Source organism: Carex rostrata, chromosome 11, assembly GCF_964058835.1.
Source record: "Carex rostrata chromosome 11, lpCarRost1.2, whole genome shotgun sequence".
Classification (NCBI taxonomy): domain Eukaryota; kingdom Viridiplantae; phylum Streptophyta; class Magnoliopsida; order Poales; family Cyperaceae; genus Carex; species Carex rostrata.
In genome coordinates this window covers 1,962,256-2,070,583 of record NC_135928.1, presented here as the reverse complement: position 1 = coordinate 2,070,583, position 108,328 = coordinate 1,962,256, and the positions used below count along the sequence as shown (strand labels likewise).

At 31.8% G+C, this 108,328-nt stretch overlaps 7 protein-coding genes across 8 annotated transcripts; 4 read left to right on the top strand and 3 right to left on the bottom strand.

Moving 5' to 3' along the window:
- Window positions 1–11,387: 11,387 nt before the first annotated feature.
- Window positions 11,388–15,920, bottom strand: TRA2 (Aldolase-type TIM barrel family protein). Its single transcript, XM_078311335.1, has 7 exons — window positions 15,687–15,920; window positions 14,625–14,793; window positions 14,114–14,163; window positions 13,430–13,730; window positions 13,044–13,232; window positions 12,272–12,454; window positions 11,388–11,893 (listed from the first exon to the last, which is right to left on the bottom strand). The coding sequence occupies exons 1-7, from the start codon at window positions 15,845–15,847 to the stop codon at window positions 11,648–11,650; spliced, it is 1,299 nt and encodes a 432-aa protein (XP_078167461.1). The 5' UTR covers window positions 15,848–15,920; the 3' UTR covers window positions 11,388–11,647.
- Window positions 15,921–18,891: 2,971 nt separating this feature from the next.
- LOC144561620 (putative beta-1,4-xylosyltransferase IRX10) lies at window positions 18,892–22,845 on the bottom strand. Its single transcript, XM_078310635.1, has 5 exons — window positions 22,410–22,845; window positions 21,384–21,772; window positions 20,452–20,693; window positions 19,813–20,116; window positions 18,892–19,347 (listed from the first exon to the last, which is right to left on the bottom strand). Exons 1-5 carry the CDS (start codon window positions 22,513–22,515, stop codon window positions 19,138–19,140), a joined length of 1,251 nt encoding a protein of 416 aa, XP_078166761.1. The 5' UTR covers window positions 22,516–22,845; the 3' UTR covers window positions 18,892–19,137.
- Window positions 22,846–44,648: 21,803 nt separating this feature from the next.
- LOC144562167 (uncharacterized) lies at window positions 44,649–49,316 on the top strand. The gene is made up of 6 exons (XM_078311336.1): window positions 44,649–44,907; window positions 47,332–47,590; window positions 47,785–47,821; window positions 48,251–48,356; window positions 48,528–48,638; window positions 48,985–49,316. Exons 1-6 carry the CDS (start codon window positions 44,824–44,826, stop codon window positions 49,099–49,101), a joined length of 714 nt encoding a protein of 237 aa, XP_078167462.1. The 5' UTR covers window positions 44,649–44,823; the 3' UTR covers window positions 49,102–49,316.
- A 6,849-nt stretch (window positions 49,317–56,165) lies between these two features.
- On the bottom strand, window positions 56,166–57,365 carry LOC144561916 (putative F-box protein At2g19630). Its single transcript, XM_078311020.1, has 2 exons — window positions 56,972–57,365; window positions 56,166–56,746 (listed from the first exon to the last, which is right to left on the bottom strand). Exons 1-2 carry the CDS (start codon window positions 57,363–57,365, stop codon window positions 56,166–56,168), a joined length of 975 nt encoding a protein of 324 aa, XP_078167146.1.
- A 15,828-nt stretch (window positions 57,366–73,193) lies between these two features.
- On the top strand, window positions 73,194–76,775 carry LOC144562168 (uncharacterized). Its single transcript, XM_078311337.1, has 6 exons — window positions 73,194–73,430; window positions 75,149–75,407; window positions 75,485–75,521; window positions 75,796–75,901; window positions 76,179–76,289; window positions 76,609–76,775. The coding sequence occupies exons 1-6, from the start codon at window positions 73,347–73,349 to the stop codon at window positions 76,723–76,725; spliced, it is 714 nt and encodes a 237-aa protein (XP_078167463.1). The 5' UTR covers window positions 73,194–73,346; the 3' UTR covers window positions 76,726–76,775.
- Window positions 76,776–83,272: 6,497 nt separating this feature from the next.
- LOC144562169 (uncharacterized) lies at window positions 83,273–88,430 on the top strand. Of its 2 annotated transcripts, XM_078311338.1 has the most exons (6): window positions 83,316–83,611; window positions 84,199–84,457; window positions 84,584–84,620; window positions 85,739–85,844; window positions 86,154–86,264; window positions 88,178–88,430. In XM_078311338.1, exons 1-6 carry the CDS (start codon window positions 83,528–83,530, stop codon window positions 88,292–88,294), a joined length of 714 nt encoding a protein of 237 aa, XP_078167464.1. In that variant the 5' UTR covers window positions 83,316–83,527; the 3' UTR covers window positions 88,295–88,430. The 2 variants fall into 2 exon arrangements, with proteins under 2 accessions (XP_078167465.1, XP_078167464.1); XM_078311339.1 differs by lacking the exon at window positions 86,154–86,264 and having other exon boundaries at window positions 83,273–83,611.
- Window positions 88,431–92,803: 4,373 nt separating this feature from the next.
- Window positions 92,804–102,094, top strand: LOC144562164 (uncharacterized). The gene is made up of 6 exons (XM_078311331.1): window positions 92,804–92,954; window positions 94,516–94,774; window positions 94,904–94,940; window positions 95,657–95,762; window positions 99,297–99,407; window positions 101,939–102,094. The coding sequence occupies exons 1-6, from the start codon at window positions 92,871–92,873 to the stop codon at window positions 102,053–102,055; spliced, it is 714 nt and encodes a 237-aa protein (XP_078167457.1). The 5' UTR covers window positions 92,804–92,870; the 3' UTR covers window positions 102,056–102,094.
- Window positions 102,095–108,328: the final 6,234 nt, after the last annotated feature.

Below are 108,328 nucleotides of genomic sequence, written 5' to 3'. Positions count from 1 at the left end.
GAGAGGGGCAAAGTCAATCGGTACCAATAGATCACCACTAAAACTCAAAATTCAGGGGGGGGAGCTGCCCCCCTGTGCTACAGTAGATCTGCCCCTGCGCTCATATCTTCAATTTTCAAAGTCCAAATAGTCAATTCGAACTTCTCAATATGTTCTTCATATTGAAATGTGATTGGAGACCAAATTTTACATTTTTTTTGAAATTTTTTTACTATTTTTTAGAATTTTTGAAAATTTAGAAAAACACTCATTTTCAAAAATTCTAAAAAAATAGTAAAAAAAAATGTAAAACTTGGTTTCCAAGCACATTTCAATATGAAGAACATGTTGAGAAGTTTGGATTGACTATTTGAACTTTGAAAATGGAGATATGAGTGAGAATTAAAAGAATTTTTTTATAAACCATAATTAAAAAAAAGATATTTACCAAACCAACATGATTTTTTTTTAACAAAAACCATAAGAACCGAAATGCCATTTCGGTCTCAAACCTTTTTTTTGAGACCTAAATGACATTTCAGTCCCTAGTGATTTCACATTTTTATATGAAAAATAGTGTAGCTGTTGATGTAATACCTTGGACCGAGATGTCATTTCAATCGACTGTTTTTTCAGCTGGGACCGAATTGGTATTTTGGTCTCATGTATTTTTTTCCCCTTTTTTGCGCCTCTGTTTTGGCTCAGTTTCGTCCAGGAACCCGCAGTTTTGGCCCGGAACAATTTCAGTTTCGTCCAGGAACTCTTAGTTGAGGATTTTATGTGGCTGTAGGTCTGGAAAAATGTGAAATCACTAGGATCGAAATGTCATTTTAATTTCAAATAAATAAAACATTCGGGACCGAAATGACATTTCGGTTCTTATGGCTTTTGTACAAAAAAAAAAAAAATCATGTTGATTTGATAAAAATCTTTTTTTTTTTTAATTATGGTTTATAAAAATAATATGAATTAAAACACACTTTAATTTCCAAAACATGATAGCATCACTCTATATATTATATATATAATTAAGGATCCTTCGGTACTATATATTCGATAATGAGATAGTGGCAATGTAAAAACTGCTTTGCTACTTTCAGGTATTCCTTCTTTATGGTCCTGAAGGACCAAGCTAAGATGATCAATTTATCATCCCAGTCAGGTTGCAGGTATGCATGCCAAACCTAAAATAAAGACATCAATTATCATTTTGCCAATGTTTTCCATGTGCCGTTGCTTCACTGACATCTATTTTTAATTATTTCATAAAGTTACCATGCTTGGTTGTATAAGGCAGATATAATAAATGCAGAAACTACTTCAAAACTTCAGATCCACAAAGTGTCATGTCTCCTGCTTTTTATTGTTTAATTAATCAGATATGGTGACTTGCTTATTTTGGTACCTGAAATGTCACAAATACATAAATGCCAGATTAAGCGTTAATAATGACCAAAAGGACAAGATCAGGCCCAGTTTATATAGCAATCAGCTTTACACCATAGTAGGAATTATCGAGATCGGGATCGGTCCCGGCCGATACTGATACGGGATCGGGGTATCGGATCGGTATCAGCTCATGATTGGGGTTTTTTTTTTCTTTATGATTTGCTACGTGAGAATCAGCTCAGGATCAGATTGGGGTAGGCTGATACCGATCGGTATCGGCCGATAATTCCTACTATGCTTTACACTTGAGTCTGAATCGATTACACTTGAGTTGTTTATACAGCAATCAGCTTTACACCTCATAACAGTATGCATAACTAACTCTAATGTAACAGATGTAATTAACTATACTAACAACCATAACTAACTATAACAAAAACAACTAATAACTGAATATAGATTAGTCCTAATAGCCCCCCGCAAGCTGACAGGGGAGAAAGCATCCGCAAGTGTAAGCTTGGATCATAGGAAATCAAGTCGGGTAGAGGAGAGTGCCTTGGTAAACAAATCGGCTAATTGATCCTGGGAGGAAATAAAGCGCACATCTAATTCTTTCCGAGCAACCTTTTCACGCACAAAGTGATAGCCTATTTCAATGTGTTTAGTGCGTGTATGAAACACCAGGTTGGGAGCCAAAAATGTTGCCCCTAAGTTATCACACCATAGAATCGGGTTGGACTTGAGAGGCACGTGAAGTTCGTGAAGTTGTTTTAGCCAAACCAATTCGGTACACGCACCCGCCATGCTACGGTACTTGGCCTCCGTGGTGGACCTAGACACGGTTATTTGCTTTTTGGATCCCCAAGAAAGTAATTCTACCCAAGAAAAATACAAAACCCCAATGTAGAGCATCTATCATCCGGGCAACTGGCTCAATCGGCTTCGGAATAGGCATGTAACTCAAAAGAGAAATTAGCACTATTGTGAAGGCCGAAATGAAGAGAGCCTTTGAGGTAGCGTAAAATGCGCTTGACGGCATTCCAATGCTCATCGGTCAGTGAGTGCATGAATTGTGATGTTCACGGCATAGGAAATGTCAGGACGAGTGATCATAGCATATTGAAGCACCCCAACTATGCTTCTATAGATGCGAGGCTCGACCATAGGATTTCTTTTAAATTTAGAGAGATTATCACCTGAGGAGAACGGGGTAGAACAAGGTTTCGAGCCATCCATTTTCAAACGAATGAGGTCTCGAATATATTGTGGTTGTGAAAGGGTAATACCCTTGGAAATCGGTGCGACTTGAATCCCCAAAAAATAGTGTAGTGAACCAAGGTCTTTAAGAGAGAATTGAGAGGCTAGAGAAGAGATGAGAGGGGTCACAAATTTCACATTTGAACCCGTGACAATAATGTCATCGACATAAATCAAAACAAGGGTAATAGACTTGAAATCACCACAAATAAAAAGAGAAGCGTCGGATTGAAAGGCTTTGAACCCAAGATTTCCAAGAACCGAAGCCAACTTGTGAAGATTTTGCTCGGAGGCATAAGGACATGAAGTTTGGTGAAGAATTTGAGGAAAAAGGCGAGAAAGGGGCTTATATTTCGTGCCCCCATCCGTTTGAAAAATTTTAATAGTGGAACTAAAAAGGTTCTCAACTTGTAATTTGAATTTGGTAAATACATCCACAAGCTCATCTTGAACCAACCAATTCCTACATGTAAGCATTGCCTGAAAGGTTCTGAGGTTGCGATCAGAGACATTGTGCAACGATTAGATGACTTAACAGAAGCATTGCGTAACAGTACCTTTGTAGATGTCAGTCTTTGGATTTCAGAGGCATGGACAGATGCTGTTACTATTGAAAAGATTTGCATAGGGCACAACGAGCAGCCAAAGATACTGCAGCTATCGAATTTGATAAATGATATGAGAAAAATGTTGAGGGTTATATTGGCACTTTTCAAGCTCGATGCGAATACTAACTAATTTTTTTTTAATGCTTCAAATTGTTATTACTGTATATTGCTCCTCAAAAGTTCTGATTGATTGGGATGTAATTAACTTGGTATGTAATTTGTATTTTGAATTTGATGCAGCAAACATATTGTTAACCTGTGTTCTCAGATATCATGTTGATTCTATTTCTTTGGTAATCTACTATTTCCCATTCATTATAATTTCAAAATTATTTATGTTTGATCAAATTTAGTTTCCAATATATGAATTTTTGTAACACACAATTCAATGATTTTTCTTTTCAAAATGTTTGCTTAATTTCTTAGACCAATGCTTGTTATTTGAGATTTCATCAAACAAACAAAATGGTCAAAGTAGATAACTACTTGTGAGTAGAACTAAGGTGTTCTTAAGTTCACCAACCTCCTTGTTGAACTCAAGTCTAAAATCTATCGAATCGGTTTTAAACGATGAATTTAAACCATTGAAACCCGTCTACTTTACGAGTGATACGTCTACATGTAAAAAAATTTAAATTTTGAAATTAATTTTGCATAGAGTCAAGTGGTCAAAAAATATTCAAAAAATATTCAAAAAATAAATGCATTAAAATTAATTTATTAACCTTTTAATTTTGCCCTCTTGACTTTATACTAAATTAATTCAAATGTTTAAATTTTTCACATGTAGACGCATCACTCATAAGGTAGACGGGTTTCAATGGTTGGGATTCGTTATTTGAATCCAATTTGATGGATTTTAGACATGCGTTCACCAATAAACTTGGTGAACTTAATAACACCCTAGTTCTACTCACTACTTGTCATCATCCTATAATTCCATAGTTCGTAAAGGGATGTTCTTAACTTACCGCAACAAAAAAGTAGAATGCCTAGTTGCTGTAGCTTAATACTCTCTGAATATATCCATAGAAATTTCCATATGTATGCACAGGACAAGTATCGAGTTTTTTTTTATAAGATGGACATTCTAATTTGATCAAGAGGTTTGGTAAAATTGTCATTATATGAAATTGTTGGTGACAGAAGCTATTGTCAATCAGTTCATATCAAGTTCCTATGTAAACCGTGTATAATCCACAAGCGACTGATTACTGTGATCACAAGGAAAGGAATTATTAAAGGAATAACAAAAAGAAATATCAAGTAATGCAATCTCTCAATCTCTACTTGCAGTATGCAAGAAGACACCTGAAACATAGACATGCCTCAAGTATGAAGTATCTGTTGGTTTTCCTAATTAAAAAGCTGGAGAAACAAACATTTATAACATCATTGTGCTCAGAATCAGGTATACACATGATGATATAATACTCACTTATAGCCCTTATCTTGTATATATTCTTATTCATGCCATCAAAAGCGTAGGAACCCTAGTACTGTGCAATGCTCCACACATCTGATCCGTTAAATACGTATGAACATATCAGATTCCCACAAATGTCTTTTTGAATGATTTGGAATCTAGACCATTTATGGAAAACCGATCCTTGCTAATGGACCCAAACTAATCAATCCAAAATTCCCTACTATTCTTCATAGTATTCTATTAAAATGTTAGAATTTATAAGCATGGAAGTATTTACAAATAATAATAATGCAATTCATGAGGTGAAATAATAGGTTAAATGGATCCTATTTTGTGTATTGTTCTTATAGCTAGACATACATCTTCTTTGTTAAAAACTCAAACCTCGAACAACTAATGATACCAAAATTAACAATGTACTGTCGTAATTCTTCCATATCACATCACTGCTGCATCATTTTTGACAAATGACGTCCACAATATCATACCTTTTTTGAAGAAGGCCTACTTGGCAATTCTGAATTTGAGCAATCCATAGCAATTGCACAGTTTCTGTGAGGACATCTAGGAACGATTGGATGTCTTAAACACAAGCATTGCGTAACAAGTTCTTTGATACTTTAATTTTGAAACCATTAGCAGATGTGAGATGCTTAATTTCGCCACAAAAATTGCTAGACGGGACAAGTGGTACCAGATAGCAGCACTAAATTATTGTGATATCACATTGCAAATGTTATGCATATGGATCTTTCTTTTCTTAAATTCAACTTCCTAAGATCTACTCCATTTTTTGTTGTGGCATAAAGGGTGGCATAAGAAGTTTAGGTCTCATTATTCTACCAAATGAGCATTAATTGAGCCGGATTAAGATGACATACTCCAATCTTTAGGCCGGCCTAAATTAAACCATCTTACATGGTGGTTTAATTTTAGAATAATTATAACAAACCCCCCACTCCCATCCCCCCATTTTCCCCGCACTCTCTCTCTTCCTTAACTGTCATATATCCCCCCACTAATTTTCCTAAAAGTTTCCTTTTATCCCCCCCACTAATTATAAGAACCCCCCACTCCCATTCCCGCATTAATTATGCATTCCTCTAATAACAATTCCCGCGTTAATTATTACTTTAAAAACAATCTGCGCATTAATTATACTGTTATCTAATAACAATCACTGTTAATAAATGCTTATCTGTTAATTGATGTTCAAAAAAATATTTATCATTATTTCTGAGAAGTATTTACCCTTGTAACATAGAGTTTTTATCCATGTAACATAGAGTATTTATCATTATGTCTGAAAGTATTTATCATTGATGTTTTACTGTAAGTTGCAATTATGTCTGAGAAGTATTTATCTATGCAATACAAAGTATTTATCCATGTAACATAAAATATTTATCATTATGCATGAGAGTATTTATCATTGATGTTTTACTGAAAGTTGCAAGTATGCCTGAGAAATATTTATCCATGTAACATAAAGTATTTATCCATATAATGTCAAGTATTTACCTATGTAACATAAAGTATTTATCATTATGTCTCAGAGTATTTATCATTGGGTGAGAGGATTGTTTATTTAATGGTCTCCAGTTGTGCGGGGACGATTCAAAAAAAAAAGAAATTTTGTGCGGGAACAATTAATGGATTGATTTATTCTTTCATAAATAGATATCATTGCATAGGGTTTAATACCTGATAAATTCAAGTTAAATACTTTGATACTTCAAGTTAAATACTAACAGTTTTTTAAACGTTCATTAATGATTGAGCGGTCCCCCCATGTTTAATGGTCCCCAGTTGTGCGGGGACGATTCAAAAAAAAAGGAAATTTTATGCGGGGACAATTAATGGATTGATTTATTCTTTCATAAATAGAGATCATTGCATAGGGTTTAATACCTGACAAATTCAAGGTAAATACTTTAATGCTTCAAGTTAAATACCCGCAGTTTTTTAAACGCTCATTAATGATTGGGCGGTCCCCCCATGTTTTTTTTGGCAGTATCTGCGGGGATAAACCTGCGGGGATTGTTATCACTGTCCTTAATTTTATTGTACATCGTGACCTAACTTGTATTATTATAATAATATTTTATTTGTATATAATTAGTATATTATTAATAATAATAATTATAATTATACAATTAATATCTTATATTGTTAATTAATTAAATAAATATTATAATAATATTATATAATTAATATCCTTTTATTAATAATAATTATTAATATATAATTATATAATTATTATGTTATATTGTTAATAAATTAAATAATTATTATAATAATATTGTAATATATTATAGTTATTATTAATATATTAATACTATATAATTAGTATCTTATTAACAATATATTACTATATAATTAATATGTTATATTGTTAATGTATTAAATAATTATTATAAAAATATTATAATATATTATAGTTATTATTAATATATTAATATTATGTAAATAATATCTTATTATTAATAATTATATATAATTTATATCCTATATTGTTAATATATTAAATAATTATTATAATAATATTATAATATGAAAAATGCTAATATGTTAAGCGTGGCATAGAGGGCCTCCATGGAACAGGTCAATATTTGAGTTTTCAAAATCCTAACAGTCGATCTGAACCGTTCAATATGATTTCCATATGAACATGTACTTGCATACCAAATTTTACATTTTTTAGATTTTTTTTTACTTTTTTTTAGATAGGTAGAAATAACTTGATTTGAACTTGAGCCGTTGCACGGAGGCCCTCTATGCTACGCGTAGCACCGTAGCTAACTCCATTATAATATATTACAGTTATTATTAATTTATTACTATTATATAATTAGTATCTTCTTATTCCTAATCATTATTAATATGTAATTATATAATTTGTAGATCTTAATATTATTTTGTTTCCTATGCGGATTATAAATGCAGTAGGTTTGTTGCTAGAATTTTCACATTACTTAATATGTAATGACTTTCAGAAATAAAAAAATAATTCAGACTTGGTCAGATTTTAATTGCTCCAATTTGTTCTTATATGTTCTAAAAAACAGAAATTCTACTTTTCAAATGTGGCATACAAATTTCCAATATTATTATTTTATGGTACTATTTTGGTTGATATATTTTCAAACCTGACTTAGTTTTTTTTGTTTTTTTGTTTGAACATAATACATATGCAGGAAACAACTTGAGAAAAGAAGATAATGTGTCAAAGTACTGACATTTTCATTGGTGGATTTAGCAAAACCGTAATTACAAGTATTTGTCCAAGATAGATACTAAATTTATACTCATGAACCAAAATTAGTTGAACCAACCAAACTTTTGAAGAACAAATTGACCGCTCATTGTGTAATTATCTCATATTAAATCTCTATATAAACCATGCATAATCAGTAGTAATCATCATCAATCACAGTAATCGCAACATAAACATCAAAGAGAGAGAAAAAAATATCAATTCATGGCTTCCTGTTTCTCTCTTGTAATCTTCTTTGCTCTCTCCATCTCTGTTATTAGTGCCACCACGACCACCTCTAGTAATACAATCTCAGAACCACTACTATCAGCATGTAGGTTGACACCTGAATCAGAAACATGCCTCAAGTACCTTTCAGTGTTTCCGAATAGATTGACAAGAAAGATCCATAATATCCTTGCTCTCAGTCTCAGGTAATACATACATTATTATGAAGAGGAGGGTTCAAATGCCTCTATTTTTTATGCCTCCATAAATAAATCAAAATTTAAATCTTAAATGTCAAAATAAAACGTGTTATTTTCTCTATGTGCTCATAAAAAAAATATCACATTTTGATTTTATTTTTATGTGAATCAATCATTTGAAAATCAACATCTGTAAATTATTTATATTATTATATTTTTTACAAGCTCTTGATGACAAACAAAACAAAGTTGAAACATCACAATTTTTTACACGTGAATAGATAAAATGATGTAGATGATATCCAAAGGTTTTAATTTGACTTTTGAGTTTTAAATTTTGATTTATTAACATTTTAAAAACTGGAGATAGGATGGAGGCATTTGAACCCTTCTCAATATGTATATAAATGCGTACAAACATAAATTAACTGGAACTATTTGTCCTCGGTCAATTAAAGACTAATATTTCTCTTGTGCATGACGTATTTTTTTTAATAAAGAGTAAAATGACAATTTACAGACGTAAAATGACTTTTAATAAAAAAAAAAAATTAGGTAAAATTTGTGAGTTTTTTAAATTTAGAAGGGGATATTGATGTTTTTCAAAGGGATAAAAAATACGTAATATTGTATTTTTGAAGGAGATATATGAAATTCTCCCTACTTGTTGTCATATACAATAATTGTTAGACCGCAGAGAACAAATAATTTTTTTGTATAGATAAACACTAAAATGATCTGTTAACTGATGACTAAGCCTAAATTAACTATCTATTTGTTTTCATTATGACATCAGTGCTTCATCTTATCTGGCAAATGAGATCTATGCTTTCATAATAATTGTAAAGGAGGATGTTCCCTTTGTAATTTCTACATATAAGCATTGCCTGAGAGGTTCTGAGGTTGCAATCAAAGACATTGTGCAACGATTACATAACTTAACAGAAGCATTGAATAACAGATCCTTTGTAGATGTTGATGTCAGTATTTGGATTTCAGAGGCATCAACAGATGTTGTTACTGCTGAAAAGATTTGCATGGGGCACAATGAGCAGCCAAAGATACTGAAGCTATCTAATTTGATGAATGATATGAGAAAAATGTTGAGGGTTATATCGGCACTTTTCAAGCTCGATGCAAATACTAACTAATATTTTGTTAATGCTTCAAATTGTTATTACTGTATCTAGCTCCTCAAAAGTTATGATTGATTGGGTTGTAATTATCTTGTCTGTAATTTGTATTTTGAATTTGATACAGCAAACGTATTGTGAACGTGTGTTCTCAGATATCATGTTGATTCTCTTCCTCTGGTAATCTATTATTTCCCGTTCATTATAATTTCAAAATTAATTATGTTTGATCAAATTTTAGTTCCATATATGAATTTTTGTAATACACAATTCAACGATTTTTCTTTTCAAAATGTTTGCTTAATTTCTTAGACCAATGTCTGTTATTTGAGATTTCATCAAACAAACAAAATGGTCATAATAGATAACTACTCGTCATCATCCTATAATTCCATAGTTGGTAAAGGGATGTTCTTAACTTATCGCAAAAGAAAAGCAGAATGCCTAGTTGCTGTAGCTTAATACTCTGTGAATATATCCATAGAAATTTTCATATGTAAACCGTGTATAATCACAAGCTATTGTCAACTACTGTGATCACAAGAAAAGAAATTATTAAAGGAATAACAAAAAGAAATATCAAGTAATGCAATATCTCGATCTCTACTTGCAATATGCAAGAAGACACTTGAAACATAGACATGCCTCAAGTATGAAGTATCTGTTGGTTTTCCTAAAAGGCTGGAGAAACAAATATTTATAACATCACTGTGCTTAGAATCAGGTATAGACATGATGATATTATATACACTTGTAGTCCTTATCTTGTATATATTTTATTCATGTCATCCAAAGCGTAGGAACCCTAGCACTCTGCAATGCTGCACACATTTGATCCATTTAATACGAACAGATGAGATTCCCACAAATATCTTTTTGAATGATTTGTAATCTAGAACCATTTATGGAAACCTGATCCTCGATAATGGACCCAAACTAATCAATCCAAAATTCCCTACTATTCTTCGTAGTCTTCTATTAAATTGTTAGAATTTATAAGCATGGAAGTATTTAGAAATAATAATAATGCAATTCATAAGGTAAAATAATAGATTAAATGGATCCTATTTTGTGTATTGTTCTTATAGCTATACAGACATCTTCTTTGTCAAAAACTCAAACAACTAATGATATCAAAATTAACAATGTACTGTCTAATTCTTCCATATCACATCACTGCTGCATCATTTTTGGCAAATGACATCCACAATATCATACCTTTTTTGAAGAAGGCCTACTTGGCAATTCTGAATTTGAGCAATCCATAGCAATTGCACAGTTTCTGTGAGGGAATGAAATCTGCTCCTTTTCTTGAGAAAAGGAGGACCCTCCTATTTTTCAATCCGAACCGTTTAAAATCGATCAAACGGCTTCAATTACATCTGATTTATTTGTGCTTTGAGATTCGTACCATGTTAAAAAGAAATTGAAGCTGTTTGATCGATGTTGAACAGTTCGGATTAGAGAATAGGAGGGTCCTCCTTTTCTCAAGAAAAGGAGGAGATTGGCTTCCTTCTGTGAGGACAGCTAGGAACGATTGGATGTCTTAAACACAAGCATTGCGTAACAAGTTCTTTGATACTTTAATTTTGAAAGCATTAGCAGATGTGAGATGCTTAATTTCGCCACAAAAATTGCTAGACGGGACAAGTGGTACCAGATAGCAGCACTAAATTATTGTGATATCACATTGCAAATGTTATGCATATGGATCTTTCTTTTCCTAATTCAACTTCCTAAGATCTACAGTCCTAAAATACTTCACTGCAAAAGATAAAAGTCGTCCCCTTCAATCAAGTTATCAAGATAAGTATTAGATCTGACAACATCTTAACATCTTTTCTTTAATGATGGCATGCCTAGGGGCAGATAACCTGTATAAATACCAGTGTGATAACTAGTAGATGCTATACAGCATGAAATTCTAATATAACATCCCAACGCAAATAAGAAACATTGATCAATCCAATATAATCTCACTAACACAGAGAGAAACGCAAGCCTACCAAGTACAATACAACAATAAGCAATACAAGCAACAAATCCTGGTGCAAGTTCACCATGGACAGAAAAAGATAGAACCCAGCTTTATTTAGCTCATAATTTATTCCAAACCCGAGTGACAAAATCAGGCTAATAACAGCATTTTTTTTTAATATCTTTTTAATTTAAACTTTGGAAGTTTTGAGGGAGTTGCCTTTCTCTTGGAGGCTTGAAAGGAGGCTCTCAAAGCTCTTTTTAAAGGAATCAACTCCCTCAAGTTCAAGTTGTGTGCCAACCTGGTTCCAGTCGATGCCTAATTTCTCCAGGGCACTGTACACACCTTCAGCCTCTGACACATTCACATCTATTGTCCTTGCAATGGTGCCATGGTCAAGAACTGCATTAAGAGCCTGATCAGGCATTGTAGAGACCTGAAAGTGAAAAGAGAATTAGTTTATTTTTGGTACTGAAATGCTGAAACCATGCGAAGAACCCAGGCAAGAGAAAAGGCAAAAGAGCCAGAATCTACCACATGACCTTAGCCTTTTGAATTTACCTGGTATATAGCCAAGGGCTTCGGTTTTGAACCTACCATGCATTTGTAGCAGTACAGTACTGAACCAATTTCTCACCCCCCCCCCCCCCCCCCCCCAACCAAAAAAAAATAAGAATAAAAGGAAGATAAAAGAACCAACCCATTCTGCACAGTTCTCTCGATATAAAACAACACAAAAATAAAGAATGATAAATGTAGTAATAATAACATAATATCAGCAAAGAGAAATTAAACTTCAATTAGGGTTACTCACGGTATCAGGACCAATGAGAGGGTCAACATAAAGGGTATCAGGATAAGCTGGGTTCTTAACACTAGTGGAGGCCCAAAGAAGCCTCTGTTTCTTGGCACCTTTCTTTACCAATGCGTCCCATCTGGGACCTGAGAATTTCTCCTGATACAGCTTGTATGCTAGTTTTGCTTGAGCAACTGCAGCCTAAATGGGTGCAACAAATAATTTGTAAGAGAAAAGAAAGCAGTATACAAGTACATTCTTAGACTTGGGAGAAAAGAGTGCTTTAGTAAGAAAAAAAAAAAAAAAAAGACAAGACCCGAAAATCAACCACTAATCTGAATGAACATGTCTAGTTGTGGAGTAAAACCCTTGCTCCTTACTCCACACTTAAGCTGCCAAATGGGTAAAATATGAGTAAGATGAAAAAAAATCTAAGTTACTTCGGAGTAAGTTGCTCCACCTCTTTAGACGGATGAACTTACTCCACACTTGCTCCACTTGTAGGGGCCACAATCATAGGTAAAGGTTCATTACTCCACCTGTAGAGCCTACTGTCATAGTCAGAGGTTCATTTCCTAACATCTTACTCCTCACGGCAGTTTAATTTAAGCTATGACTTAAGTTACCAAACAAGTAAAATATGAGTAAGATGGAGTGAGCAACTTAATCCTCCTAAAAATTAAATAGCAACCAAACATGACCAATGTCCTAAAACCCTCATAATTCAATTCAAGTATGTGCTTCTACAGCAAAGTAAGATGAATAGAAGTTTGAGGTTGTGGACGGATACCTTGCCACGAAGATCGAGAGCTTCAGGGGTACCAATCTTTTCAAGCATTTTATCAATGAGGCTATCCACACGACTAACAAAGAAGGAGGCGACACTAGTAACTCTTGAAAGGTCACTCAATCCAGAAGCTTCCAGACCATCTAGATATGCATCAATTACTGCTTCATACCTCGTCAGTGAGAAAATCAACTGCCCACAAGTACCAACAACAAAATAATAAATTAATCATACAGATGATTATTATAGTACAAAGTCATAACAAAGAACCAAACAGAAGTTGAAAAAGTATCTCTACCTGGCATCAATATGCTGGTCTATTATCAGGATCCAAAGGTAATTACTATTACAATAGAAAATATTAAATGAAAATAAAAAATTGTACTCACAGTGACATTGACGCTTATGCCATTAGCAATGACCTCCTTTATAGAAGGGATACATTCAGCAGTGGCTGGAATCTTGATATACACATTGGGGCGATTGACAACTTTGTGCAGCCACTTGGCAGCCTCAATCGTGCCTTGAGTGTCATTGGCCAGTCTGGGGGACACTTCCACAGATACATATCCATCAGCACCATCTGTCTGGTCATAAATGGGTTCAAAGAGCTTGCATGCATCTTGGATGTCCTTGATAACTAGCTCCCAGTACACGCTATCAATGTCATTTCCAGCAGATATAAGCTGCCTGAAATTTAGAAACCGTGGCAAAGATTATGCTTTAGTTTAAATGTGCAATGGAACCTGAATACCAAGGTGCTGCAGGAGAACGAGATATATCATGTAAACCATAGAATACAAAAGAAATAAACAAGAATTATTGCACGACATAAATATATCATCTATATACTGTGCATTTTTCTATTCTTTAAGAAGTGCCCAAGAGTGTCCCTTCCAGCTGTATGTAATTCAGGTGCTTTTGATGGCAACAATCATCTGCTTATAACATTTCTCCATTTGAAAGGATGCATGTGTCCAGTTAAAATGTAGCAATGACAGAAAAAAGTTTCTTTATTTTTAGTCCCATAACATACAGGAAAAAGGAAAAAAAAATCATGATAGAAGACTTACTTGAATTGTTCATCATAGGCACTAGAAGATGAAATAGCCCTCTCAAAGATCTGCATAAGCAAACGATGACAAAGTTACATATTGAACAGGTACCAATTTATAATTTGCTAGTCTTGTCTACCTCACCAAATTTGGTCAAATACAAGGAAAGGTAAGACAGAACTTATGATAATAGCCAAATAGCCTATGCCAAAAACAGTACAAGAGTAACATCAGAACAAACCTATTAACTTCAGAATAACTCCAAAAATTGACTTATCTAGTCAAGAAATGTATACCTTTGGTTCTAAACCTAGGAGACTCTAAAGAAAAAAACAAACTGACACCATTAAACCCAAACCTAGACTGAACCCAGCACGACACAGCCTTGCCACACCACAACCAAAATCAGTAGAGAACTCCATCTCAAAAGAAAACCCTAAATTCTAGTCTGGCTGTTGTCAGAGGGGGGCAGAGAGGTAGATGTGTGTGTGTGTGTGCACAGAAAGAGAGAGAGAGAGAGAGAGAGTACTGTAGGATTGCTAGTGACTCCACGGACCCCACTGGAGATAAGTGGGATGAGGTCAGTGACAGGTCGGCAGAGATTGTCATACCAGGGAGACTGGCCTTGTTGCTCATAGAGGTAATGAAGAGTCGTCTTCTTTGTTGATGCACCATTTCCATCCACACCACACTTCACCCTACAAAACGTAAACAACAGAATTTATAGTAGAAAAAGGTAAAAGGACTTTTTCATAGATGCCCCTATAAAACATTAAAGAATTGTATGTGACCCTGCAAAATGAAAATATTTTCTCATACCACCAATTTTAATAAAATCAAAGTTCAAAGATGACCTTGACTAAAAACATAAAGTCTTGCTAAATTCATGAAATTCACTTAAGATATTACAAAATGTTGAACAGAACAAAATTGCAGTTATCCTGAAGTAGAGATAAATTTCCCCAAATTAGCTTCTTTAAAGCAATCTCTAATTTTATTTATGGAGAGGCAATAAAAGGCTTTACAGTAGCTTTTCAAAGTGATACACATATACTCCAATTCAAATGTACAAAAATGTCCCAATCAAATGTCAAGGTAAAAGGGAAAGCCACATTTTGGAACAAGTTAAAAGAGAAAAGAGGACCAACTTGTCCAAGCAACAAAAAAACTTTGAAAAATTACTTTGTATTATCTGTGATGTACTTCTATCTATGTCTCAAACGTGCTTCACAGAATTAGCAAATTTTGTAAGTCCTCACTAAAAGAGATATTAAGAAAAGTCACTTTTCATTTGTTCCCCTTAAAAAGTGTGCATGTGCAACACAGCCCACATATGAATATTTTGAATGGTAAAAAAAAAAATATTATATACACTGCAAACTATCAAGGAAAATCAACTTTTAAAATGCAGTTAGTACAGGAATTCCACAAATTTTGGTAGAATTTTGATCATATTTATTCGATTGCAACAATTCTTGCCTCCGCTGAACACATGCAGGAAAGCCCGTGCCCATACCAGTCACATGGAGACGAAACAGTACGCTTTCATATATTTGTACGAGAATAAAACACAGAGAGAGAGAGAACATACACCAAACATCTCCTCTGGTTGTTGGATCGGATCGATAGGCGAACCGGGGCCGCAACACTCCGGACAGGTACATAGCGATTCGGTCCTACAGGTAACCTGTCAGATCGGATAGAAGAGGATGCAACAAAACTTGGTGTCGCTAGCTTAGAGATCGTCGCCATGGTTGATTACGGTAGGTACAAGGAGGAGAGGGGTTTTAGTAGGTGAGGTGAGAATTTATGATTCAATTATTTTAACTAGAAAGAGGCTTGATTTTTAGAACTCGGGTTCCCCTTAAGTAACTCAAATTTTGAGTTAATATCTGAACCGTCCGACCTGTCCTTGCTCGAATATTAAAGGACACCGTGCATTACATCTCGGGTAGGATTGGTCCGGATTCAAACACAAAATTTGAGTTACTTTAGGTAATGTGGACCCTTTGTTGTCTCTCCGTAGAAGGGGAAGGGCACAATGGGAAATTGACCCGACTAACTCGGCCGGGTTTGGTGAGGCTGCTATGCTCCACGTACTGTTGTAAATTTGTGGATGTCCTCTGGTGTAGCTGGTTGTGTGGTTAATCGGATATGACCGTTATAGCGAACTTGTGATATGTTACCAGGTACACTAATCCAGAACTCCATTGCTATTAGTATTTTTTTCAGCATTATATTTGTAATTAATTGAATGAAGATATATAATATAAAAACAAATAAAAACTAATTTATAATTCAAATTTTATTGACATTACATAATACAAAATACTATACCTTAGCGCATTACAAATGTTACTAAATTACCGATGAGTAAAATGAGTTAGCTCTTTTAAGCTAAAAAGGTTAATGACGAAACTAAAATATCATTGCAAGCCATATTTTGTATAAATCTCCTCACATATGGACTCATAATATAAAATTAGATTATTATTATTATTGTTTTTAATCCAATAACTTATTTTTAATCTAAATTTGATGACTCAATTTTTTTTTTCTACTGTGTGTTCTTTTGATCAACCCACTTAGTTGACAAACAAATAGAAGATAAGTTATTTTACACTTGAAATAGCTAATAACTTGAAGTAATTTAAGTTAAATATATTATTTTTATCTTTATCAAAATTCTCTAATTATTTAATATAAGTTGTTAGATTTAGTTAATATATTAAAAATGATTAATTATGCTTGTAAGTAATTTACAGCTAAAACTGAATATTGCAGGATTAGATCTACCATGTTAGTTATACGGTTTTTAAATACAACAATAGCCACATAGAATCATAGAATGGAAATAAATAGACGCATCAGTGCTGGTGTTTACCTAACCAGGGTTATCTCTTTGTTGTTTGATGGGTTTCTCCCATTTGTTAATTTGCTTTATTTTAAGATTTTTTTTGGTCTATAACGATTTAAAATTTAAATGCAACATTTAAGGATTATCCCCGGTTAAAAAAAAGGTTATAAATAAGGAAAACATTTTTTGTAGCACACTTTTTTTTTTCTGTGAAAAAAGACAACATTCTGTGGTTGAGATATAATTGACAAGTGACTTCTCATTTTCGGAGAGGTTGTAGTGGTCATTTTTTTTTTTTTAGACTTTTGGGGGGTTGCAAATGATATCTATCATCGTTGAAGAAGCCAATTGAAAGTAGTACACTTTGACTAGCATGAGGAGTCAATTAGCCATCATTTAAAATCTTAATTCTCAGGGTTGAAAGAGAAAAGAGCTCAAACGGCCGATTTATTTTTCCCATAGCATAAAAACAATAAAAGTTGAGGTATGGTGGGAGGCGCGACAACGCATGTCAGGAAGAGACAAGCAATATTGGGACGTGGCCTGGGCAGCGGGCACATGGGCACTATGGAAGGAACGGAATAGGAAAACATTTTCTCAAAAGAGGATGCCAGACTATATGTTAATAGATGCAGTGGCAATGGATGTCCACAACTGGATCCTATTTGGTTAGAAGGAGAAAGATTAGAGGCTTAGACAGTAGGGAAACCTATTTGGGTTTAAGAGACCTCCTTCAAATTTAATATGATGTAAATAATAATTGAATATATATAGATAGGAGACCATCATAGTAGAAGTCCACTTGGACTATGCCATGACACTGTAAACTTTTTTATCATCAATATATTTCTTAGTGGGTAACCCACTAACAATAAAAAAAAAAAAATTAAAGTTAGATCCGTACTACTACTACATGGTCCGGATTTTTTTCTAAAATAAAATCAATTTTAATTATTTTAATAAAACAAACACTATTAGTTTGGTTTTTATAAAAAAAAATAACTTCACCGATGAAGGAATCGATGGAAGAATAATTTAAATTTTGTTCTAAAAAATTTACGTTAGTTATTTCTACTTATTTCTTTCTCAGTGGAGCTGTTTTTTTATAAAAAAATCAATTCAATAATGTTTGTTCTATTAAAATAATTAAAATTAATTTTTAAAAAATCAATTCAATAATGTTTTTTATAATAAAATCAATTCACTGATGAAGGAATCGGATGTATACGGATATCCGCTACGTTTAGGCTCTTACGAAATTATCTGTATCCATATCCAGTTTATTTCATCATATCCAATAAATATCCGGATCTTTATTTGGAATTATCTGTATCCGTTTTAAACGGATTCGGAGCGGATATCCGTGGGATAATCCGGCTCCGTCTTTACCCTCCGTATCTCGTTTCATATTGCAACTGCGAATATTTTTTAGCGGGCCTGCTGGGCCAGGGATAAAACAAGATTTGGATCATGGTAAAAAAATTGCGCTCTTTTGTGGCTGACTCTGTCATGTCCCCCTTGATGTACTAGTAGGGGTGTGCAAACATTGGTTTATTTTATTTTTAAGTAAACCAACTAGTTTAAGTTAAAACGGTTCGTTTGTTGGGCTTATTTAGTTCAGTTTAATTTAAACATTATGCTTGTTTGATTTTTATTTTTATTTTTAACCAAACAATACAATTGAAAACCGAATAAGGCAAGCATCCCTTTAATTACTGAACCAACAACATTCGGTTTCCAATTTGGTTAACTGGTTTATTCATTTAATCTTGGTTTATATTTACACAAATTTGGTTGTGTATTATTTCGGTCGGTTTGAACAAACCAACCAATAAACATCCTCAGCACAAGTTATGTTCAACCTCTGAAACTATCCAATTTCATTAATTTTATACATAGAAAGTTAACATTGAGCATTACAAAAGTTACAACACTGTTATTTTTGTAAGAGTAAGATAGCTTCCAACTTATTATATCTGTATCAGTTATGAATTATAAACTATGAATCATTTTCTTCAGGCAGAATTGTACATTTTATGTACTGTTACGTATGTAAACAAAATACAAGACATAACTATATAACCTTCACTATAGAATAAAATAATTCTTGCAAAAACAATGTACATTTAAATCATTCTATATACCAGAATAGAAAATCTAACTCAGGCAAACAGCACTGTACAGCCTACCAAGGTTTAAGATCCCCAACGGGCCCTGCAGTCCAGTTCAAGGCCTTCTGGCCCGCCTTCAGATATACACTTCGATCATGCGGCAGCTTGCGGGCCAGCCCGTTTAGTATCTGGTGAAAAGCATCCCCAGGATTCGCTGGCTGAGGAAACAGCATCGCCTGTTTCATGGTTGGATTAGCCAACAATCTCTGCTTCCTCAAGATAATCTGTGGCATGATGTAAGAGTCCACTCAGTATAAGGTGCATTTTGGTAATTCAGCCTTATCAACTTTTTGAGAGAATTTTTTTAGCTCAATAGAAAACCAGAAGTGTTATTTTTATACTTCTGATAAATTGTTGAGGTTCTATTGTGTGAATATTTGGAACAAAAAGGTTACTTTACAACTAATTCTTGATGAACAAGGAACTTGTAGTTGAACTGCTACTTGCACTACTGTCAGTACCTAATCTCTTTTGATGAGGACAGAAACCAAAATTTCAGTAATTCACAAGTTGACCTTGTGCTAATTTACCAAAATATTCAGAAGACCATTATGTTAGGTATACTTTTGTTTCGAGTACAAAAAACAAAGAAGATCCCTACAACTTTGTCCTCTTTAATTGTTTACAAATGGTGAGGCAAAGTAGTCATTCTAGAACAAACTCTTCACAAACAAACCAAACGAGCTTACCTCCGTCGGTATGGAAGTCAGTATGGTATCTAGTCTGGGAACATCTTCCTCCGCGACAAAGACACCGATCTCCTCCCAAGGGATGGCGTCAGCAAAGGGGAGGACAATGTCATCAGCAATGATGACAGGAATGCAGCCAAAGACAACGGCCTCAACAAGGCGTGGGCTCCACGGGGCCCAACCCAGTGGGCACAGACAGAACACAGCCCGCTGCATGTCCTCGTAGTACGTAGCTGGGTGCTCAGTTGAGATGTCAAATAGTGGATTGTCCTTGAAGTTCTCCCAGACTGATGCACGGGCCCCACTAGGGAATGAAAAAAACAGAAACAGAAAGTGAATAATAATGCACAAGGAATCATTTTATCCCTACACAAATCTCAAAAATATCATGCAATTTGAAACTTAACATATCATGTACACAGAGATATATCAAATATCATGCAAGTGACTGTCAGCTATAAGGTGCATTAACCAATTTCTTTGAAAATATTAACATAACCTTTTATTTCTCTCATAAATGTGGAGAAAAATAATAACAAGAGTGAGTTTGAGTATTTGTGAAGGAAGAATGTACAGACGGAATTGAACAGATGATATTTTCCATTTTGTTTGCATGTGGAATTTTGTAGAGAAGCTTACCGTGCATAATAGCCTCCTTCTGGGTCATTACCAACATCATAGAATAAACCACGGAAATAGACAAAAATCGACCGAGGGGTATCAGGTGGGATAATGTGGGCCCAGATTTTCTGAGGTGGCGCAAAGGGAGGGATATTGATGGACCCTTCTTTCAGACATACATGATTCCTCTGACCAAATGTCTGTACAAGTGTGGCCCGTTGAAGTAAGGGGAGAATACCTCTATCTATTGCCTTCTCTTCCTAAATTAAAAAAAAAAAAAAAAAAAAGATATTTGCTCTATTAAAAAGCTGTATTCATAATTGCAAAATCAGTTTCTGAAATTCTGTTCAGTGAGCTTTCGATCCAAAAAAATGCTTGCCTTTTTCATTGTTGACATTTTTTTTCTAAAAATAAAAAATAGATTAATATAGTAACTATTAACGCCTATTTTACATAACTGAAATGTTCAGATTTAGTAATTTGCACCATCCTCCCTAGGAAACTGCTACAACTCAAGTGTACCCTTCCAGTAAGTAAATTTGAAATGAATAAGATATTTCCAGTTTTGGTATATTCAGAAATAGCTAGTAGTGCTGCACTAGTACTTTACATCCGCTACAATAGTTGTCAATTATACCGAGTGCCACATATGGGGCCACAAAATGCCCCTCTAAAGAGCCATTCCGTGGGGCCCGTATGTCTGCGACCCAATGGCACCCAATACCAACAAATATATATAAAATGGTCAGTACTCAGTACCACTTCCAGTGCCAATCCATACAAGCTGGACTATACAACAGCACATGCTTGCTTTCTAACAAGTGCCATACCAGTCCCATGCTACATTTGTCAGCAGCATTGCTATACCAGTGTTTAAGTCCACAACTTCTCCATACCAGACTCATACCAGCACGAACTAGCCTAGGACATCAAGGATGAGACATTATTACCTGATAATGGAAACATGCTCCAAAATCATGAGGCGTCACAAAAAAGTGATCAGCTCCCTCAGTCCGGTTCCAATAAGGCCACTTCGACGCAACCAACTGTATCGCGCTTCGCATCATTCGTGGTGATTTAAACGGCAATGGCAACCCATTTGGGGTGAGGTCACAGGTCGTGTACACTGGCACAAAGAACCAATCAGCCTCTTCAGGATTTAGAGTTCTCACTGGGCTTTTTAGCAAAAATCTGTGCATAAAAACCTCAGCCGCAAACATATGTGTCAGGCATCGGGGGTCTTTTTTCACACGTTTTGTGTTGTATTTGCTCGGGAGGTTGTACACGTAAACTTTTAGCCGACCCACTGGGTTATCTTCTAGGACATCTCCTGCACTTCCTGCGGTACAAAAGAATAATTTTGTTACTAATTATCTAGTGAAGTTGCATAATTTGTTACTAAATTAAATTGTCATCTTTTGCTTTTAGCTTCTCAAGTTTATTATGTTAGATTTCCAGAATATATATACATTTTTTAAGAAAAGGTTAAATGAAATTGTACACATATAATGTTTGGATTTGATGCAATTGGTTGTGCGTGTTTAAACCTAAACACAAACTTAGCCTAAAAGATTACACATGTTTCAGAAAAATATTACAATTAAACTTAACAGTTAACCCATCTAAGAAAGAAGCACAGCCAATTCAGGATCATCTTCAGATCCTTTTTTTCCAAAGTGAGGTCTGGAAACTATTTATGCAATCTAAAAATACTAAAAAATGTCCATATAATTTCAATCTTAGTACTTTGTTTATTGAAAAACGGAGAAAAGTAAAATGAATGTTTATGGGCGTGAAGCCCTTAAATTTGCTTCATTTTTAAAGTTTAAAACTTTATCTGTTGCAAAAACAAAAATTAACAAAAAAAATACTAAAAAATGAATGTTTATGGGTGTGAAGCCCTTAAATTTGCTTCATTTTTAAAGTTTAAAACTTTATCTGTTGCAAAAACAAAAATTAACAAAAAAAATACTCACCAGAAATTCTCTCTGCCCTTTCACTATGTTCAATTTCCTGCGCACTAAGATTCCCAATTAGAAAGTAACAAAAGAAAAGGAGCAAGACCCATATCGCCTTGTCCATTGAATTGCACTTCTTCACCTCTCAGATTATAATCCAATTTCAAAGCAAAGGTGAATTGATGCTTAAATGCAACTACGAGAAGCAGAGAAAGCTGAGAACTTTATCCCCTTCTTCCCGCGTCCCCGAAAGAGAGAAGAATAAAAAATAAAGAAAAAGTGGGTGAGGTGAGGTTTTCTCGCTTCTGTAGCTTAAAAGAGGAGAAGAGGTTGGGGTTAGACTTAGAGAGAGATACAGCTCTATTTCTCTCTCTACAGAGTAGGAAGGAGAAAGGTTAGGAAAAGAATTAATTTCTCGGCCATGTGTGATCATGAGTTGGATTTTGGTTTGGTGCGAGGTTAGCCTCTAGTGAAATATACCAGAAGCAGAAGCTGCTAGGCTTTTTCTAATAGGAAATAATTTTTTCATAAAGGTCCTCTTGAAAATATATGATATTTTTTTTTATTATTGCCCCTAAACAACAATGATGTTTTTGGCATACATCTACAAGTTGTATTAGCATGTTCTATAATATCGACAAAGCTTGCTCATTTTATTTATTATATATTTGTTTATTTAATAATAGATATGTATCGTTATAAAAATATATTCTAATCTAATTTGTACGTTATAAATTATAATTGATTTTCATTATAAATATTATTTTAGAAACATAGTTTTGTAAATTATTTTTGTCGGAAGTTTAATGTTTTTTTTTTGGTTTTCGATATGTGGTTTTGTTACTGTATTTGCATTCCAAACATATATAGTCCAACAAATATAACAATAATTTTAGTATCTTTTTATTTGACCAATTCAGTTTCTAAGAAAGAAAGCTTTCAAAGTAGGTGTTTGCCTATTTTAAAAAACTATAATGTACAAACAATAGAAAGATATGTGTAATGTGTTGATGTTTTTGTATCATGTCTCTCTCTCTCTCTCTCTTTATTTATAAGATATGTGTTGATTAGTTGATGTGTCTTAGGTATAATATAATTTTAAAACACAAAACCTGTTTTGTTTCTATGTTGAATTACTGCACAGTTAATCGCGTTGTTTGTCTTTAATGTTTTGAATAAATTATCACCAGATAGCTTCTATCCGGTTTTCAATACCTCATCATACCTCATATTTTATATCTTTGTTTTTAAAGTTCAAACTGTTAATCTGAACTGCTCAACATGACTTTTATACAAAAATATGCATGATGATGAAATTTCATAATTTAAAAAAAAAATTTACTATTTTTTAAGATAGGTACAAAATTACTGTTTTTGGACTGTTCAAAAACAATGATTTTATATCCATCTTAAAAAATAGTAAAACGATTCTAAAAATTATAAAATTTCATCTCCAACCATAATTTAATACGAATATCATGTTGAACGGTTTGGATCGATAATTTAGATTTTGAAAACGAAAATATACAGTATGAGGTATGATGAGATATGAAAAGCATCAGGCATTGGAATCCTCCTCATGTTATTTAGGGGAAAAAGAAATTTTATTTATTTATTGAAAACTGCCATATCAATAAATTATCAAATAAAAATGGCTGGTTGGAAAAGTTTATGCAAAGGCAACCCTCAAAGGAAGTACAGAAGAGAGAGCTCCTTTCTGAAAAGGAAGCAAGGTATTTGACATGCCATTGCACATGGGGGAATATGCTTATTTGCATAGAAGAATTAAATCAATCATTGGTATAAAGTGATGGGTAATGTAATATGAGGATGGTTCAAATGCATCCAAATTTTTGTGCATCTAAATGTATTTTATTTTTCAAATCATTTTTCTCCATTTTCAAAGTCCGAATAGTCAATCCGAACCGTTAGATGCGATCTATATATTAAGATGTGTTTGGAGATCAAATTTTACATTTTTTGAAATTTTTTTAATATTTATTAAACTACTTTGAAAATCGCTGATTTTACATTTTCTGGACCATTGGATCAGCGATTTTCAAAGTGGCTTAATAAATAATAAACAAATTTCAAAAAATATAAAATTTGGTCTCCAAGCACATCTTAATATATAGATCACATATAACGGTTCGGATTGACTATTCGGACTTTGAAAACGAAAGAAAAAAGATAGGGTGCATTTAGGTGCACAAAAATTTGGGTGCATTTGAACCCTCCTTATGTAATATTGTTATTTCATAAAACCATTAAAATTTTGTGGTCTAAGCCCATTACTTAAATAATTAATTAGCTAACCTAATTAACTAACCTTCTCCATTGCCTAGTGAAATTTCGCTGTAGGCATAAACTTTATTCCTATTGTACGGTCAATCAATGCAAAACCTAAGGAAATAACCCGTTCTTATTAAATTATATTAATTAAAAATTTCGTGGCTATTCTCAAATATTATTTAATAATTTAATTTTCCGCCGACAGTGCATGCCTTCTTTCTCTTATTTTTTATTCAGTTTTGTAGCTACAATTATATATTGTGTCATAATTATATTTTGCTACAATTACATGTCGCTAAAATTAAGGACGAATCTACAGTCAAGTTAGAATGTTTAAAGATAATTTAATTTTTTAATTATATATATGTATATTTAATTATTATTTTTAAGCTTTTATATAGTTCACTCTCTCATAAAAATATTAAATGTGTGTTTGTAATTAAGTAATCAAAATTTTAATTTTGTAATTGTAGTTGTAGAGATTTGAGTTTAAATTTCAGTAAACACACATTATGCACTTTATATTTAAAACCTCCAACCTAAATTTTCTAATTTTTCCTCTGCCTAAAATAATTCAAATTTTATGATATAGAAAAAATGAAAAAAAAAATATGTTAAGAAGGTTCACTGAATACCAATGGAGGTCAAATTCATTTCCCTTTGTGTGTGGGGATTTGTTTAGTTGAGGTAGTTAGAGATCACCTTTTTAAATAATAGATATTCATAGACCAAACAAAGAACTCTGACCCATTCACACACATTTCCTCCACAACGAAAAAGAAAACGGAGAATTTCATACACATCCTTCAAAAATATCAAAATTATGGCTTTCTTCTTTGAAATCGTAATATCATATTTATCCTTCTAAATTTCAAAAACTAACAAATTTAACTACTTTATTGCCTTTTTTTTCTTATTAGAAACTTATTAAAAAAATATGTAAGCATGTTTAAGAGAAATGTTCAGTCTTCTAATTGACCGGTTATGTACACAAATGATTTATTTTTTTACTTGTTACAATACAATCGTATGCTTAAATGTCACTATGTATATGTTACAAGCAGAGAAATAAATATTTTGTCTCAAAAAATAATTATTTAAAAGACTAGATATTTTTCTTTGCGACATTTTTTTTTTAATAAAGAGTAAAGTCAATACTTTCTAAATTTAAAATGAGATTCAAGAAAAAAAAATGCAACCAATTGGGTAAATTTGTGAGTTTTTAAAATTTACAAGGGTAAGAGCATCTACATCCCTAAAACTCAAAATGATTTCTAAATAACTGTTAACTACTATTTAGAAATTATGGTCTTTAAAGTTTCTAACTCTCACATCCCTAAAACTCATTTTAGAGTTTCTATTAAGACACGTCAGCAACAAATTAAAAAGGAGAAACAATTTGAGCCAATCATTTGGCCAACATAGAGTTTATAAACAGTTTTTAATAAGAAACTTTTCTGCATAGTTTCTAAATAAGAAACTCTCCCACATCTCTGAAACTGAATTAGAAACTGCCACGTCAGATTAGAAACTCTAATAGTTTCAGGGATGTAGATGCTCTAAATATGATATTATGAATTTTAGAGGGAGAATATGTAATTTTAAATTCATTAAAGAAATTGAGTATATCTAGGTTGGTCCACTTCCATATAATCTTGACTCGACCCATTAAAGCGCGTCAAATTTGAGAAAAAATGGGTCTTTTTCTTCTTCTTTTTTCACCTGAGATGCGTGTCTTTTAAACAAAAAACATGAACGAAACATGCGTGCCTTTTTATCACCTGAAATGTTCCGTGTTTTTTTAGCTTTTGGAATTTGGATGGTAAGGTATCAATTTATGTAACGAGATTTGCTAATAATTTTCTGACATCAAACCAAAGTTTTAGAATTATATGTATAAATTGAATTTTGTTGGATACACTTGATTTACTATTACGCATCATTTTAACAAAATGCTCTGCTCCATAACAATTAATTAAACATGCATATAATCCGAGATCAGTTTTTTTTTTAAATAAATGCCAAAAGGTAAGAGATAATATTGTATGAGAGTTAATTGACCTTAAAACAATCATAACAATTAATATTATACTAGGATTCCTTTAATTTACAATTTTTTGCATAGATTAAATTTGAAAAAAAAATGAAAATTAATAAAACGAACCGTAACATGGAAAAATTTACGCAATCATACATGCAAATATGTAATACAAAAAATAAAGCTGTTCAATTATAAAAAATAAACAGATCCGAGACCATCAAAAGGCAACATTTGGTCATATAAATCAATTGCCCTATTAAATAGTTCTTAGCTGTCAAACAATTGCATCATTTTCCCCATATATAAATGTGTTATAGAAGATCAAATTGGGGACCGACAACTAAAGCGAGGATAATGCAATAATTAAAAGATGCTTATGCCTCCATGATTATTGTACCTTCTCTTTCCCGTTCCATATCAAATAATTAGTGCGACAGCAGTTACAGCACTACAGAAAATGATCTTAATTATCCGGTAAATTGTTGATCCAGCGGTGGCTGCACAAAACAGTAAAACCGTTGGATTAGCGATTTTCAATGTGGCTTAATAAATAGTAAAAAAATTCAGAAAATTATAAAATTTGGTCTCCAAGCAGATATTAATATAGAGAATAAGATGAACGGTTCGGATCGACCGTTTGGATTTTGAAAACTCGAATATTGAGCCGTAGCATAGAGGCCACTATGCTATCCATAGCACCCCAGCCTAACTCTATATATATATATATATATATTATTTTGGTTTTTGCAGTGCATATAGATATAAATAATAGAGTTAAAACAAAAATATATATATATATGACTTGTGTATCATATAAAATTAAAATAATATTATTAATATTTTTACCTAACTTATTTGCTGGTAGTTTATAAATCGTCAATACACATTTTTGCATCCCAGCTGCAGTATAGTTTTGCAACCAAGATGACATCGGCAAAGGAGACATTATATGGGCATCAAATTAAATACATAGCTAATTAGTTTTAAAAGCAAAATTATCACTCTTCTTTTCCCAAATTACATCTCATACGGATTTTCTAATTCTCAAGTCAATTTTCAGCATTTTCCTCAAACCTTGGCAAATTAATCAAAAACTTTCTCCTCTGTTTGACTGTTTTCGTCTTCCTCATTCTCAAATATTGTATTATCCACCTATATTTCATAAAAAAAGCTAGCAACTCATTATATGACCAACCAAATTTGAACAAATTAATGTGATACGATGGATCTTAGTAAATAAAATCCCACGTGTTAATCGATATGGCTGGTTTTCTGGGGGTTAATGGACACATTATGGGTCGGATGAAGACGTTTTCATATTCATATTTGTATAGAGTTTTGAATTAGTTTTATATATATATATTCTACTGTGTTCATTAAGTATTGGACTGATTAATACGCTATCTTTACTCGTTAAGATAACATATAATTATTGAATAAATTAATATATTATAAAATTAATCTAAAAATATAAAAAATATATATATTAATCATATCTAATATAACAAATATAAATATTTAATTTTTTATTCCATTAGTTTGAAAATTATAAATTATTAATTAAATATAATGATACAAAATGTTATATAATTAAATTTCTCATAAATTACTACTAAAAATATAAATGTTGAAAAAGAATTAAATTTATCGTAATTTACATAATTAAATTAAAATTATATAGTATATGTATAAATAAAAGAATGAGGCTAGCTATAGTACCCTGCATAACACATATTAACCTACGATATAGATTCAAATCTTCAGTTTGAAAGTCTTCATATTAATATGTATTTATAAACTAAATTTTATATATTTTTTTAGATGGATAGAAAATCACTTGATCCGAAAATTCTGAACCATCCAAAAACAATGATTTTCTATCCATCTAAAAGAAAATAGTAAAAAAATTCAAAAAAAAAAAAATAAAATTTAGTTTACAAGTACATAGTCATATGGTGACTATGTTGGATAGTTCGGATCGACCGTTAAAATTTTAAAAACAAAAATATTGAGCTGTAGTATGAACCAATCCATGCTAGGTATAGTATCATAGCCTCACTCTAAATAAAAAATATCATATATAATTTAATATTTATCAATTACTTTATAAGTGTCAAATAGCTCTTATTCATATTCTTACCCTCATAAACTAACAATTTTTTTATCTATACCTATACCTATTAAGTTAACGAATAATTCTTATCCATACCAACTTTATTGAATATACTATATAGTCATACAGATCGGGTAAATAATTAAAAGCCCTTGGCTGGTTTAAAGCCTCAATATATATCATGGTCAACATATGTATTATAAAATGTTAATTTCAATGTACCTATTGGAAGGACATGCTTACCGTATGCGATTGATGATAAAGACAAAGACAAAGACAAAGACATGCTTACCATTTAGTTTTACGTTTGTTATTTAATTGTGAGGATTAACTTTTAAGTTAGTGACAAAAATAATATTTTCTATGTACTTTGATGATATTATGTATGCTTGATAACTCACAAGTCACAAGTAGTCATGAGTGTGAGTCACCTTGAAGGCAGTTTTGCCAATTAGTTTTTCTATAGTGAAACCTTTTTTGGCTTGATTTCGTGTGGCATGGCGTATGCTGTTGGTCTCAACCTTGCAGTTACAGAGGAAGAAACTATGAATATTTAATGTAGTGTAGAATTTTGATACTCATTGTAAAAAAATTATATAGTGATTTTTGATTAAAAAAAAAAAAAAAACGTATTTACAACCAGTTAAATTGCTTTTAGTGCCAAGACAATGAGAATGATGGGATTGAATCGTCTGCCTCCCAGAGTCACTGTTGGTGGACCCCCTAAACCCTAAACCCTAAATTCTAAACTCTAAATCCTAAACCCGGTCCCACCCGGCCTCACCCCGCAGTGACTGAAGGGGCAGAATTTTCCTGCACCCCGGGAGCAGGTGATCTGCTCCCGAGAATGATAATTTCAACATTTTCTCCTTCTACTCGAAGTCAGAGCCGAAGTAAAGATTTCTGCCTAGGCAGAGAGAGGAGCATCTTGTACATCTTGTTAGAGCCCAATGTCAGAGCTGAAGTAGAGGCCTTCGTGGGCTTAGTTGACTATTTATTGTTCTTTCTCGTGTGTTTTCGTCTTCTTAATTTCCATCTTCAAGTACATCATCTGCAAATAAATGGAAACTAATGACAGAAACCTCAATCTTAATCAAGATTCTAAATAGTGTTTATCGCGTCATAGCGGGAAGCCTACAAAAAAAGCTATAGCGAAAGCTATGCTACATAGCGTTTTTTTTATTTTTATAAAAATTATATCATATATTTGTACTAAATATCAACATTATCTTAAGTCTCATAGAACAATAAATAACATCAAATTGATTAAAAAATTATAATATTCATATTGAACTAATACAAAGTCTAAATTGCGACTCAAAATATTCATAATAATACTAATATCATAAACTATCGATTTTTTTTCTATTCAAAATATATTCAGCATCATGATGTAATTTATCTTTTTTCTATTTAAATTTTAAAATAACCTAGACGTCATGGCATAATTAACTATCTTAATATATTCAAATTAAATATTCAAACTATAAGTATCATTTTGTTACTTCAAGAATTATATTAATATATTCAATAGCCTTTATTTAATGCCCATATAAATTGAAAAGAAAAAAAAAAAAAAAACATCTCATGTTGCATAGCATGTTGTAGCTTCCTTATTTGATTTCGTTTGATGGATCTCTCATTTAATAATTAATTGTTTAATATAAAGCTTAGTATGTCAATTGCAAAAAATAAATCACGGTTAAAATCCAATCTGAGCCTTTATTTAAAGTCCATATAAATTGAAAAGAAAAAAAAAAAACTCATGTTGCATAGCGCGTGTTATTTGCGCTACACGCTATGCACTATAGCGGACCGCTATTACCGCTATAGCGTCCGTAACTCAAATAGCGCGTTTTGATGCCATAGCTTAGCGTTTAGGGTCCAAAAACACTATAGCGGCGCTATAGCTAGCTATTTAGAACACTGATTTTAATACAAAAGCAATGTATTTTGATCAAGTTTTCTAGGTAAAACTATATCAAACTATATATATGAATTTCGCTTATCAGCCACCAAAATAGCCCTCATCATTTTTTTTTTGAATGTCAAGCCAACTCACTAGACAAGTAATGACGATGGCCAATAATTTTCATTTATTGAAAGAGTGCAGAATTGAGGCAAAAAATAATCCACATTTGTTATATTTTTGAGATATAAAAATAAAATTATAACTTTATAGACTTATTTGTAACATATACGAATATTGTGAATTAGAATTATGGAACCAGAGGTTTCAGGAGATAAGAAGCAAATGATTTAAATCCTACAAATTTAATAAATCATTTTAATACTAATTTTTCAAGGACCTAGAAAATATTTTGATGGGAAACAAACAAATGAGTTTAATTTGATGATTAACTATTCTAGTTTGGTAATTTCCAATTTGGATGGAAACATTTTTAAAACTGTAAAGTTTATATGAGTAAACACTCAATTTTTGCATAGTTTAATTCTCATCTCAAATCGGATGGTTGAGATCGTACCTGATTTAGATTATTTAATCTCTTTCATCTATGGATTACGTACGGCAACAAATTAATCAAACAGAGATTTTACTCTCTCTCTGTTTTTTTTTTTTTATCAAATCTTTAATTTCATTCATTAATTTATGGATCGTGACATAAATGCGTAATAAATTAGTAGGGTTAGATATATGTAGTATCGGAAATACATTATGCATTTTGTGAAAACCACGGCGATATATTATGTGGCATGGTTTCAAAATTAAAAACCACAATGATATTTTGCAGCGTGCATGATTTTAAAACAAAAAACCACGGCGATATATTCTACGGCGTGGTTTTCTAAAAACATGGTTCTGTATATTTTCAGTAGAGATTGTTATGTTCATCTAGCATTGTCCATATCTCATCCAATGGTTGAAATTGATTATACATACTTATAAATTATAGCGTGAGCATGCTTATTTTGAGCACCACATATGTGTTTCTCTTTTAAAAAAATGAAGTTGTAATATCTCTTTACCTGGATTTAGAAGTTAGATGCAAAAGAGAAAAACAATATAAGTTTTGGCTAATTCGTTTCTCTCTTTGATGTCGTGGGTAACCTGTCGCCGGCCTTGCACTTCCTCCTCCATGCCGTCGTAGATTTTCTTGGAGTTGCGGCGAGCCATGGTTGCGCAGGAAAGCGAAGTCGTTTGAACTAGGTTAGGATTAGGATTAGGGTTTTTGAAAATTACGGCGTATATTGGAAGGGGAGGTTTTAAGCTTATATAGTAGGGTCGTAAGGTGACGGTAAAGGAATAGAGAAATCGGAGAATTCAAGTCACATGCAAGCAATTTCGCCATTAATGTTTGTAGAAGAAGTTTGTTAAATAAATTTGTGCAAAAAATTATTGTATTGTTTTATATATATTAATCCGTTCATTTGATTTTTTATTTGACTAATGGTTTTGTGTGATTGTATTCATTTGAAATTTGTGTAATAATTAAAGAACAAATGTTTGATTTTAGACTATCATTGTTGGTGTGCATCAGTGCATGTGTTGCTAATTATCAAAATCTAATATTTACACTTATAAATTCGTCGCAACTGCACTTTGAACTATACTTTGACGGTCTGTTAAACAGAGAAGTGTAGCCGGTCTGGCGGTCTCTTCATTTACCGTTTGAATAATATCATGAATATTGTGTGAACTGATAATTAATGAATACCAAAAAGATCTCATGAAGTTCTGTTCTATTAGTAAAAGGTTGCAGAGAAGACAAAATAATAATAATTGTTTACTAATACTACAATAGATATAGTTGGAAGTAAGAAAATAATGCACAGGAATATCAGTACTAGCTATAACCTTTGCTCCCAACATATTTGTAACAATTTGGATCAACCATATGAGATTAAACAAACATTTCATTAAATAATCAAATAATAAAAAAAAAGATACAACATGACCAGAAAAAAAAAAAAAAAAAAACTATAACTTTGTATATTACTGTAGGTTTTAAGATCAAAACCGCCAAAAAGGATCCCTCTACACCTGCTGTTAAAAAAATAATAATAATCGAATTATAAAAGGAATTTCATATATAATAAGCACTGTGCAAAATAAATCTGCCTAAATTGAACTTATTCAATTCCTTTTTTAATGATATATCTACAAATATCATCATAAAGTTCATAACTAATACATCCTAAACATCTTTTAAGTAAAATTTTAAAGATGTCTTCAGCCTTCAGAGCAGGACAGATGAAATTGCAGGAAGTTCTAGCAGCTGACCCTGAAATACAACTGCAACTCCTTAATTTGCAATTTCATCTTTTAATTGAAGAAATTTCTCAAGAAATGAGGTCAAAATCAAGTACCGTTTCTTACAAATTCTATTCAGAAGCCATAGTTGAGTGTGCTACCATGAACAATAGATTAAAGCAAGCATGAAGGCCTAATCATGGAGGTTTCGATAGTTCGTGGGGGGCTTGATAGTTCTAAGTGAAAGGAAGTCGGAGAGAGATCGATGCCAGGCAGGCCTGCTACTGAGCTTAATTTTAGAAACTCTAATAATACCAGTGATGTAGATGCTCAATGGAGACGATACAGTTCAGGTGGAAGCATTAATTGACACCCACAAACTGAATCGAGACCATTTTATTTATTTAAGATCAATTTTATTTTAATATTCCATTTCTGTGTGGACAATGTGTCTAAACCCAAATGGGTCTGAAGTGAGTCCAGCAGTTACCCGCTTGTTTGATGTTCAGTAGAAGATCATCAGAGAGATAAGGGCCCCATTTTGCTGGAGAACTGGCATGATTCTATTGTTGCTCTGTACAATTCCAGATGACACTACCTTTAGAACTCAAATCTACTTGTTATCTAAATACATGCTTTTGAAAAACAAACATAACATACGCCAAAGTATGAATATTTAAAATTGCTTGACCTCAATGAATATAATATAAACAGTAAACTGAGAAACTAATTACGGTGGACTACAACAATAGCTATCTCTGTGTATCAGTAACAACAGAGGAATAACTGCATACATATATATATATATAATGATGACTCTTGTACAAATTGAACAACAATGAAACTACGTGATAATTAAACTTTCCATGACTCGAACTAACAACTAGGATCATTCATGGGAAATTGAGCAGCCCATTTTTGGCCGAAAATAGAAAAAGCAGCGCAATGATTATTGCTTCTCTGAAGGTACAAAATAGGAGAGACGAGACTTTCTGCGCATCCATGAAAGATGTTGCAGTATTCTGCCCTTGCTGAAGGGTTGGATAGAGAGAAAATATTTCCAGTCATTCCATTCTTCATGTGATAATAGTATGGGGGAAATAGAAGTTTCCTGTCACGGGTTGCAAAAGGCCGGGACCAGCAAGGGATGTCCTTGATAGTTTTCCCTTTTATCCATTTACAATTAGCATAGTTCTTCAAGAAATACAAATTGGCTCCCATAGAATTCCAATTATCAATTTCTATAATACATAAGCGTCCTCCGAGCTCCACTAATCTGCAAATACTTAAGCCTTCTGGAACTGGTAACATGCGTGTAGTATCGGTCTTTACATCAAAAGCGAGAATTAGCTTTGACTTTCCATTGTTATAGTTACTAAACCGGAGAAGCCAATGAATAGCACCATTCAAGAAAACTGCCATATAATTTACCGTAATGTAGTTTGGAATTCGTTCAAGCCGCCTCCATTTGCATGAAGCATTAGAACTGCCGCCAAGGGTAAAAACCTCAACCTCTGTACCTAAAATTTTTCCAACGATTCTTACAATTTTGTATGTGTCCGAGGAATCATCATATCCGATCCCCACAGAGATACGATCACCTATTTGTTTCGAAATGGTGAAACTCTTGGGTAGTTGTGCAGTTTTCCATATTGTTGGGTTCACAACATTTACAAAACTGGTATCATAGAAACACACCAGAAAGTTGCATGCGTTCAATAAGGTACACGAATCATTCCATGTGGAAAACCCATAAGGTAACTTAAAATGTAATATTCAAAAAGGGCAAGCTCCTCCTGTGCTATAATTTGACAAGAAACACAACTTGTCTTCTCCATTTGAAAATTTAAATACAACAATTGGGTCATTCTGATTCATTTGCTCCTTTAAGTGCTGATAGGTAAACCGAGGCGTAGTTGTCATGGAAGCCCACACCTTGCATGTGATTCGAAGCCTAATGATTGAATCTTCTGGTAACTGAAATAAGATATCATCCATTAAATCAAGAGGAATGCTTTTGACACCCCTGGTGTCTACATATCAATAGGAATTTGGGGGCTGGACCTCCATATTTCATCTCAAAAAAAAAATCAAGAGGAATGTCGGATAATCTACTTGATGATCCAAAATTGTAATATTCCTGTACTTGCATGTTGCTATTGCAAATTGAATCTGTGTAGTATTCTGATTCCCATTGTTCAAAGAGCAGTTCATGGTTCCAATTTCGCTACATTTATATATTTTCTTTGCCATCTTACATTTTGAATCTGCCCATTTCAAGCAAAAAAAATGGTCTTTGGTGCCAGGCATAACCTTTACCAGAAGGTGTAACCTTTTGAAAGGGTTATTTGCTTGTACTTCTTGATCTTTACAAATTCACCCTACAAAATTATAAATTTGCAAACAATGATGAGTAAATATGTACCTTCGGTTTATAGAATCAAAATGTACTTGACATATATTATATAAATACCAAGTTGCAATGAGATGAAGGATCTGTCTGAGAGCATATTGGCACTGAATCAAAGTGGAAGAAACAAAGACAGAGATATCTCTCATCGACCCAATATGGCAGGTTGCCAATCCGAAGGGTTCGTTCTTGCTCCTCTTCAATGGACGACACTTCAGCAATCCGGTTCTCTCGAGGATTATTTTGAGGAATAAACCTTCAGAAGAGAGAATTGTGCTATCTAGAAATAAGAAGAAAGAAAAAGAAAATGGGAGAATAATAAAGTCTTCAACGAGGTCTATATATCATAAGAAAGCCGATAAATATGGTCATATAAATTAGGACTTGCTAAATATAAACAAATTTTTTCTAAACCCACATTAGATACTGATGCCAGGATAAGCATCCTATGTATGTCTTTAAAAGAAAATATGCAAGGAATACACCTTAATTATGCCTAGTGCCTAAAAATAAGAACCTATTTTAGCAACTTTCAACAAAAGAAAACATATATGGCACTTGCTAGCAGGTTGCATATGAGTTAATTTATTATCTAGCTTGCATCATATATAATTTTGCACTGCGAATTATTATTTTTTTTTTTTCTAAATTCTAAAACCGTAGGATATTTCATTACCAGTTAAAAAGAGTTCACAATAATTAAAAATAAAATATAATTTCGCTGTTCCAAACTAAAATTTTGGGGAGGATCTCATCTATAATTCGGCTGTTACAGGAGGGCTACGACCCAACTCTCCCGGCCTGGCCCAAAATTCTTTTTTCCCGGACGCTCCACAAAAAAAAAAAAAAAAAAAAAATTTCCTAAATTATAAAAATAAAGAAAAAGAAAAGGAAAACAGATATATATCTAGACCTGAAAACGGAGCGAATTCGGAGCTGATGATAATACTAAATTCGTATTTGTCTGACAATGAGCGGATACAAATATGAATACAGATGGTAAATATATATTAAAATTTAAAATCAAATTCACCTTAAATATGAAGCACATAATCTACGAATACGAGTACAAAACAACTAACTGTCGGAAAATTGAATAATGAACTTTTTTTTGCTTGAAAATCATGAACTTTAAGATATAAATATTAATATAGAAAATTAACAAAATAAAAATAAAACAAATCAGAAGAAAATAAGGTAACTCTGCATAAATTGGAGAAATAAAAAGAAAGGAGAGTTGGAAGTCCGTTAATTGATATTTAACGGATATGGCCACACCTCCATTTAAACTCTACCTCTGTTTCCCAAGGTCCTTTATGCAAAAAAAAAAAAAACCTCTACCTCTGTTTGAAATGCATGGGAATTGTGGAGTAAGATGGAACTGGGGAATGGATGATAATTAAAAGGTACGTTCAAAAGTCATGGAGGCTATGTTTGGTGCTACTTAAAATTTAATTTTATGAGGTTTAATTTGCTTATTTTATTGTATTCTTTTTATTTTACACTTTATTTGACAGCTCATGAGTCATGACTCAAATAATCTGTTTGGAGAAGAGAAAAGTCGGATAATGAATTTGTATATGTGACAGTGACTTGTACTGAGAAAGAAGAGGAAGCACAGTCGGTTAGGTAAAAGTTTTGCAGTTGTTGGTTATTCGATTCTTTCTCACGACTTCACAGTATATGCGAAGGTTTTTAAAAGCAAGTGACCGATATAGGCAGATATATGGAATAAGTTAATCCTTTTGAAGAGGGATTTAACTTACTCAGTTGTCTATCTTAGTTATTTATTAGGGTTATTTAATCTCATCTGAAGAGTTATATTTTTTTTTAAAATTAGTAGCTTGAATGTCTACTAATAATGGTGTGTTAATAATCGAAAAAAATATTTAGAACACTAAAAAAATAATTATTCCAGAAAACGAGCCTCTATTTTTTATTATATTCTACTTTAAATCATCACTATTATACTGTACTTTGAGAATCTCTATTCCATATCTACGTCTTTTCATTTAAAGAGTTGTTATTAATTAGGGGCGAAATATAAGTCAAGTCAGGGAGTACTAAATCACATGCAAAATAGTTGGCTAAAAGAAAGTTATAAGATTGTTGGTTACTCAAAAATTCAGAGTTCGTCTCTCTGAAGATTTTTTTTAAAAAAAAAAAAAAATATGTACTGAAATTTAATAAAAAAATAAGTTTAAATGTATCAGCCCCCATATATAATTATAATTTTAAAGGGTTTTATTGTAGAGTCTGAAATCAAAACCAGTGTTGTAAAATGTTGTATGCGGAAGGCCACCGCATACCGCATATACGGTATACGGCCGCATATGCGGATTTTTATGCGGACTTGTATATGCGGATTTTAAAATAAACGATCAAATAAAATAAGATATAATACTCACAATATAATAAAACAAAGAAAACATACAGCCCAAAATCAAATAATAAATAAGCTGGACTTAACAAAAGCCTTTTATTTTTAACTAATGCAAATATATATGAGTTTGCATCCGGACTTGTTATTCTTTAGTACCACAGCATCAAATTAAATATATGAAGACGCTTAGGACTCTATAAAATAAGCTGGGAGGTTCCTTTCACAAATCACTTAACTGGATGTCTCCATCCTGATGAGTCTTTGTAATTTGATCGGATCCGTTTTAATAATGAATATCAGATCATTTTTTTATAAATAAAATTATTTGAATTAAGATATTTTAGAATCTGGTAACAGGTTCTAATATTTTTTAGTCTGTTTTTCAATGTGGATATGCAGTCCGCATAAAAAATATAATTATTTTTTATGCGGTTCTTCACCGCATACGCATATGCGCATAGAACTGTATTTTACAACACTGATCATAACTCGCACATCATTGTCAAATAGTGCTCAAATTTTCAAAACTAGTGATTTGACTATGTGGAGAAAAAAAGGAAGAAAATCTTTAAAATTTAGAAAGTTCAAAGCAAAATCAGAAATACAAATGATATTTTTAAAGGCCAATACAAATGATATTTAACCCCTCTATCTTTAAATCCTTGTTCCGCTTCCGATGATCCGATTGTTATTGGAGTTATCTAATGTTAAACAATCCACTCTTATTTTTTACTCATTTGTTTTGTGAAATAACAACTATTTTGTACAGTGTAAAACAAATTTTGCACGTGTCATGTCCCGTGAATTGTTTAATTATAAATCAGGTCTCAAATTTTTTTTTTTTGTGAAACATTATTTTTTAAATTATAAATTTAATATGAAGAGTAAGATCAAATATTATTCAGATAAATATTGTTGTTAAACATACTAAAAATAATTGCGCATGGGCATAATCATCCAAATACAGATTATGTGGACTTAAAGTTTTTTTAAAAAAAAAATATGTACAGATTTTTAATAAAAAAAATTAAATGTATTAGCCCCCCTATATCTAATTAAAATTTTAAAGGTTTTTATTGTTGAGTCTAAAATCATAACTGGCACTTCAATACTTCATTGTCAAATAGTGCTAAGTTTTCAAAACTAGTGATTTGACTGTGGAAAAAAAAAGGAAGAAAATCTTCAAAATTGAGAAATTTCAAAGAAAAATCAGAAATACAAATGATATTTTCAAAGTCGAATACAAATAATATTTGTCCCCTCTATTTTTAAAGAGGAGGGTTAAAATGCCTCTATTTTTAATGCCTCCACCATGCCTCTATTTTTTAAAAACTTTAATAACTCAAAATTTAAAACTTGAAAATCAAAATAAAAACGTTAGATGTGATCTATATTATTTTCTTTATGTGCTCATAAAAAAATATCACATTTCATTTTTGTTTTTATGTGAATCAATAAGTTGAAAAATCAACGTCTAGAAATTATCCACATTAGTATGATTTTTACAAGCTCTTGATGACAATCAAAATAAAATTGAAATGTCATAATTTTTTATATGTGCATAGATAAAATGATGTAGATCATATCCGACGGTTTTATTTTGACTTTTAAATTTTAAATTTTGAATTATTAAAGTTTTTAAAAACGGAAACATGATTAGGGGTGGCAACGAATCGAACCGAACTGAACTTACCCTAGGTTTGAGTTTGGTTTGAATTAATATCGAACCGAACCTGGTTTGATTCGTTTCGAACCGAACCCATTTCGAATCAAATTAATTGCAAACTACACATTTTTCGAATCGAACCTGAATCGAATCACGAACTAAATTATTTTTTAGCAGCCCTAGTTATACCGGTAGTTTATACATTATTTTTTTCTCGCAGGAAAAAATTCACATGGCTTCCTTTTACCAGTATGAACTATGAAATGAGTGTTTTTAAGTTGAAAAATTGTTCATGAAAAAATACATTAGAGACGGCTTTCCTAGTATGAACTATGAGAGACAACCGAAGAGAGAGGAGAGACAGTCATCTAGGCCGGAGAGAGGAGTGACAGTCAGTCGCCGAGAGCATCGGCTAGATTTTAGAGCTAGAGGGAGAGTGATTTAGGAAGAGGTGGAGAGAGAACTAGGTTATTGAGATTTGAGAGCGAAGGAGTATCGGCTAAGTTAAATTATGACTCTCTATCTTAGATTTTAATTTCATCAGATAAATGGACGGCCGATGTTATTACGAGATTCGAACCATAAAAGTAATCGAACCCATTTTGATCGAACCAGACTAGGTTTGAGTTTGGTTTGAATTAATTTCGAACCGAACCTGGTTTGGTTCGTTTCAATTCGAACCCATTTCGAATCGAATTAAACTCGAATCAAACCCGAATCGAATCACAAACTACGAATTTTTTTGCCAGCCCTAGACATGATAGATGCATAAAAAAATGAAGATATTTGAAATCTCCTCGTCATTAAATCCTAGTTCCGCTCCGGATGACCCGATTGTTATTGGAATTATCTAATGTTAAACAATCCAGTCTTTTTTTACTCATTTGTTTTGTGAAATAGCAACTATATATGCGTACAATTAAAAACAAATTTTGTACGTGTCTCCCGTGAATTGTTTAATTATCAAATCAGGTCTCAAATAATACTTTTTGTGAAGCATTATTTTTTTAAATAATAAATTTAATATGAAGAGTAAGATCAAATATTATTCAAATAAATATTGCTGTTAAACATACTAAAAATAATTGTGCATGGGCATAATCATCCAAATACAGATTTTGCGGACTTAACTTTTCTGAATAATATGTTATATTAATGGTATATAAATTGAAATTGTTTTCATTTTCACGGTAAATATATAACACCATTAATTGTAATGTGATGATATCAACAAAAGATTTGATAAACAAAACAAATGACAATTTATGGATATCCTTCCAATTCACAGACACACACACTTTGAAACTTTTTAAAATTAATAAATAAATATTTGAAGATATATGTAACCTTCCAATAATTATGTTTCATGTTTTGACTAGCCTTAGATATATACCTTTCAGCAAAAAGATCAGAAGAAGAAAATATTCTTATTTAAGCCCTTGATATTCAATGTAATATAATTCTTGCCCTCCAACATTGGATTCTCTAGCATAGCAATTTGTGACATATGGATCTCTCACAACATGCTAAAAGTACAATTTAATTTTGCAGTTGGGTTACTTGAAAGACAATACTACAATTGTAAATCACTAAATATTATAATTACTTTATGTATTACCAGTAACTAGGTCTCAATATACCAAGAAACATTAATGCTACAGTTTCACTTTCACCTACAATTTTTACTCCAAGTACATCAGTTGGAGTATTGAGGTTGGTAACTAAAGCTTATTAATTAAGAGTGGATAAGTGACCTATGAATTAAAATTTAATAATTTTGTCATTTATACTTGTACATCTTTTTGCTGCTCATATAAAATAGCATTACAGTAATTTGTCTAGCGTTACTGATCATAATTTTCTACTTTCGTCCTTGAGGTTATTAATTATTAAATAATGGGAAACTACAAGAGTCTCGAAACAAAATAAATTCAAGGGCTATACGAAAAAAGACCAACCAAAAGGTCTTGAGGAGATCATATGACCACATATAACTTGCTCCATGTGTCGGTGCCAATGCCATCCCCATTATTAAAAGTCTTGAGGATGTGTCGGTGCCATCCCCATTATTGTTGAATGTACACTTGTCTATATATATTACATAATTCATCATTTCAGTATAAAATCATTATTAACAATTGCCATTATAATTTACAATATACACCTGACTGTTGCACTATATGACAATTGTTATTTTAAACTTCTATTCTTGTATAGATTATTTAAATTTTATTTTAGGAACCTAATAATAGTCGCTCAAGCAAAATTTCCTGAAAATCTTTTGAATTTTAAACCCTTTTTTTTAGACTAAAGGTTGGAGTCTTGACCACCAAACTATTTAATACTCTTGTTATTGTTAGTTCCAAAGGCACCTAGAGTGTGTGTGTGTGTGTGGGGGGGGGGGGGGGGGGGGGGGGGGGGGGGGCAATAGGCATTTTTATATTTTTTGGTATAAGTAATAATAATCTAGCGTGTCTATAAGTTATTCTTTGCGGAAACTAAAATAACTTTGTCATAAACTAAATATAAAGTAAATAGTAGAGTTTAGAGACACTTAACACGAGAGTTGTTTACGGAGTTCAACACTAACGCCTACGTCTCCGGAGCTCGCGATCCTCTTGATGGTGTGCCTTTCTTTATCCAATGAGAAAGAAGTACAAGTGAAACTGGTGAGCCCTTACAATTCTTCTGGGAAGTCACACGGCCCTAACAGGACAATCCGAGTCGTAAGGACTTTAAGGATTGCAAAATGAGCACAAGGCTTGAAGTAGTAAATGATTCGATCACGCAGGATCACTCTAGTAGTTGGTTGATTGATTGAATAAGCTTGAGATTGATTGTGTATATTGAAGTTGAAGTGCACAAACAACAACGGCTTTCTTTAGATCTATAAATACGAAATATTGAAGTTGGAGGCGGCTAGAGTGATACTCCAAATCTTAGTATAGCTTCTATTTATAGATAGTTAATAAAAAGAAAGTAAGTGGTGCTGACCGTTGTAATGGTACAAGGGACCGTCACAACGGTAGGTCAATCGGAGTGATTTTGAGTGTAACGGTGGTCACTGTTGATAACGGTAGATGACCGTTACAATGGTTCCCACCACGGAAATTCTCTGGAAGTATTAGCGTTCGGTGATGCTAAAATCTATTTTATGCGTCACAGGATTTGTACATGATTTATTTATTCTGTTATCACGGTCATTGGACCGTGTCAACGGTAGGCCTCACTTAGGTCAATCTCAAGCTTATTTTACCAATCTTACATATACGTTATTCTTAATCTTGAGTTAATGCTTTTGTTATCCAGTGTCTTGTGCCTTCATGACCACATCCATGATGTTATATTGCAGTGTATTAATTCATCCTTGATGTGTAATTACTATTCCTTCACTTGTCATGAACCTGCACAGATACTCAAGAGAAAAATTGTAAAAATGCAATTATATATATTTTACAAATCTAGTCAAACAGATAAGTCGAGGGCTCCCAAAAGCCAATAGTTATTACAACAAAGGATTTTCCATTCAGGTTTCGAACTCATAATCTCTCATATAGAGATCATGTGCCTCGAAATCTAACTATTTGAGACTGCACTCTAATTACTTTATCGGGACCATCTTCCAATATTTATGTCTAATATACCAAGTCTTTTTTTTTTTTTAAATGAACATAACAACTCTTTTTCTCTTCTCTCTCATCACCACCAATATTTTACATCTTTACATGTGTCAAGTAATTTTATCTAAAATATTTTATCAAATTTTAATTATTATTTTTACGCATGAACTATTTAATCTTACATAACTATGTATAAATATCTACACAACGAAGTATAAATATCTGGACGATGATATATAAATACTTGTAGAACGAAGAGCCATAAAATATGAGCGATGTATAAATACTTAGTGGTTTTAGATTCACAAAAATCCTCACAGATCGACAAAAATATGAGCGAGATAAAATAGAGGAAAAACAAACTCACCTCTAAAAACATGTAAAAGATGAGTGAGTGGTGAGAGGGAGAAAGAAAATAGTTGATATGGCCAGCTTTTAATTTTTTTTTGATATATTAGGTATAAATATTTGATATGTTATATATTAACAATTATATTTTGTTAGTTGTAAATTTGTTAGTGATCTTATAGAAAGTGGTCCCGATAAAGTAGTTAGAGTAGAGGGATTTCATATTCTAATTTAGTGAGTTTGGGAGATTTTTAGAGGACTGAAGAAAGAGAATAGTATAACTATTCTTTTATTTAATTATAGCACAGTACACTTGGCCATTTCAGGATGTAATTTTAGTATTTTTGAAATGTTAACAAAAAATAATTAAGGAATGTTTTGCGAATGAGGACTTGTAAGTTGGAATAAGGAGTGAGACTATTTTACATATGTATTATGAGTTATACTTTTTTTAAATTTAAATAGTTAATATGAACTGTTCAACATGAACTCTATTTTATATTTTTTTAGAACTTTTATTAATCACCTGATCTAAATATTATGGACCATTTGAAAGTAGTGATTTTTCTATCTATTTAAACATAGTAGTAAACCAATTTTGGAAACTATAAAATTTGATCTCTAAGTAAATTTTCATATGGAAATCATGTTTACTTGTTTAGAACAACTGTTTGAATTTTAAAAAATTAAATATTAGTTTATAATAAAGATCAATTAGCACATTGCAAGCTAACATAACTTCACTAGTATGTTTGGATGCACTCAGAATAGCGCTATTCTATTCTAGAGTCCATCCAAACAACATCAAACACTATTCTGAACAGCAAGAATAGCCTTATTCCGCTAACCCAACAAATACTTGAAATAGCATGAATGGGCTCTTCAATAATAGTTATTCTCAATAGCTATTTCAAAGAGTGCATCCAAACGTATTTTTAACTATTCCGAATAACTTTGAGTTAGCACTATTCGCAAATAGTAGCTATTCTAGCTATTATAGAGTACATCCAAATAAATATTATATCTACTTATTTTAATGTAATTCATTCTCAACTACCTGTCTTGATCTATCACGATTGAAATTCAGAGTCAATTAACGGAATTCTTCGCTGGTGGGACCTACTGATACTTAAATTTTAGCGTACTAAAACGGGTTCCACAATTATTATTATTTATTTGTCAAACCTTACTCCCGTGTAGTTTTCTAACATTTTGTGCAGAAAGACCGGAAGAGCATACAAATTGTGGCTATAAATCTCTCCTCTCTCTCTCTAACTCTCAACCTAGCTCCCCCTCCCCAACTTACCATTTCCATTGGTAGTTGGAAAGAGGAGAAATTAAGTAAAATGAGTACAGTTAATGAAGAAGCAGAGTGGGGTTTAGTAGCCAAAATGAAATCCTTGGTTGAAACTCAAGTTCCTTCTGCCAAGGTACTAATTACCCCTTTTCATTTCTTCTACATAATTTTTAAAAAGATTTCCATACATTAATTGTTTAGCTGAAATATACCCTTGTTGATGCGATCTTACTATAATTAAACCTTTTTCTGTTTATGGCGGTTATATCTGATCGATATATGATTCCATTGATGGCTGTTTTATGTCCCTTGGATTAATTTTTTCTTTTGTAAATATTGTTTTGTTAAAAAAATGAAGTAAGAGGGAACAAAAAGCGATGTCAACCTTCAACAGAGGAACCCACTTTTTGGCATATATTAAATATAACTAATAAATACAGCTTAATTTATAAAGTGTAACGATTTAAAATTTTCCGTGAAATAGTATAAATTAAGATTTAATGATTAAATAATCGAAGGGGCTGCATAAGAAGTAAATTAGAAAAAGTGATGCCTCATGAAATATTTATTTTCTTATTTAATTATTATTTAAAAATATCAAATACATATGCGTCCTAGATCACGCCAACTAATTCTGTTTTGTTTTTTGTTTTTTTTTTTAAAGTCGCTAGCTTAAATATTTTATTATTAGTTGAACAGCAGAGAACGAATAGAACAAGGTCCTCAATTAATTAAGATGAATTTCAACAATTATCTTGTGCCAAATATAGAACACAGAGAATTTTACAAGCAAAATGTAACACCAGAGTTCATGGCAGTATGCATGATAATATGTCCCACAAGCCAACCGATGAACAACCAAATTTAGTAAACATTCCTTTAGCTTATTAACAGGTGGACTACAAAAATCTTCCACCATTTGCAGGGATATAAGTACTTAACAATGTTGATATCATCACATATACTCCTATCGATAATAGCAATATCCACAAAACTAGCAATTTTTATTAGATTATTTCAGTGATAACCATTATTTACCTTCGTAGATAGACATATTCTTATAGTACTTAATTATTTAAATTCATTGGCATTTAATTAATCTTAAATTTTAAAATATTATTTAATTCTAGCCAAAAGATTTCAATAAATAGTGATTTTTTTTGTACTAGTACAGTTAGCTTTATTGTCTGCGTATCAAATCTTATATAATTTAGAGAGGTGGTAACATTACCCGCACTAAATACTCTCAAAATATCTATACCATAACTATCGGGGAGGACCAAAAAACTTCAGTGCTGAATTTTTTTTCTGTAAGTATTCATATTGTCATTCTCAACTATTTAATCATATTCATGGAAGTATTTAAACCTATACACCATGTTTGGTTGTGGCCTAAAGGGTGGAATAAGGAGCTTAGGCCTCGTTATTCCATCAAACGAGCATTAACTGAGCCGAACTAAGATGGCATAAACCGATCTTTAGGACGGCCTAAATTAAACCACCTCACATGGTGGTTTAATTCTATTCCACCTCATGACCTAACTTGAATGATTATAATAATATTTTATTTGTATATAATTAGTATATTATTATTAGTATATAATTATATAATTAATATATTAAATAATTATTATAATAATATTATATAATTAATATCCTTTTATTAATAATTATATAATTATTATGTTATATTTTTAATATATTAAATAATTATTATATAATATTGTAATATATTATAGTTATAATTAATATATTAATATTATGTAATTAGTATCTTATTAACGATATATAACTATATAATTAATATGTTATATTGTTAATATATTAAATAATTATTATAATAATATTATAATATTTTATAGTTATTATCAATATATTAATATTATATAATTAGTATCTTATTATTAATAATAATTATTAATATATAATTATATAATTAATATCCTATATTTTTAATATATTAATATTATATAATTAGTATTTTCTTATTCATAACTATTATTAATATGTAATTAATATGTTATATTGTTAATATATTAAATAATACTAGAGGAGGGATCCAATTACACTCTTTTTTGGTGACACCGGATTACACCCTATGTTTTCAAAGTCCAAACAGTCGATCCAAACCGTTCAACATGATGGATATGTTAAAATGTACTTGTAGGTCAAATTTTACATTTTTCTGAATTTTTTTACTATTTATTAAGATGAGTACAAAAATTCAATGGTCTGAATATAACTATTTTGTTAAATACTTAATAAATAGTAAAAAAATTCCAAAAAATGTAAAATTTGATCTGCAAGTATATTTTAACATATCCATTATGGTGAACGGTCTAGAAAATAACATTTGATCAATATCCATTATGATGAAATTTCTTCATATATTAATTTCTTAATTGCTTTCCTCTACTCTCTAACTATTCATAATAACATTGAAACATCATAAAGTGCTAAAGGTACACTCCCCTTATTTCAAACAAATTCCTGATTATATTTATATTCATGAAAATTGGTCTGTTAATATTATTTCTGGTTAAATATGTATTTTTAGGAAACAGACAACTTCACGTTGAGGAGGTTTTTGCGTGCGCGTGACCTGGACATAGAGAAGGCCTCTTCTCTGTTTCTGAAATTCCTGAAATGGAGGAGACAATCGGTACCAAACGGATTCATATCGGAGTCGGAGATCCGAAATGAATTGCCCCAGAGAAAGGTGTTCATGCAAGGGTTTGACAAAGCTGGGGGGCCAATATTACTTGTTTTTGCAGCTAAGCATGACTACTCCAAGAGGCACATGGATGAGTTCAAGCGTAAGTACCCACCCCCCACCCCGGTTAGTTAAAATTTTGACCGAGCAACTTTTAATTCATGCAGAGCACATATAATAGAGTCAAGACAGCTTTACATATGACTCGTGCGTTGCACGAATAAAAAACTGCTATGTCCAAATCTTCAATCCCCCCTCCTCTGGATGTAAGATAACAATTGTATTCTCTGATTGCAGGTTTTGTTACATATTTTCTAGATAAAGCATGTGCAAGGTACTTGTTTTGATTTAAATTTATGTGTGATTAGTTTCCAACTTCGAATATTTTCAGGCTTTTCTATAGTTTAGTAAGTACTTGCATATTCTTTTTCAAGCAACTAAAACTTGCAATAATATTGTTTTCTTTTATATATGCTATTGAAAAAAAATGTGCTCAAAAATAATATTTATATCTTTCTTTAATATTCATCTTTGTTACCAGCTTTTTTCCCCCCCTTTTTTGGCATTAGTAGGGTATGTTTTGCTGATATATAGAAAGTTTGGGATTTATCATGATGGCAACAAGAAAGCAAGACTATTCGATCTATTAATTTTCGTGTTCCTTTTTAAATAAAATTGAAGAAACATATATAGTAAATTGAGTTCGAACTTTTTAATATCGTCAATTACTGGTATGATATTTCTGACAGCAACAAAATTACAGGATGGCGAGTGGTCAGGAGAAGTTCATTTGCATAGTGGATCTTAAAGGATGGGGATATTCACATTGTGACATTCGTGCTTATATAGCAGCTATTGAAATCATGCAGGTACTTTTTTATTATCAAAATAAGTATATATATATAACAGTAATTGATCCCATTATCCAAAAGATTAACCATATAACTCAATCAATATAAGCAAATGTACATGGTTTCACCATGTTACAAGCTTCTTTTTAAGATTTTTTACAAAATCTTTTTTTTTTTTTTGGTTTTCAGAACTATTATCCAGAGAGACTAGGGAAAGCGCTTTTAATCCATGTACCACAGCTATTTATGAAGGCATGGAAGATAGTTTATCCTTTCATTGACAACAACACCAAAGAAAAGGTACCTTTTATTAGAATAAAAAATGATATGCCCAAATACGGAAGGAAGAACTGTAAAAAAAAACCATAGAAAAGTTTCTTCAAACACCTTAAAGTGCATGTTCTGTCAGTACTTTATATAAGAAACTTATTTATAATTACTGCACTCTGAATTCAGCATCACATTTTGATTTCATAAACAAAACTAAACCATTAGAAAATAAATAATATTGAATTACAGTTGCATCCCAATCAACAATATAATACATAGTTTACAGAAACTTTGCAAGAGGCACACCAACGATCTGTTTTTATTAAATGATCATTCATGCATTTAATTTGACAGTATATATTAATTCTATATGCAGTTTTTTTTTGTTGACGACAAGAAATTGCAAGAGGTATTATTAGCAGAGATTGATGAGAGCCAGCTTCCTGAAATATATGGAGGGAAATTACCTCTAGTTCCCATAGAAAATGCCTAATCAAAGGTCATTTTCCTTAGCTTTCTTTAATTAATTTTCTCTCTTCAATTCTAAAAAAGAAAGCCTTATACCTAGCTAATTAGGGAAATTTTTATGTCACCCTTTAGAAGCACTTTTCAAATACAATTTTTCACTGATATATGTGTCAAGGGGCTGCTATTTTCAGAGCATAAATTCAACTGTTGAAAGCAAAGAGAATCTTTTTATTCTATGTACCAGTTTTGTCCTTTTAAAAACTTCTCTATTTTTTTTTACTTCTAATTAAGATCTGATATAATTAGAAAACTTAATAACCAGTTATAAGTTCAACGAAATTGTTGGCCATCGAAAATAGGAATTTGATTCTTTGTTTGTCTCAATATCTTATGTTATCTTTCTTACTCGATTTTTTGTTTTGTTTTGGTTTTAGAATTTAATGTTTATTTTTTGTTAGGAAGAATCAAAATATCGAGAAATTGTATATGTAATTTTTAAGTACTTTTAAATTATTAACATAAAAACGCTCAGGAATTCAAACTTTGTACAAAAAAGATCAACAAAATTTGATCAAATTGAACTTCCGGTACTCATAAAAAAAAACTATCTCAAAGCCTAAACTACTAAGATATTAATCTGATTAATAAATTAAATTTGTACATGTTTTTTTTTTCATTTTTACTATATAATATCTAAAAACGAGTTTATAGAATTTGTAAATGCTAAACTAATTAATTTGATTGACGAATTAATTTATAAAAATGACTTTATTGTCTTTTTGAAAATATATGAAGAAGATAATATTAAAGAACGGATGACATACTGAGTTGGATACAAAATCAATCATTTTAAATTTTTCAACAAACTTATAAAAATGACTTTATTGTCTTTATTTTGGGGTTTTAATTTTTCAACAAACTTTTCAGCTTGAGATGACTTGAAAGATTCACGCATATAGATCAAAATCAATCATTTTAAATCTCTTAGTAAACTTAAAATCAATCTAGCTTTTTTTATCTTTAGCGGATATCCTAGTTTTCCATGCGCCCCACGCCATAACATAGTTTATTAATACTTTATTTGATAATCTTGCCACGCTGTCCATGATATTTAGAGGAATGGTATTAATAGATGAGACTTTAGAGGAAGGGGAGAAATAGACTTTTTTGAGTATGGAAAGAACTTTCAACACTGGATCAACTGTTACAAGAAATTGCTGTGTATCAACACTTTTGTAAAATTGTTGAGTACAAAATTCAACGGTCTGAAAACAACAGTTTTATAAAATACTTAATAAATAATAAAAAGATTAAAAAAAATGTAAAATTTGACATCCAACCACATTCTAATATAGAGATCATGTTGAACGGTTTGGATCGACTGTTTAGACTTTGAAAAAATCATATTGTAACTATAGAATGTTGCAAGTGGATCCCTTCTCACACACACACACACATATATATATGAATTTCACTAGTCAGCCACCAAAGTAACCCTCATCAATATTTTCTGAATGTCAAGCCAAGTCACCAGAAAAGTAATGACGATGGCCAATAATTTTCATTTATTGAAAGAGTGCAGAATTGAGGCAAAAAAAGAATTCACATTTGTTATATATTTGAGATAGAAAAAAAAAAGTCAATTTCATAGACTTATTTATAACATATTTCCAAAGGAATTGTTTGTATTTGTAAGATGTATCGATAAAATTAACACCGTTGGCAGCCACTGCCAAGGCCTAATTAAGAAAGAAGACTTAATTGTAACAAGACGAATAATTGTGAATTAGAATTAGGGAACCGGAGGTTTCAGGAGAGAAGAAGGAAAGGATAAGAAGAATATTTTAATCCTAAAAATTTAATAAAACATTTTAATACTAATTTTTCAAGGACCAAGAAAATATTTTGATGGGAAACTAACAAATGAGTTTAATTTGATGATTAAATATTCTAATTTATAATTTGGATGGATTTTTTTAAAAAATTGTGAAGTTTTGATGAGTATACACTCATTTTTCCATACTTTAATTCTCATCTCGGAACGGATAGTTGTGATCGTACCTGATGATCAAATTGTTTAATCTCATTCATTGGATGTATTGAGAATAGCGAGTTATTCCGAATAGTGTTGTTCTCGTCATTCTCGTTGTTCCAACAAAAAGTAAGAATAGCATTTGTTGCAAAGAATGCATCCAAAGAATAGCGGCTCTATTCCAAAGAGTGCATCCAAACAACATTTTAGCTATTCCGGATAGCTTGAGTTAGCACTATTCTCTTACTATGCTATTCTTATTTGCTATTTTTAACAGTAGTTATTCTCACTATTCTAGAGTACATCCAAATGCACCCAATGGATTAAGTACGGAACAAATCCAATGGAGATTTACTTTTTCTCAATTCTTTAATTTTAATCATTTATGGACCAGAAATCAATTCTTAATAAATAGAGGGTTAGGTATAATATTATGCGACGTGGTTTTAAAACTAAAAACCACGACAATATATTTTGTGGCGTTGTTTCAAAACTAAAAACTACGGCGATATATTCTGCAGCGTGGTTTCAAAATTAAAAACCACAACAATATATTCAGCGGCATGGTTTTAAAACTAAAAACTATGACGATACATTATGCGGTGTGGTTTTTTAAAACCAAGTTCTTTATATATTCAGTGAAAATTATTATGTTTATCTAGCTAGGATTTTAAATACCTCATTCAACGGTTGAAATTGATTATACGTGCTTATAAATAGTGTGAGCATACTTATTTTGTACACCACAAATGTGCTTCTCTTTAAAAAAAAAGAAGTTGGTTGAATAAATTTGTGCAAAAATTTATTTTTATTGTTTATTTATAAATACGCCCATCTGATTTTTTATTGAGTAATGGTTTGTATGATTGTATTCATTGAATTTAATGTAATAATTAAACAAATGTTTGATTTTAGACCATCATTGTCGTTGTGTGTTGGTAATTTATGTGCTAATTATCAAAATCTAATTTTACGCTTTTAAAAAAAAATTTGATAAAAGATTTACGCTTTTAAATTCATTGCAAGTGTATGCCTTTGAGCTAATACTTTGACGGTCTGTTAAAACGAAACAGTATAGCCGGTCTCTTCATTTATTTTGAGAACTGATAACGAACACCAAAAAAACTCTCATGAAGTTCTGTTATAATAGTAAAAGGTTGCAGAGAAGAAGAAAAAAATAAAAGTTGATTACCAATACTGCAATAGATATAGTTGAAGTAAGAAAATAATGCCGAAATTTTTATAAATATCCAAATCAAATAACAAATTACGGAATCTACCATATTTTGAAATTAAATTTGAAAAATACACAATCCGGTTATCCAATAACCGGATTTAATACAAATGTCCGGTTACCCACTAGCCGGACTCAACAAAACAAATCCGGTTAATGGTTAACCAGATTTGTGAATTTTGTTTTTTTTTGTTTTTTTTTTAAAACAGAAATTTTTTATTATTTGTATTAAAATATTAGAAATGTTGAATATATTTCTTTGAAAATAGATGAAATACAATATAATTTGATTTATTAGAAAGACTGCAACAAATAACTCGGATCAATATTTTTCAGATCGGATTTTTCGCGGCTGTAAGAAAAATTAATATATTTCTTTATGTGTTATTGGAAAAAAATAAAAATAATTAGATTCTGAGTTATTGATCCCGGTTCAAAAGTCACTTCTAGGTAATCCAGAAAATATTGTGATCCTTCTAGTACATTTAATTTATAAAAAATTGTAACTATTTTTGAAAAAAAATCAAAAACTTTAATTTATTTAATGATTGTTTTTCAAAAAGAATTCTCAAAATAGATACAACTTTTTATAAATTAAATGTACTAGAAAAGTCACAATATTTTCTGGATTACCTAGAAATGACTTTTGAACCGGGATCAATAACTCAGAATCTATTTTTTTTATTTTTTTCCAATAACACATAAAGAAATATATTAATTTTTCTTACAACCGCGAAAAATCCGATCTGAAAAATATTGATCCGGGTTATTTGTTGCAGTCTTTCTAATAAATCAAATTATATTGTATTCCATCTATTTTCAAAGAAATATATTCAACATTTTTAATATTTTAATACAAAAATAAAAAATAATAAAAAATTTCTGTTTTAAAAAAAAAAAAAATGCACAAATCCGGTTAACCATTAACCGGATTTGTTTTGTTGAGTCCGGGGAGTGGGTAACCGGACATTTGTATTAAATCCGGTTATTGGATAACCGGATTGGGTATTTTTCAAATTTCATTGCAAAACAGGGTAGATTCCGTAATTTGTTATTTGATTTGGATATTTATAAAAATTTCGGAAAATAATGCATAGGAGGATCAGTAAACTATAGCCTCTGATGACAATTTGCTCCCAACATATTCATAACAATATGGAACTTTGTCTATCTGCTTTATTACCCATTTTCGGAAAATAATGCATAGGAGGCGCTTTCTTTGGCATGGCCATAAGGAGCAGAATGCGAGATTCATAAGCTTAGCATCATGGGAAACTGTTACAAAGCCTAAGAATATGGGAGGATTAGGAATTAAAAATCTGACCACATTTAACAAGGCGCTATTGACAAAAGTAATGTGGCAGTGGCTTCAAGTGCAAAGGCCAGCATGGATGGCTTTGACACATTTTAACACTCCTGTCGTCAGACCATGGGAACTTGCAACAGCAACGCCGTTTTGGAAAAATCTCGAACCAATTGCACAATTTCTGATGGAGTCAGTGCAATTCAAAAGGGGGCTGGGAACACACATAAAATTCTGGAAAGATTCGTGGGTACAAGGACCGATAAAGGAAAGATATCCGATATTATACACTTATGCTGAAAATCAAGACATGCCGGTTAATGAGTCAATATCGGATCAGGGGTGGCTAATACCGATACTATCTCAGGCATCAGAAGAAGCCCTGGCACAGCTACAACTTTTAATCACTGAATTGGTGCAGGTGCAAAATTCAGCACTGCAGCAAGATGAAATGTGCTGGAAATGGGGAAAAGAAGGCAAATTTACTGTGAAGTCCTATTACAAAGCATATGAAGAAAGACCATATATTGGTACAGAAGTTGCTAAGATATGGCTACTCAAGGCACCGCTGAGAGTTATGGTATTTGGATGGTTAATGCTAAACAACAAAATCTTGACGGTAGATAACTTGGTGCGAAGGGGATGGCACTTAGTTAATAGATGTTGTTTGTGTAACAGAAATGCAGAATCGGTCAATCACCTATTTAACCATTGCCCGTTCACGGTACTGGTCAAAGAGGCACTGACACGAAGCAAACCTGAATTGGAGCGGCATGCTTGTTTTATGCAAGGAGACTACAGGGCCACAGTATTGCACTCCAAATCAAAAATGATTAAACGGCTGCAATTGGCAATGGTATTTATCATATGGAAAGAAAGGTGTAGGAGAATTTTTCAGGAAACTCACAAAACAGCAGCACAGATATCTCTGGAAATATTGAATGAAGTCAGAATATGGTTTCCTGAGAGATAAACCGTTCAAATTTGAAGATCTGGTTCTCCTTAGTGTTAAAATTTTCTACTGTTATTTCTTTACTTCTGATTTTCTTTTTCCTGTTTTTCTTTTTAGTCATGTAAATATACTACACCTTACACAATTTGTGTAAGAATTAATGGAATTTGAGGGCTGGATCCTCATGTTTCTTCTTCAAAAAAAAAAACAATATGGAACAACCATATGAGATTAAAACAAAAATTTCATCAAATAATCAGATAAAATAAAAGATACAGAATGACCAGAAAAAAAAAAAAAAAAAAAAAAAACTATATCATGTTGTATATTACTGTAGGTTTTAAGATCAAAACCGCCAAGAAGGTTCTCTCTACACCTGCTGTTAAAAAAGAGTTAAATGATAATTGAAATTATAAAAGAAATTTCATATGTAATAAGCAATGTGCAAAATAAATCTGCCTAAATTAAACTAATTTAATTCCTTTTTTTAATTATTTTGGAGCTAATTAAACACAAATAAGTACCTACAAGTATCATCATAACTAATACAACCAGAACATCTTTTAAGTAAAATTTTAATAGATGTCTTCTGGCCTGAAATTGCAGGAAGCTCTAGCATTTAACCCGAAATACTACCGCAACTCGTTAATTTGCAATTTTTTCTTTAAGATGAAGAAGTTTCACAAGAAATGAGATCAAAATCAAGTACCGGTTCTTGCAATCCAATTGAGAATCTATGGTTGAGTGTGCTCATGTCTTTATCTTTATTTTTAAAGTTTAAACAATCAATCTAAATTTCTCAATATGATATCAAAATATTAAAATATACTTAGAAATCAAATTTAATATTTCTTTAAGATATTTTACTATTTTTTTTAAATTGGTACAAATCATTGCTTGTCAGAAGATTCTGAACCATCCAAAAACAATAATGATGTACTTATTTCAAAAAAATAATAAAAATTTCAAAAAAAAGATATGCTGATCATAACAATAATGAGTGATTTGAATCGATTGTTAGATTTGAAAAATAAAGATAGAATGTAAGGCACGAATAAGAATAAGAGTGAAAAATATGAGATATTTGAACTGTGTCTTATGCCTTAAAATGAGCCCATCAAGGCCCTGAACTGAGTTATCTGTTCATGTTTGTTTTCTGTGCGGACAATTTGTCTAAACCCAAATGGGTAAGAAGTTACCCGCTTAATTGTTTTGATAGTTCAGTAGATCGATCATCAAACACATAAGGGCCCTCATTTACTCATTTACTATCTCAGATGAAACTACATTTAGAACTCAAATTTACTCGTTATCGGAATACATGCTTTTGAAAAACAAACATAGCATACGCCAAATATGAATATTAATTTTAAATTTACTTATTTATTTGTTTAACAGTAAAACTAATTAGGGTGGACTACAACAATATATAGCTATCTCTGTGTATCAGACTATCAGTAACAAACAGAGAAATAGCAACATATATAAAGCTGACTCCTGTACACAATGAACAACAATGAAACTACATGATAATTAAACTTTTCCATGACTCAAACTAAGAACTAGGGTCATTCATAGGAAATTGAGCAGCCCAACAAAATAGGAGAGACGAGACTTTCTGCGCATCCACGGAAGATGTTGTTGCATTCTTCCCTTGTTGAAGGGTTGGAAAGAGAGAAAAAATTTCCAGAGGTTCCATCCTTCGTGTCATAGTAGTATGGGGGAAATAGAAGTTTCCCGTCACGGGTCGCAACAGGTCGGGACCAACTAGGAAAGAAGTCGATAGTTTGCTCTTTTTTCCATTTACAATTATCATAGTCCTTCAAGATATACAAACTGGCGACCTTAGAATTCCAATTTTCAATTTCTATAATACATAAGCATCCTCCAAGCTCTAGTAATCTGCAAAATCTTAAGCCTTCTGGAACTGGTAACATGCGTGTAGCCTCGGTCCTTACATCAAAGGCGAGAATTAGCTTTGACTTTGACTTTCCATTAATATAGTTACCAATCCGGAGAAGCCAATGAATAGCACCATTCAAGAAAACCGGAGCCATATCATTTGCCGCTATGTAGTTTGGAATTCCTTCAAGCTGTCTCCATTTGCATGAAGCATTAGAACTGCCGCCAAGTGTAGATACCTCATGCTCTGTACCCGAAAAGAAATTTCCAAAAATTCTTACAATTTTGTATGTGTCCAAGGAATCATCATATCCAATCCCTAAAGAGAAGGTATAATCCCCTAGTTGTTTGGAAATGGCGAAATTTTTGGGTAGTTGTACAGTTTCTCATATTGTTGGGTTCACAACATTTACAAAACTGGAAGCATAGACACACACCAGACCGTTACAGGAGTTCGATAAGGTACACAAACCATTCCATTTGACAAACCCGTAAGGTAACTTAAAATGTAATATTCTAAAAGAGCAAGCTTGTTCTGAGCTATAATTTGACAAGAAACATAACTTGTCTTCTCCATTTGAACGTTCAAATACAACAATTGGGTCATTCTGTTTCATTCGCTCCTTTAAGTGCTTATAGGTAAACCGAGGCTTAGTTGTCATTGAAGCCCACGCCCTGCACGTCATTCTAAGTCTAGTGATTGAATCTGCTGGTAACCGAAATAAGATATCATCCATTAAATCAAGAGGAATGTGGGATAATCTACTTGATGATCCAAAATTAGAATATTCTTGTACTTGCACGTTGCTGTTTGCAAATTGAATCTGTGTAGTATTCTGACTCTCATCGTTCGAAGAGTTGCTCATGGTTTCAATTTCACTGCGTTTATAAATTTTATTTGCTCTCTTAGATCTTGGAAGTGCCCACTTCAAGCAGAAAAATTGGTCTTTGGTGCCAGGCATAACCTTTACCCGGCCCGTTGTAGGCGTACAAGATTTTCTCTGCTTCATCATGAGTTTGAAATGTCATGAAGCCATAACCTTTCGAAAGGGCTGTTTTCTTGCACTTCTCAATCTTTACAAATTCACCCTACAATATTATAAATTTGTAAACAATGATTAGTAAGTATGTATTTTCTGTTTGTAGAATCAAAATGCATCCAACATATATTATATAAATACCAATTTGCAATGAGAGCGGAGCCAAACTTTCTAGCTATGGATAGAGAACAATCATATAAAATTTTCATACTGCAAATGCAAGTCAATTTCAAACTACCTAAAGCATTTTACTCTATACTATGAAGAAAATTGTGTACAAGTACAAATATTAAAGAAAAAATGGGGGTCAATTGATCCCCATCCCCTCTTACTAGTTCCGCCGATGAAGAATCTGACTGAAAGCATATAGGCAATGATTTAAAGTGGAAGAAACAAACGCATAGATATTTCTCATCAACCCAACACGGCAGATTGCCGATCCAAAGGGTTCGTTCTCGCTTTTCCTCGATGGATGACACTTCATCAATCTGTTTCTCTCGAGGATTCATTTGCAAGTGTAATAAAGAAAATGATTTTGAGGATAAAATCTTCGGAAGAGAGACCTGTAGTATATATACAGTAATAAGAAAACAGAAAAATGGAAGAATAATGAACTCTTAACTGAAGTCTATATATAATAAGAAAGTCAATAATTAAGGCACTTGACAGCTGGCTGCATCTGCATTAATTTATCATCTAGCTTCCATCATACATAATTTTGCGCTGGAAGTTATTTTTTTCTGTTCTAAATCTAGTCCCGTAGGATATTTCATTGGCAGTCATAAAGATTTTCATTGAAAATAAAATATAAGTAGGCTGTTCCAAGCTAAAACCTGAGCGGTGGATCTAATTTAAATTGGGCTGACCCAAATTACAAGAACCAGACACTACTTTTAGAATGATACAACATGCAATATTTCAGCGGACAAAAAGCAACCAACCTATTCTGGCCCAAAGACATTTTTATTTACAGAAATTTTATTAAAATAATATAGGTTTATTAGACTGATTGCTTTGAAATTTTGATTCCGTGGAAGAAACCGATTTTCGGTTTTATTAGAGATCATATATATATATTACTTGCTGTCTGCACTGCAGAACATTCAGCTTAAAAGAAATTCAAATTCGCGCAGCCTAACCCCGCCCTTCGATTCTCTCTCTTGTTGTGTAAGCAGTGTAGGCAGCAAATGTGTTATGATCCAAAAGAAGGGACCGAATTTTTTTCCGATATTTCTATAAAAACGAAATTTCCAAACGATTAGTCTAATAGCATATATTATTTTATTATAATTTATAGAATAGAAAAATCTACGCCTGACCTAGCCCACATTTTTATTTCCAGACACTCTACAAAAAAAAAAATTGAATAATTTTTTTATTAAAAATTAAGAACCTAGAGCATCTACATCCCTAAAACTCTTAGAGTTTCTAATCTGACGTGACATTTTTAACCCAATTTTAGGGATGTGAGAGAGTTTCTTATTTAGAAATTATGCAGGAAAGTTTCTTATTAAGAAACTATTTATAAAGTCCATAATGACTAAATGATTAGCTCAAATTACTTCTCATTTTTAATTTAGAATAATCATTTTAGTACCCGCGCTATTCTAATCGTGCTACAGTACCCACACTTAGATAAATAATATATTATGGTCCCCACTAATTATATAGTCTCAACTAATTATATAGTTTCTCTTTTATAATCCCCGCACTCATTCTCGCATCAACCTTTCTTTAACAAAAATAGTTGACTTCATAAGAATAAATACTTCAATGCATAGATATAAATACTTTTAGTACTTAAATATTAATACTTTCAGTGTCATATGTAAAAAATACTTAGATATGTATACATTTGTAGTTATAAAATACTTTCAATGTCATATATAAAAAATACTTAGATATGTATACATTCGTAGTTATAAATAGTTAGAGGATAAGATATTAACACTTAAAAAATATTAATACTTTGATGCGTGATTTGTTATGATTATCCTTTTTGGAATTCTCCAATCATCCCTGCGTCAGGCTTCCTCTAACAAAAATAGTTGACCTCATACGTATAAATACTTCAATCTATAAGTATAAATACTTTCAATACTTAGATATTAATACTTTTAGTATCATATGTAAAAAATACTTTCAAATATAGGTATAAATACTTGTACGGCGAGGTATAAATATTTGCGCGACGACGAGTCTGAAGGTACGTCATCATGGATCTCATTTAAAAGAAAATATTACGTAGATATTAATAATATGAAATAAAAATTAAAATTGTGGAGATTTTGCAGTCCCTGCAGGAAGTTATCTTTCTGCATTTAATTTTCAGTGGTCCCCCCAAGGGTACAGTGCGGGTACAGTGATGCAGGTACTATTATCTTTGCACTACAGTAACCGCACAATAAATAATTGTTCACCTCATAGCTATAAATACTTCCGTACATAGGTATAAATACTTTCGTGCATAGATATTAATACTTTAGGGAAAAAAATCGAATTGTGGATTTTTTGCGATCCCCACAAAAAGTTATTTTTTCACATTTAATTTTCGGTGGTCCCCCCTGCGGGTACTGTTATCAGCTTCCTTTAATTTATTGCTGACGTGGCTTAATAGAAACTCTAAACTTAATTTCAGGAATATGAGAGTTAGAAACTTTAGAGATCATAATTTCTAAAATGTGGTTAACAGTTATTTAGAAACTCATCTGAGTTGTTGGGATATAGATGCATCTCCTATTAGAGCATTTACATCCCAGCAACTCAAATGAATTTCTAAATAAATATTAACCACTTTTTAGAAATTAAGGTCTCTAAAGTTTCTAACTCTGATATCTCTGAAATTAATTTTAGAATTTCTATTAAGCCACGTCAACAACAAATTAAAAAAAAGAAATAATTTGAACCAATCATTTGGCCAACATAGAGTTTATAAACAGTTTCTTAATAATAAACTTTATTGTATATTTCTAAATAAGAAATTCTCCCACATCCCTAAAACTGAATTAAAAACTGTCACTTCATATTAGAAACTCTAATAATACCATGGATGTAGATGCTCTAAACAATTAAATCCCTCATTGAGCCCTTGGAGTCCTCCGACCTTCCAGAAAGTCGACGTCCGCTGATATTCAAACATTTAAAACATATCTTTAAAATATTACTCGCAACTCTTTAAACCTTAGTCTACAAGCCTAAATTCCTCAAATATGGGTAGTTGAAAAAATGAAAATATTTTTTCACCTGCTCTTCTTCTTTTTTTAGATTATTCAAAATTATTTTTTCGACGATCTATGAAAAAAATTTGCAAATAAAAAATACAAATATTTTCTACTTGATTTTTATCTTTTTAAATAAGATCCATGAAGAATAATTTCAAGTTATATTCGGGTCATCATTTTTTTACAATTTCTAATTCTCAAACGTTTAAACCTCTGTAACAACCATTTAAAGTATGATCAAACATTTTAACTTGTTTACAACTTTATGTTTATTTTATCTTTCATCTACTACTAGTTGTTTTTCATCTTCATCTTCTTGTATTTCATCTAGTATTGGTTGTATTTCATCTTCTTCTAGTTGTATTTCATCTTGTACTGGTTGTATTTCATCTTGAATTTGTCATCTTTCTTGTTCTTATAGTTGTCTTTCACCTTCTTCTAGTTGACTTTTATTTTTTACTAGTTGTGTTTCATCATCTTCTTAAAAAAAATAACTAGTTTTTCATCTTTTACTAGTTGTCAGTCATCTTTTGTATTTCATCTTCTTCTAATTGTCATTCATCTTCTACTAGTTATTTTTCTTTTTTTACTGATTATATTTCATCTTCTTTAAATTGTCTTTCATCTTCTACTAGCTATTTTTCTTCTTTTACTAGTTATCTTTCATGTTCTACTGGTTGTCTTTCATCTTCTTCTAATTATCTTTCATCTTCTTCTATTTGTCTTTCATCTTCTACTAGTTGTTTTTCATCCTCTTCTAGTTGTATTTCATCTTCTACTGGTTGTCTTTCATGTTTTTCTAGTTGTCATTCATGTTTTTCTAGTTGTCTTTCATCTTCTACTGGTTTTGCATCTTCTACTAGTTGTCATTCATCTTCTATTAGTTGTTTTTATTTTATTATAGCTGTCTTTCATCTTCTACTAGTTGTATTATATTTGTACTAGCTGTATTTCATATTCTTCTAGTTATATTTCATTTTTACTGGTTATTTTCTTCTTCAAGTTGTTTTTCATCTTGTATTGATTGTCTTTCAGTATCTACTAGTTGTCTTTCATATTCTTCGAGTTGTATTTCAACTCCTAGTTGTATTTCATATTATACTAGTTGTTTTTCATTTTTTTCCAGTTGTCTTTCATCTTGTATTGGTTGTATTTCATCTTCTTCAAGTTGTCTTTCATATTCTTATAGTTGTGTTTCAACTTCTTCTAATTGTATTTCATATTGTATTGGTTGTCTTTCATCTACTACTAGTTGTATTTCATCTTCTTCTAATCGTATTTCATCTTCTTCTAGTTGTCTTTTGTCTTCAACTAATTATTTGTTTTCTTTCACTTGTTACCTTTCATCTTTTACTTGTTGTGTTTCATTATTTTCAAGTAGCATTTTATCTTGTACTGGTTGTCTTACATGTTCTACTGGTTGTATTTCGTCTTTTTCTAGTTGTCTTTCATCTTCTACTGGTTGTCTTTTATGTGTACTAGATGTCTTTCATTTACTACTGGTTGTATTTCATCTTCTTCTAGTTGTATTTCATCTTATTTAAGTTGTCTTTCGTTTTATACTGGTTATTATTCATGTTCTTTTAGTTGTTTTTCATCTTCTTCTAGTTGTATTTTATCTTCTTTAAGTTGTCTTTTATCTTATACTGGTTATTATTCATGTTTTTTTTAGTTGTCTTTCATCTTCTTATAATTGTGCATCATGCATACTGGTTGTCTTTCATCTTGTACTGGTTGTTTTAATGTTCTACTGGTTGTCTTTGATCTTCTTCTAGTCGTGTTTCATCTTCTACTAGTTTTCTTTCAAGTTATACTACTGGTCTTTCATGTTCTATTGGTTCTCTTTCATGTGCTACTAGTTGTTTTAATACGGGTTGTCTTCCATCTTCTTACAGTTGTATTTTATCTTCTACCGGTTGTTTTTCATGTTTTTGTAATTATCTTTCATCTTCTTTTAGTTGTGTTTTATCTTGTACTTATTATCTTTCATGTTCTACAAATTATTTTTCATGTTCTACTGGTTATCTTTCATCTACTACTAATTGTATTTCACTTTATTCTAGTGGTATTTCATCTATTCTAGTTATATTCAAACTTGTATTTTTTTCCATATTTTTCTAGTTATCTTTCATGTTCTTCTAATTGACTTTTATCTTTTATTTTCTATTTTCAATGAGTTGTGTTTCATCTTCTTCTGATTCTTTTTTATTTTGCACTGATTGTCTTTCATTTCCTTCTAGTTCTCTTTAATCTTCTACTAGTTGTTTTTCATGTTCTACAAATTATTTTTCATCTTCTTCCTAGTTGTTTTTAATCTTCTACTAGTTTTTCATCTTCTTTTAGTTGTATTTCATTTTTTTACTGGTCGCATTTTATCTTGTACTGGTCATCTTTGATTTATTTTTGTTATTTTCTTTTCCTAAGCTGATATACCTTATGATCAGCATTTGTATTATTTTATCATTTTGGTTTGTATAAAACTTTTGTAATGGACTATTTCATCAATTAAATGGGGGCTTGACCCCTATTTTTACTCAAAAATATATAAATGTTGTGATTGTCTTGTTTTAAAGTGTGGTACAATAAAAACTGCCTTCTTACTTGCTTTAGAAAATGTGTTAGTCAATTCAAGATTACAACAGCATTGTTTTGTGCTAACGATAAGAAATTATGCAGGCTCACAACCTACCAATCTGAGCACGAGCATAGAAAATCCTACAAGCTCAATATCTACCGATTTGAGCACATAAACTTTTGGTCCTACTTTTTTTTTCTGATTTTTCTTGTCTACTATTGTAAAGGGGGTTCAGTTGTAATAGTTAATGTTCTGGTACAGATGTTATATGTACTCGTACGAAACTATATGTAATTGTTTTGTCTGATTAATAAAAATACCTACGGATTTTAAAACATAAAAAAATGATCAATGTTGTTCAGTGACAAACTGCAAATTGATATACTTCTATTAAACTGAAATTTATTTGTGTTCGATTTTAATCGGTCGATAAGTTTAATTCGATTGATTCAATTTTATTTTTGAAAATCGAATAAAACTTTAATTTGACTATTTCAATTCAGTTTTAACCTAACCAAACTCAACAAAATTTCATATTAAACGGGGGTATAAATGCAAATATTATTCAGAACAATGAAAGCATGAACCATGCATCATGATTCATGCATGAGTTCCTCTCGCTAATAAGTAATAACTAAACAGCTCACCATGCAACCTACGCCACTGACATATTTAATTTGTGATGTTTAATTTATTAGGCACTTGCCAAGCAACTTGTACTATTTGCTTTGTCATGTTATATCAATCCACGAAGGATTCTGCGAATGGCCTCATTTTTTTCCGATTATTTTTATCTGCAACATTTGAAGAAAATAAATTATAATAACTACCGTTGTTTTTGAAAAATATTGAAACATAACAAGGATGTTGCGATTCATAGCGTTTGATCCGCATTTTCTTTCACGTGGATGCTATTGTTCATACCGTCAAAATAAATGTATTATAATCATATCTAGCTAAGTCAACAGAAAATTAAAAAAAAATAGGATAAAATATTTTTAAATTTGATATTTGTTTCAAGTTGAAAGTGAAATTATTTGCAGGAATAATTATTTTTAAATTAAAACATTATTTCCAAATTATTTGTACATAATATTTATCAAATATTTCCAGAAGACCGGATTGGAAACCTACGAATGCAATGCCTTCTACTAAAAAGTGAGAATATTATAAATTTGGAGGCGTCTAATTGTCCACAGCCTTTTGTCCACCATTTGTCCACAGCTTTGACTTGCGCGAATACTGTAAAATTACTTCTACATGTTGTATAATTATACAATATATCACATAAAATATATCACTTAATCACAAAACATCCAGCAACTATTTGAAGTGGTCCCATGATAGTTAGAAAAAGATTGCAACTTGCACAACATGACAAAATAAATGTACTTTCAAACTGTACTTTCGGAAATTACAGTTATAGGAAGTTATTGGCAGTTAGAGTTAGTTATTAGCGGTTATTAACACTGGGTTGAATCTTGTATACTGTACAATTGAATATTGTATACTGTAAAATTGAATATTGTATACTGTAAAATTAAATATTATATACTGTAAAATTGAATCTTGTATACTGTAAAATTGAATCTTCTACACAGTAAAATTTACAATTGAATCTTGTATACTATAAAATTGAATCAGCAGAACTGTAAAATTGAATCTTGTATACAGTAGAATTTTCAATTGAATATTGTTCGGATGAGTAAGAAGCCTTTCTATCATCTTTTTCTTTCAGATTTTCACAAGATGAATACTGTAAAATTACAAGATGAATACTGTAAAATTACAAGATAAATACTGTAAAATTAACAAATCAATACTCCATATCGCATTTCTATCATCTATTTCCTCCAGATTTTCACAAGATGAATACTATAAAATGTCAAAATGAATACTGTAAAATTAACGGGGCAATACTATAAAATTAACAGATCAATACTCCATATCGCCTCTCTATCATCTCTTTCTTCCAGATTTCCACAAGATGAATACTGTAAAATGACAAGATGAATAATGTAAAATTAACAAGGAAATACTGTAAAATTAACAGATTAATACTCCATATCGCCTCTCTATCATCTATTTCCTCCAGATTTCCACAAGATGAATACTGTAAAATGACAGATGAATACTGTAAAATTAACGGGGCAATACAGTAAAATTAACAGATCAATACTCCATATCTCATCTCTATCATCTCTTTCCTTCAGATTTCATTTGAAATGCTAGATCTGTTACTGCATACAACGAAAACAACAAATTCAACAGAAATAACTTACTAGATTTGAATTTTGCCGTGCTCTTCAACAAAAACAACTTATATTCGATCGCGCTCCACGATCAATCGGTCCAATCCTTTTTCAGATATAACTTACTGACTTTCAGAAAGATTTAAGATATCGATCGATTTAAGATATCGGAAGAATAAGAATAAGAGATTGGAGAAACAACTTCCGATATCTTACTGACTTTCAGAAAAGATTTAAGATATCGATCGAATTAAGATATTGGAAGAATAAGAATAAGAGATTTCAGAAACAACTTCCGCTAGCTGAATCGCGATTTGAGGTATTGCGATCGCCTGATCTGAAAACTGATGAGAGAATAAAGAAATTGAAGGCTCCTCCTACGAGCCTGATCGAAATCATGTTTCTTCTTACAGGAACGGAGCTCGTCGTTCTCAATGAGTCTGTCCCGGACAAAATGCATGTTGGATGTGAAGCTTCCTCCTAAGAAGCCAAACTGATCGGAAAAGGGGGCACTTTGATGTGAAGTTTCCTTCAGCAAAACCAAACCTATATGGAGCGGAGGCAGTAGTTGGAGGAGCCTTGGGATTCATTAGAGGAACGTCGGAGGAGGTGGAGTACCTGAGAGTTCGGTGGGAGGAGAAACCGGCTGAGGATGCAAGGTGATGAGATTGCAAGAAGAGGAGGCATTGAAGGGGAGAGAGGAGAGAGGAGTGGTGGGAAGAGGAGCGAGAGGAGGTTTAAGAGTTTAACCGAGTTGGATCTGAGTCATCTGAGTACCGAGAGATCTGGAGAAGAGATGGCGACGGAGAAAATATTTGGAAAAGAGATTTAACGGTTTGAGTTTTGAACGGTTAAAGTCAGTCGGAAGTTGGATAAGGGTCTGTGGACAGACGGTGGACAAATGTCAGTGGACAAGAACCTTTTCTCTATAAATTTTACATACTTCTTATTTTCCTTTTTAAATTTCATTACTTGTCTAAAAATTTAAGTATAGTGAAAATAGATATTCACTACAAGAATTTATCACTATCCACGAGAATAAAAGTATATTCATTGTCGGTATCATTGCGGAATTGACATAGTTTTCTATAAAAAAAAAAAAAAATTATCATGTAATAGATGTGTAGCACTCATGACAATATCTCATCCAAAGTTAATTGTAAACCGTCCGATATGTGTTAAAATTTGCATAGATAGTTTAGATTTACAGAGTCATTCAGAGTTATTAAGTTTTAAATATGTTGGCACGAATCTTAATACATATAGTTTAGAATTTGGACATAAATATTTAAAATTACCAAACATGTACTAATTGTACCACAATAGTGAGAAAATTGTACCAAATTTTACCAAAATAAATGCCAAATTGAACTAATTAAAGGCCGGAATTGGGAAAAAAAAGTGCCAAAAAATGATGGTAAATTTTACCAAAATGGTTTCTAAATTGTACCAAAAGTGCCAAAAAAAATTAGATTATACCAAAATAGTGGCAAAAATTGTACCAAATTTTATCTACTCACGGTTTTGGAACAAAGTGGCCAAAATTATTACTAGATTTTACCAAAATGGTCCGTAAATTGTACCAAAATTGTCAAAATTCCCGAAGTAATGCCAAATTGTATCAAATTTTACCAAAGTAATCGCAAATTGTACAAAAATTTTTTGGCAAAATAGTGCCAAAAATTTTATGCTAAATTTTACTAAAATGGTCCATAAATTGTACCAGAATTGTACCGAAAGTGTCAAAATTCTCGAGATTATACCAAAATTTAAATAATAAATAAAATAAAACATAATTTGTATCAAATTATACAGTATAGCATCTTCTAATAGTCATCAGCCTCCAATGAACCCGTCTGAGATGTTCTAATTGTGCCTGCTGATCTCTTTGCTTTTTTCCCAAGCATGACCTCGAACGGATCAGCGAGTTGCATGCTCTGGTTTCCTATTGCGGAGCATTCGATCTCCGGCCATTTTTATTAATACCCTTAACAAAAAACTTAATTTTAAAAATGTCATTTTGTACTTCTTCTTTTTTAAAACTACTCCGACCGCCAGGTCCACGGGCGGCCCAAAAATCCAACCAAACCGCCCGTGGCTGGGGCGCCCCACGGGTTTTTTTTTTTTTTTTTTAGAGATCTTAGTATTTTGATTTAAATAATTTTGTAAATATATATTTTTTTTTTAGAGTGTATGTCAAAAAATAAGACAATAGTTGATTTGAAGTATATTTTAAAGAACTAAATTATTGATTTGATTCCTTAAAATTTATATGCATACCAAAATCATTAACCATAGACAATAGTTGATTGGCAATACAAACTCAAAAAGATCGAATCAATTAGAAAGTGTCTAAAGAAATCAAATTCAAAATTCAAATTTTTTTCATGCCATTAAAAAAAATCCATCTTTCATATTATTTACAAAAATTTTAATACATTTCTATAATAAAAACTTTTACCATAGAGTAAGGCTGCGCTACTTCGTGAATTAAACGGGGCATTTTAATTCGTACTCATATCTCTAGTTTCGAAGTCCAAATATCCGATCTAAACCGTTAGATGTTTAATCTATATTAAAATATGCTTGGAGACCAAATTTTACATTTTTTTTTTAATTTTTTTACTATTTATTAAGATGATTTGAAAATCGCTGTTTTTTAATGCCTACCGTCGAATGAAAACTTAAACTGGATTTTTGAGGCACTAAACGATATTTTTTTGAAATTCTGATGCTTCCGATACGACGATGCTTGATATACCACCAAGGCAAAATCGGATCCGTCTCGTCCTCCCCTTTCTGAAAAGTGCTCATACGCGTAAATACGACTTTCCTAGCCAAAGTTATGGTTATTTAAAGTTTTTCGAAAATTAAACTTTGAAAATTCATAACTAACTGTAGAAAAATCCAAATAAGTTTAAATTTATATCAATTTTGTGTATTTTTTTAATGCGTACATGCTGGTGCAATCACTTTTGCAGTTTAGTCCCTCTATCAATCCCCACTACTTCATTAGAGGAATGTTGACGAGGAGACTATTGGAGGACTAAAAAGAGAGGATCATCATATCAAGTTACGCACGAAAATATTAATATCTTTCTTTGCAAGTATTAATCTCTTATATCTCAAGTATTTATACCTATGAAAGTTGACGCATATACTAATGCAGTGACTGAAAAAGAAGGCCATAAAATTAGTGGAGATCATAATATAACCTTTTTCTATTGTAGTTACGAGGACAAAAGAAAAGCTGGAGTGCAAAAATGACTATAATTATTCATATTTTTTCCTCTTCGAATCAAATCACCTATAAACTATGTGTGCAAGTGTTTTTTTTTTCATTTTTTAAGTACAATCGTTTTTTTATTTAATAATTTTTTGTAACCAAAATCTATGGTAAAAGTTTTTATTATAGAAATGTATTAAATATTTTGTAAATAATATGAAAGATGGATTTTTTTTTAATGGCATGAAAATTTTTTGAATTTGATTTCTTTAGACACTTTCTAATTGATTCGATCTTTTTGAGTTTCTATTGCCAATCAACTATTGTCTATGGTTAATGATTTTGGTATGCATATAAATTTTAAGAAATCAAATCAATAATTTAGTTCTTTAAAATATACTTCAAATCAACTATTGTCTTATTTTTTGACATACACTCTAAAAAAAAAAAAATCTTCACAAAATTATTTAAATCAAAATACTAAGATCTCTAAAAAAAAAAAAAAACCGTGGGGCGCCCCAGCCACGGGCGGTTTGGTTGGATTTTTGGGCCGCCCGTGGACCTGGCGGTCGGGGTAGTTTTAAAAAAAAACGGTACAAAATGGCATTTTTAAAATTAAGTTTTTTTGTTAAGGGTATTAATAAAAAGGGACATGATATGAGTACCCGCACTCTCATCCCCCCATTATCCTCCCAATTTTATTTGTTCAATCTCATTCACATTTTTCATGATCTATAAGGAATCTTGTGAATCTAAAACCACGAACGTCTTATATGCAATTTTATCTTTCAAATGAGATCCATGATGACATACTTTCGAACTCGTCATCACACAAGTATTTATACATCGTCATTTAAGAAGTTAAAATATGTTTAAAAGATGGGGGTACAATGCGGATACTGGAGTGTGGGGATTGAAATAATTATTCTAATTAATAACGGTATGCCACTTGGCTCCATCTTGTGTAAATACATCTTTTAGTATCAATATATCTGATGGCAGCATTTCGCCGTCAATTATAAAATAATAATAACAGTATGTCGTACAACAAACAACGTGAATTAAACAACATAAAATAAAATGACATACAACAAATAATGGGATGGAGTGCACCGAATGCGGGTGCATACTGCACTATGCTGGCATAAATGTTTACAAGTTAGAATAGGCCTCGTGTTATTCTACTTTTATTTTGTTATTTTTCCTTCCTGAGGGTTTTTTCATATTAAATTGTGTAAATATACTTTTTTAATCAGTATATTTATTAGCGGCAACCTTTGCTGTTAACCATAAAAATAAAAAACAAATAACGTGATATTTCGAGTTTAAAAAAAAAAGGAAGCAGTTAATAGTCTCCGGTCCTCAGTCCTCCGAAAATTCCCGGACTTTTTACATTAATCCTATAAACAAGTTCATTAGATCCGATAATACTATGAAAACAATCCTATAAACAAATTCAATGGATGTTCTACAGATGAAACCGCGTGGTCCCAGATGAAACCGCGTGGTCCCAGATGAAAACACGTGAAAGCTGTTGAAAACGCGTGGTCAACGAACAAAGTACAATTGAAGTACAATCGGCAGTTAAACTGGGGATCACCTTCTGTGAACATACACATATTATCCTGTGAACATACAAATATTATCCTGTGAACATACACATATTATCCTATTAACATACAAATATTATCCTGTGAACATACACATATTATCCTGTGAACATACACATATTATCCTGTGAACATACAAATATTATTCTGTGAACATACATATTGTACTTGAAATTATGGCAGTTGAAAGCACGTCGTTGCCGAAAAAGTATTTCTTCCGTTACTAGCGGTTGAAAGCGCGTTGGAACTAAGTTAAAAAGGAAAGACTTTTATATGCAGGGATTTTCAGAAAACTGTAGCCCGGGGGACGTTACCTTTTCTCTAAAAAAATTATCAGGTGTGCAATTAATACAGAGTATGACTAATATAACATCAGTGTCATTTCAGTCTATATAACACCAACTCCAAAACCTATCAAATCGAGTTCAAATGGTGAATCCAAACCGTTCAAACTAATTTTCTTTATAAGTGATGCATTTTTATGCAAACTTTTTATATTTTTGAGTTATTTTAGTATCAAATCAAGCGACAAAAAAAATTAAAAAATGAATGTATTAAAATTAACTTAAAAACTCACACATTTGACCGCTTGACTTGATACCAAATAAACTCAAAAACTTATAAATTTTACATGTAAACGCACAACTAATGAAGTAGATCGGTTTGAACAGTTTGGATTCACCATTTGAGCTCGATTTGATAGGTTTTGAAGTTGATGTTATATAGACTGAAATAACACTGATGTTATATTAGCCATACTCGTTAATACATGCACAACATCCTTATGGATGCACATAAATGTGTTCCTGACCTGGTGAATTATGTCAATAATATTTATTATTTTTTATAAGATGGTAACAAAAGAAAAACCGGAAAATATAATTCAGCAATTATTATGAAGTACTTTATTTACTAACGCTAACTAGATTGAAGCATTTGCTCCAGTTTTTCACCTAGAATTTTCTATATCAAATACGTGAGTTGGATTTTTTTATTATTTAAGCAGGTGAGACTAAAAGAGGATAAAATAATTCCCGGGGCTATATACGAAAAAAAAAATAACCCAAAAAATTATTGCGGTGGCTCTATGACCACACATATCCCTTGTTCCATGTGTCGGTGTCATATGTCATACCCTTTGTATGTATTTACAAGTACATTTTAATTTACGGGGGCAGATAACTAACTCCAATTACTTATTTTCTAAACATGTACTCAATTTCATATGCACCTTAAAATGTATAATCAAAAGAAAAAAAATATAGTTTGAATACATTTAATTATTGTTGTCTATTACATGATGTATCTTTATCTATTTCAGAATAAAATCATTGTTAATCATTATATACTGTTATCAAAAGATTCAAGACAAAATGTATTTTGACAGCTATCAACTAGGAGTGGCAAAAAAAATTGTAGTTCGTGATTCGATTTGAGTTTAATTAGATTCGAAATTAGTTTGTTCTGAAACAAATTAAACCAGTGCAATTCGAATCTTATTCAAATCAAATTTAAACTAGGTATAATTTGTTCGAAATTGATTCGCAAACTATTTAGGTTTGAATCTCAAATAATGCAACTAATGGATTTAACAGTTAATCTTTAATAATGCGGGAATCAAACTTATATCACAGCTCAAAATTGTTAATATAATGATAACTTATAATAGAAAAATATTTCAGTAGCGTAACAAATTAACAATGGAATAAATTTCATTTGACTAGGTTCATGTCATGATTTTAATCAATCCAGCAGCGTAAAAGTAAAGAAATCTTGAATTGACTCATAGTCCATTAGTGTGAATTCATGAAAGGTAAAAAGAAACCGTGTGAATTTTGTTTCGCGAGAAGAAAACTAATGTATAAACTACCGGTATAACTAGAGCTGCCAAAAAAAATTGTAGTTCGTAATTTGATTGACTTCGATTCAAAAAATTTGTAGTTCGCAATTAATTTGATTCAAAATTAGTTCGATTCAAATCTTATTCAAACTGAAACTCAAACTGACATAAATTCGATTTGATTCGTTGCCAGCCCTACTATCAACAATTTGCAGTCATAATTTTTCAGATTCATTATTCATACTTGACAATAAATATTTAATTATTTTCAATATACACTTGACTATTGCAGTATACACACTTGTTATAACTTCGTGTGGATTAATTTAAAATTTTAATTTAACTATTGCATAGCACACTTGCCGTTTTTTTTATTTTTAAAGTTTAAATAGTTGATTCGAACCGTTTAATATGATATTTTGGAGACTAAATTTTACATCTTTTAAAAACCTTTTAACTATTTCTTAAAAATAAAATATAACCTGATCTAAAAAAATTGAATCATTCGAAAGTAGTGATTTTTTATCTATTTAAAAATATAGTAAATTAAATTAAAATGTAAAATTTGATCTGTAAGTAAATTTTTATATATAAATCATATTGAAAAGTTTAAATTGAATGTTGAACTTTCAAAACCAAAATAAATAAAATACAAATTTATAATACATACCAATCTGCACATTACAATTACAAAGTAACATGATAACATCACTCTTGAGATAAATATAATATCTACTTGTTATAATTTAATTCATCCTCAACCATCTGTCCTGAACTCCTGATCTATGACGATCGAAATTCAAACTCGATTAACGAAATTATTGTATGGTGGGACCCACTGATACTGACCTTCAGCGTACTTACAAGGGTTCCACAAAAGGTTATAATATGTTTTTCATATTCTTGTGTGTAATTCTCTAACATTTTGCGCAGGAAGACTGGAAGAGCAAACAAATTGTGGCTATACATCCCTTTCTCTCCCTCTTTCTCTTTCTCTTTCTCTCTCTCTCTATAATTCTCGATCTCCCCCTCCCCCACTTCCTCTTTTCTAGTGGTAGTTGGAAACAGGAGAAATTAAGTGAAATGGGTACAATTAATGAAGAAGTAGAGTGGGGTTTAGTAGCCAAAATGAGATCCTTTGTTGAAATTCAAGATCCTTCTGCCAAGGTACTAATTACCCCTTTTCTTCATCTCCAGAATTTGTATTTCTTCTACATAATTTTTAAAAAGATTTCCAAACATGGTTTATTAGCTGAAACATCCCCTTGCTGATGTGATCTTACTATAATTAAACCCTTTCTGTTTATGGCGTTTATATCTGATGATTTCATTGATGGCTATTGTGTGTCCCTTTGATTAATCTTAGTTTTTTTTTTTTTTTTTTTCTGTTGTAAATTGTGTTTTATAACAAAAATGAACTAGTCTAAGATGGAACAAAAGCGATGACTGCGAGGTCAACCTTCAACAGAGGAACCCACTTTTTGGCATATATTAAATTTAACTAAAATACAGATTAATTTATAAATTTCAGTGAAATAGTATAAATTAAGTGTTTATGGTTAAATAAGTGAAAGGGATGCCTCATCAATTAGTATAAATTAAGTGTTTATGATTAAATAAGTGAAAGGGATGCCTCATCAATTAGTATAGCTCGGAATAGCAGCTATTCCTGGGTTCAGAATAGCAGTTATTCCTAGATGAATCAAGGAATAGCTCGGAATAGCAGCTATTCCTGGATTCTGAATAGACGTTAACCCAACATTTCATAGGAATAGCGGAATAGCAGCTAACCCGAGCTATTCTTTTGTTGAGAATAGCGTTTTTTTTTTCATCCAAACGTGTTGTGTTGAGAATAGCTCGCCAGAAATAGCAGCTATTTCTGGGTTAGCGCTATTCTTGTGTCACCCAAACGTACCCCGTTTATGATTAAATAAGTGAAAGGGATACCTCATCAATTATATATTTAATTTCTTATTTAATTATTATTAAAAATTAAATACATTAGCCTCTCAGATCACTCCAACTAATTTCAACTTTTTTTTTATGAGTCGCTATCTAAAAGATTTTATTATTAGTTGAAGGGAACAACGAATAGAACCAAGTTCCTCAATTAATTAAGATGAATTTCAGAAATTATCTTGTGCCAAATTATATAGAACACAGAGAATTTTACAGGCAAAATGTAACACCAAAGTTCATGGCAGTTTGTGTATAATATATCCCATAAGCCAGCCGATGAAGAACAAAATTTAACAAACGTTATTCAGCTTAACAATTGGCAATATACTAAATTATTTGAATCCATTGACAGTTGATTAATCTTCAATTTTGACATATTATTTAAATCTAGTCAAGAAAATTCGATAAATGGGGAAGAATTATGTAGACATATATATCGTTAGCTTTATTGTATTTATTTATATTTTAAGTGTTATTAGACATTATATAACAGATCATTTTTATGTTTATATAATACATTCTTTATAAGTTTTAAAATTAGAAGTTATTTTTTGTGATTGCCGAGTTAATCCATTGTTGATACATTCCAACTTATGGTTAAACTTATTATATACTCATAAGTATATTTATCTTTTCTCTTTAAGACAGATTTGATCAAATTTCTTCTGTAAAAGTATAATTTTATAAAATTTCTGCCCACCTTAAGAAAATGTCACTATCGAAATTATAATTCATGACAGTACCAACTATTTCTTCATATATTAATTTCTTAATTGCTTTCCTCTACTCTCCAACTATTCATAATAACATTGAAACATCATAAAGTGTTAAAGGTACACTCCCCTTATTTCAAACAAATTCCTGATTTTATTTATTACTCATGAAACTTGGTCTGTTAATATTATTTCTGGTTAAATATGTATTAGGAAGCTGATAACTTCACCGTGAGGAGGTTTTTGCGTGCGCGTGATCTGAACATAGAGAAGGCTTCTTCTTTGTTTCTTAAGTACCTGAAATGGAGGAGACAATCGGTACCAAACGGATTCATATCGGAGTCGGAGATCCAAAATGAATTGCCCCAGAGAAAGGTGTTCATGCAAGGGTTTGACAAAGCTGGACGGCCTATATTACTCGGTTTTGCAGCTAAGCATGACTACTCCAAGAGGCACATGGATGAGTTCAAGCGTAAGAAACTATACCTCCTCCCCCTCTCTGTCTCTCTTCTGGAAGGACGATAACAAGTGTGTCGTCTCTAATTGCAGGTTTTGTTGCATATTTTCTAGATAAAGCATGTGCAAGGTACTTGTTTGATTTAAATTTATGTGAGATTAGTTTCCAACTTCCATGATTTGTAGGCTTTCTATAGTTTAGTATGTAAGGTAACTTACATTTTCTTTTTCTAAGCAACTAAAATTTGATATATCAGTTTTTTCTTATATATATGCTAGTGAAAAAATGTGTAGAAAATTACCTACTAAATTGAGTTTGAACTTTTTTCATATAGTCAATTATTGCTATATATGATACTTCTGAAACTGAAACCTTCATCTAACAGCAACAAAATATATTACAGGATGCCAAGTGGTCAGGAAAAGTTCATTTGCATAGCAGATTTTAAAGGATGGGGATATTCGCATTGTGATGTTCGTGCTTATATAGCAGCTATTGAAATCATGCAGGTACTTTAATTTCTTTTTAATCAAAGTAAGTATATAACGGTAATTGATCCCATTTACCAAAAGATCATTTTACCATATTAACCAATAACCATTCACTATAGAATCAACTAATTAAGCTGCATTTGATGCTAAAGCGTGAGATACATGTTATGATAGCTTCCATATGTATATCTTAATAAAACAAATGCACATGGGTTCACCAAGTTACAAGCTTCTATTGAGTTTGATCAGTATTTTTTTTTAAAATATTTTACAAAATCGTGCATTTTTTTTTCAGAATTATTATCCAGAGAGACTTGGGAAAGCTCTTTTAGTCCATGTGCCCCAGCTATTTATGAAGGCATGGAAGATAGTTTATCCATTCATTGACAAGAACACCCAAGAAAAGGTACCTATTCTTTGAAAAAGAAAATAAACCCAAAAATGGAAGGAAGAACTGTAAAAAAGCCAAGCAAAAGTTTCTTCAAACATCTTGTAGAGTTCTGTCAGTATTTCATCTAAGAAACTTAATTACTGCACTCTGAATTCAGCATCACACTCCTTTATATCATAAACAAAACTAAACCATTAGAAAAAAGAAAAAATAAGATTGAATTACATTTGCATCCCAATCAACAACATAATACATAGTTTACATGAACGATCTTCTTTTATTAGATCATCATTCATGCATCTATTTTGACAGTAAATATTAATTCTATATGCAGTTTGTTTTTGTTGACGACAAGAAATTGCAAGAGGTATTATTAGCAGAGATCGATGAGAGCCAGCTTCCCGAAATATATGGAGGGAAATTACCTCTAGTTCCCATAGAAAATGCCTAAAGGCCATTTTCCTTAGCTTCCTTTGCCTAAATTTCTCTCTTTAATTCTTTTTTTTTTAAAATAAAAAGCGTTATACCTAGCTAATCAGAGAAATGTTGATGTCACATAGGTGTACTTTTCAAATACAATCTTTCACTGATATATGAATAAAATGTGTCAATGACTAGGTTGATTAAGAACAAAAAAAAAAATTATCAGCATCAAAGTACCTAAATGCCCTCAGATTGAAAATAACTGTTTTCTTGATCATGGTCAGAAGAAATTTTACTATTTCCCTTAGTGTATCAGCAAAAAAGATGAAAGTAGTATTTACTAAATATATGTATAACTTCCTCTTTTGAGATTTCCAGACAGATAATCAAAGAAATTAATACACAATTCTGCATTTTTTTTTTATTTGATGATCATTTGTAGTAGCCTATATATTGTGTCCTACGCATATGAAAAAAATCACAAAAAAATAATAACAAAACTAAAAGACACCAATGAGTACGACCATCATCAAATTGGATTAAAACTGTAGATTTGAACTTTTGATCGAATTTTACTTAACGGCCTAAGCATTTATATTCCCAAGTTTTAAAAAAAAATCAAGTTTGTTTTGTATAATATTTGGAGGTCAAAATATAAATTAGTTTGGTATTTTTGTTTTTCAACAAACTTTTCGATATCTTGATCTTTCAGCTTGAGCTGACTTGAAAGATTCAAGGATCCAATATAAATATTTTGCTAATCAAGTAGATCAAAATCAATCATTCAAAATATGTTATTTAAAATCTCTTAGTAAACTTAAAATTAAACTAGCTTTACTAATCATTATCAGATATCCTAGTTCTCCATGCACCCCACGCCATTACATAGTTTATTAATACTTTATTTGTTAATCTTGCCACGCTGTCCATGATGTTTAGAGAAATGGTGCCAATAGAGGAGACTTTAGAGGAAGGGGAGAAGAATTGGTCCAGACTTTGAGTATGGAAAGGGCTTTCAACACTGAATCACTATTAACAGAAATTGCTGTATCAAATGGCTCTTTCTTGCTAAATTAGTTTAACATAAAAGTTGTTGTACCAGATGCATCTTTACTCAAAAAGAGCTTTCATCACTGTATCAACTGTTAACAGAAATTTCTGTATCAAATGGCTCTTTCTAGCTAAATTGATTTTGACATAAAAGTTGCTGGACCATATGGCTCCTTTTTGCTGTATCACGTTTTACCAAGGTTCTAAATAGCGTTTATCGGGTCATAGCGGGAAGCCGAAAAAAAAAGCTATAGCGAATAGCGTCGCTATAGCGAAAGCTATGCCACATAGCGTTTTTTTATTTTTATAAAAATTATATCATATATTTGTACTAAATATCAACATTATCTAAGTCTCATATAACAATAAATAACATCAAATTGATTAAAAATTATAATATTCATATTGAACTAATACAAAGTCCAAATTGTGACTCAAAATATCCATAGTAATATCATAAACTATCGATCTTTTTATATTCAAAATATATTCAGCATTATGACATAATCTATTTTTTTTCTATTTAAATTTCAAAATAACTTAGACATCATGGCATAATTAATTATCTTAATCTATTCAAAATATTCAAACTACCATATAGTAAATATCATTTTGTTATTTCAAGAAATATCTTAATATATTCAATCTGAGCCTTTGTTTAAAACTCATATAAATTGAAAAGAAAAAAAAAAAAAACTCATGTTGCATAGCGCGCTGTAGCTTTCTTATTTGATTTCGTTTGATGAATCTCTCATTTAATAATTAATAGTTTACTATAAAACTTAGTACGTCAATTGCAAAAAAAAAATCACAGTTAAAATCCAATTTGAGCCTTTATTTAAAACCCATATAAATTGAAAAGAAAAAAATAACAGCTTATGTTGCATAGCGCGCGCTATTTGCGCTACACGCTATGCGCTATAGTGGACCGCTATTACCGCTATAGTGCCCGTAACTCAAATAGCGCGTTTTGATACCATAGCGTAGAGTTTAGGATCCAAAAACGCTATAGCGGCGCTATTTAGAACACTGCGTTTTACACAAAAATTGCTATACAGACAGATAGCTCTTTCTTGCTAAATTGATCATAACATAAAGATTGTTGCACCAGATTTCTCTTTCTTGCTGTAACCATCCGAACGTTACGCTGTATTATATGGTTCTTTCTTGCTCTGGTTCAAGCATAAAGGCTAAATTTAATTGTAGAAAGAAAAAAAAATCAATTTCTTAAAAGATTTTCTATATACTCATGAACATCTAAATCCCCAAAAAAATTAATGGTTTCTTTGCAGTTGAGAATTAATAAATTGAAGTTAAAGAACCCATATCCAAAGATTCTATTTTCCTTAAAAATTCTCATAGAATAGGCCCTTGAACAAAACTAGGGTGTGAAGTGCTCACCAAAAGAGTTTGGTAACCACATCTTCAGAAGACTATCGGATTGACTTCGAACTAGTGGTTTGCTAACGGGTTACCCGTGACCCGTTCTGGGTTACCCATTAGGGGTAACGGGTAGGACGGGTAAAGGGGTAAGTCGGGTACGGGTAAAACCCGTAACGGGTAGACGGGTAATTTTTCCAAAACCTCTATCCGGTCCGTTTATTACCCGTACCCGTTGCGGGTTGACGGGTACGGGTACCGCGGGTACGGATCCGGGTACGGGTCCGGTCCGCCCGGTTTTTTTTTTTTCTGTTTTTTTCAAAAAATTCAAATTTTTTTGAAGTGAAACGGGTCGGGTACGGGTATGCGGGTAGATGGGTACGGGTAGGCGGGTACGGGTAGGCGGGTAGACGGGTACGGGTATAACGGGTTTTTTTCAAATTAGGTTGTCCGGTCCGTTTATTACCCGTACCCGTCTACCCGTTTGTACCCGGGCAACGGGTACGGGTAGCTCGGGTAACGGGTACGGGCCGGGCAAAACGGGTTGAACCCGTTAGGGGTTTAGCAAACCACTACTTCGAACTAAGAATTCAAACTATTGAAATCCAAGTAATTCGTGAGTGATGTACGTACATGTAAAATTTTTAAAGCTTCAAATTCATTTAGTACATAATCAAGCGGTCAAAAAATAATAAAACGTTTGTTCATATCTAATACATAATAAAAAGCAGAAATCTGGTATAAAAAGAATTATAATTCAGAATAAAATACAGTGATACAGAGATCTGCATGTGCTCAATTATTCTACTCTTCAAATTAATATTAGTAATGATTTGGTGATAATTTCATCTAGAATTAAGTCAAAGGGACAAAATCTGCATGTCGTCAGAGTCCATATCCCCTGATTCGAATCTGAGCCAAAAGTATTTCTGACTTTTTTGAAATATAGGGATTCCACTTTACAATTCGTGCAAACTTACTATAAACGATTAGGGGTGTTCAAACGGTTCGGTTTGTTTGGTTTTTAACCGAATTGGAAAATTTCGGTGTAAATGGATCGGTTCTTCGGTTTAAATGGGTCGGTTTGGTTGATTTTGAATAATTTCGGTTTAAATGGTTCAGTTCGGTTTAGACATTTCAAAACTGACTAAACCGAACCAACCGGTTTATATTGGTTCGACTCTAATTTTATTGGTATTATAATGATTTCATTAAACCAAATCGGACCGAATCAAACCGAACTTCAATTGTTTTTTTTTTTACAAAGAAAAAAGGGTCTAGCCCTTGTTTCATTAATCGTTTTGAAGTTACAAAAGATCTGTAACTAAATAAGAAAAACAAACCGAACTTCAATTGTTGTTTATGACAATGTATTCTTTTCATTAATAATGGTATTAATAGGTTTATTTCGGTTTTGTAACATCCCGAAAATTTGAATATTTTTTTTTCTATAAAAAAAAATTACATTGAAGCTATTTATAATATTTGTGATTAATTTATGTTGAGAAATTTTTACCAATGTTCTTAGGAGGCAACCTTAGTTTTATAATTATTACAAATCATATTCCTTTTATTTTACTAAAACCGAATATAAGTTTTGAAATTATTAATTAATCCAGTGAGAAAGTGTCAGAGGATAGAAAACGTCAAAATAATAAAACCACTTCTCTTAAATAAATTGATTCAACGGTTGCATGGCCATTTGTATAGATTTGTCTAATTAAACCGAAAATTAGACTCTCTAATTTAAGAGGTGCTCATTTAAGCAAACTTCTTTATTACCTCATTAATATTTTTATACTCGTTTCTAATTTTAATCGGTTAACAAATTCTTAGCCGATCCTTTTGAATAACACCTTGTCATTAAAAGTTTATCCGTTATTTTGATAATGCACCACTTCGTATACAAAATAGATTGACATTTATGTCTCCATCTACTTCCGTTATTTGTTTACTTATAAATACAATAGTACTCTTTATGGTCAAATCAATCTTTTTCCTCTCCAAATTTCACGCACACAGAATAACCTTACTACCTATTTCCATTCACAAAGCAAGTTACTGATCTCCATTTATAGAATATACTACTCATCTCCATTAATAATATATCAGCCTATATTCCAAAAATCTTGAATCTCGATTTGAATTCCGACTACGTCGCAGTGATTCTAGACTGTCCTTGCAACTCGATTTGAAATTATGAGTATCTTGCAGTATATCAGGTAACCGGACTTCTCTATAATCTGTGTTTTCATTTTGTATGGTTGATTTGAATATTGGTATTGCATATTGGATTATGATGACATATTTAACGGAATAGCGGGTCTGAGATTGGAATTTGATTTGTCCGATACACGGGGGCTGCTAGTCGCAGTCGGGTTCGATGGTTGAAAATATGATATGACTTGTTTTACGGATAACCTAGACCGACGTGCTATCGCCGATGAAATATGCGTGCATAATTTGATGTGAATTTGTGTGGATTAATCCGGCCTATTTGAATGGTTGTTAAATTAAGCCAATTATAGAGAAGCGCGTCATTAAATAACCGGTTACTGAGCTTTGTAGCTGACTCCGTTTTGTTATTTTGTTTTCATTTCTGTTGGCGACGTAGATTGACGGGCCAAGGAAAAGTGTGAAGATGCTTATATAATCACACTCCGGATGATAAAAATCTGGGGTGTGACAGGTTTGAACCGAACAAACTGAAATTTAGTTTGGTTCTATTTTAATTAAAAACCGAAGAAAAATTTGGTTTTATCATTTTAATTCGGTTTGAATTGAATCGACGGTTTGAGCACCCCTATAAACGATCATGATCTAATCTGACCCTGTTAGATACCTTACCTGACCTGATTCGAATCCCCCATTGTCACTGTCGACTTCTATGTTGAAAGAAGCCTCCTCATGTAAGTTTGATTTCCACACAAGAGATTCTGTGTACTTGTCAAATATTAGACTTTCAAAAGTAATGTTCATTTGTATTGTATTTTTTTTTCCCTTTTATTTTCTCGATTATTTCCATTCAAAGATGAAAAAAAAATTATATTCATATTATGAAAAGAGAGATGCAATCAAATATTTAGAAATAATTTTTATATTATTTTGGAGTTGGTTGGTCAAGTATTATGGAAGATGTAATTTTTATTTTTATTTTTTCTCCTCAATATTCATTTGAGCAATTTCATGTTTTTTTTTTACTCTTTTGACTGTATCACATTTTTAATTTATCAATAAAAATAAGATTAGAGGCTTGACCCTATCTTATTTTCAAAAAATAAAAATGGAAATATTAGGAGGTACTTCTCAAAACCAGAAGTATTGACATTCTCAAACACATTCTTTTATATTCCTGCAATTTCTGTTTCTTAAAAGGGAGAAATAATCACATCTTTCAATGAAAGAAAAGATCGTTTGACCTTTTACCAATGACAACACTAAAAAAAAATTATTATTGGTTTTATCATATTTTTAGTCCTCTTAACCTCGAGGAGGGTTCCAATGCCTCATCTTTTCCATACATTATCATATCTCATATTTTATATTTTCATTTTCTAAGATCAAATTATTGATCTGAATCATTCAACATAATATTTATACTAAAATATGCATGGAGATGAAATTTTATATTTTTTGAAACTTTTAAACTATTTTTTAAGATATGTATAAAATTAATTAATCATTGTTTTTTAACTGTTCAAAAGACAGTGATTTTCTATCCATCTTAAAAAATAGTAAAAAATTTTCAAAAATTATAAAATTTCATCCGTAATCATATTTTAGTATAAATATTATGTTGAACAGTTCGGATCGACAATTTGGACTTTGAAAACGAAGATATAAAATATGAGGTATGATGAGGTATGAAAAAAAATGAGGCATTAGAAAGTATTTATGTATGTTCATAACATGCAAGAAGCATTTGCTACAATTTTCCACCTAAAAGTTTTCATCTCTGAAATATGAGTTCAAAGTAATTGACTTTATACAACATTGTGAGATTAAGAGGGCTAAAACTAAAATAAATTATATTTTGTGTCCATATGCAAAAGAAGACCAACTCAACGACCGAAGATTATTTAAAGTCATGAGCTCTCCTGTTCGTTTGACAACTTCATTTACCATCAACTGTCTATATTTTTTCCAATCAAAATTTTCAAAATCATTAATTGAAGTGGAGAACTAGAGATATTAATTCAGGGGGGCCCAACTATAGTGAGAATTCGGTTTGAAACGGGTGCACGGAAATAGTGCTCTCTGGTCAAACCCCAACTCAGCTTCACATATATTTTCCGTTAAAGAAATGATAGCATGCAAACTGTGACATTAAAAATCTCTCTGGTCTCTCCACTCTCCTCCTTCCCCTTTTTACTTGGTTGAAGAAAGAAAAGAGTACTGAAATGGGTACGGTTGATGGAGAAGCAGATTGGGGTTTAGTAGCCCAAATGAGAACCTTTGTTGAAAGTCAAGATCCTTCTGCCAAGGTACTTACCCCTTACTCCTATCTATATATATATATATATATTTTGTCTTTTTTTTTTCTCTTTTTCGCAATTTTAGATGGATGGAATAGGACTTTGTTGGTTCAACTGTGCTCTTTCTTTATCTCATGCACATACAGGCGAATGTGCAAAGATTTGTATTGTTAAAAACACAAATTTGAGCTCTGATACAACACCAGAAAACATCCACCCTTAGCTGTACATGCATTCAAGTAATAAGCTGGTACAGCATTGAAATTTGAGTTGTGATTCAGACCCAAAATTTCGCACTGTACCAGTACTGGCTATTCTCTGATATGACTATACTTGCAATTAAGATCGTTCTGAGTATTTTTTTTTTTTTTCCTACTCAATATTGGAAAAAAGTCAACAGTCAACCGTTATATAATAATAAACTAACAACACATTAGAGATATGATTACAACTTTTTCTTTATTAAATAATCAAGCTTAATTTTACGCCACTGGATCAAGAAACAAAATCCTTGACATGTAGCATGCTGTTTTTCTTTTCTTTTTGCATACCTACTCTCTCAGTAAAATAAAACATAATCTGTGGAAAATATCCAGGAGACAGATGACTACACACTTAGGAGATTTTTACGTGCGCGTGACCTGGATATAGAGAAGGGCTCTTCTCTATTTCTGAAGTACTTGAAATGGAGGAGACATGCGGTACCAAACGGATTCATATCAGAATCAGAGATCCAAAATGAATTGCCCCAAAGAAAGTTGTTCATGCAAGGACTTGACAAAGCCGGGCGGCCTATATTAGTTGGTTTAGCAGCTAAGCACGACTATTCCAAGAGGCAAATAGATGAGTACAGGCGTAAGTTTGCAAGGCTTTCTCTCCTGTGTCGCTCCTCTTAAAATAAATAATAAACAAACAAATTAATCAAATTAAGAAGAAAAAAGGACGAGGTGAAAATAACAATTGTATATTTTTTAAATGCAGGTTATGTTACATATTTCCTTGACAAAGCATGTGCAAGGTGCGCTTGATATATATATATATATATAGAGTACGGCTAACGCGCTTCCTCTAGCATATGGACCGAAATGCTTCCGGTGGAAATTTGAAATTTCAAAATCCAAAAAGTCGATCTGAACCGTTCATCTCCTTCTCCATATTAATATCTACTTGGAGACCAAATTTTACATTTTTCTGAAATTTTTTACTATTTATTAAGCCACTTTGAAAATCGCTGATCCAACGGTGGCTTACCAAACAGTAAAAATCAGAAGCTACCGTTGGATCAGCGATTTTCAAAATGGCTTAATAAATAGTAAAAAATTTCAGAAAAATGTAAAATTTGGTCTCCAAGCAGATATTAATATGGACAAGAAGATGAACGGTTCAGATCGACTTTTTGGATTTTGAAATTTCAAATTTCCACCGGAAGCATTTCGGCCCATATGCTAGAGGAAGCGCGTTAGCCATACTCTATATATATATATATATATATATATCCTTGATTGATACACGCACATACAAACACTACAAATTTTCAAGATGCTAAGTAGAATCTCAACTTGGAATCGATTTCTGTTTGTTCTATTATCACATAACTTGCGTGCACTATTTTCTCCCCTGTTATTCATAAATAATTTCTTAAGAAGATTAATTTAATTTTGATACATTTCTTGAATATTAATTCTTTAACCGTACTTTTGGCACTGTATTGATTTTACAAGAGTTTTAGGAATTTAGTGTAAGCAGTCTGGACCTACTCTAGTCCTAATAACTGTCTTTTATATATTGCTTCAAAGAATTATACACACTGAATTAAAGCGAAACAGAAATGGAGAAAATGAATTCTTTGTATTGATCAATCTCAATTATTACAAGGTACAATGTGCTCTATTTAAAGAGACTTAATCACAGTAGCTAAGTTGTATAACACAAAGCTGTTTAGAAAGCTGTTACAACTAATTACAATAACTAACCTTCTTAACAGAAGTTAGTTATACTTAATCTCTAACAATAACTAGCTACTGGAACTAACTAATCTTATCATGAATGCTTAAATATATTTTGCATGTGTTCAATTATTCCTATGCTGTCTCTTTTTATAACTTTATTACTAAACTTTAGCAACTAAAATTATAGGATGCCAACTGGTAAGGAGAAGTTCATTTGCATAGCTGATTTTAAAGGATGGACTTTTGCGCATTTTGACACTCGCGCATACTTGGCAGCTGTCGAAATTATGCAGGTTCATTTTTTCTATTTTTTTTCATTTAAGATAACAATAGATCTATAATTTTTAACCATGAATCAAAATATAGCTTTGTTAGGAGCAGTATAGAATTATGCTAAAATATCTGTTATATAAATTGATGGTAACTCAACAGAGGTGTTGAGACTTTCAACTGTTTATAAATCATGTGATTATCATTGCAACTGATATGCATCTTAAATAATACATAGTTTTTTATCAAGCTAGAATCTGTTAAAAATTTATTTGTTTTTGCTTTTCTAATACTCAGGTTATATGCTAAACGGTGTATTTTGTGGTTTTCAGAACTATTATCCAGAGAGACTTGGGAAGGTGCTCCTAATCCATGTGCCCCAGATTTTTATGAAGGCATGGAAGATAGTTTCTCCATTCGTTGACAAAAATTCCAAACAAAAGGTAATTATATTTTTTTAGTATAAGGTTATTAAACTTATTTAAATAAGAAGAAACAAAACTACTTTGAAATTAGAAGCCAAACAAAACAAAAGTTTTTGACTTAAATTTTTTTTTACTAGTAATTAACATAACTCTGAAAAAGTTTTTAAACTACATGTAACTTTACTAGTAAAATTTTCTTGTTGAAACCATACTATTTCCAAAGTCAGCTTCATATAACTAAATTTATATAAAAAAAAAAAAAAATGTAACTGTAAAGCCTGGAGTTCCTGAAAAGAAATGGAACTATCGAGAGGCTAGGGACCTTTATGATTTATCAAATGAGGTCAATTGATCTCATATTTTTTTCAAAAACAAGTTATCACTATATAATTTTACTATATATTTCATAATAAATTGCTATGGGTACCATAAATTGACCCCCCATACTTTTTATGAAGATTTTATATATTTGATCCTCATTCTTTTTTTAAGGAAAAAACTGACTATTGTACAATGTGTACAACTTGAACTATTGAGACTTTTCTACTTGAAATATGTAAATGTTGAAATTTTAATATTTAATTTTTATTACAAAAATTATGTTATTAATTTTTTTTCTTAAATATTTTTGACCTCATTACTCAAAAATTTGCCTCCTTTCAAACTATCTTTGGAACTTCTCAGTTAAAAACTTAAAATTAAAAAAGAACTCGGCCTAAAATTAAATACTCCCAGTATGGACCTTCAGAGTTTAGTACGATTAAAGGTCTTATTTGACTATTACTTAAATTTAAATTTCAAATATTACTTAAATTTAAATTTAAGAATACTTTTTTTTAAAAAACCTTGACAAATATAATTTTTATTAAATAAAAGCAAAATTATATCTTTAATTTCACATATACAACAACATCATCCACATAATAAACAGCACCACAACATCTATCAACACAACCGCTTACATCACCACATCTCGCAATTCTGCTTCAAGTTGTCATCTATCTCTTGTCTAGGTGGTGGCAAGTGGGGGAGGCTGACAATACTGCCTTCCCCAACCCTACCTAGAGTGTCGGTGTAACAGCTTTAGAGATAGAGAGGATAGTGGGGTTAAGTTTCAAAGGTGAATCCAGGGTTTAGGACAACAGTCAAGGTATAGAGGCGTAGAAGTTGGAGTTGTGGAGAGGAAGGCAGCGGGATAGGCGAGGTGGTTGAGGTCCGGGCAAGAGAACAGCAAAATCTCCTCTTCTCTTTGTTATTTTTCTCCCTTTCGAATTTGCTTCCTCTCACCAAGTCGCTCGCTTTCGTTCTGTGCTCAGCTCTCACACCAAGTCGCACAGAGAGACAATTCTCACAGAAAGGGAGGGGCGGGGACGAAGAGAGGGGTAGGCGGGGTGGAGGCAAGGGCGACAAGGTGGAGTGATAGGTTAGCAGCTCAAGATTAATTAAGTTATTGAGCCAAGGGCTTAGTGCAGTGGTACGAGTCTCATCTCTCTATGGAGAAACACAAATTTGACTCTCGTAAAAGGCATCTTAAAAATGCCGGGTTACTGGACACTCTTTAATAAAAAAAAAAATGAAAAGGAAGGATAGAATTACTTACTATGTTACTCCAATTATTTTACACATTTTTTATAATGTAATTCATGATTTAAATTAATGTGTTTGAAAAAAGAAACAGAAATTGAAAAATAAATATATATCTATGATACGAGTAGCGAAGTGTTAGTAAGTTAATTTACTTATCAGAGATAATTTAATTTATTCAGTTGTAACTCTATCTTATTTATATTTTACATCTCGTTTGAAAATTGAAGTGTAAAACAAAAAATTTACTGTACCTCTTATTTCACAATCAAACTTGTTGAAATTTTTTTAATTTGATCATTACATTTTTCTAATTCCGTTGACAAAAAAAATCATTTTATATGTAGCTTGTCTTTGTTGAGGACAAGAAATTGCAAGAGACGTTGCTGGAAGAAATCGACGAGAATCAGCTCCCAGAAATATACGGTGGAAAATTGCCTCTAGTTCCCATTGAAAATGCATAGAGCATAATTTTATTTTCACATTGAAATTTCCTTTTAGTTCTCCAGAAATCTTGTAACTAATCTGGCACGGTGATTAATCCGCTCGAAATGTATCTTTCAGTATCTAAGATTGTAAATGATTGATTATAATCTTTTATCTCTCTCTTCATTTGGCATTGGACATTGTATTAGATTGGGAATTGGAGGCGGTTCGATGAGCATCAAATCGCAGTTTCAAAATTCGTGCAGATTAATTAAGTTTGTACAAATATAGATGCAGATCGAACTGCTTCCCCTCCTTTACATCGATGATCACTGGGGTAGTGGGGTTTTATAGAAGCATATAAAACATGAGAATCAAGAAAACCTTTATTAACCAATCTATCCCTCATGTTTTCAAAATAAGACGAAGTTGCCCCATCTGAAAGAAATCATAAGACTAGCTTCAATTTTTGTGATCTCATCACATGTAAAACGATTATGTGTAGGTCACACTCACTTAGGTCCTGTTTGGAAGTAATTCCGAAAGCACTGTTGAGTAAAATTCAGTTCAAAATTTTTAATTTCTATACCCATTTTTATTTCCTACTGGGCTGCCGAACGGGCCCAGTAGAAAATTTCGTGAGGAAATGTTATAAATTGAAGTACAAATGAACAGTTTAAAAATTCAAATGAGACGCCTTAAAAATGCTGATTGCTGAAGGCCCATTAATCCATCAGAAAATCGAAAAAAAGAAATTCGGCCTTCCATAAAAGGCTTGCATTTTGTTCAGGTATAACATTTGTACAACTAATTTAGCAAAAGAATGAGCCGTATTGGGCCAAAGGCGGGTTTTCAGATTGGGTTTACTGCTAGATTCTTGTGGTTTTTCTATTTATTTATTTTTCACTTTTTTTGCGGGCTGAAGTTTCTTCAATGTTAATTTTCTGTATAGAATCTTTGGGTTGCTGAAGCTTTTCACTGTTTCCTTGGAATTAATAGGATCCCAAAAGTTCGAATCCTATGCATTACCTCACCATTTGAATTTAAATCTGGACCATCGATAAGAACTTCAATGTACCCGGTCCAATCCTTTATAATTGTTATTCGGAACAGCGAGAATAGCGTTGTTATGCTATTTCCACAAAAAGTCAGAATAGCAATTGGTGCTCTCTCAAATATTCAATCCCTCCATCACTATTCTAAATGTTCAATTAAAACAACATTTTTGCTATTCCGAATAGCACCACATCAACACTATTCTCACACTCTTTCAAAAATCACTATTCTCATCTACTATTCTCAAATAGTAGTTATTCTAGCTATTCTAGAGTGCATCCAAACGTACCTAATGCACGAGTCTCTTTATCATTTGTACTAATATATAACAAACGGACAAAATTCAAATTCTAAGAGTGGAGTACCTTAGGTGATATGAATTCGGGTTGGTAAAGGAGTCGTTCAGCAACAAATGATTAAGAGCTTAAGGAGCGCTAAGGAACTGATGTTCAGTTGTCTTAATTTGTGAGTAAAAGTTAAGGAAGCTAAAGGAAAGGGCAGAGGTGCCTTAAGGTCCAGGAAGAGGATTAAGATTCAGGCAAAAGGAGACTAAATGAGATATTCTTAATCCGCGCTAAGGAATCGGTGTTCGGCAGGATTAAGCGGATTAAGCCTTAAAGAGACTTAATCCCTTGTTGCCAAACAGTTGTTTAGTTGATGCAATTAGTGGAATAGATATTTGTGAAATGAGTTTTTTTAAGCTCTTAAGGAGAAACTAAGAAGGGCAAAAGGGTATGGGAGAAGTAGGATTAACTTTTTTGTATAGAGAAGAGATAGGCGAACTTAAGCCTGTCTAAGACGGTATTGTTTGGTCTACTTAAGAGAGATTAACTCTAAAAGTTAAACCATTTGTTTAGTACAAAAGGAGGTTACATGGTGATAGTACAGCTAAAGAAGTGAAAATCGTTAGACTTTCAATCTATAGAGACCAAAACTAAATAAGAATCAATCGTATAAATTTGTTATGCTACGAATGAGAATCAATTTTACATTAAAAAAAAAATATTTTACTCCAAATTATATAAACATTATGCCTAAATACAAAAAAAAAAAAAAATTGGAAAAGAAATATGGAGATGAATTGACCATTTAATATACATAATTGCGCCTCTGGTTTCAGACTTGTCCATCCATAAAGAATTGTCAAGTTTAAAAATCATATATAAAATATTTAGAAAATTTGAACATAATTTTTTTATTTTTATGTCCAGAACTACAGATGCATAAAAACCTTTCCCAAATAAATATTATTTTTGTTCAATATATTCTCTCTTATGCACGGATTTGATTTAACAAAAGAAACGAATGACTATTTTTTTCTTATTTAAAGAAGTGTGCGTTTCAACTACAATAATTCATCGTATAAATTAGTTTTAACATATAAATTGTTGTACAGATGCATTTACTCAAAAGGAGCTTTCAACACTGTATCAACTGTTAACAAAAATTGCTGTATTATATGCTTTCAACACTGTATCAGCTGTTAACAGAAATTGCTTTCAACACTGTATCAACACTAAAGGAGCTTTAACATATTAATTGTTGTACCAGATGCATTTACTCAAAAGAAGCTAATTTCAACACTATATCAACTGTTAACAGAAATTGCTGTATCAGATGGCTCTTTCTAGCTAAATTAATGTTGACATTAAAGTTGCTAGACCATATGGCTCCTTGTATCACCTTTCACACAAAAATTGCTATACAGGCAGATAGCTCTTTCTTGCTAAATTGATATTAACATAAAGATTGTTGTACCATATTTCTCTTTCTTGCTGTAACCATTTGAACGTCACGATGTATCATATGGTTCTTTCTTGCTTTGGTTCAAGCATAAAGGATAAATTTAATTGTAGAAAAAAAAAATCAATTTCTTAAAAGATTTTCTATATACTCATGACATGAACATCTAAATCCCAAAAAAATTAATGGTTTCTTTGCAGTTGAGAATTAATACATTTAAGTTAAAGAACCCATATCCAAAGATTCTAATTTCCTTAAAAATTATCATTGAAGGCCCTTAATGTTTGTTCATATCTAATACATAATCAAAAGCAGCAATCTGGTATAAAAAAATTATAATCCAGAATAAAATACAGAGATCTGCATGTGCTCAATTATTCTAGTCTTCAAATTAATATTAGTAATGACTTGGTGATAATTTCATCAAGAATTAAGTCAAAGGGACAAAATCTGCATGGCGTCGAGTCCATATCCCCTGATTCGAAACTGAGCCAAAAGTATTTCTGACTTTTTTGAAATATAGGGAATCTGCTTTACAATTCGTGCAAATTTACTATAAACGATCATGATCTAATCTGACCCTGTTACTGTCGACTTCTATGTGGAAAGAAGCCTCCTCATGTAGGTTTTTATATTTATGTTATGAAAAGAGAGATGTAATCGAATATTTAGAGATAATTTTTATATCATTTTGGAGTTGGTTGGTCAAGTATTATGGAAGATGTAATTTTTATTTTTATTTTTTCTCCTCAATATTCATTTCAGCAATTTCATGTTTTTTTACTCTTTTGACTGTATCACATTTTTATCAATAGAAATAAGATTAGAGGCTTGACCCCTATCTTATTTCAAAAAATAAAAATGGAAATATTAGGAGGTACTTCTCAAACCTGAAGTATTAACATTCTCATTGAAGCCCCTGAAACACATTTTTTTATATTCCTCCAATTTCTGTTTCTTAAAAGGGAGAAATAATCACATCTTTCCATGAAAGAAAAGATCGTTTGACCTTTGACCAATGGCAACACTCTAAAAAAATAATTATTGGTTTTACTATATTTTTAGTCCTCTTAACCTCATATATTTTGCTTCACACACTTCTATTAAGTTTTTTTTATCTGAATAGATTTTAGATTTGTGTGCAACCCTTCATTTTTCTCTTATTTTTCATTTTCCCCCTCCTCTAGCTCTCTTACTCATGTACATTTAAACTCCAAATTTTTCTTTCAATTTAATATTCTAAAATTTAATATTCCTCCAATTTAATATTCTAAAATTTAATATTCCTCCAATATATATATATAGTTGGTCACTCGCCTACTATTTTCTAAAAGAAAGTTTGGTTATATAACATGCAAGAAGCATTTGCTACAATTTTCCACCTAGCATTTTTCATTTCAGAAATATGAGTTCAAAATAATTGACTACATACAACATTGTGAGGTTAAGAGGGCTAAAACTAAAATAAATTATATTTTGTGTCCATATGCAAAAGAAGACCAACTCAACCGAAGATTATTTAAAGTCATGAGCTCTCCTGTTCGTTTGACAACTTCATTTACAATCAACTGTCTATATTTTTTTCCAATCAAAATTTTCAAAATCAGGGGACCCAACTAGAGTGAGATTTCGGATTGAAACGGGTGCACAGAAATAGTGTTCTCTGGTGAAACCCCAACTCAGCTTCACATATATTTTCAGTTAAAGAAATAATAGCATGCAAATTGTGCCATTAAAAATCTCTATGTTCTCTCTCTGTTCTCTCCACTACTCCCTCCCCTTCTTATTTGGTTAAAGAAAGAGAAGAATACTGAAATGGGTACAGTTGATGGAGAAGCAGAGTGGGGTTTAGTAGCCCAAATGAGAACAATTGTTGAAAGTCAAGATCCTTCTTCCAAGGTACTACTCACCCCTTATTCCTCTCTATATTTTGTTTTCCTTTTTTGCAATTTTAGATGGATGGAAGAAGCTTTTTTTGTAATTCTTGATGCGGTTAATGGACTAAGATTTTGTTGGCTCAACTGTGCTCTTATAAACAAATTTATTTTATCAAACTCCAACCTTTACTGGCTTCTTGAATCATCTTAGCTCTCTCCCTTTCTATATCTCATGCACATACGGGCAAATGTGCAAAGGTTTGTGTTGTTAACAACACAAATTTGAGTTCTGGTACAACACCAGACATTTGCCCTGAGCGGTACATGCATTCAAGTAATAAGCTGGTACAGTATTGAAACTTGAGCTCTGGTCAGACCCAGAATTCAAGTAATAAGCTGTAATTTTTTTCCTACTCTATGGAAAAAAGTCAACATTCAACCGTTATATAATAATAGATTAACAACACGTTAGAGATAATGATTACAGCTTTTTCTTTATTAATACATTGCATATCTTTTTTCTCTTTGGGATTCCTTCCATTTATTCCTTGTTTCGATCTTGGGCCCATGTCTTTATTAAAAACGTACCTTTGTGCTTATTCAGCTATGATACCTTGGTATCTTAAAAATATTAATTATTTTTGTTAGAAAATAAAATAGATCACCCAATAGGATTCATCATAGATCAATGGCTCGGATTAAATCAAGTGTAGTACCAAATGTAATAGAATAGGCAACGGTACATAGAAACAGTGGTATCTATGCACACCAGTGTTGTAAATAAGGGTATGCGGTCGTCGGACGGTTAGAGTACCACCAAATGACTAATCGAGAATAATCGGTTGATTAGTCGAAAAATCCATGACGGTTTGATCACCGCCAACGACTAATCGGCCGATTAATCGGCCTAAACGGACATTTTTTACAACAATGGTGCACACCATAATTAGGAGTAGGTACCAACGGTAAAAAATATAAACGGCTATAACATAAAGCCATGTACTATAAACATCAACACAGTAGGTACCATAAAAAATACAATCAACATTATATATCTCCTCGGATCTCATATATGTTATCAACATTTTTGCTGGTGTATATATTGCTGGTCCAGCTTATTACTATCTCCTCTCCCCCAGAGACAAACTCAGAAAATTATTTCAAATAAATAATATCGAAACAAAGTATTGCAAGAGGCATGCCGAGTATTGAAGAGTGTGCGACTCTGTATTTGGTTTATTCATAGCCAAAAGGCTGGGTCATGTTATCAAACTTGGAGCTTCTAATTTGATCTGAATAAAGGTTTTATATGAAAGGTTTAGATCATACTTCCTAAATTAGATTTAAGTGTATGATTCTCTTAGATTGGATGGTCCACATTACAATACAGTAGGATCCTGCAGTTTCAGGATCCCTGTTTTGGGTTGCTAAAATTATTCTCTGTATAAATAATCAAGCTTAAGTTGTTCCCACTGGATTAATAAATAAAATCCTTAGACATGTAGCATGCTGCTTTTCTTTCTTTTTTTCATACCTACTCTCTCAGTAAAATTAAGAAAACATAATCTGTGGAAAATATCCAGGAGACAGATAACTACACACTCCGGAGATTTTTACGTGCGCGTGACCTGAATATAGAGAAGGGCTCTTCTCTATTTCTAAAGTACCTGAAATGGAGGAGACATGCGGTACCAAACGGATTCATATCCGAATCAGAGATCCAAAATGAATTGCGCCCAAGAAAGTTGTTCATGCAAGGATTTGACAAAGCCGGGCGGCCTATATTAGTTGGTTTAGCAGCTAAGCACGACTATTCCAAGAGGCAAATAGATGAGTACAGGCGTAAGTTCGCAAAACTTTTTCTCTCCTGTGTCGCTTCTCTTAAAATAAATAAAAAACAAACAAATTAATCAAATTAAGAAGAAAAAGAGGACGAGGTGAAAATAACAATTGTATATTTTTTAAATGCAGGTTGTGTTACATATTTCCTTGACAAAGCATGTGCAAGGTGCGCTTGATTTATATATATATCCTTGATTGATACACACATGCTACAACAAAGTAGACACTTTTTGCGAGGGAAAAAATGTTTTTACGACGGTCATCCGTTGCAAAAACAAAAAGCTGAACAATGAGAGTAATTCGTTGCAAAAAGTCACTTTTTTATCCTCGCGAAAAGTGTCTCATTCTTGTTGACATTACAAATTTTCAAGATGCTAATTAGTAGAATCTCAACTTGGAATCGATTTCTGTTTGCTCTATTATCATATAACTTGCATGCACTATTTTCTCCCCTGTTATTCATATATAATTTCTTAAGAATATTAATTTAATTTTGATACATTTCTTGAATATTCATTCTTTAACCGTGCTTTTGGCACTGTATTGATTTTACAAGAGTTTTAGGGATTTAGTGTAAGCGGTATGGACCTACTAGGCACTTTTCACGAGAGAAAAAATGCATTTATGACGGAACTCCGTTGCAAAAAGTATCGTCGCGAATAAAAAAAACATATTTATGATGGTACTCTGTTGTGAAAAATCACTTTTTACCCTCGCGAAAAGTGTCTGTCTTTTGTAGTACTCTTGTCCTAATGAATGTCTTTTATTGCTTGGAAGAATTATACACACTAAATGCTTAAATATATTTTGCATGTGTTCAATTATTCCTTTGTTGTCTCTTTTTATAACTTTATTACTAAACTTCAACAACTAAAATTATAGGATGCCAACTGGTAAGGAGAAGTTCATTTTCATAGCTGATTTTAAAGGATGGACTTATGCACATTTCGACACTCGCGCATACTTGGCAGCTGTCGAAATTATTCAGGTTCATTTTTTCTTTTTATTTTTCTTTTTTTCATTTAAGATAACAATAGATCTATAATTTTTAATCATGAACCAAAATATAGCTTTGTTAAAAGAAGTCTAGAATTATGCTAAAATATCTGTTATATAATTAATGGTAACTCAACAGAGGTGTTGAGGCTTTCAACTATTTATAAATCATGTGACATATTATCATTGCAACTGATATGGATATTAAAGAATACATACTTTTTATCAAGCTAGAATCTATTAAAAAAATATTGGTTTTTGCTTTCCTAATGCACAGTTAAATGTCCTCCTACTTCTTCTTAAAAGTCTTCCTAACTAACTGATGCATAAAGTACGATGGGGACCACTAACTATATGGGGGACTACTAACTACTTGGGGGACCACTTATATTTGAAAAAAATTTACAACTGTCGCGCGCATATATGAATACTTATACGCGCAAGTATTACCATATAGTAAATTAAGTATTTATACCTAAGATATTAAATATTAAAAAAAAAACTGATCATCAACTTTCTTTTACACACTCATCTTTTACACATTTTTAGAAGTAGGTATTTTTTGTCCGTTTAATCTCGTCAGTATTTCTAATGATCTGTGAGCAATTTTGCGAATTTAAAACCACAAACATCTTCTACGTAATTTTCTCTTTCAAATGAAATCCATGATAAAGTACTTTCGGGTTCTTCGTCGTTCAAGTATTCATACCTCAGTGTGCAAATATTCATACCTTGTCAAATATTTTTCTCTCAAATGCCGAGTATTCATACTTACTCGGTAAAGTGTGAATATTTATATTGTAAAGTATTTCTAAGAAACCCACAGACGTGTCTTTGGCATTAATTACCTGGGGGATCACTACCAACTTTGGGGGGCCACAAACGTCGCTTGAAAGCGACTACGATAGGGGCCACACACAGAAAACCAAGGACAAGTGGATGCGTAATGACATCTCAAGTGTCAGCATTGTAATTGTTGTAAACGTTTATTTTTAAAATATCAAGTATTCATACTTACACATTAAAGTGTGAATTTTTATGTTGTAAAATATTTCTGAAAAATTCTTAAATGTGCTTTGTGAATTAACTACCTGGGGGACTACCAACGCACAATCGCCAACACAGTAGTTTTTGTAAAAATATTAATATATTAAATTTCAAATATTCACACTTATGCATTGAAGTGTGAATTGTTATGGTGTAAAGTAACTTAAATTAGTAAATCAGTTACTCTATTTGGTGCTTGCATATATTGATAGGTACTAAATAAAGTATTCATACTTATAACTAAAATATGAATTGTTTACATCAATGTTTTAAAATGCGGTTTTGTTCATGCATGCGGAAGACCACTGCATACCACATAAGCGGTATGCGGACGCATATGCGGATTTTAATGCGGTTCTATATATGCGGATTTTAAAATAAAAATTCAAGTATATACATATTCATATTCATATAGTTGAATTTATTTTCACATAACCAACATGAAGTGTGCCTTATTGTATATAAAAAATACAATAATTTGGGATGGGATAGTAAAACTCTGCATAATGCATATGAACTTTTAATTACATGCGCTGCATATGAACTTCATAATGCATATTCGGACCACATATGCAGCCGCATGCTCAAAACTGCATGGGAGGGACTGCATGACATTCTGAGCACAGCTACTGACTACATAAGCATATGCAGCCGCATTTTAAAACACTGGTTTACATATGACATTTGTATTTCTAAAATATATATAACATATCAAGTATTCATACTTACACATTGAAATGTGAATTGTTATATTGTAAAATTACTTAAATTAATTAATTTGTTTAGTGCTTGAACATATTGATAGGTACCGAGAAGAGTATTCATACTAATAATTGAAGTATGAATTGTTACATTGTAAAGCATCTTAATTTAATATATTTTTTAAATTGACAATATTCAAACTATTAATATATGAAACAGTAAGTAACAATAGTTAAGACATCAAGTATTCATATCTACTTGGTCAAATTTTGTTGTTATTGTGATGCATATGTTTTATCAATTTTAAGACATGGAGTATTCATATCTACTTGGTCAAATGTTGGTATTACTGCGATGCATATGTTTTACCAATAGTTAAAATAAGAAGTATTTGTATTCAATCGTTTATGTTATTATTCTTTTCATACATAATTTATCTGATTTATTGATATCTAAAACACTTAGTATTCAAACTTAAGCGTGAAGATGTGTATTGTTATGAAACAATATTTGACTTTAATTTTTTTGATATTTATAGATAATAGCAATCATATTAACATGTGTATTTATACCTATGAATTTATGTACGAATATTAACTTTAAAAAGAAATTTTAATAAATCTCAACCATCTCCAATATTTTATCAACAAATTTGTACATGCTGGTAATAAGAACCTGGACGCTCCCAGTACTTTTTTTTTTTTTAGTTAAAATCCATACAGGAATAATTCAATGCAATAAACAAAGTAAAGTACATAAAGTACATAGAAAATCTAGAACAATTTGAAATACTAAAACTAAAATCTAGAACACTTGAAATATTATCGAACCTAAGAATGAAAGCAAGCATGACACTTAAAAAAAAGTAGCTTTGCTGAAATTGCATCCCTTTATGTACAAGTACCAGTTCTTTTGTATTGTACCGGAGCACCTTCAATAATACATCTGCCTCGGCTTCAATAATACTTCAAAAAAGTAGCACGTGTTATTTCAACAAACAATTCAAGATCTAAATTTATGGATAAATTAAAGATAACTAACGATCAGTCCAAAATCAAGATCCAAGCACCTGCTCGATCACCATGAAATTGGTACCTGATTCCAAGAGTTTATTATCGTAGTCACTTTCAAGCGACATTTGCAGCTCCCAAAAGTCAGTAGTGATCTCCAAGTAGTTAATGCCAAAGACACGTCTGTGGGTTTCTCAGAAATAATATACAACGTAAATATTCACACTTTACTGAGTAAGTATGAATACTCGGCATTTTAGAGAAGAATACTTGACAAGGTATGAGTATTTGCACACTGAGGTCTAAATACTTGAATGACGAAGAACCCGAAAGTACTTTATCATATATCTCATTTGAAAGAAAAAATTATGTAGAAGATGTTTGTGGTTTTAGATTCGCAAAATTTTTCACATATCATTAGAAATATTGACGAGATTAAACGGACAAATAAAATCCACTTCTAAAAACGTGTAAAAGATGGGTGTGTAAATGAAAGCTGATGTTCAGTTTTTTTTTTTTTAATACTTAATATCTTAGATATGAATACTTAATATATTTTATGGTAATACTTGCGTGTATAAGTATCCATACATGCACATGTCAGTTGTAAATTTTTTTCAAGTATAAGTGGTCCCCCAAGTAGTTAGTAGTCACATCGTACTTTATGCATTAGTTAGTTAGGGAGATAATTAGAGGACAAACTCAAACGGACAACATCTTTACTCTAAATGCTAAACAGTGTCTTCTGTGCATTTTGTGCTTTTCAGAACTATTATCCAGAGAGAACTGGGAAGGTGCTTCTAATCCATGTGCCCCAGATTTTTATGAAGGCATGGAAGATTGTTTCTCCATTCGTTGACAAAAATTCCAAAGAAAAGGTAATTATGTTTTTTTAATATAAGGTTATTAAACTTATTTAAATAAAAGAAGAAACAAAATTAGGATTGAAGGTTATATTTGACTATTACTTAAATTTAAATTTAAGAAAGATTTTTATTTGAAACCTTGATAAATATAATTTTTACTAAATAAAAATAAAACTACATCTGTAATTTCACATCTACAACAACACCATTCACATAAAAGACAACACAACAAAATCTAAACAACACCACAACATCTATCAACACAACACAGCCGCTAACAACACCACAACTAATAACAACACCGCATCTAGCAATCCTGCTTCAAGCTATCATCTATCTCCTGTTTGGGGGTGATGGGTGGGGGAGGCTGATGCTGATTGAAGGTTATATTTGACTATTACTTAAATTTAGTATGGGCCTACAGAGTTTAGTAGGATTGAAGGTTATATTTGACTATTACTTAAATTTAAATTTAAGAAAGATTTTTATTTGAAACCTTGATAAATATAATTTTTACTAAATAAAAATAAAATCACATCTGTAATTTCACATCTACAACAACACCATTCACATAAAAGACAACACAACAAAATCTAAACAATACCACAACATCTATCAACACAACACAGCCGCTAACAACACCACAACTGATAACAACACCGCATCTAGCAATCCTGCTTCAAGCTATCATCTATCTCCTGTTTGGGGGTGATGGGTGGGGGAGGCCGATGCTGATTGAAGGTTATATTTGACTATTACTTAAATTTAAATTTAAGAAAGATTTTTATTTGAAACCTTGATAAATATAATTTTTACTAAATAAAAATAAAATCACATCTGTAATTTCACATCTACAACAACACCATTCACATAAAAGACAACACAACAAAATCTAAACAACACCACAACATCTATCAACACAACACAGCCGCTAACAACACCACAACTGATAACAACACCGCATCTAGCAATCCTGCTTCAAGCTATCATCTATCTCCTGTTTGGGGGTGATGGGTGGGGGAGGCCGATGCTGATTGTGGCCTCCCCCAACCTTACCTAGGGAATGGATTTAACAGCTTTAGAGGCAGAGAGAATAATGGAGTTAGATTTTAGAGGCGAATTTAGGATTTATGACAACAATCAAGGTAAAGAGACAGAGGAGTTTGAGCGTGGAGAGGAAGGCGGCAAGGTAGGCGAGGTGGTTGAGGTCCGAGCAAGAGAACAGCAACAGGTGGAGAAATCCTAGACGAAACCAACAAGGAGGGAGAGCCGGGCAAGAGTCAAAAGAGAAAGGATAGCAGAAACCCTAGATCTCCTCTTCTCTTTGTTATTTTTCTCCTTTCAAATTTGTTTCCGATCACCAAGTCGCTCGCCCCCACTCTGTGCTCAGCTCTCGCGCCAGATTGTCTAGAGAGACAATTCTCACTAAAGATAAAGGAGGGGCAAGGACGGAGGGGGTGGGCAGGGTGGAGGCAGAGGCGATAAGGTGGGGTGATAGGTTGGCGGCTCAAGATTAACTTATTGAGCCAAGGACTTAGTGCAGTGGTACGAGTCTCATCTCCTATATTTTAAAGATGTCGGATTACTGGAGATCCTTTAATAAAAAAATAAAGTTACTTATTATGTTTACTCCAATTATTTTACACATTTTTTTATAATACAAATTATAGTTTAAATTACTCTGTCTAAAAGAAGAGAGAAATTGAAAAATAAATCACTATCTATAATAACAAACCATACAAGCAGACTAGGTATTGGTAAATTAATTTACTTATAACATATAATTTAATTTACTCTATTTGTGTTGTAACTAGTGGTTTGCAACTCGGGCGGGTACGGGTACCCCGGGTATACCCGTCTCGGGTACGGGTATACTCGGGTACAAGGGTATTCGGGTACGGGTATACTCGGGTACAAGGGTATTCGGGTACGGGTATGGCGGGTATAATTTTCAAAACCCATACCCTACCCGCCCTATACCCTTACCCGTGTACCCTTGACGGGTAAGGCGGGTACGGGTAGGGCGGGTACGGGTGTATTTTTTTTTTTTTTTTTTGCTGTTTTTTTTTCTGGTTTTTTCTGATTTTTTCTAGTTTTTTTCTTATTTTTTTGGGGGGAAAAATCAAATTTTTTGAATTTTGAACTGTGATGAACAGTACTCGGGTATACGGGTATGGGTACTCGGGTAGTCGGGTACGGGTTAACTCGGGTAGGGTAAACTCGGGTATTGGTCTAAAATAATGGGTCCGGTCCGGTTTTTGCCCGTACCCGCGTACCCGAGTACCCGACCCATACCCGGGCTCGGGCACGGGTACCCTAGCTGACGGGTACGGGCGGGTACGGGCGGGTATACCCTTAACGGGTTTTATTCAACCTCTAGTTGTAACTCCATCTTATTTATATTTTATATTTTGTTTAATAGCTTAAATGTGAAATAAAAATGTACTAGATATCTTATTTCACAATCAAACTTGTCGAAAAATTTTAAATTTGATCATTACGTTTTCCAGTTCCGTTGACAAAAAAAATCATTTTATATGTAGCTTGTCTTTGTTGAGGACAAGAACTTGCAAGAGACATTGCTCGAAGAAATTGACGAGAATCAGCTTCCAGAAATATACGGTGGAAAATTGCCTCTAGTTCCCATTGAAAATGCATAGAGCGTAATTTTATTTTCACATTGAAATTTCCTTTTAGTTCTCCAGAAATCTTGTAACTAATCTGCTGGGACGGTGATTTATCCGCTTGAAAATGTATCTTTCAGTATCTAAGATTGTAAATTATTTATTATAATCTTTGATCTCTCTCTTCATTTGACTAGAGGTGCTACTTTTACTCAATTATCCGGATCCCATCCGGAACCGACCCGGATCCGATTAATTTTGATAGGGTATGGTTTAAAAAATATAACCGGTTGAATTATGGGTATGGGTATGATTACAAAATTAATAATTTAATATCCGATTCGGATCCGAACCGGAACCGGAACCGATATTGTAATGGGTAGGATATGGGTTTCATTTAATTATCTGACCCATAACCGAACCCAATCCAATACCCATATAAATACCCAATAAAACATATATTAATAACTATTAATATATAAAAATACAACTTTGCATATTAATTTTTGCATAAGCCGTGGTGAGTCCAGTACTTTTTCACAACTTGAATGTGAGAAAATATAATGCAGTCACATATTCGCTATGTTTATACACACAAACGGATGCCAAATTTATTCCTTCCGTAACAACCGCATTAATTCTTTAAATAAAATTTATTGCTATTAATACATCCTTCAATATAATAATGAAAATTTATTGCTCTTACTGATATGTTATTTCTACACATTATTAATATTCCATACATAGATTTTTTGAACCATAGAAAAGAAAATCATCATCTCAATATTTTACTTTCTAAAAATTATATCTATTCTTCAATATTTTTATTTTCAAAAGCTATTTCTCTCCATCCTCATGAATTCAAAAGCTATTAACAAAAAACAAAAAAACTTTTCAATATTTTTTGCTACACCCATGAGTACTCCAAACAATTAAAATCAAATTCCAAAAATAATACTACCCAAGTTCCACAAAATATTATTGAATACTCTAATGAGAAAAAAAGATCAATAGTATTTTTTGTAGTATGCAAATGTTGAATCAATATGATAGTATTTTTTTTTAATTTAGATAGATAACTAATAATTTAGAGTTATTATTTTTATTGTGTTATGTAGCATGATATATTTTATTATTTATGAACAATATCAATAGTATAATTTTTATTTTGCAGTAATTTTTAATTTATATTATAATGATTTATGATATGAGATGTTTAAGAAATTATTATATTTAAATGTAAATGATTTTTCAAATGCTTTGGAGTTGTGACATATACCCACTCTCGATCTGGAACCGCTCCGTATCTGAACCGGACCCGATAATCTACAAACAAGTTATGGATATCTATCTATCCGGAACCGAAAGATTGGATCCGAAATATCTACGGATAGATAGGTATCCGGATCCCGACCCGACCCGAATTAAAACAAATAAGTATATGGATCGAAATTTGGACCTAAACACTTTTAGGGTACGGATTCAAATATAATAGTATCCGGATCCCACCCGACCCGATAACACCTCTACATTTGACATTGGACATTGTATTAGATTGGGAATTGGAGGCGGTTCGATGAGCATCAAATCGCAGTTTCAAAATTCGTGCAGATTAAGTTTGTACAAATATAGATGCAGATCGAACTGCTTCCCCTCCTTTACATCGATAATCACTGGGGTTTTATAGAAGGATATAAAACATGAGAATCAAGAAAACTTTTATTAACCAAGCAATCCCTGATGTTTTCAAAATAAGACGAAGTTGCCCGATCTGAAAGAAATCATAAGACTAGCTTGAATTTTTGTGATCTCATCACATATAAAACGATTATGTGTGGGTCACACGCACTTATAGTTTACATGGGTTTAAGATTTTAATGCGTAGTCTGGTAATTTCGTGAGGAAATTTTATAAATTAAAGTACAAATGAACAGTATAAAAATATTTTATTAGATGCTTTTAAAATGCTGATTGCTGAAGGCCCATTAATCCATCAGAAAATCGAAAAAAGGAACTTCGGCCTTCCATAAAAGGCTTGCATTTTGTTCAGGTATAACATTTGTACAACTAATTTAGCAAAACAATGAGCCGTATTGGGCCAAAGGCGGGTTTTCAGACTGGGTTTACAAAATTGCTAGATTCTTGTGGTTTTTCTATTTATTTATTTTTCACTTTTTTTGCGGGCTGAAGTTTCTTCAATGTTAATTTTCTGTATAGAATCTTTGGGTTGCTGAAGCTTTTCACTGTTTCTTTGGAATTAATAGGATCCCAAAAGTTCGAATCCTATGCATTACCTCACCATTTGAATTTAAATCTGGACCATCGATAAGAACTTGAATTTACCCGGTCCAATCCTTTGATGCACGGGTCTCTTTATCATTTGTACTAGAGAGGGTTCAAATGCCTCCATGTTTTTGTGCCTCCATCATGCCTCCATCTTTCTCCATCATTTTCAAAGTTCAAACAGTCGATCCGAACCGCTCAACCTAACCTCCATACTAAAATATGTTTGGAGACCAAATTTTATATTTTTAGGAATTTTTTTACTATTTTTGTAGATAGGTACAAAAATACTGTTTTTAGATGGTTCAGATTTACTGATTTTGTACCTATCTAAAAAAATAGTAAAAAAATTCCTAAAAATATAAAATTTGGTCTCCAAACATATTTTAGTATGGAGGTTAGGTTGAGCGGTTCGGATCGACTGTTTGAACTTTGAAAATGATGGAGAGAGATGGAGGCATGATGGAGGCACAAAAACATGGAGGCATTTGAACCCTCCTCTTTGTACTAATATATAACAAACGGACGGGATTCAAATTCCAAGAGTGGAGTACCTTAGGTGATATGAATTCAGGTTGGTAAAGGAGTCGTTCGGCAACAAATGATTAAGAGCTTAAGGAGCGCTAAGAAACTGATATTCAGTTGTCTTAAATCGTGGATAAAAGTTAAGGAAGCTAAAGGAAATGGCAGAGCTGCCTTGAGGTCCAGGCAAAGGATTGAGATTCAGGCAAAAGGAGATTAAAGGAGGTGTTCTTAATCCGCACTAAGAAATCGGTGTTCAGCAAGATTAAGCGGATTAAGCCTTAAAGATACTTAATCCCTTGTTGCCGAACAATTGTTTAGTTGATGCAATTAGTGGAATAGATATTTGTGAAATGAGTTTTTTTAAGCTCTTAAGGAGAAACTAATAAGGGCAAAAGGGTATGGGAGAAGTAGGATTAACTTTTTTGTATAGAGAAGAGATAAGCGAACTTAAGCATGTCTAAGACGGTATTGTTTGGTCTATTTAAGAGAGATTAACTCTAAAAGTTAAACTATTGTTTTAGTGCAAAAGGAGGTTACATGGTGATAGTACAGCTAAAGAAGTGAAAATCGTTAGACTTTCAAACTATAGAGACCAAAACTAAATAAGAATCAATCGTATAAATTTGTTATGCTGCGAATGAGAATCAATTTTACATTAAAAATAAAAATATTTTACTCCAAATTATATAAACATTATGCATAAATACAAAAAAAAATTTGAAAAAGAAATATGGAGATGAATTGACCATTAAATCATATATAAAATATTTAGAAAATTTGAACATATATAAAATATTTAGAAAATTTCAGACTCATCCGCCAATAAAGAATTATCAAGTTTAGAAATCATATATAAAATATTTAGAAAATTTGAACATAATTCTTTTATTTTTATGTACAGAACTACAGATGCATAAAAACCTTTCTCAAAGAAATATTATTTTTGTTCAATATATTCTCCCTTATGCACGGATTTGATTTAACAAACGAAATAAATGACTATTTTTTCTTATTTAAAGAAGTGTGCGTTTCAACTACAAAAATTCATCGTAACTGAAAAATGTAAATTTTGAAAATTATGAAAAAAAATATATGTGTGTGCATTTTGAACATTTTGAAAAAAAAAAATGTGCATTATAAAATTTTGAATAATCACGTGAAACCTAATTAAACCATTGATAATATAACGGTTGTTTGAAAATTCATGTAGAATAAAATAAAGCACATTAATCTTCTTATAATTTGGAAATCCTTCCTTTAAGAAAACAAGTACATTTAAGAAAAGAAGTACAAACAAGGTATATATTTTATTTGATAGATAACCACATAGATATCGACATTATAAAGCTACATAATATCCGGGTTAATTTAGTCCCACAAAAAATAAAGAATGAGATGTTGGTTTTATGATAGAAATACATATTTTAATTCATAATATCTGGTTTTGTCTGGCTCCTAATTATGTTACTAAATTAAACAACTTCATTAATCATGTTACTAAAAATGGTTTTCCTGATTATGCTTCAATTGTAAAACATGGAAACCAAATAAATATAGCGAGTTGTCACTCTAATCAAACTTCTAGCTGTTGTACATCATTTTATTAATTGAAATAGATACTAATTTTTCAATACAAGCTCATACTAGCATCAAAGACTGAATTATGTAACTTAAAAAAAATCACTGTAACTTGCTACTAATTTTTTTTATATATATTTGAGTAGACAATTGCTAAAACCCGAACGGGTATGACCCGTTTTACCCGACCCGTACCCGTTACCCGTTACCTGTGCCCGGGTATAGGCGGGTAAACGGGTACACGGGTACGGGTTTGAGACGGACCGGACTCAAGGATTCGGAAAAAAAACCCGCCCAACCCGTACCCGTACCCGAAACCCGCCTACCCGCACCCGTTTTACCTGTACCCGCACCCGTTTACCCGACCAACTTTACCCGTGTACCTTTACCCGTTTACCCGTTTTTTTTAAATTCAAAATTCAAAATTATTTTGCCGCCAAAAAAAATAGTATTAAAAACAGAAAAAAAAAAAATTAAAAAACAGAAAAAACAATATTAAAAAACGAAAAAAACGAAAAAAACAAAAAAAACAAAAAAATACCCGTACCGTACCCGTTACCCGAGACGGGCACGGGTTTGAAACGGGTAGGGTACACTCTTTTAAAAACCTACCCGACCTACCCGTACCCGACTACCCGTACCCGCCCTACCCGACTACCCGACCCGGGTATACCCGAGATACCCGTACCCTACCCGTTAGCAAACCACTATATTTGAGTAAAGATTTTGCCCTCATGATGTAATTTGGGGGTACACAATTTATTACATAGTCACTAGCAAGTTACAATGACATGTTACTTAATTTCGATATTGCATAAGAAAATTATGAAATTGGAAAATTCAAACTCTGTGTCTTTTGCTATATGTTAATGTGAGCCAAAACTTTTGTAGGATAAAATATTTAACAAATTATTCACTGCATTAATTAAATTATGTCAGAATCAGTTTTTTATTTGTTGATTAAGATAATTTTTTTCCGTATGAGAGATTGCATGTTCGAAATTCAGACAATAGCTCTCTTCTAAATATTTGAAGTTAGGTAATTTTATTTTCATCGGTATCTAAAAAATTATGTTACGTAATTGGTGAAGTATATTTAAGATAATTGACGTTAGACATTATTTTTAGTATGAAAATTATTGATTCAAATTTCAAAATTCAGTTTTGGCTGGAATCCAAAATGAAAACAAAGGTATCAGTAATGCAATTACTAAAAAAAATACATAATCAATTTTATTTGAAAAACTGTACTTTTTTTCTTTAGAGATACACTATTTCTGATAAATACAAGTATTATTTCGCATCACTTAATATTTTTGAAATCATTAGTAATCAATCATATTAGATTTTTCCTCGTGAGGACAAATAAAGGGATGCTGGAATATTTTTAGAAAAAAAATAATTAAGCATAGATTCTCTAGTAATGTGTGGGACATATAGTTATTTTTGTACGAAAATTGTACATTTTTTTTACTTTAGAGATACACTATTATATTTCTGATAAATACAAATATTTTCGCACGTCACTAAATCTCTTGATATGATTAGTAATCAATCATGTTTTTTTTTTCCCCTCACGAGGGAAACTAAAGGGATGCCAAAATATTTTTAGAGAAAGATTAAACATAGAATCTCTACTAATATGTGGACTTCTGTGTGAAAATTGTATATTTTTTCTTTAAAGATTAAAGATACACTATTTCTGATAAATACGAGTATTTCTCTGCGCCACCTAAATTGTACATTTTTCTTTAAAGATACGCTATTTCTGATAAATACGAGAATCTCTAATAATATATGGGATTAAGGGCATATAGTTATTTCTGTGTGAAAATTACACAATTTTTTTCTTTAGAAATATACTATTTCAGGTAAATATATGTATTTTCCTACGTCACTGAATCTATTTGAATTACTAATAAT

What these genes read in the sequence shown, in the direction of transcription:
- TRA2 (XM_078311335.1), bottom strand. Translation starts at nt 15,847, where the DNA reads ATGGCGACGATCTCTAAGCTAGCGACACCAAGTTTTGTTGCATCCTCT. An exon ending in AACCAGAGGAGATGTTTGGT is followed by an intron (nt 14,794 to 15,686) that starts GTATGTTCTCTC and finishes TACGTTTTGTAG; the next exon opens with GGTGAAGTGTGGTGTGGATG. An exon ending in GCATAAGCGTCAATGTCACT is followed by an intron (nt 13,233 to 13,429) that starts GTGAGTACAATT and finishes ACTTGTGGGCAG; the next exon opens with TTGATTTTCTCACTGACGAG.
- LOC144561620 (XM_078310635.1), bottom strand. Translation starts at nt 22,515, where the DNA reads ATGGACAAGGCGATATGGGTCTTGCTCCTTTTCTTTTGTTACTTTCTA. An exon ending in GAGCATGTTTCCATTATCAG is followed by an intron (nt 20,694 to 21,383) that starts GTAATAATGTCT and finishes TTTTTAATTTAG; the next exon opens with GAAGAGAAGGCAATAGATAG. An exon ending in GAAGGAGGCTATTATGCACG is followed by an intron (nt 20,117 to 20,451) that starts GTAAGCTTCTCT and finishes TTCATTCCCTAG; the next exon opens with TGGGGCCCGTGCATCAGTCT.
- LOC144562167 (XM_078311336.1), top strand. Translation starts at nt 44,824, where the DNA reads ATGAGTACAGTTAATGAAGAAGCAGAGTGGGGTTTAGTAGCCAAAATG. An exon ending in CTCAAGTTCCTTCTGCCAAG is followed by an intron (nt 44,908 to 47,331) that starts GTACTAATTACC and finishes ATGTATTTTTAG; the next exon opens with GAAACAGACAACTTCACGTT. An exon ending in GCACATGGATGAGTTCAAGC is followed by an intron (nt 47,591 to 47,784) that starts GTAAGTACCCAC and finishes CTCTGATTGCAG; the next exon opens with GTTTTGTTACATATTTTCTA.
- LOC144561916 (XM_078311020.1), bottom strand. Translation starts at nt 57,365, where the DNA reads ATGAGCAACTCTTCGAACGATGAGAGTCAGAATACTACACAGATTCAA. An exon ending in CGGGTTTGTCAAATGGAATG is followed by an intron (nt 56,747 to 56,971) that starts GTTTGTGTACCT and finishes TTTCGGGTACAG; the next exon opens with AGCATGAGGTATCTACACTT.
- LOC144562168 (XM_078311337.1), top strand. Translation starts at nt 73,347, where the DNA reads ATGGGTACAATTAATGAAGAAGTAGAGTGGGGTTTAGTAGCCAAAATG. An exon ending in GCACATGGATGAGTTCAAGC is followed by an intron (nt 75,408 to 75,484) that starts GTAAGAAACTAT and finishes CTCTAATTGCAG; the next exon opens with GTTTTGTTGCATATTTTCTA. An exon ending in CTAGATAAAGCATGTGCAAG is followed by an intron (nt 75,522 to 75,795) that starts GTACTTGTTTGA and finishes AATATATTACAG; the next exon opens with GATGCCAAGTGGTCAGGAAA.
- LOC144562169 (XM_078311338.1), top strand. Translation starts at nt 83,528, where the DNA reads ATGGGTACGGTTGATGGAGAAGCAGATTGGGGTTTAGTAGCCCAAATG. An exon ending in CTTGACAAAGCATGTGCAAG is followed by an intron (nt 84,621 to 85,738) that starts GTGCGCTTGATA and finishes CTAAAATTATAG; the next exon opens with GATGCCAACTGGTAAGGAGA. An exon ending in ACAAAAATTCCAAACAAAAG is followed by an intron (nt 86,265 to 88,177) that starts GTAATTATATTT and finishes TTTTATATGTAG; the next exon opens with CTTGTCTTTGTTGAGGACAA.
- LOC144562164 (XM_078311331.1), top strand. Translation starts at nt 92,871, where the DNA reads ATGGGTACAGTTGATGGAGAAGCAGAGTGGGGTTTAGTAGCCCAAATG. An exon ending in CAGCTGTCGAAATTATTCAG is followed by an intron (nt 95,763 to 99,296) that starts GTTCATTTTTTC and finishes TGTGCTTTTCAG; the next exon opens with AACTATTATCCAGAGAGAAC. An exon ending in ACAAAAATTCCAAAGAAAAG is followed by an intron (nt 99,408 to 101,938) that starts GTAATTATGTTT and finishes TTTTATATGTAG; the next exon opens with CTTGTCTTTGTTGAGGACAA.